Here is a 142,553-nt window from a genome sequence, read left to right on the forward strand (position 1 = left end):
CGGAACATGCATGATAAAAAATATGAATATACTCAACAAAGTATGTGCAGAAAAGAGACAGAGGGAGTACTATGTACCTGGAAATGAATGGACAATATAATAATAATTCCATCCTACATGTGTAATGATAGATAGATGCATGGCAGTATTTGATATGAAGTGCAATGGCAATGGCAGTGACAGTGCATTGGGAAACAGCTCCCGCGCTGTTCCCGCGCGCCCTTCATCAAACGACACAGCTGGAGGGTCCCCTTGTTCAGAAAGATAAATGCATCTACAAATTACTATGGTTTTTGTCTAGATTAATGACATTTTTAAAATTATTTAAAAAACAACTTTTATGATAATTTTTTTTTTTATAATTTAAAAATCATGATCATGTTAACGAGTGCCCCTAAAACATTAGTTAAGAAAACTAAAAAAAAAATTAAAGTGAAAATAACATTTTTTATGCTTATGAGGAGTTGACAGCAAATTTTCCAATGTAATACTTACTATATTTGATACTTTAGTCACTAAATTTTGCTTACCAAATATGTAAGTACAAAGAAGAATTGTCTAAAAATTATTTAAAAATAATTATATAAATATTATTTCTCTTACCAAATATGTAGTGCAACACTAAAAAATCATGATTAACAACTGATTCTAAACTGCACTGAAATATTTTCAAAACTTAACCAGTTATTTTAAGTGGTTTACAATAGGCTTAAAACAGAACAAACGGTCCTTCAAGTATCATTTTTGTTGCATTTTTTGTTCTACCCCCCATTTTATTCTTCAAAAACGCAGAGAAATGACAGTTTTAGACCTACCCCCTATGTTCAACCATGAAATAAACAAGGAATAAAGCATGTGGGTACAAAGAATCCACTTTATTCAACACACTAACAAAAAAAACTCTAATTTCTAAGATATGTTTCAAATTAGGGTTTTTTGGTTAGTATGATGAATATAATAGATTCCTTGTGCCCACATGTTTTATTCCTTGTTGATTTCATGTTTGAGCATAGGGGTAGGTCTAAAATCGCATAAAATTGTCATTTCTCTGCGTTTCTGGAGTTTGAAAATAGGAGGTGGGACGAAAAATGCAACAAAAATGATAATTGAAGGATCGTTTTGTTCTGTTTTAAAAGGGCAGGATCAGTTTCGTGAGTAGGCCAAAACACGAGGACCAAAAGTGTAATTAAGCATTTTTAATAAGGGAAATGTTAACCCGTGCTTCGGGAACACTGGTTAAAGAAGCAAATATAATAGTTCTTATATTGAAAATTGTGTAATCAACTTTTCAAAAGTCAAAAAAGTGTTATTTTTAATTCAAATTTTTATTTTTTGGATTCCTTAACCAGTGTCCCGGAGACACCGATTAACAGGAACTAGATCCTTTTAATAATTGAATTGAATCATGATATATATTGTGGTACCATAAAGACCTTTATTAACAGGTCATTTCGTAGTTAGTACACCAAAAAACCTCGCATTGTTTGAAAATTAATGTAAAAAGTACTAGTTTATAATGAACAAAGCATATAATGCATTAGAACTGCATTGTAGACTTGAGGTTTAAAATTGAAATATTGTCGTTGTCTTTGGAAACTAGGGTCTAAATGCCCTCAATAATGACTAATAGATGGACCCTTTACCTCCTCAACCTTGATGAGACTACAGCTCCGACACATTTAAAAGGTTTCAGTTAGCTTGTAAATCGAAGTCAATGATCGCTTATAAACAACAATTTAACAAGAACTCGTTTACAAAGGAAAAATAAATAAATCATAATACACAAGATTCAAAATGGACAATACATCGAAAAGATATTATTGTAAATTTGAGGTCGTAACAACATACATTTTGGCCATTTACTTAGACATATTGCAATTTGGGTTCAAATTTAGAATTTCATTAACATTTTTTTTAAGGAAGGCATTAATAAAGTTGGTTGGTATTTCTCTCTATCTTTGCATGAGGGGTGCTTCACTTGTCTAGATTTATCTTCTATAAAAAATGAATAAGATATTTGAACAATTTTTATTTAGTTACAACCCTAAATTAAAAATATTTTCTTATCTATATATGCTTAAGTATTTTTTAAATTATTTGTGTTTATTAACCAACTAAGATTTCCTCATGTTTATCATTGTGTTTGTGGGTCATGTGTGACTGAACATAGTGATGGTGACAGTGGAAAAAAAGGCACGGTCAGAAAAAGACTCAACTCAAACTGATAGTGAACTACAGTAAAGTATATCTGCTTCAGATGTGTTTTCTAATCTTCTCTGGTACTGACGGTATATTGAGTAATCCCCCTCATATGGAAAAGTTCATAAATATATTGAAATAACAACTCTCAGTTTCAATTAAGTCTCTATGTAATATGTATGTTATATTTGTTTCGATTTTATTCGTGTATTACAGTGTTTCCTCTTCACTGTTTCAGTCTCCATGTTTTTCAAACTGTCTTACGTACGGATTTTCGTATGTTTTTTTTAATAATTTACTTTCTACCTTCTCTCTGTCGGAATGAAACCTGCTTCTGTTTCTATTTATTCAAAACTCTGATTTTAAAAAGGGAGTTTGGTCAAAGTTGGGAGGGGAGAACCTAAAAAATAATGAAAATTTGATATTTGTACAACCATTTTGTAACAACTTTCTCTCTTATATTTACATTATCATCTTATTCTCTCTCTTTCTTTTTCTCTCACCATTGTTTTTATTGAATGAAAAGAGAAAAAAAAAAAATGTCACCAAAAGTTGTATGAAATGGTTGTTCAAATATCACTACTCAAAAATCATTTCATACACCAATATTGAATGGTGACATTTAAGAGGTTTTTTCTACATTACTCTCTTGTTTATAGGGTATTTACCCTTTAAAGATATCAAACAATCAAAATGTAATATACAAATGTAACATTAAATGTCAAATAAATGAGTCAATTTTCTATAAAAAAATTTAATAAGGTAACTTTTAATTTTTATTTAATTATATTTAGGTATACAATCTTAATTAATTTACACTATAGGGTTTGCAACAATTAAAATTTCACATCAAATTCAACTCATCATAGCTGTGTTTGGTAACACGAATGAGCTAACTTATAGTTTGTTGGACAAGATTATAAGCTTGTTTGATATAATAAGATGTGTTTGGTAAAATAAAAAATTCACTAGCTTATAGCGTTTTTTGAGAAGCTATTTCAACTAGCTTTTGAGCTTATAGCTGATAATTTTTTATATTTTCTTCCAATTTTAACCCTATTGATTTAATTTGATTTAATTATTTTTTAATAAAACAACATGTTCATGGCTTAAAAATACGGCCAAGTTTATAGCTTATTTTTAATAAAACAACTCCCACGTTTTCTCCTTTGAAAAAAAAACTATCATGCTTTATTTTATTTTTTAATGAACGCTTTATATATATTTCTTAAAAGAAATGTTTTATATTTAACTATAACAACTAGCCTATGGTACGTTGTAAAATTTTATATATTTTTGCTTACATCTTTTTTTACCTTCCTCTTATTTTTGGGATTCATAAAAGTAGAATCAATGAGTTTTTGCCCTCTTTTGTACAAAAAAAAAAAAAAAAACAGAGATCAAAATTGTCGGTGAAATTTTATTGGAGACTAAAATCAAAAGTTTGAATATTTATAGGGATCCAAAACATAGTTAACCGTAAATTAAAATATTAAAAAATAAATACATTAGAAAAAATGTCAATATATATATACATAAACATGTCTTTTTATGTCATTTTACACTTATCAGCCACTTCAACAACTAATTTTATCAAACATTTTAATTTTAATAAACTATATTTTCTGCTATAAGCTATCAGTTATAAGACATCAACTATAAGCTAGGTTATAGCTTATTTTTACCAAACACACTCCACATACAGTCATAAATTTTCTTCCATTCTAAAACCTAGAACACACATAACATACAATTTCTTCTTCATTCTTCTTCCCATCTTGATTGTTCAATTCTCCCGTTCCAGAATTGTCGTCACCTCCAAATATCGTGAGAATCATTGTCGAACTTTTGATTTCAGACATTGTGAGAATCGGTGTTGTTTAAAAACTAGCTTATAGCTGATGTCTTATAACTGATAGCTTATAACTGAAAAGATGGTTTATTAAAATTGAAGTGCTTGGTAAAATTAGCTGTTGAATTGACTGATAAGTATAAAATGACATAAAAGGACATGTTTATATATATATATAAAGAATTTTTCTGATGTATTTATTTTTTAATATTTTAATTTATGATTAGCTATGTTTTAGATCCTTATAAATATTCAAACTTTTGATTTTAGTCTCGAATAAAATTTCATCGATAATTTTGATCTTTTTTTTTTTTTTTTTTGTACAAAAGAGGGAAAAAGCTCATTGATCTATACTTTTATGAATCCCAAAAATAAGTGGAAGGTGGAAAAAAATGTAAGCAAGAATATATAAAATTTTACAATGTACCGTAGGCTAGTTATAGTTAAATATAAAACATTTCTTTTAAGAAATATATATAAAGCGTTCGTTAAAAAATAAAATAAAGCATGACAATTTTTTTTCAAAGGAGAAAATGTGACAATTGTTTTATTAAAAAATAATCTATGAACTTGGCCGTTATTTTTTAAGCCATGAACATGTTGTTTTATTAAGTTAAATTAATAGGGTTAAAATTGGAAGAAAATATAAAAAAAAAAAACTACCAACTAGAAACTCAAAAGCTACTTGAAATAGTTTCTAAAAAAATGTTATAAGCTAGTGAAAAAAAGCTGTTTACCAAAATATCTTTTTATATCAAAACAAGCTTATAAGCTAGTCCAACAAGCTATAAGCTAGCTTATTCGTGTTACCAAACACAACCATGATGGGTTGAATTTGATGTGAAATTTTAATTGTTACAAGCTCTATAGTGTAAATTAATTAAGATTGCATACCTAAATATAATTAAATAAAAATTAAAAGTTACCTTATTAAAATTGATTTTTTATTTTTTTTATAGAAAAATTGATTCATTTATTTGACATTTAATGTTACATTTGTATATTACATTTTGATTGGTTGATATCTTGAAAGGGTAAATATCCTCTAAACAAGAGAGATAATCCAGACCTCACCCATTTAACATGGGAAAGGATAAAATCTTCCCACCATAGGAAAGTATTTTTTGATCATTAATTAAATGAGCACCATAATGGTGGAGTTTAGCATGGTAAAGGGGAATTGTTTCCCACCATGGGAAAGTAATTTTCAACCATTAGATCAAATAGATTATCATAGACATTCAACACCAAAAAATTTTCTCACACTCACCCACAAACGCTGTTGCTCCAACTCTTTTTCTTCATCTCCTTCAAACCTAAAAAAAATTGATTTTCCAAAATCCATTGCCTTATCACTGTCATTGAAATTTCAATGACAAAATTTCACAATTAAAACAAAGAACCATGTATGAGGTAGTAAATCCTCTTGTCTCTACTGACAAAATTTCTATGGACTTATGATTCTCTCTACAAGTGACAAATAGTTAAACATGAATAAATAAAACCATAACATCATAGAAAAAAAATTCAGTCAGAATTGAAGATCTGCTACTTTGTACAAGATACAAAACCATTCAAGATACAAAATTTCATTGACAAAAATTTCATTCATTTTCGAGTTCGCCTCACCATTCCAACATTCAAAATGAACAAATAAATTATGAGGAGTAATGAAGTTAGACTCAAGCCAATTCAAGATTTCACGTCAAATTAAAGAGGAAACATCACAATGTAGGAATAGGTGTGAAGAAGTCTCCGGCCACCTCCCACACATAACACAAAGAAGGGACGCATCCGGATCTAAGATATGGCGAAGCGCAAGATTGTCTCTCGTCGGAATACGATCAAGGAGTAAGGACAATGAGAACGCCACTACCTTTGATGGACCCGGACTCTTCCAAATTAAAGAAAAAAACCCCTTCTCTAAGTCTCCAACACCCTAATCCACAAGCAATGTATTTTCTAATATAACATAGGCGGATTTTACCGAAAACAAACCATCCTCACCCGGCATCCACAACCACTTGTCCTTGTGTTATTTTTAATATTTGATTTCTATGGATTTGTGATTAATTAAATGAAATCTGAAAGTTGTTGCTTGGTAAGTATCAGAGGTTGTGGATCGGCATAGACATGTTTAAACTAGAAGGAAACTTCTTGGTTTGTTGGGGAGGGAGACAATTCTTGGTTTGTTTTGTCTTTGAAAGCTTCATGAAGCTTTTGAGGAATAACCATTTTTTTTGCTCAGAATATACAAGAAAGGAAAAAACAAACACGTGAAGGAGAGTTGCAGCAGCAGTTGTATGTGGGTGAGTGTGAGAAGAAAATTAGGAGTTGAATTTCTATGATAAAACTATGTTCTCTATTTGATCCAATGGTTGAAAATTACTTTCCCTTGGTGGGAAACAATTCCCCTTTCCCATGCTAAACTCCACCCTTCAATATAAGTCATTGATATATTTTAAATTTATTCTAACGGATCAGATCTCATGATGAAAAAGCTGCTACAAGGGGTTATTTTATTAGCGTAAGTTGGAGCATTTTATTTAGCAATGGCAGAGTCAGGAATTTTATAGAGCCCGTGCAAAAAATCAATCGCAAAACGTTACTTCCTTCCTGCGAATAATTTCACATTTCCTGCGGATAATTTCATATTTCCTGCGGATATATCTTTCCTGCGGATCCTAAAATCCTAAGGTATTACCTCACCTCGAAACCTAAATCCTTGACAAAATCTGCAAGAAATGTATTTCCTGTGAAATTTACATAAAAATCCGCAGGAAAAGCTAAAAGTTCTAGTAATGGCTGAACTTGCTACAAAGAAAGTCGGAGCTGAGCCTGGACTAGTGCCATATATTAAGTGATGCAGACTTAGTGCCAGAACGTAACAAAAACCTAATTGCAATACCATAGTTCGAATCAATTTATTACTCACATTACCATATATTGAATCATTGCATCCGAAAGCTAAAAAACACAAATTTTGAGGCATAATCACCATAAATCTTCGCTTTGAATTCAAATCAGCGGTGATACTCAACATGTACTCATCAACCACTTTCTACTATCTCCAAACCTTATATTACTCTTCAACAAATTTGATTAAGTCCATGAATGTTTGAACCTTGATCTATGTAATGATTTGATGATCTCACATCCTTGAGTAATTTCAAGCTTCCCAATAACACCCTTCAACCATATATCTTTCTTCCAACCCTTAAATGAGGATAATATACTCCGCTTAAGTCATAGACGATACGAAGATAAGACGTTCATTTAACTTCCAACAAATAGGCGTTCAGAACAACATAAACGTTAAACTAGACAACAATTTCCCAGTGTCCATGTTTCTTTTGTAATTTCCATTTACTAAACCCTCCATATCGTCTTCTTCTTAAGCTTCTCTTATGTATTTCGAACTACCTCTTAGTGGCCCATTTAAATATCATTTCAAAATCCACTTTAAAGTTTACCAAATTGAAAGCTCCAAGTATGAGGCAAATGAGTGTTTCCAAACTCGTCATAAGATCATTTGGAGTCCATGAGCCAATGATTTTCCTTTTTTACAAACTCGTCACCACTAGTGTTGTCGCACTCTCTTAACCATCCTACTAAGCAATTTCCAGCCTGCAAGGAATTATCTTTGACCCCCTTCTCAAGATAATCCTTTTGAACTGTCTGATCTTGTGACGGTTGAAACATTCATACTTCGATTTATCTCTCCCCTTTGATTTGGATTTAGGTTTAGATTTCTTCCTTTTGTCATTTATCCTCTCTCACTTCTTCCTCTTGACACATTAAAGTCTTCTAGACCATCTTCCACCTCCAAGTGTTGAAGTTTAGTAGGCTCATTTATCTTAATGGAGATTACAATTGTCCTCTATGCAGTTTCATGTTCTGAAATCATTGAACGATAAACTCATTATCAATGTTATCAAACAAATCTCTCTCAATATAGGTCATAAGACAATCAAACACCATGCTCTATGTGATTTTTTTTTAGGAATTCATTTTTTGGTCAAGAGAAATTTAGGTGAGTTGGATCTGCAAGAACTCATCATGATCAATACTTGTTATATTAACTATTGTTTCATCATTTTAAATCATATCAAAAAACAAAAATTATCAAGTTTCATCACTTTTTTTTCAACCTATATTATTTAATAAAGTTTTATTTTAGTTTTAAAGCAAGTATAACTAATAAATTATTATGGGGTGTTTGTTTCGGGGAAACACAAATTATTCCCAAGAATAACATATCCAGGAATGAAAATATGAAAATTTGATTCATGGGTATTTGTTAAAAAAAGTGTTTGGCGAATAATTTGACATTCCTAAGAAAATTGGAAGTTACAATTTTTTTTAAAAAAATTATGTAGAATATCATGGGAATGCACATTCCCATCTCTTTACATGGGAATAATGGAAGTTATGAGAAATTACTTCATTACCAGGAATCTTTATACTCAAGAATATTTTTTCTCAACCTCGTAACAAATATGGGTATAATCATTCTTTAGCCATGTATTCCCGAAAATGTCATTCTTAACCTTGAAACAAACATCTCCTAAATCCATAACTAAAGTTGTGTGTGTATTTATCCCAATATATCAATCTAGAAAAAATCTTGTATGAACACACAATCACATATCAATATCATTTAGGCACTCTTATACTAAATGAGCAAAATTTAAGAAAAAATATTTAGTCATATCAATTGATATTATTCAATTTTATACTCTTTTAAATTTTTTGATCTTATGTGTGCCCAAACATATATTTATTTTGGCTTGTATCCAAGCAAGTATACATCATTGATCAATGGTTATGCAAAAAAAAAAATATCGATCAATGGTGTGCTAGTCCAATGGATATTTATTTTAGCATGCTACAAGAATGACAAATTCAATATTTAAAATTGAAGGGTTTCGAAATGGGGTAACACTTTGGTGACATTGGTTGGTGACATTAGTGACACCGATCAACCACAATGCCACAAGTGTACAAAAAAATTAAACATCCTTGTAAGAGAGAAAGAAGAAAGCTAATTATGACATTGTGGTTGGCTAATATCATCAACGATAATGTCACCTAAATGTTTTTTTGAAAAAGCCAAAACGAAATTATATAACAATGCAGTCCCTAGAGCACAAGGTGTGCCATAGAGACTACAACAAGAACCAAGAGTTACAACAAAAACAACCAACCCAACAGAGCTACATCAGCCTATACCCAAACACACAAGAGGGCACGACCACCACTGCTGAGTACCAAACACAAAAGTAGCTTTTTTTGCTTTCAACCAACCTAAGGACAACATCTTGACCTTGTCTAACAAACTGGGAATGGAAGTTATTACATTATTAAACAGATGATTATTTCGTTCATTCCACACAACCCAGGCACAGAGAAGCCAAACAAGTTGCATAAAAGAACGTCTAGAATTAGCACCATCTGTCAAATAAGTAAACTGTAGAAAATGGTAAGAAATATTATCAGTATCCACCCCGAGCAACCAATCCAATCACGCACCATATGCCAAAGCGAACCAAAAGTGTTACACAACAAAAAAAAATGTTGAGCCGTTTCTAGATGACCGCAACCAGCGACACACAAATAAGATTATAGGTACCGAGTTCTAAAATCTAGGTGACTCATTTGCATCTTCTCAGCTAAGAGAGAGTGGCTCCAACACTGCCATGAATACGGTATGAGAACAAGCATTATAGTACTCTACCTGGACTCTAAATATTGTCACCTCCTTGTTGATACAAGAGGCACATATTTTCTCATTTACTCATTCGGGTTAACTAAAAAAACTGTAAAAAACTTTGTAAAAGAAAGGAAACTTTTTTTCCAACAAATTAACAACTTTACTTACTATTTTTAACTAGAAATTTACAATGATGATACATGCGAATTTATCTGTCTCTTTCCCACTAATCTATCTGCTTATCTCCGTATTAAATTGACATCTTCAATCTTTTCAATGGCATAGTCAATAGATAGTGCTTGTTGCTGTACTAATATTAAGTTAATAGAAAAATGACACATTTTTGTTGACTAATCACGCTTGATTATCCTTTTACGTTCATTATTTGACAGCAAAGTGGAATAATAATTTTACCTAATAAAGCAAGCCAATTCTTCTTAGCAATAATTAGAATAAAATTATTCATTATTATATATTATGTGCTGATTTTATTCCAACCTAGCAAGGAACGTGGATGAAATCGTCCCACATCAGTCGCAAGCTGTTGATCAATTTGGGAATAAAAAGTTAAACATGATCGCCTCGGATTCTTTCTTACTAAAGGTTCATTGGTTTGCTTAACAAGTAGTTAAAGATGAAGAATTAATTTATAGGCTACATTATATAGGTCTCTTAAAAAAAATGGTCAAGTAGTCTAGTAGCTGAAGCTCATACAAATGTGGAGAAGTGAAGTGTCTGTAGTTTGAACTCTGACCCTACATAATTATGATATCCCTATCAACTGAGCTAAATTCATGAAGATCTTTTAAATTATTTATTAGTTTCATTTTAATCATAATTAATTATTGTTATGTTTATATTTTTAGTTGTATTTTTCGTTAATTAGAGGAGTGTAAGGAATTATTACTCACCGTTTCTTTGCAGGACTCATCTACTGATATGTTGCAGTGGATGTTGGAACCGAGTGGGGGGGGGGGGGGGGGGGTACTCAGATCGTGGTGTTTATGACAACATGAACATTTGGCATAAATAAGTACCTCTGAAAGTCTCTATCTTTACATGGCGCTTGCTTAGGGATCAATTACTTACAAAAATAGATTTGGTTGTTCGTGGCGTTCTCCCTTTGGATGTGCAATTGTGTGTGTCTGGTTGTGGACATGTTGAGGATACAACTCATTTATTTTTGTCTTGTCCAACTTTCTATGCTCTGTGGCCAATAGTGCGGGCGTGGGTTGGTTTTGAAAGGGCTGACTCTCTGGTTATTTCGGATCACTTCTTGCAATTTATTAATTATGTAGGTGGTCTGAAATCGCGGCGATCCCTTTTTCATCTGATATGACTCTTGTGTGTTTGGGTATTGTGGAACGAACGAAATAAGAGGTTATTTAGGAATCAACAAAGCTCTATACTACATCTGTTAGATAAAGTAAAATCATATTCTTTGTGGTGGTTGAAAGCTAGTAATGCTACCTTTAGTCTTGGTACTCATTCGTGGTTGTCGAATGGACTAGTTTTTAGTAATTTTATTAGACTTGTTGTTCTTTTTGTGATTGTTTTGGTACGCCTTGTGCTGAAGTAATTACGCAGTCAATATTAATATAATTCATTTTGCCTTGTTAAAAAAATAAAAAAAATCTAGTTGGTTTATCAAAGATCTCATTAATTTTTTTAAGGGTTAATAGGTCTTTACCCCCTCTAATATAAGTCATTTTTGGTTTTCCCCTCTGTAAAATTTTTATTTTGATTCAACCCCCTGTAAAATATTTTTGTTTTGATTTACCCCCCTAATAGGCCAAACAAAAACCAATTTTTTTTTTTTTTTTCAAGAAATTTTCGTTTTTGATTGGCCTATTAGGAGGGTAAATCAAAACAAAAACATTTTACAGGGGGTATATCAAAATAAAAATTGGGTTAATTAAGTTTTTAGTCCCTATAAAAATAAATCATATTTTTTAGTCCCTACAAAATTTTCCGTTAGTGTTTTTTGTCCCTGATAAATTAAAATTTGTTTAATTATGCTTAAAATTTTAAATTTTTAATGATTTTTTACATACTTGTTTAAAACATTATAAAAGGTTCCGCCACAATAAATTAGCTCAAAATTTTATTTTTAGGTGCAAATTTTTGTTAGTTTTATCTTGAATTTTTGGCGTTTTAAAAAATTATATTTAATTCATTACATGTTAAAAAATTCTAATTTTTTTATAAAAGAGATTATTATAATGTTCTTAGTATGTCTGTTAAAAATCATTTAAAAATATAAAAGTTTAAGTATAATTAAAAAAAATTCAATTTAACAGGGACCAACGCATACTTTTAGTCCTTGTTTTTTTTTTTTGACAAGTACTTTTAGTCCTTGTAAAATTAAAATTTGCTTAATTGTGCTTAAACTTTTAAATTTGTAACATATTTTTCACATACTTACTTAGAATATCATACAAAGTTTCTCCGCAAAAAAGTAACTTAAAATTTTATTAATAGGTCCAAATTTTCATTAATATAATCTTGAAAATTTGCCTTTTAGAAAAATTCATATTTAATTCATTACATGTTAAAAAACTAAAAATTATTACAAAAGAGTGTGTTACGATGTTATGAACATGTATGTAAAAAATCTTTCAACAATTTAGAAGTTTAAGCATAATTAAACAAATTTTAATTTAATAGAGACTAAAAACACTAACATAAAATTTTGTAGGGACTAAAAAGTATGATTTATTTTTATAGGGACTAAAAACAAAACTGTAGATATTTATAAGGACTAAAATCTTAATTAACCCATAAAAATTTTACAGGGAAAAAATCGGAATGACCTATATTACAGAGGGTAAAGATCTATTAACCTTTTTTTAATTTTAGCTATTTGTTGTTAAAAGTAAGACCGTTGTTGTAAAAGAAACAATTAAGACCGTTGGGTCTGCAAATTTATTGCATCTAATATTAATGAACCATCCACAACTCATTTTTCTTCTTCTTCTTATATTATTAAGTTCAACTATTATTAGAATTGTTCTTTTATAATGACCAACTTTTAAAATTACACGCATATTGATTGTAATATGCTAAGTTGCCGACTTTATAAAACTTTTTACGTAGACATAACATGAAAATTAAACTTTAAAGATAATATCCAGTCCTATCTTACATAGCTATTCTATCCAACCCCAACATTTTATCTCATAATTCTTCAGCTTTGTCTTTCTTATGCTAACAAGGTTTATCTATTAAATTCCTTAAAAAAAAGGTTTATCTAAAAAAATATTATGCCTAAATAAATATAGAAAGGTAGCTGCTAAACACATTTGATATGATTTAATGGCAGACATGGGTCCTCCAACGATAGGCCCCTGTTTAGTTTATATTCTTGAATCATTTTTTTTTTTTATCTAACTATTAAGATTTGCTACAATTGATAGTGGCAGGCACAAAAGAAAGGGTATTTCATCCCCTACCAAACAAAAGCACATCCTCTAATCAAAAGAATAATAGGGCACAATAACTTCTAGCTCTTTCTAAAATCTAAATTGATTTATTTAAAGTTAAATATCTATTTCCTTCTAGTAACACTTTGTAATACCCTTATGGTCCAAGTTAGATCTCAAAGGATGACGGGTTAAGTTGAAGAACAACTATTTTGTGGTGGTTTAACGCCAGTCGTGCATTTAGATGTACTCTCGTCAATCCTTTTTATAAAAGAAATTTAAATTAACAAAAATTAATATATTTGATTAAAAAATTGGGTCATATATCAATTTTTATTGACATAAATATCTTTTATAAATAAGACCGAAAGAAATACATAAAAGCACTCTAACGTGTAATTCATTGGGAGATCATCAAGTGATAGATTGGACAAATGGTACGAGCATTGTTCTATTGATGAATTATGTCACAACTTAGTTGAGATCGATAAATACAATTCTTATCTATTGAATATTCATTGATAGAGTGCTACAAGTGGGGTCAACAACAACCACAAAATGTGCATTTTCAACAATGAAAATTATAAAAACAAGTTTACACAACCGCATGGAAGATATTTTTCTCAAGGATTACATGCTTATTTATACCGAAGATGGGATTGTTAACAAAAAATATCATATACATGATGGTTGTTGATCTTAACTCTATAAAACAACCACAAACACAATTTCATAAGTGTTAATTCTTTTATATTTGTTTGACAATATGACGTTTGATGTGAATTCGAACCCCTTTCAAAACAACAAGAATAACAATGTGGGGCAAATAATAATTACAACCAACAACTAAATAGGTTAAGCAACAATTCAACCAAGAATAAATCTAGCAACTTATGTATATATCAAATTCATAATCAAATTAAAGAACACAAATAAAAGAGTAGAGGAATAAACACACTAAAATTGTTCAACCACTTCGACTTACATCTAGGGAGAAAGAAGTTCTTCAATCCGCTATAAATAAGTCTTTACAAGAGATATAAATAAGTTACAATAAATTAGTTTTAAGAGCTCTTGATGAACATATCCTAATTTCTTTGTCTTTTTTAATACTTTCAACCCACAAAAAATCCAAAGGAAAGTCATGAAAGAAAGTTTACGTTTGTAGACTATAATTGACCGCATTTTTGTTAAAACAAGTGTTCTAGTAAGATGTTGGACAAGATGTCTTGACATGTTGGTACGGCATCATAACGTACCTTGTTTCACTTTCTTCGAAGTTTTATTTTATGTGTGAGATCTCTTAAGATTCAATGAAGATTTTATTCATGTGGTGTGTTGATCAAGAAGCGTGTGTTTTCTAGAAGCAATGATAGGCGGTTTAAGCTTGTCGTGTTTTTTAAGGGTGATGTTGTAACATTTAAGGAAACAATATATATGCTTCCAGAATATTGTGCTGAAGACCGTATTGGATCAGCTGTGTGTTTAGCCCGGTCTGCTCATCAAGCTCATTTTGTATTCAGGCTATATAAAGGAAGACTCAAGACCTAAGAACACTACTGAAGCCATCATTTTTAAAAGAGTCATTTGGGATTTTAGTCTTTCTATTGTTGTTTGTAAGCCAATATTGTATCACCTTGATGCTAGAGTTAGACTGATAGTTGAGTTGTAAGTTGTGAATCACTCGTAAGCTTTTAAGCAAGAGTGATTCTGTTTCTCGGAGTGTGGTTGTCATCACTAGTGATTGATTGAGGGGAAGTTAGAGGAGTCTCATATCTAAGTGTGTCTTCAAACTAATACTATTATAGTGGATTTCCTTCCTGACTTGGAGCCCCTAAATGTAGGTGACGTTGCACATAACTAGATTAACAAATAACTTGTGTCATTTACTTTTAGCCTTTATCTTTAGTTTGCTATTTGTGTTGTCACGATGTCTTGACATTGTACTCGACATTTCGCGTGTCTTGACATCGTGCTCAACATCTTTTAAACGGTTACTAGATTATAAAATTGTATTGTCGGTCACCTGGTCTGGGGTGCCTTGGTCCTTTTTGAGGCAATGGCAAACTACCTGAAAACGTTGATCTTGAACTACCAAGCACCCAACCTTATCCGCCCTACGAAATTGACAGATCCAAACAAATTTCCAGACTTCTCTAGGTGAGATTTTAAGACATACACATCAATTCTCCACCCTGCCTTCAAATCGATGATGATGACAATTTAATCACCCACCACCATGTTGCTCTTCGTCCCTGAATTATTGTTCAACAAAATTGATCAAGTCCAAACAATGTTTGAACCTTGATCTAAGCAATGATTTGATGAACACATCCACCAAATTATCATCCGAAACAACTTTCTTAACCATTATTTATTTAGATTCAATCGTGTCTATAATAAAATATAATCAAATGTCAATGTACTTTATTCTTTTATGATCGACTTCATGGATGTGGGGCAGTTGATCACGGTTGATGTGTCTATAATAAAATATAATCGAATGTCAATATAACCGTTTTTGCCGTCACCATCTTCCGGTGGTTGTCGACGTTGATCACGGTTCTGTGAGGTGTGTGACGAGTTTGGTGGGGGGCAGTTTTGGTTGTGTTGCTGTGGGGATGTATCTGTGGTTTCGCTCCACCATTGATTCTCTTTTACTCCGGCGACAGATGTCTTCTCCTTATCACTGACGGCTGCCTTTTTACAATCGGAGTTGTTTCCGCTTCAAACCGGTGTCGCTGCTTGTGTTTTGTTGTTAGGTTTCGTCTTCCTCATGATCTATGTTTGTGTTGCTGTCTGTTTCTTGGTGAGGTTGTGATGTAGAGGTGGTGGTGGTGGTGAAGTGTGGTGGTGGTGGTGGTGGAGGTTTTTCAGTGGTGGTGGTGGTGAAGCGTAATGGTGGTGTTGATGTGTGGTGGTGGTAGGGGTGATATTGGGTGGTGGTGGTTGGTGTTGCTTAGATGAGGAGGTGGGTGGCTGTTGTGGGTGATTTCTATTTGAAGCCGCCTCTGTTATTCGGGTCCATACTCATTATTGTTAGCTCTGGTTTTGAGTTTATGGTGTTTTGAGGGTGTGTGTCCTTCGAGCTGAGATTTTTTTCCTTTTCGATTGATGTTTGCTCCACCGCAAGTCACGTCGTCTGTCTTACTTCTGGATTCTGATGGTCAGATTATTTTGCTTCGAGTTTGGGAGTTGACGTCTAGCGACATTATTGTTTCGTTGGCTACAGTGTTTCTCTGGTGTACCGGGGGTAAGGGGTGCCCTTCTGAATTTGTTCCGAAGTCTGGGGGGCCGATCACTTTTGATTCGAGATCGGGAGTCAGTCTCTGGTTCTAGTTTGGTTTTGGGCTTTTTTGGTGTTCCTTCGGTGGACCGGAGGTTGCGCGGTGGTGGAAGCTGAATGATCTTTAGAGAAGGAGTTCTTCGGATGTGGCTCATTGTTGGTGATGGGGACTTGGTTCTCTTTTACAAGGGTGTTCTTTTGAGGTGAGTTGTGGTGACGAGTGTTTTAGATGTCGTTTTTTCAGTGGTTGGTAACTATAGGAGTCAGTTGTAGGAGGATGTTTAGTTTGTTGGGTGTTGTACTTATGGGTGTTGATCACAGGGTTTTTTTTGTTGGTGTTTGTTTTCAGGTGTTCCGCCTATATACGGTGTCTTAGTTTGTACTTTCTATAACACCGGTCTCTCTTCGTCTTGTGCAGAAACTTGGTTTTTAATAAAATTTTGCTGATTAAAAAAAAAAAATAAAAAAAAATCAATCAATCAATAGTATATGTCTGTATATATATATATAAAGTAAGGTTTTTATGCCACATGTCAGTTTCATGTTTATTCGTAATATTTTTATTATTTTCTATTTTTTAAAACTAATATTTGAATATTTCAACAAACTTTTGATCTTATCTATTAAATATTTTACTTAAATTTTTCATTGAATTCCTAATATTTTACGTAATAGAAATAACACAAATTCCTAAAAGTTAATTTTATTCTATATGTGTTAATATTTTTACTAAATTCAATTAATTTTATATGTATGTGTATCTATAAATTTACGAGTATTTATAATATGATATATTTTATTATATTTGTGTGTATTTATTAAGATATTCATCCTATACCAATCCATGATAAATTTTATTTGCGGACATCATAGATATAATTTTTTTATCATCTTGAATATGTCTAACCCGAGCAAACGTCGAGTAAATACAATAGTACTGATTAAATATAATGAATTACTACGTCAAATATATCATTCTAATTCACTTGTACATTTCCATACCTTCCACATAATGCTAAACGATCGGTGGAAAAAGCATTCTATATAACACTGGCACAAATACTCACTCTTTTATTATAATTTATAATATTTGGATTTTGGAATGCGATCAATGCATAAGTAAGTTTTTTTTTTTTTTCAGTTAGAGATGATCAAATTTAGATAGTGATTCAAAAAAAATTATGTTAACCTTCGATTCTTAGGAGAACGGGACATTGATAATCTAAATTTAAATCGCGAAAAAAGTAATCAAACTCAAGTTCTTTTAAATTATTCATTATTTCTTACCAAAAAAAAATATTCATTATTTAGTGAACTCATTAGCAGTAACTCATCGAGAACTTTTATTCAACTATTTAGTTAGTAATTCCTTTCATTCTTTCCTCTTATGATTCTAAATTTTCGATAGCCAGAACAACATAGGGGTTGGTTTAGATAAATTCAGTATATTTATATATGTTTATTGTTTATGGATGTTGATGGCTTATATATTAGCAAAGTTTGTATAATTTTCCTCTCATTTCTCTAGTCGGGTGTATGTATCAAGTATTGGTAAAGGTTTTAGTGAACAAATTGAAGTTGGTTATTGGGAAGATCATTTTATATACTCAATTTATTTTTGTGAAAGACTGTTAAGTTCTTGATGATATTTTTATTGTGAGTAAAGTTGTGGATGATATAAAAAAAGACTGGAGAAAGAGTTGATTCTCTCCAGGGATGATTTTTAGGATGCGTATGACTCACATTGCGTGGGTGTATTTTGTTGATAGGGCATCATATGATAATTAGTATGTTTTAGATATTTTACCTACATTTGAAGATAAATAATATGTCATTTAGATATTTTATTAACAATATTTTATTGAAATTTTGCGTTTAAATTACAAAAGATATTTTATATAAATTTTTTGATATAAATAAAAAATTATAAGGATAAATATTTGTGACTTTTAAATGTAACAAACTCAACAAACCATATTTATATTTTTCAATGACAACAATAATATAAAAAATATAACATTTTTTATATCCTTTTTAATAACACCAACAACATAATATTATTATATCAAAATTTATTTAAGAGTTTAATTGGAATAGCAAAAAAAGCAGACCAAAATCTCCCCGAAACCCACTATTTTCTTTATATATAGTATAGATAAATTTCATGGTCAGTGAAGTTTATTGGTTTTTGTGGTGGTTATGTTTTTTTGTAGGTTTTCTTGGTTTTCAAATACACGGAGTGTGGTTTGTTTAAAGTGCGGTTACATGGGTTTTTGGTAGATTTGATGATTATTTGGAGAGGTTTTTTAACGGTTCGGAGTGTTCTTTTGGTTTGCTCGTAAAAATTTATATTTGATACATGAGTGTTTATTTGAGTGTTCCACATATATAGAGACACTTTCCCTTTGTATGTTGCTCTTTAAGTCTTCTAGCTTAGCATTCCCTGTGCTTGCTAGGATTCTTTGTGTTTTAAATAATTTTCATTTTAGCTTCTTCAAAAAAAAGATATAGGAAAATTTGTGTATGGGTATAATTGGAATTTAAAAAATTCAGCCTAAAATCTATATCTCCTTCGTATATAATATTGTACCTATAGCAGTGGAATCTTTTCTATTTTTATGGAATTTTATTATTTTATGAGGGTTAGACATCTTCATAAAGTATAAATCCTTAGATGAGAATTCATGAGGCACACGAGATATTAAAGTTAAATGATATATTCATGGCGTTCATAATCTAGTATGAAGGTTATGGAGTAATCGAACATTGTAGCGAGTGGAGCTTTCTTCGCCATTGGGTTTATGTCACGTCATTAAGTGCCCTGCAATCGCCTTGACTCGCCATGGCAAGGCTATTGCTCGCTATGGGAAGGTTTTGTTTTCCTGAATTCCTGAGTTTCTGGAACTGCTACTTCCACTCACTTCTTGGCTCCCCATGGCGAGTTGGTACGCCATGGCCTCGTTGTGGCTTGCTTGAGACTTCTGAAAACTGGATTTTCTGGAACTCCTCGCTGCAAGCTCGATTTTAGCTCGCCATGGCGAGTTAGCTCGCTCCTTCCTCACTGTGGCAAGGCTTGGACTTATGAAATTGTAAACTTTCTAACTTAGCTCGCCTTGTCCTCGCCCTGTGCTCGCTATGGCGAGCTAACCTTTGCAAATCTTCAAGTTTCTTTGTTGAATTCTTGTCTTGTTCATCATTTTCCTGCACAATGGAATAAAGTAAGGTATAAAAAGCATAAATAGACATTTGTGCATAAATTCTTGGCATTTCCATGAATAACTTGTAAAACAAGTAATCAAAAGTGCTTAATATATAACATAAATTTACTACTTTCTACCACTTATCAATTCACTGTTGTAGTGAAACATAAATTTATTGAGGGTCTTAGTTATTGTTCATGATGTTTTTGGGAACAATGTTACATTTTTTTAATATTTAAAGGTTTCTTCAAGACAAAAGACTTGATATCTAAAATAATTGATTACATACAGTTTTGAGACAAAAGAGTTTGTTTACATACAGTTTTGAGTAGCAATATTTTATTACTTATTTGATTTGATGACAAGCTTTATGACAATCTTATTATTGTTGATCTAAATCAATTAAAAAAAATTAAACAAAATGATAAAATCATAGTATAAACAAGAAAGTACATTATAAAAAAATTATCATAAAATAATTATACAAATATCATATTTTTATAACAATACAGTAGAGGTGTGAAAGTATAATCAAGATGCATATATTAAAATTAAATTATAATTATTTTAACAATATATATGCACCCCACATGACACAACTTAATAGTTTCGTTTGAACTATGTAATAAACAATTCTAGAAAAAATCTATGTAATAAAGAATAGGAAATGCTAACAAGTGCCCTCAAAGTAATGGTTAAGGAAGTAAATAATCTCCTATTGAAATTTGTGCATTCAACTCCTTAAAAGTTTAAAAAGTGATATTTTCAACTTAATTTTATTTTTTGATTTCCTTAACCATTATCCTGCGGGCACTAATTAAGGAAGCAATTGATCAAGAACCCCGAAAAGGAAAATCAATTAGGAGACAAACTACAGAGAATTAATAGCAAAGAAAACTAACTTTAGCAAATAAAGCAAAGAAATTAAAAAAATATAAACCTAGCTACACTACACTGCATTTGGCTTTTAAAATATTTAAATGAGTCGCGCTAACCATTGCTCTCAAAGCAATAATTATAGAAGCTTTGCATTAGTTTCAACAACATTTTAATTTTTAAAAAGTTAAATTTATCACTTTTTACTATTTTCCAATGTTATATTTTTATTTTTATTTCCTTATCCAATGTTCCGAAGGCAATGATTAACATTCTCTAATTTAAATATATCTTCATATTTATTTCTATCAACCAAACAAAGTCTTGTCAACCACCCCCATCTCCAAGACATTGCCGGTTTGGACTAAAGCCACCACTCTCTCCTCTCTCTCTAATCTTTCTCTTCTTCGTACAACAACACATCATGTGAGAGTTTTGCTGGTTTCTACTTGCTCCACCCTGTCAATGCCCAAAATCTATAAGCTCCAATCATCTTCACTCATCTCTCAACCTCTTAAACTTTTGGCTTTTGAAACTTCTTGGACCCCTTCACCCCAACACACACAAAATTACACTTGTGTTGTCCCTAAATTTCATTCATTATATAAACAATCTCAAAGATGGTTTTCATTAGGGTTTCAATTAAGTTCTTGACCTTTCCATAATTTTTATTACTCTATAAAACAACAAAGTAGGGTTTTTTCATTTTCCCTATATTTTGAGAATTGAGTTGAGTGAGAGAGTTAAACATATATGATATTTGGTTTCTTAAATTTGAGTTAAATGGAGGAATACACTAATAATCCAAATCCAAATCCAAATTCAAGGCCAAATTTCTTATACTCCATTGCTAGTGGAAACAACCAACACCAACACCAACACAATCATCAACATAATCAGATTCCAATGAACAACTTTCATGGATCAGACAATTGTTTTCAGTCTGATCAAGTACAACATCAACAACACTCTGCTGTGAAAACTGAAGCAAATAGTACTTCACAACTTCACACTCCGATTTTTCATTACCCAGCTTTAATGAGAACAAATATTATTCCACACACCAATATTATGCATAACCATCATCATCAAGGAGGAGGAGGGAGTCCAAGCAGTTCTAATGTTGAAGCTGAAGCTATAAAAGCCAAAATCATTGCTCATCCTCAATATTCTAGTCTTTTACAAGCTTACATGGATTGTCAAAAGGTCACTAATTAATTATTATTTTTATTCATTTTCATCATTATAACAATTTATTTTTCTTAACCCTTCCCTTCAAGATAAGTAAAATACTATAATCAATAATTAATGATTGTTTCAGTCAAGAATTAAATTTGGACTCCCACCATCATGATAACAATTTAAATAAGCATACCCCATTTTTTATATATATATTTTTAATTTTTATATTAATTAATTGCTATCTCTCTCTAATTAAACAAATTATATGTAGATTGGAGCTCCACCGGAAGTGGTGGCTCGTTTGGTTGCGTCTAGGCAAGAATTTGAAGCACGGCAAAGATCTTCAGTTAACTCGAGAGAAACTTCTAAAGATCCAGAACTAGACCAATTCATGGTACAAGGGGGTATTTTTTGTTTTAGTTTATGTTTTTTTTCTTTCTAGAATTAAAATTATTTTCGTTGGGTTTTTATCTTGATAATCAATAAGTTTAAATTATGTCGGCAAAAATCTAGTTGATTACTGTATCTATATTTATAGAACTTATAGATTGTGGTTTTGGACGTTGAAATGGTGTTTATGTTTATGTTTAACAGGAAGCATATTATGATATGCTTGTGAAGTATAGAGAGGAATTAACAAGGCCTATACAAGAGGCTATGGATTTCATGAGAAGAATAGAAACACAGCTAAATACACTTTGCAATGGACCCCTTCGGATCTTCCCTGGTGAGTAGTAGTAGTACTTTATCTTTTCTCTTAATATATTCAATTCAATATTCATTCTCAATAGTTTTGTTTTATTATATTACTAATATCACTGAAATTAAAACGAGGTCATTAATTAATTCTGGATTATTGACTATTAAGAGTAATGTGACTGATGTGTGAGTGACGGGTTGTGAAAGCTCTTGAAATTCGTAAACTCGAGTGTTTCTGAACATAGCCTGGAAATTTTGACCAAAAATCTCACATGCTTTCAAATCGTGGGAGCAGAAGGGTAGGGGACCCATATAACTGAAGATGATATTTCTTCATCATCTACAGAACCCTAATCGCTAGTACTTTCTAAATATGATATTTTTTTTTATTTTTATTTTTTTTATAAAAAATATCACATTTACTGGTATGTTTCTAGAGGCTGTATTTGTTCATACTTCACGACTCCAGACGAATTTTTTACTATTTCATTTTTTATTGTTGCTAAAACCCAAATCCACACGTTGGCGTCTCCATGTTAGGCTTCTATTTCCCAAGCTAGCTCCTGAGTTCTGACTGACAATTATTCTTCTAGGGTTTCCATGTTAATCAATGTATTTTACTGACTAAAACTCTCGTGTTTATCGGTTTCGAAGGATTCATTGGGTTTTGTGGAATTACTACTCTTTCTCATCATTACATTGGTCAGTTTTTCGGCCGTCTTACCGCTAATGCCGTTTTAATCACTTTTTAATTTTCTCTTTTCTTTTGCATTCTTTCTTAAAAAACACATTGGATGCCGTTCCAATCCAACCCCAACATAGGAGTACTAGTAGTGTTAGGAGTTTTTAGTGCCATTTTTTTTTTTTTTTTTTTTGTAGAAAGGAGTTTTTAGTGCGATTGTGCCTTTGTTTTTAAGTAAATGCTAACTTGAGCCTTCAAGGCACATGTTAAGATACTTATTATAAAAATACACATATTAAAAGGTGTGCATTCAACTTCTTAAAAATTGTCATATTGTGTTTTCCGATGTAAAATTGTTCTTTTTAAGTTGCTTAACATGAATCCAATACAAACATAGTCACTACTTTTGGTTTCTTTAACAAGTGTCCTAAGAACATCTACAATGGATCCTCAATTTTGAGTTCTTAAACGGGTTCCACGTGAACACATCACTATTTTAATAACCGTACTTAATAAGTATTGAGTCACTCCAATGGAGTCCCTCTGACAAAAGGTCTAAATTGATCCAACCACTAACTCTTCATCATTTATATTCCAACAATATAATGATTATTTTAATAAAAAGCAGCGTGGGATCCACTTAAGAATGAGAGTCTTAATTCTCGAGTCTTAGGTACCGGATCTTAAATAGTGAAGACATCACTATTGTGGATTGTCTAAAGGCACTTATTAGCATAACCCTTTATTTTAATCATTTATCTATTATTCTCTTTCATTTAAATCATTTATCCAACATTCTCATCCATATAAAAAAACGAAATACACGTAATGATATCAAAGGAAAAAGCACCAAAGTTTTTCCATTAAGTTAAAATGATCTTCATTTATACTCCCTCTGTCCCATAATAAGTGAATATTTTGTAAAATAAATTGTTCTAAAATAACTGACCAATTTCACTCTTCAATACATTATTAATTACTTTTTTTTCTTTCAATTTTAACTATAATTAATATTACTTTTATCACTCCTAATTCAATATATTCTACTTTGCGTTTGTGATTATGGTAAATGCAAAAATACTTCACAAGAGCACTTAAAACTATTTTTCTCTCCCCTTCACTAATACATTTTTCTTAATAAGTGTGAAATGGACAAAAGACTCATCTAAATTGGGACAAAGGGAGTAAGTATTTTCATTTCTTTGATTAAAAAAAAAATTATGCTAACTACTCCCTTCGTGTCATAATTATTGTCTCTTCAGCATATTTTATTTTTCTCAAAATAATTGTCACTTTACAATACCAATGCAACATTATTTATTTTTTCCACTATTATATCCTTATTTATTGAATTTCATTCAACTTAATTACTCCACTAACTATCATTAATGATGGTATTTTAGCATTGAAATCAACACAATTAATCATTTTCTTAATATTCATGCATAAACCCTAAACGATTAACATTGATATTTTAAATTGAAAAATTACATTTGTTAGACTTTTTGAAAAATTGATCATACAACTTTTAATACTGTAATTTAACAGGTGCTTCCCTTGAAAACTTTACCTGTGTTTTACATTTAATTCTTTAACCAGTGCTTCTCAAAAAAACTACAAAGAAAATGTAAGTTGGATCGGGTAATCGGGTGAGTATGGTTTCAAAGAATGAAACACCCATAAAAGAATGTGGGATTCAAGTAAAACCATTCCCAAACCCAAAAACCCACTTACCCAAATCTCAATTTTTTTTTTTCATAGAGAATAATAAGAATACCAAAGGTTTTGGTCATATATAATTTCTAAAACTAACTAAATTCATTTTCTATATTGAAAATCAAAACATGCTAGAGTTACAAAATAACATGTTGCATTTTTTGGTTACTTTTATGTTAATGAAATTTTATGTCATGCAACTTTGATTTATTGCAAGTATCTTATGATATAATTTATTATTTTATATTATCACTTATTATTTTATGATGTTAAAAAAATAGTGTAAACAATTTTTTTGATAAAATAAAAATTTCAGTAAATAAGTGGGTTTATCCAAACTGGCCAAATTATGTAACGGATGGTTATTTTATCTCACCCAAATCAATGTACTTTGTATTGTTCGGTTTTGGGTTTGGCCAAAATCAATCCAAATCCACTCACATAGACCCTAGTAGGATCCACTATCATTTTTTGTGTCCATATCTCATCAAATGATATCGTATAATTATTTTGATAAATGAAGAGGATCGTAGTTCAACATACATACTCAATGAGTCCGAATTAAATACTCCTTTTGATCTTATTTATCAGAGACATTTAAGTTGATAAAAATTGATATATCTTGTTCAAAATACAGACCACACATATCAATTTTATAACTACTTTATTGACACCTTTCCCACTTATTTGACACTGAACTATTTATACCCGCTTCGTCTTTTAAGTCAATAACTGCTTCATGTCGATGACCTTGTATCCGATATGTCACTTTTACATTCATTTTACAACTAATTACGTGCACCTAAAGTTAATTAGCAACTATAAGGTGTTGTGCATTATCTTGTAAGTATATTGAATAATTGCATGATTGTTTTAGGGGAAAAAAGTCATAAATAAACAATTGGGTGCTAGCTTAAATAAGGTTTAAATGTTGTACCAAAAAAAATAAGAGTTTAAAGGTGGATAATACGTTTTTTTTAGTAAAATACCACGCCCATTTCTTTAATTAAATTGTACCTTAGGGTAAAATCTAATCTAATGGTGCGTTGGTTGACATATATTAATTAAATTGTTGAGTAGATGATAAAAATGAAGGCGTTGGTTCATCAGAAGAGGATCAAGAGAATAGTGGTGGAGAAACAGATCAACTTCCAGAGATTGATCCTCGAGCAGAAGACCGTGAATTGAAAAACCACTTGCTGAAGAAATATAGTGGTTACTTAAGTAGTCTCAAGCAAGAACTTTCCAAGAAGAAAAAGAAAGGAAAATTGCCTAAAGAGGCTAGACAAAAGCTACTTAATTGGTGGGAGTTGCATTACAAATGGCCATATCCTTCGGTAAGTTATAAATCTCCTACTCTCTTCACACACTCTTCATTTGAAATTAATTTCATTAATATCTTGTGTTTCGATGATATGATCACTATATAGGAATCAGAGAAGGTAGCATTGGCTGAGTCAACAGGTTTGGACCAGAAGCAAATAAATAACTGGTTCATAAATCAAAGGAAGAGGCACTGGAAACCATCAGAAGACATGCAGTTTATGGTGATGGATGGACTGCATCCACAGAGTGCAGCTCTTTATATGGATGGTCATTACATGGCTGATGGTCCCTACCGTTTAGGGCCATGATTATGATATATGAAGCGTTGACACTGGCACATCGACACCAATGTCGGCGTGGTGGTCGGACTTATCTTCAATATTATGACCACTTTATATATTATATTATATTATATTATATTATATATAGTTTAAGTGGAAGGTGAAACAATCAAAGACTGTTTAAACTGTATCAGTCAGCATTATATTTATATATAGTTCTAGTTTCAAAGTATTATGACAAGCATAACATGAAACTTGGTTATGCTTGTGCAGTGTGAATGTTTCAGTTTTTCCCATATTAATTGTTTTCTTTGTCAGTGTCTGTTGCTTCTATTTTCCATGTAATTACGTACTACAATCTGGTAGTGACAACTCATTATATGTTGCACTTTGTTGGATTTTAAATGTCTCATGTTTGTGGTTGCAATGCAGATTTTGTCTGATTATTACTTCAACCTTAAATGAGTCGTGTGTGGAGTAACTTTAGTTTGTGGTATTTGGAGTGCTCAGAAGAAGAAATTTGCAATTCGAGGCTTATGTATATTATGTGAAATCTGTTAAGGATACTACGAAAAGAACGTGTATTAATCATGAAAACTTGTGATTGCTTGTTTTGTTATCATGTTGAGGTTATGTTACGTTGCTTATATATATATGGTTTTTATTCCTATATACATCATTTTTCGTTTTTAAAGTGTCTATTTTTTGCCCTTTAATTGTTTTCTGTCAATAATTTTTGTTTGTTGTTGTTAATTGGTGCACATGTGACACTCAGAGGGGCAAAAACCAAAAATAAGATTATAGGGAGTAAATTTTTTATGTTAGTATGTTTTTGATTTATTTTACAGCGAGGATTGAACTTGCTGAAATTGCTTAGAGGATCATTGTTTGAAGAGCTTTTTAGAATGACTAAATAAAAAAATAGCATATTTATTGGCGTAAAAAACTTATATGTATCTAATTGTTTGATTGCCATTTTCTAACACAATGCACAAAATCAATTTGTGAAGTGAGGATCACCTTTCATTAATAAAAACTTGTTCATATGTTCATATCATCTATCATCCACATCAAACACTTTAATATACCTGATTAGGAGTATTCGGTGGAACAACTTAATCTAGCCTATATGCAGCCCTTGCAGTGGTCCAACTCTCAATGAAAGCAACAGATGTTAAAATTTAAGCCCATAAGGAGAGCCCAACGCAGAAGACCATTTCATTAAGTGGGAGAACCTCATGACCTAAAATACCACATCAAGCACTTTAATCTACTTGATGTGAGACTCATAACAATCTCACAAACTCATTTATGATGGATATTATCTTTACTTATAAATACTTGTGACTGTCTCAGAGTGTCTTTCATCCTATATATATGACTCTTTAACGTCGGATACTAAGGCTTCTCTTTGTGCTCTATTCATGACAACTAGAATTAGATAATCATATATTTAGTACGCGTGATTTCACTATATATGTTTGGTATGAGATGTGTAATTGGTTATTGGTTGGGAATCACTTTAGTTATGCTTGGTAGTTTATTCATCTTGTTCAGTCTATTTATATCAATTTATCCCAAGCGTTTAGCAAGGAATAGTTAGTTATGCTTGTAATTTGGAACTAGCTGTTCTTTTCACATACAAAAATTAAGTTATCGAGGATTATTTGTATAAGCATATGCTTGTTGTTACTAAATTATATGTTAGTAGTCAGATTTGAACTTTAATCCTCTTATTCAAACTCTTTCAAAAGTCTCAATTTAACCATTTGAGCTATGCCTTAATTAGATACAAGTTAATGAGTATTTGATTCTTCTCTATAGTTAGCTTTTAAAAGATAATAATTAAATTATAAGTTGTACCGGCAATAATGATAACTTACATCATATCAAGGCAATCTTAAAAATGTGTGCTCCTGATAACTCATAACGATATTATATAGGGAGCTAAATCAAGATTCTATTTACCCTAGGTGAGCCACATTCACCCAGAAATAAAAAGTGAAAGAGCTCCAAAATGAAAGCATTTTAATTGAATAATTTGAATGCTTAGAATTTTAAATTCCTTAAAATTTGTCAATTACCTCATCCAAACAAACTCTTATATGACATTATCTATAAATACGAGTTTATAAGTGGAAAAGTTTTCACCTTTTAAGCCGATTTTCATCAACATAACACAAATTTTTGTAAGTATGTACATAAACACGTCCATTTTAGAAAACTGGATTTTTGTGGTGGTAACCGATTTATGTCAAATATATATTTTTAATTACATGTGATCGTATTGCTAACTAACTACATACTGCAAATTATCATACATAATGCATCAAACCAAAAAGTTTTCCTAGGATATATACCAAACAAACAAGTCTTGCGAATTAACATGCTGCAGATGATGAATGGGGAAATTGATAATTATCATCATTTTTATTATTTTTATGGAAATGATGATGAGTCTTTGAGCCAATAAGCAATGTTGTCGAGGGTAAGGAGCCATTGTTGTTGCCACCACAAATTGTCTCACATGAAGGGCAGATGGTAAGTGTTGCTGCTGGAATCTTCATATAAAAGGATGCAGCTGCCACTGTTTGCATTGACTTTAGTTCTTGTAGCTCCTTTTGCAACTTCTTGTTCTCCTCTGTTAGAGATTCGCAACACTTCTTCAGTACCTCACAATCAGATTCCGTTTGTTTCAGTTTTGTTCTGAACATGTACATAATAATCATTAGTGTATCCAAGAAATAAAATTTCACAAAATTTGGGGGATAAGGGAAAATATGTGGTCAAAGGGTTGAGTCGTTGAAAGAGTTTAAGAAAGAGGTTTAGGGTTTGACCCTAGTTGTTAACATTTTTGTGTGTGTATAAACCGAGTATCCTCTACATGCACAACATGGAGAGTTGAGATCCGTGCCATCTAGGTTTTGTCCTTTCCTTCTAACAATATACTAACAAGTATTTATATTTTAAAAAAAGTAACATTAATCTATTAACGAAGCAATAAGGTAAAGTATGTGATCCAGTAAAAAAAAAAGTAAAGTTATTTTTTACTGTAACATTAATTTCATTATTTCAATTTTATCACAAATTAATGTTTTTTTTTTTTTTTTTTTTTTGTGTATATAAGTCTCAAGACATTATATTTTGTAATGCATTATGACAATTGCTAATGGATAAACAGTTTTGTAAATTTTTTATCTATATGAAAAAACTTCAAACGATACTTATCTTAAAACGCATGTAGCAGTAAATTACCTGGCTCTCCGATTTTGAAACCACACCTCTACTTGTCTAGCCTGCAGATTCAGCTTATTTGCTAATGCTTGCTTTTGCTTCTGAAGAAAATGAGATTTTCTTTTTATTAATAATAAAGCAACATACCTCCTGCTACAAATTTTTTAATACATTGGATGTAGCAATTGCACAAATCAGAAAAATTAATAAATTTTATGGTGGGATTGTTTCAAGGTTACCACAGACATTTCTAGAAAAATGAGGTTAGAAATATAATATTATCATATTCCGTACAAGTTTATAAAAATTAATTGTTTTCGAAAATTATTTATTCTGAAAAATAAAACACACCTTACCAACTTTCCTAGGAATATCAAGATTTTACCAAACACTTTGGTGGGAATAATATTCCTAGAGAATGTAATCCAAGAGAATAAATTTTGAAACTACGAAACAAACTCAATCTAAGGTCTTCTCAGTCTTCGACCAAACACAATCAACCAAGACTAATATCTAATTCTAATAAAATCAATTATCATCGAAAAAACTCGTTTAAAATGATATCATATTCTTCATTTTATATATGCTACACACAATTGAGTGTGCATAAGAAAATTACTATATATATAAAAAAATAGTTATTAGTACTAAAATAAAAATATCAAAACAAAAGTACATGGTATAGGAGCAAAAGAATTATTTAAAGCAACCAAAGATATGAGAATATTGATGAATTAAGGTACCGGATTAAGAGTAGAATGCTCTCTGAAGTTTTCCTCCAAAACTTCTGATTGTTCTTTTGTGAGCCTAAGTTTCTTCCTTGGGTTACAATCTTTATCAAAATTTCCTATCCTTGTAATTGGCACCTTTTCTATCTCTACCTCAAATTCCTCTCCACTCTCCTTCTTGATGCTAGTGGAATTTGAAAATGAAGACTCTATGCTTGGAGAAGTAAATTGAGTAGGTAAATTTTGATCACAAGATTCAGTCTTTGATGTTGAATGTTGAATTTTAGTATTTTCTTCACTCTCTTCCTTTGATGGTCCTAATGTAAGCATTTGATAAGCCTTAATGCATTTTGATGGATTCTCCACTCTTTTCTTCTTGCTTTCTCTCTTCCTATGGTCATCAAAATGATCATGAAGGGCAAGACCTAGATCAAGATCAAGTTGAAACCATGTGTTGGAGGTATCATCAACATTCATGGTATATAATATAAATTTGAGATTTAAAAACCTTGAAGAAAATTATTGAAGGAGCTTGTAGGTTGCAATATTCTTTTGAGTATGTTATTTATAAAGTAAATATGAGAAAGAGAGGATGTGAAATAGGAAATGATAGGAATGGAGATACTGTGAATGTGTAAGTTAATGAAGAAAATATTGATGATTATTAGGATTTAGTGGGGACTAACTGATTTGTTTATTTTTGTTATTATTAGGCAAGAACTAAAAGAATAAAAATGTGGATAAATATAGAATCTAAATGTGGTTGGCTCTTGTGGAAGTTATGAAATTTCCATTTCACCTTTTTTTTTGGGCTCATGGGTTGACTAAGTGAAAGTGAATGAGTCATCCCTTTTTTGAAGTAGAACAAGTTGTGCAAAATAACAAGCATGATGAAGTGTATATGATATATGGGATACGTGGAATCACGTGAAAAGTGGGTAGCATATATAATCGGAGAGAATATCTTTTGGCATTTTAGTCTTTCTCCTTTTCATTTTCTTCCTTTGTGGATATTTTTTTTAAATAACTTTATTGTTAGAAATCCACCTTTTTATGGTTAAAAATCACTTTTTCATTGATAAACTTGGCACACAAGTGTCACGAGTTTTCGGTAAGAATCGGTTGGTAAGAACAATATATATAATATAGAGTAAATTACATTTCTCTTCTCTCAAAGATGCTTGAATTACACTCATCTCCCCTCTTATGTTAAAAATATACACTTCCCTCCCCTCTTATTCAAAACATATTAGAAAATATTTCATTCCCCTCCTTTGAGAGAAGCTTGAATTATATTCCCCTCCTCTCTTAAGTTAAAATCTACGCTTTAGTCTCTCAATAATTTTTTTATTTTTTTTTATTTTTTATATTTTTAATAATCTTGCACACTTCAAAGAAAAATAGCATTGTGGGTTCATTTTAAAATAATCAAATTTTAAATACATATCTTTATCTATTTTTTATTCACAATTTCAATAACATATAGTTTAAAACCCTATTACAAAATATGAAACAACCCAAAATAAAATTAAAATATGTGAAAATTACTAAAGTCGATTAAGTATGGTTATTTAAAAGTGAATTTTGTACTCTAAATTATAAAATTAATTACAAGATATTTAAATTTAATTGTCATTGACATTTAGATTATAAAGAAACGAAATTATATTTTTTAAATGGTGATTCAAAATTAATATATATTCTAAAAATATTTATTTATGTTAAAATAGATTAAAGTGTAGTCCATATTTAATTATTAAGGGAGGGGATTTTAATTCAAGCATATTATAGGAGATGAGAGTATAAATTTTACTTTTCAAGGGAGAAGAGTGTATATTTTAACATAAGAGGAGAGGGGATGAGAGTGTAATTCAAACATCTTTCAGGAGAGAGGAGTATAATTTACTCTATAATATATGTAAGGTTGAGATTCAAACCCACAACCACCACAAAAAAAAAACTTAGCACAGAGGTTTGAACTTAGTCCCCACATATATTTATTGGAACTTTTGAAGATTTTTTTAACACGTTGATATATCATAGAATTTGGTTAAATATGCATCTCTCGTCCAATTATAAGGTTATGCCATATGGATTTGACCCGTTGGTTGGGATTGTCTAATTATAAAGCAGTTATTTACAAATTTTGAGACATTTACATATATAATATATATATATAGATAGATATTTATAGATAACATTTTAAAATATTGATTTATGTTAATATTTTTTATAATCACATAAAATTTAACGACAAAAGTTCGTTACATTGATTTTCTTTTTAAAGCAAAATTTAATAATATTCATACCTACAATAACAATATCCATTTCTCAAAAAAAAAAAATATTATGCAATAAAAATATCCATACAATTCATTTCTAACAAAAAAAATTAAAATTAATCACATATAACAAAAACAGAGTTCACTGGTTAAAAAAATCAAAATAGTATTAATGGTTTGTTTTAGAGGAGAATCGAAGCGTCACACAATAATATTGTATTGTGTTAAATTTTTTTTACTGTAGTTGAAATAGTAGTATAGTTATTTATGTAATTTACTTATTTTATCATCCCTCTCTTTAAATTTAATAAAATCACATTTTTTTTCTTTTAACTATTATATTTTCTTAACTGTGTCTAAAATTGTCAAATACCTGCATAGGTTATTATGACACGATGGAATATACTGCCCTAATGTGTTCCGTGCTTTAAGGCCTTTCTACATCATCTTCTTTTCTTTTCTTCCTTACCAAACCGCCCATGTCACTCAAAGCCAAAACTTTTGTCTGTATTTAGAAATAATAATCATTCATTAGTTTTGATTGTAATCTATACGTAATCATTTTACTACCATTTGTGCCTTGCTGCCTCTGATTAGCTAGCATTGCTTCTATACTTAATTTGGAACAATTGTTTGTCAAAAAAAATAAAAAAATGTTGGAACTATTGACTAGCTCATTTATTGATACGTGATTCACAACATATTGCAAGTAACGTGTCATGCTTCAATTTCCTTAAAGATACGTGATTAACAACATATAAAACAGTATTTGACCATAGAAACTCTAACAGAATCAACAAAAAATATTTGTGAGGAGGATGACCATAGAACACAATCAATCTATATAGTCCACGCACCAAATCATTTGCGCCTTATTTGCCTCTCGATACACATGATAAATATGAACACGTTAATCTTCCTAGAGTCCAAATTAATTAGTAGTAATAATTAATGCATCAATGGAAGCGTGATCTTGTAATAAAAATGAATTCGTTTAAATGTAGTGGCTTAGAGTTGATAACATAGTGGTGCAATGGAGAAACAAATGAAAAGGGTCATGATTAATCTTGATATGTATCATCCTCTCCGGTTTGAATAGAACTCACCCTCGAATATAAATCTAGTTCATCATCCCTATATGATGAAATATCGACAACATTGAAGGCTGCTGAGACATCATAGGTATTCGACATTTATGCCTTGTAAGCATTGTTAATGATTTTCTGCACTATTTTGAAGGGCCCATCAACTCTTGGATAAAACCTGAAACTTGGTTGATTTGGATACCGTTTTTTTCTTCTTCCATAGATGCATCCATGCTAAATTTTCAATTTTAAAGATTTATTGCCTTATGTGCTTGTCACAATTACTCATAAATCTTTGAATTAGGTTTCCAAAAATCATGTCAACAACTTCGGTTAGTCCATCTATATGAGGATGCCTAACACTATTGACTTGAAGCTTAGTACTTTCCTATATTAATCCGTTCTTCAACAATTCTTTAACTCGACGTTGGATTTCAACATGCTCTTGTGGACTCATTCCGTAAGTTGGTTTGTTGGGATTAGATCCAAGGATAAATTTAATAACATGTAAGTTGGTTTATTGGGAATAGATCCAAAGATAAATTTAATAACATGTTGGATATCGCATTGGTGGCAATCCCTGCAAAATGGTTTCTATTACAACAATTTAGAATTTAGCGAGCATTTGTTCAATTTTTAGTAGAAGGGAAACTTCACCTTGAATTGTTCCTTTGTCACCAAGGACACTGGTCTTGATTCCTTTTTTCTTACATCGATTTCATTTGCTGATAATCTGATAACATAATTAGGTTGACTTTTACTACATCTTTAACAAATGAGTATGCATTGGCATAACCGTCATACAAGGCACAACAATTATATTGTCTAAGTCTTCAAAGTACAAGGTGTCATGCATCGATAGGAATGGCATCCATATGTATCTTGATATTTTGGACTAGTCGAAAAGCTCACTAGACAACATTTAGTGACTTTCACTTCACTAACTTTGTTAAGTCATTGTAATTTGCATAGATATGGATGATTTTGGTTTGGAAGCTCTAATTTATCGACCATATAGTTAGACACCACATTCTCACAACTATTAGAATATAATTCTGTTTGTTATGTTTAGTTTAATTAGTTAACAAGTTTGTTATAGGATTGCTTGCTTGTGAAGTAACCAAGTGTAACAAACTATATGCTATATAAATAACATAAACTCTTGTATGTCCAATTGTAATTGAAATCATATATTGAAAAGCAAAAGCACTTTCCATTACTCTCAATCACATAATCTCTCTAATCTCATCCTTTTTCTCTCTACTCTTTTCTCTCAATTTCATCAAAAAACTCACCTTTATTCCAACAACAACTTATACTATAAACGATACCATCACAATGTTTTCTATAGTAGTGCAGTTGGTGTCCAATCTATTGTGTATAGGTTCTGCCTAATCACTAACGATTCACCATATGATCAACAACAATGATCTCTTGACGTACAATTGAATTTTTAATTTGACAACAATGACGTTGACTTTTGTCCTTCTAGTATATTGTTATATTCAAAGCTTGTTATGTAGTTTGAAATAAATCAACAAACTCATATTGTTGAAGCCTTCCTTCAAAATCAAGATTAACCATCTTGATGTCATTGTCTCTAAATGATTTTTTTATAACTACGACTTCTCAATGATGATAAATCACTAGTGGATTTGTCAATATATGATTATATGCGTTGCACTTACAATCGTGCTTACTCTGCATGCATTCGTAATTTCTTGCAACTGCTTGATTTGTCTTATGTTTTTCATTTGAATTTCTCAGAGTTTGCTAGTTTTGTCTTCTTGTAGACATTTTTAATGGATAAAATGGGAATAAGCACTCTCTTACTAGAATAGTTATCGTAGAAGGTAAATAATGCACCAAGTAAATTCTAGACATGCACATTCACATTAGTGTAATTGCCTTCTAGTAAATAGGATAATTGTTTTTTGACGTAAAAGATCAAAGTATAAACAATCACATAAACGTACTAAGAATTTTTAAAGAAATAATGGACATTTTCACTTTTATCGGTAATGAACGAGAAAATTGTAAGAAATAATTAAGTGAAGGGTAAAATTGAAAGAAAAAATATTACACCAAAACAAAACATTTTTTTAACATAAGGTCAAAATAAGGTTTTTTTTTAGTGTTCAGTATTGTTACTATTATTGTGGTTTGTTCCTATTATTGTTGTGGAGATTTAACTAATTTTTTATTTGATATTTTAAATAAAAATGATACTCTCTCCGTTCATTTTTAAGTGTCGTTTTAGGGTGAATTTTTTGTTCCTATTTAACGTATTTTAAAGGTACGATTTTTCAATTATACCCTTTATCAATTACTCGTATCTTGTTCTTTGTTTGGTTACTCTTATCTTTTTTAATAAAACTAATTAATACTATATATTTGGAAAACTAAAATTTGTTTTTTTAAAACAAAATTTGTTTCTTATTATCTTCAGATTTAAACAAATGTAAAGAGATAAATATTATAACAGTACCATTGTTGCTCTTTTCTGTCTGCTCTACTAAGTTATCTTCATCCAGTGTGGATCTAACATTGGTTGAAGCCATAGTTGAAGTCCTAATTTTGATTAAAGTATTTGGAGGAAAGTTAATTTTTTCTGATTTTTTGATTACTGTGAAGTTGAAATAATTTTTATATTGACTTAAATTAATTAAATAGATGTGCACAATATTTAAAAAATTGACAATTGTTTGTTGTGAGAGTGTGCAAAAAATAAATTTGTTGGAGAAAAAGATAGTAAGTAACAAATGTTTGTTATGATCTTAAAAAATGTTTGTTACGAGAAAAATATAACATGTTAAATTTATTGGAAAGATAAAGTGTAATTCAAAAATTAGAGATATATTGGTGAATTAAATTGAAGGTATAATAGGAAGAAAATATGCAAAAATACACTTTGCTATTTTCGTGGAAATTTTCTAAAACGACACTTAAAAAAGAACGGAGGGAGTAACATAATTAAGTGAAGGGGTAAATTTGAAAAAGAAAAACCCAGACCAAAAGGGTATATTCCCTTTATATATTTGTTGATTAGCCCAAACTTGATGAGAAAGATTACATAGATATTTATGGAGAAGGCGTTTCCGGTGAGAACGAGGAAAAAAGTGTAGGAATTACTTTTATGTTGAGCTTTTGAATTTACATTGGACAATTTTATTAGTTCATCTCATTTCTCATTATTGATAGTGCTCTCATTAGTTAATATAATCCTCTCATCTTTCACGACAATCTTCCTCACACTTGACACACACTCCTAGAATTTTGTCAGGCTTTCTCGTATCTATCCGATGGCTCTTTCTATCACGCTAACTCATGTAAATTATAAACAATTTTTTTTTTTTTTTTGAAAATTTGATTTTGATTAAAATTATTGGTATAAATTTATGTAACTTTTAAATTACAACAAATCATACTTATTTTATTCAATGACACCACCAATATAACACATATAATATAAATTCTTATATTATTCAATGACACAAAATTGTTATAGAATAGATGAATTTAATTCTTTTTTTTAATTGATAATTTAAATATATATATATATATATATATATATATATATATATATATATATATATATATATATATATATATATATATATATATATATATAACAATATAAAGGGAATACTCCCTTTTTAGATTGAACTTTTCCTTCCGATTTTACCTTCATAATACAAGCAAAAAAAACTCATTTTCTTTGTCCCAAAATATAAGCAAAAAAGATAAATTTTTATCCTATTTAATCTTGTTTTTTAAAAAAATCTCTTTTCCAAAAAAAACTTTTGTTTATTCTCATAAAATTAAATGTAAAAAATTATAAAACTTTTTTCAAAGAAAATACAAAAAACTATACTCCAAATTCTTATATTTTAGTTTTCTTAATAAGTGTGGTTCTTTTTTTCTTCTTCTTATAATTTGGGACGGGAAAGTACTTTGTGTTGGTATGCATACAAGACTCCTTAATCCTTATCATGGTGACAATGTAACGAATAAAAATAATTTATGTCTAAAATTTAAAGACCTCAGACTGAAAATTGGAGACCATTATTATTACTCTTAAATGGATGTAGTGAGCTCTAGCTTATGTGACGAGTGATCACATCACATATTCCTCCCAGGGAGACCATTCTTTTTTTGTTGTGTATTTATTTTACCAAAGCGAATTGAGCAAATAGGAAAACTCTAAATTTTCTTCTTTTTGTCCGTTCATGTTTGTTGTTGAGGAAATACATGTTGTATAAAATGCTACAGCTGCAAAACAAAAACAATGAGATAGATCTGAGACGTGCTGAACGTACTGTCCTCAAGGATTTTCCGCATGTAAACGCTAACCTTTCCAAGATTTAACAGACCCTTTCCGATAAGCCGAAGATTCAGAACTCACAAAAGATTTTATGTGACAGATAGTGTAACCAGAAAGAAAAATGAAGTGAGAAAGTGATATATTTTGTTTTGTACGAGAATTGAGTTAGGTTTTTATGTACTCTCAATGTGTTACTCAAAACAATTATTATATAGGCTATTTTCCAAAATTAACCGTTGAGCACAATAAACATGTGGGATATACATGTACCGAGTACTACTTCTTTGAAGACCAATTCTTGGTATAGGGATTCTATTAGGCTAACTTAATAAACACGTTAGAAAGTAAGTCAAAATAGTTTGCTAAAAATATGCCAACCTATTATACAGAAAGACACCTATATACGAAGACATGCTTTGATGACTCAAGAGAAATTAAAGGAATGGTTAGTTAGTATATATATAAAATCGGTCAAAGCAAAACTTCAATAATAATTTTAGTAATAATAAAATTTCACAATTAATTTATGATTTTCAACTAAAATTATTTTTTCACTTATTCTAAGTAATATTTATATTTGAACTTTTGAAATATAAACAATATTTACAACAATACAGAAATGCGTTTGAATATTAATTATATAGACCATCAAACTAATTTCATCAACACATGATAACTTGTCTTTAACAGGAATAGATATGCGTACGTACTCGTTTATATGAAATCTTAACTGATTTTTTTTGGTCAAGAATCTTATCTGATTTATGTTTCGTCCTTTTAATCATACTAATATATTTTCCATTTAATGGAACAGAATAATCCTGTAAAATATCAGGTGTACTTATATGTATTAAATTTTCCTTCTAGCAAAAGAACACACATGCTTGGTTGAATTTAATGATAGCATTGAATCTGAATGGACCTCATCAATCACAGAGGTAAATTGAATTAGAACCATGAGGGCGTATCAAAATATAACATGAGCTATAGAAAGATACCAGAATATAAAAGAGAAATTGATAGTAACATAACTGAAAAAAAAATAAAAGACGCTAAATAGAAAATCAAGTTGAATAAAGAGAAATTGTATGAAAGAAAATAAATCCAAAGATCATAACTGATTAGATAAAACTTCTCAAAAGCACTAACAATATCTACTAATTAAACTTGGCCGCACATAGCAGTAGTATTGGTTGGACTACATCAAATTCCATGCTGAAACATCAGTTCCAAGTCACAGCATTTATCCCACAAGAACGAAATGTGTCTGAGTAGGAGAACAAACGAAGATTGAATCGACAATTGTGTTGCCCTATTTCCTCGACCATCATAAATCTTTCTTCATTCAAACCACAACTATAAACTTTTTCTTCAGTAGCAAAAACCAAGATATCTCCATTTGTAACTGTAAACCCGGTAACTTGAGGATTTTTCTCTTGTAATCCTAGTCCTCTCACTCTAACTTTCAACACTTTCTGCCATGAACTCGACTCATAATCTTTCAAATACCAAACAGTAAAAACTGACTTTCTTACTTTCACCAAACAAATAGATCGTTTCGAGCTTGACACCTTACCCCAATTAAATATGCCCATGTTAGTCATGGTATGGCAACCTCTAATGGCTTCTCTTGGCAACCTCAGCATTGTTGAGTTTCCATTCTCGAGATGATAAGACATTATGTATGGCTTGTAAAAAGGGCTAGGTTTTGCAAAATAATGAGAACAATCTGAGATAACATGAATGGCTTTGTTGTGAAACATGTTCATGTCGAAGTTCATGTTTCTTCCACCAGCAAGGAAACCATTATCCATTGTTTTCCACACACCTTCCTTTTCATGATAAACACGACATGTATAGCAATTTATTGATGACCATTCCATTGGGTTTTCAAAAAGAAACACCTTGTAATCATCTGAAGAGAAATCTAACATGATGTTTATATTAGCAAAATCATGATTTCTTTGAAGTGACTCTGGGGTAGGAATGAAAGACCTACACTTGGTGATTGGATTAAATATGAAAAACTCAATTGGACCATGATCATTAATGGTTTGGCAAAGAAGTAAACCATTACCTGAAGCTAAGACACTAGTTGAATTTGATAGTAATCTAAGAACCTTCTCAGGAACACCAGAAGATTGTCTGTCTTCAGGTAGAGGATGTAACTCGACTCTTTTTACGTACTTTTGGATTATCCGTTCGGGTTGGATGAAGAGGCATGTGTCATCCCTCCCCAGTAAATTGCGAGACTGCTTTCTTTTGAAAACCGTTTCTTCTGAAAATCCAGTGACTGAGTTGCAAGTTGAGTTAAGCTTGCAAACGCTCTTTGCCGGTAACCATGAAAATATCTCAAAAGCAATATCTCGAGGGACTTCCATGGTGTTGTTGTGAAAGATGAAGAAAAGGAGGAATATATATAAGAAGAACAGAAAGTGGGTTGACGGGTAAAAAAAGAGGAGGAAAAGAAGAAAAGTGAATAGTATAAGTTTGTTATCAAGCTTTGTGGAATAGAGGAAGAGAAGAACATCGACTGGTATTTATATATTTGAAGTTTTAACTACGAAGACCTAGCCTTATATCACTTGCTTATCAAGTAACAAATCTTTTTTTTTTTTTTTTAATTAATAAAATAGGAACAAATCTTCTCACAAAATATATTTCCTTCAAAATCTTTTATAACAATTTTTTTTAATCAACGCCCTTTTCATTAATTAGTGAAAATAATCCCTTTCCAAATCTCAATATAACCCAAAAAAAAAAAACAAAGATATGCTTATGTATATGTGTTAACAAACTGAATCGTAACAAACAATTAATCTTTTGACAAAAGTAACAATTAGTAAAAATAAATTGTAACAAAAAAATAAATAATCACATTTAATCCCTCCACTCCTTCATCAAACGGTGATACTTTTCATTTATTTTTTGAGACTAAACATAACAAGATTTAGTTTGTTTTTTCTCTCAAAAAAGATAAAGTTCGTTTTCCTCTAAAAAAGATTTAGTTTGTTTTTTTTTCTAGAGCAAGAAGATTTAGTTAGTTTTTATTTTTTTCAGCAAGAAGATATAGTTCCTTAAAAAAACTATTTTACCAATTTAAAAAAAAATCCGTGAACAATTTCCTGTTAAATATTTTCTGTCAAATATAAATAAATATTTTCCTGTTAAATATTTCTTTTTGGAGTATATATCCACTTTTTTATTTTTCTTAAAAAACTAGATAAATTAATCTATCTATAACAACATATAAAGATGATACATGATTTTGTGTTGGTTTTTTCTTTCATTTTTACCCTTGAATTTAATCTTTTTTTATTACTATTTTATTCATTTTATAATATTATTTAAACTATTAATTAAAAAACTAGTGTCCTTGAAAAAAATAATAGTGTTCATGTGAGGGTAACTCAGTTAGTACCCGTCTATCCACTAGTATCTATAGCAAGGATATAAGACTTTAATTAAAAAACTAGTTAAGTTTCATGATAATAAGAACAATATCTTAATAAAAAAAGAGGAACGGCAAGGGAGCTTGCAACAAACTATTTATCTTTTTCGATTCTCATGTTCTCTTTTCTTTGCACTTTCCTTTACCCTTCCCTTGTTTTCATTATTTCTTGGTGTGACCTATTTATTATATATTTCCATCGCTACAGCCTACATGTACCATTTCACCGCTCGAGTATTGTTTTTGCCCAATAACTAAGGTATGTATCCCATCAAATTGGAAATAATCAATCTCACGACTCTTTAGTCATTCATATTTATGCTATGATCAAAATTTATGTTTCTCCTATTTAAGAAAGTGTTGTTCATTGTGGTAACAAAACCTAAAGGTTCTACTTCTTTCTAATCTTAGAAAATATATTAGAAGAATTCAAAAAAATCACGCTTAGTATAGTAAATCAACCGGTAAAGAATATGCATGAGTTTTAGGAAAAAAAATACTATGTATTGTTTCAAAATTAAGTTCCTACTTATAATCTTGACTTGATATTTTTTTTTTTTCAGCTTCTTTTGATTATTTGAAAGATCATGGGGGTAAAGTATGAAGGACGTGCTGTGGGAATAGATCTTGGAACTACTTATTCATGTGTTGCTGTGTGGCTGGAGAATCACAACAGAGTGGAGATTATTTACAATGAACAAGGCAACAAAACAACACCTTCTTTTGTTGCTTTTACTGATGATCAAAGGTTGATTGGTAATGCTGCTAAGAATCAATCTGCCACCAACTCTGAAAACACTGTCTTTGGTAAATTTCTATTTCTATTCTCTGCTACTCAATGTATTTAGGGCTTTTTTTTTAAATCGATATTTAGGGCTTATTTGTTACCGATTATAAAAAAAATAACTTATTAGAGATTAATATTTAGAGGTTTTTAAAATAACTTATGAATATTTAGAGGTTTTAAAAAAAGTTGTTTTGTTTATCATAATGAAAATTATTTTATTTCTATTTTTAAAAATCATCTATTGACAAAGAAAAGCTACTCTAATGAAGTTGTGTAGCTATTCTTGATATTGTCATTAATGACTATCAAATACAATTGTTGTAATCTCAATCGTAGATGCGATGTGATTACAACAACGAAAATAAATTATAGACTTGTGGTTGCTAACCTTTATTTAAAATCTTGATTATAATGCAATTGCGATTTTATTAGCTAGATAAATGGATGATGGGAATTTACTATTAATTTTTATTTTTTTTTGCAGATGCTAAGAGGTTAATTGGTAGGAGGTATAGTGATTCTGTTGTTCAAAAAGACATCATGTTGTGGCCATTTAGGGTCATCACTGGTGAGAATGATAAACCGATGATTAGTGTTAAGTACAAGGGTCAAGAGAAGCAAGTTAGTGTTGAGGAAATATCATCGATGATCCTTACAAAGATGAGAGAAGTTGCCGAAACATATCTAACTTCGTCTGTGAAGAATGTCGTTGTTACTGTGCCTGCATACTTCAATGATTCTCAACGAAAAGCTACCATAGATGCTGGTGCCATTGCTGGACTTAATGTCATTCAAATAATCAACGAACCTACTGTTGCAGCTATTGCATATGGTTTTGACAAGAGAAGTGAAAGTGATTGTAAACGAAATATATTTGTCTTTGACCTTGGTGGTGGTACTTTTGATGTGTCTATCCTTAAAATCAAGGGTGGTGTCTTTGAAGTAAAAGCCACTGCTGGAAACACTCACCTAGGTGGAGAGGACTTTGATAACAGAATGGTGAACTACTTTGTAGAGGAGTTCAAAAAGAAGAATAATGTGGACATTAGTAAGAACGCAAAACCCTTAAGGAGGTTGAGAACTGCCTGCGAGAGGGCAAAGAGGACACTCTCTTTCGCCTTTGTCACCACTGTTGAGTAGATTCTTTATTTCAGGGAATAGACTTTTCTTCATCTATTACTCGTGCCAAGTTTGAGGAAATTAATATGGACCTTTTCAACGAGTGTATGGAAACTGTTAAGAGTTGTCTTAGTGATTCAAAGATGCGCGGGAGTAATATTGATGATGTTGTTCTTGTGGGTGGTTCATCGAGGATTCCCAAAGTGCAGGATCTATTGCAAGACTTTTTTAAGCGGAAGGATTTGTGCAAGAGTATCAACCCAGATGAGGCTGTTGCTTATGGTGCAGCTATCCAAGCTGCTATTTTGAGCGAAGGTTTTAAGAATGTCCCGAATTTTGTGCTGCGAGATGTTACCCCATTGTCACTTGGTATCCTTGTTGATGAAGATACCATGAGTGTGGTGATTCCTAGAAATACTTCTGTGCCTATCAAGAAGACAGAAGAATATGCTACCCGTGAAGATAATTCTGATACCTTTATTAAGGTTTATGAGGGTGAGAGAGCAAGAGCAACAGACAACAATCTGCTTGGTTCGTTTGATCTTTTGTGTCCAGATGCTCCTCGTGGCACACCCTTGGAGGTATGCTTTGCTATAGATGCAAATGGCACCCTAACTGTTTCTGCTAAAGAAATGTCTACAGGAAATACGAACAAGATCACCATAACCAATGAAAAAGAAAGGTTGACAACATTTCAAGTTAAAAAACTGATTGAAGAAGCTGAGAAATATCGCGAGGAAGATAAGAAATTTTTAAGGAAGGCTAAGGTAATGAGTGCATTGGAATTTTGTGTTTACAATATCAAGAATGCTTTAAAGAAGAAGGATGTTAATTTAAAGCTCTCTTGTGATGAAAGTGAAAAGATCAACGATGCAATTACAGTGGCCACCAACTTGCTTGATAAGAATAACGAACAGAAAGAAATAGATGTTCTTGAGGATCATCTGAAGGAGTTGGAGAGCATGTTGGAAAAGCTTGAAGTCAAGACTAGCAATGAGAAAAAGCACAAATCTTCTTTATTCAGAAAAGTGCTCAAACATATTACTTAAATTGTTTCTGTTTTCTTTTATGTTTATAAAGTCATTCTTCTTTTATAGTCATGCTATGAGGTGTGAGAACTGAGAAGATACTGTGAGAAATTACCCTCATTAGATAACTTACATAGCATTTGAAGGTGCATGAATGGGTATACATGGACAGTTCCACTGTATCCTGTTTAATTCTTTTGGTGCATTTTTTTCTATCTTTTGAACTCTTTATAATTGTCTATTCATTGAACTTGTGATGTGATTAGTTGTTAATTGTTATTACTGTGAATTCACACAAACTCGCATCAAAGCATCAATACTATGATGTGTGGAGCAAAAACCAACAACAACCAAAATAGTTTGATCAATTTAAACAAACCAACCAAATTGTGTAGCAAAACAAAAATAATAAAGAAAAAGGGGAAAAATAAGAGACATAACATATTTGTTTATCCAATTCGGCTCAAATTGACTTACGTTTAGAAGATAGAGAAGCTCTCTAATTCACTATCAATGAATTTTTTGCAAAGAGATATAAGGATTACAAGAAATAACCCTTCAAGTCTTCAACCATAAACCCTAATTTACACCCTTATTGTTTCTTCCCTTCAACAAGAGAGTTAGAAAAGTTATCAAGAAATTGTTCCCAATTGCTCTCTAAGAGCAATCCCCAATTTCTCCCATTTCCTCTCTAAACCCACTCAATGGTAATCATTATCCAAAGTGTTTACAAAGTGTTTTCCAATCTCAAATCTCCCCAAAGCACTCATCTTTTAACTAAAAGTTCTCTATTTTAGTCTCCCAAGCCTTAAAAAGCAGCATTGAGTTTATAAAGAATTTGTGTCATCCGCCTTGTGCATGGGAGATAACTCAGCCGCCTCGCGGATGGGAGATAACTTAATCAATTTTTTAAACTTTTGTAAACGATGAGATTTCAAGGCATATACAACAATTATGTACCTTTAAATCGATGATGTTGTCAATTTAACCGACCCCCTTGTTTCTTTTCCTTGCGTCTAAATACACTTTATAGTTCCACAAGATTTCCTCTTTACCTCTTCAATCCTCGGGATGCATTTCTCCCTCTTGAATATTTCCTTACTCTCAATTTAGAACAAGCTCACAAGGTCTATACAATGTTACCACTTTGGTGCAAAAATATCCATGATTTACCTAACTCTTACCATATAACTAGGAGTCATTGCTTTGGTTGTCTTATTTTAGTCCAACCAGTGAAATACTTCATTTAAAGTTGAGTTTTCTCCACCATGACTTCAAAAATGTACATCCACGACACATTTCACCTTGTAGCCTTCGCCTCTTAGGCTGATCTTAAGTATTCTTACCCCGCCTCTCCAGATTGATCTTAAATGTTATTACATTTGCCTCTCCCAGCTGATCAATGAGTGTTTATTTCACCATATGAACATACATTAGGGTCAATTTGCATGTGTTGTCGTTTTCAGGGTGAACTACTCCACATTCTTCCAGCTCCCAACATGACACAACCAACACACTTGCATTCTTATAATACTCCAAGGCAACTACAACTCACAATTAATCATTAATGCCCCCTCACATGGAACAAAACTTCTTGAAGTGAGCGGCCTTGTGACACGTGAAGCATTTGTACTTCGACTTGTCACCATCCTTTGATTTTGTCCTATTTCCTCTACTTTCACTTATTCCTCGAGACATTCAAGTAATCAACACTTTCATCAACCTTCAAATCCTTGAGTTTGGTTAAATCCTTCGGTCTCAAAACTAACTGGACCTCACCATAGGTGATAATGTTTTCTTTATCATAAAACATAGTATACTTAAAGTGATCAAAGAATCTACATAATGCACGCAATAAGAGTATAGTCTTGTCTTCATCCTCAATTTCATTTCAATGTTCACCAAAACATCAAGAATTTTGGTGAACTCTGTCAATTGCTCCACGATAAATTTTGAATTCACCATCTTAAATGAATAAAGTTGTTGTTTTAAAGTTTGGTTATGAGCCAACGAATTGATCATATACAATGACTCAACCTTTGTCCAAAAGGTACATAAGTGAATCAATTTTTTAGATTTTTGCAAACTATAAGATTTCTAATACATCAGCTGTTAATATATTATCTTTTTCCATTTTCTGCAAAAAAAAAAAAAAAATACCAACTTGTGTTTTAAGGCAAAGTTAATCAGTCAAAAGTAAAAATATTGTGTCGCAATCAATGCATTTGAATATAATTATTTTATTTTTGAATTATTAAATGCATAAAATAAGATAATATTTTACTTTTAGATTTCTTAACAATTGTCTTTAAGACACATATTAACAATGACGCACATATGTGGTGTTTTTGAGTGGGTGACTTTTTTTACACCTCAAGATATTATTATGGTTTGAAAATTGAAGTGAGAGGTAGGAAATGGAAATTAACAGCAATATTAGTGCTCTCCTACATGACAGCCTACTGCCTCGGTTCTCACGGCAATTTTATTATCTTGTTGGTCGTTTGTTCACCAACCAAAAACCGAAGAAAAAACCAGCAACTACTACAATTGTATTATTATTGTTATGTTCCACATAAATTAAACCAAAGTACTACTACTATATATCTTTGTTTCACCCTTCTTTCTCATCACTTTACTTTGTTGACAATATTACATTGTACTACTAATTATGTAAATTCATATACTTGTATATTTTTTTCTCTATTTTTGTCAAAAATATGCTTTGAAAAGCAGAGTAAATTTTGCTTTTGAATTAGGTTTACTACCAGTCAAGGCAGTGGTACCTACAGACTGTACTCTTGTCAAGGATTTCGTACTATCTTCTTTTCCATAATTAAAAGTGATCAACCGGTCAACATGGAAGTTGGATATTTACGTACCATTAAGACAGTCTTCACTTTGACAAAATTTTCAAAATGTTGACTAAACTAAATCATGATTGAATAATGTGCAAAAGTTAGTTGTATTTAACGATACAAAAGGAAATGTAAGACTAATTACATGTTAATTTTTTCTTACGCTAGAACTCTATGCTACCATGAAAATAGAGCAAGTGGTGTATTCTAAAGTCTAAAAGGTGTGCAAGCAATTTCACTTATTCTAATTTTGTAGAAAAAGAAGAAAAACTAAAGATACTCCCTCCGTATCAAAATATAAGCAAAATTAACTTTTTAGATTTATTCAATTAATGATGTATGTGGTTCATATTATAGACCACATACATCATTAATTGAATGAACCAAAAAAGTCAATTTTATTTATATTTAAAAACAGAGGGAGTAGTATTGCTTCTTTTTTTAGACATTCATCCAATCCCACTCAACCCCTCTTTCTACTAATTTTAATACAATAAATACATTCACTCCTTTTTTTTTTTATACTAGAATATTATTTCATAAAAAATGATAAGGGTCGACTTTTAATTTAAACCATTTTTTATCAGTTCGATATAATTTGAAACTCAACATATATAGCTTTAGATTTCACTTTGTCTTGGGCCAACTCTGTGCTCCATTTCGGTTCTTAGTTCTCAAACACATCAATGTTTTTCAATATGTACATATAATAAATTAAGGGTGTCTTTGTTTCAATTTATAATTGTTGATTCCCAGAAATAAAATGATAGGAATGTATATGCCTATGTTTGTTACAAATTTACTAAATTTTATTCCCGGATATAAAATGTTCCTAGGAATAGAAAAAATTTCCCAAAAAAAAGGGGGGAATAAAGTTCCCATGGAGATGTGAATAAATTCATAAATAGTTTACCTATTATAATCCCTATTTTTATGGTTCCTATGAATATTATAAAGCTAACCAAACATATTTTTCCTAAATTCCTTGGAATAAAATTCCCATCTTTATATTCCAAAAAATGTTATTCTTAGAAATAAATTTGATAAACTTGAAACAATCACATCCTAAGTAATATACATGTTTGTTTTAGATTTAAACGTGTTTGGAATTGCTTTTGGAGAGTACTTAACATACAATGGAATTGCTTTTTGAAACAATCAAATGAATTTTAAAAATGAAGTCTGGAAATCATCTGGCTCTTAATACTATAACTAATATCTACTTATAAAAAATGTATATTAGATGACCGCTCAAGTATGTAGATTTAAATAGTATGTTTTGGAATTGTGTTCGGAAAATGAAAATGTCATGATACACCATGAAATTTCCATTTTTCAAACACACACTAAACGTATGTTTGGTTTCACTCCTGCCAACATCCAACTTCTGTCAGTATGCCAATTGACCGGGATTTAACGAAAGTTACAAATTATAGCTTTGACCAAGATGCAGATTGGATTGATCCACCACAAAAACAAACACAATTTTTTTTTTTTGTCAAGTAGTTTAGTGGCTAGAGTAATTCACCTTAAAGATGAATAAATGGGGTATCCGAACTTCGAACCCCGACCCCTACATATATTGTACATTATCCCTTACCAAATGAGGTAAGCTCGTGGGGACAAAAACACAACATTATTGCAAAAGAAATTTAATTAAGAAAATGTATAGACAAATGTGTAAGAAAGCTCATATTGGAATCACGATTATCCCGTTTGCATTAATTCAGAAGAAATCAATCAAGTATGCATTAAATATAGCTGGATAAAGTTGGCACATTAAAATCATTTATGTACAATATTTTTTTGAGCATCGCTAGAAAGTTTTTATTAAGAATTGATTAAGAAAAGGTCTGGGTTGAAAATCAAAGGAGATAATGGTGTGTAATTAAGGAAAGGTGTTAGCAAATATGTTGTTTGAAAATTTTCTTGATGCATTTTGTCGTTGTATCAAGCAATTCCCTATTTATTTTTTGAATGAGCTTAACGACAAGAGCTCAAAGAAGTGGGGTATCTGTGATCTATGCATATATTATGCAATGTCACTACTAACTGATTTAAGCTTACAGAAACTTTGTATACAATATTTACTCTATATATTAAATAAGTTCGGCAAGATCTGAATTCATGTTCTAACTAAAACAATCATCAGTAAGAATTTATTTACTTATCTTTTGAATGATGCAAACTCTAATTATTAGGGTCTCTTTTTTCTTGTCGCAGGATATAGATAAAAAAAAAGTACTTATAATAAATTAATTATTAAAAAAATAATGGTATGAATTATCTATGAATATTCTGTTAAATTTACCGACACAAAAAGTAAGAGAATTAATTTAGTCTCACACCCTAGAATCTGGCCACAGGGAAGTGAACTCCAAAAAGTTGAAAATTAAAAAAACACAGCCCATATATAAATTGATTCCAGTTTAAGAAAGACAAGAAGAACAAACCTTATTCTTCTGTTCTGGCAATACTAAATTCCTGGAATTGTCTATACAAAATACTTTTCTTTTCTGCCACACTAAATATAAAATTAGTAACTTCATTATCCTCTCCCATTTTAAAAATAATATCAATTCTCTCTCCTATAATTCTTCTGACTCAAGGGTTGTAAAGATAGAGTAGCTTACCCCAATCAATCATAAAAAAGCTCTCAAAACATTTGACACCAAAACCAAAAAGACAACAAACATGGGTAGAGCTCCTTGTTGTGACAAAGCAAACGTGAAGAAAGGTCCATGGTCTCCAGAAGAAGATTCTAAACTCAAATCTTACATAGAACAACATGGTACTGGTGGTAACTGGATTGCTCTCCCACAAAAAATTGGTAATATTTTCATAACCCTAATTTTTTCAATATATTTACATGTTTGTATCCTTTCTTTTTTTCCTTGATAAATTTGTTACTCGTCCACTATATCTTCATTTCATTTGATATAATTAGCTATAAAGCTTCATATAACTTTTTTTATTTTATTTTTGGTTGGTTTTAGGCTTGAAGCGTTGTGGAAAGAGCTGTCGTCTCCGGTGGCTAAACTATCTTCGCCCTAATCTCAAACATGGTGGTTTCTCCGAAGAAGAAGATAACATTATTTGCAGCCTTTACATTAGTATTGGAAGCAGGTACATATGCATACCCATATATACATACATAATATGCTTAGTTTCTTGCATAACATAATTGATCATTTGCAACTTCAATTCAAGCTGCATAGATTAAGAATCAAGATGTTTGTAACTGTAATTTAAAACCTTATGTCTTGATTTTATAGATACACTATGATTTATATTATAACCATATGCTAAGTTACTTTTTGTTTTGGTGCAACCAATAGTGTTTGAATTTTTTTTAACGATCTATATATATAATTATTATATATATAGATATAGATGTGAAAAGTGAAGACCCTTTTTGGTTTGGTATGAAAGCAGGTGGTCGATAATTGCAGCTCAATTGCCAGGAAGAACTGATAATGACATAAAGAACTATTGGAATACAAGGTTGAAAAAGAAGCTTTTGGGGAAACACCGTAAAGATCAACAACAACAAGCACGTAATAGAGGAAATAATGGTGCTATTGTTAAGCAAGAAAGCAATAATAATAGAGTGATGAGTAGTAATGAATTTTCCTTATCAAATTTGGTTCAAGAACAACCATATTTACCACATGTCATGCAACCTTTGCTATCAACACCCCAACCTCCACCACCATCAATGTTGTCATACACAAACCAACAAGGCTTCAATGATCAAGATTCTATTAGAAAACTTCTTATGAAGCTTGGAGGAAGATTTTCAGGTGATTATCATCCTAATACTACTTTTGATGCTTTGAATCTTCAATTTTCAAATGCTACTTCTTCAACTCATGAACAAGTTTATGATCAAGAACATCATGTGGGATCTTCTACTTGTGTTAATTCTTCCAATGATAACAACCATAACCAAGTACAATTTGCAATAAATGGTCAATACTTTGACTCGGTGCAAGAAGAACAAGGCAAGTTCATTCCAGAAATTGATCATATGGTATCTACCAATTATCCACCAAGATTTGATGGGTTGGAATTCTTTTATGGTGAAGAAGACTTGAATATTGATCATAATAAGATACAAGGTTCTAGCACTAATTGGAGTGAAGCTACCACTTCAACTTATCATCATCCTCTTGATTCAAAATACCAAGGTTAAGTTGTGATTTGTGAGGTAAGATTAGTGGTTTTAAATTGCGGTTATGTTGTGAACCTTCATATTGCAACAAAATGATGTCGATGCAATCGAAATTGAAGTTACTATGCCGTTGCGGACACCTCAAAATCCTTTATGTTGTGGCTGCAATTGTGATTTGCAATTTAAAAGAATGAGGTTACAAAATTCAGAGTAACTAATAACATTGTGTACATTATTGTTAATTTCTGGTATTAGTCATTGTTTTGTTTGAAGTTTATTATTACAGACAATAAGATTGGATATATGTCTACTCATATTTCTTTTTTATGAACGGCAATGTGTTTTCTCGGACTATTGTTTTTGTATATTTCTTTTGGTTGCTATTACATTATCCTTTGTCTTATAATTTGAAATGTTGGCAACATCATACATAAGGGAATTTCTTGTATGAAAATTACGATAAAACACAGTTGGTTGTGATTACAAAAGAGGTTAAAATATTTGATATTGTGACTGAGATTATTAGAAATAAAAAAGTTAGTTATAGCTGTCAGTTACACTAGTTAGTATAACTAACTTTTATATTTAATAGGTATAGTAATTGAAAGAAAAAATATCATATATATGGATATATGATGTATATGGATAAGCATGGTGTATTATAGTCTTCTCTATGCATTAGATGTGGTTGGAGTGTGTATATGATTCCACTTGAGAAAAAAGAGAGGCACATGCAATGAAATTAATTTCTCTTCACCAATATTATCTTGTCAATTATCGTTGCAGCTTGAGGAGTACATGCCTAAGGTAGCATTTATTTATTACACATAAAACTTCTCTACTAGAGATCAAGAAGTCTTGTATGAAAGGGAACATTAACTGCATAAATTATTAATTAAGATGACTTGTTTGAATGCTTTTTCTTTTACTTCCCTTAAAAAGATATTTGAAGTTCTTTACATAGTTTGATAGTTACACTTCATGAATTGACTTGTAAATTAGGATGGGGTGCCATGGCATATCAACTAGGGTTAATGTACTGAGGTACGGGAAGGAAGGGTTTGTCCCTCATTTGTGGCACTTAGTTGTATGGGCTATTTCAAAAGTGAGAAATGATTGTATTTTCTCTAATTCGGTAGCTGGTGTTTCTGAGGTTGGATGGGTGAATTAAAGTGTCCTTCATAAGAAACTGGATTTATTGCCGTCAAACTTTGACATATTCGTGTGTTATATTCGTAGTTGTTGGATCGAGATCAGACAATTTAGATTTTAATGTCTATTTTAATTTTTTAAAATAAAAAAATATGGACCTCAAAATTTGAACCTTTCAATCTTGTTCCACTTCACAATCATGAACGTATCAAGTCTTTAAAGACATCAAACTTTTGACTGTAGTCAATATATTCTGGTCCCATTCTAAAATAGTGTGCAACTATATTGGATGCATTTTTGGATAGTACAACCTCTTTGGGTACATTTATTTCTCTCACGTTGTGCTAACTAGTGTTTTCGAGATCCTAGTTAAAGAAAAAAAAAAAGTAAGTTTTGTTCAAGAAAAAACAACATTTTTTACACTTTTGATTACACAAGTTTCAAGAAATTTTTACTATACATATTTCCTTAACTATAGATATGGATTAGGGTGTCAGTGACTCAATTGGTTGAACTATGAGTTGAACAAGTAAATGACTCGAGTTCAAATTAATCCTAGTGATTGAGAAAATAATAGAATAACAACTGCTTACTAACACTTGCCTATAAAAAAAAAAAAAAAAACTTTATTTGATTTGGTAGCTACTCACTTTACTTGGTTTCAAATCTTGCTTTGATGTTTTCATATATAAAAAGAACTTCAGCCATTTGACTGTAATAATAATAACATAAAAGTGGCACTGCATAATAGTATGCATGGCTATTCCATCTTCCTTTGATCATGGACTGAAATGCACTTCACATGCAACTAAACTCGTGTGAAAGCGTTTTGGAAAGCAAAAATAGAGATGTGGATGAGGTATGTGATAGGAAGAAAAAATAAATCTTGGAAGAAGTGATGATGTGAGCATATGAAAATTCAATAATTGCATTTGGTTTTGTGACCGTTAATTATATTATTATAAGTCCATTTGCTAAGAAGTGATTCTATCTTCACTTGTAGTACCACAGTAATACTTCAATCCCTCTTGAACAGTAATGTAACATGCATTAACCATACAATATTAATCTTGCCGGAATTAATATTTAATTAAAGGTTTAATTATAGCTTCATGTATATACCATTTCTTAATTTCCCCCTCCCTTTCTTAGCCACCACTCTCCTCCAAGCTCTCTCCATAGGTGGGACTAGGAGTAAGGCTATAATAGATCCTATATGTTAATTAATTAGTTGAAAGCTTTGAATTGAATTTCGTCAAAACAATTGAAAAGCCATGGTCCAAAGTTATCATAATAAGTGGCAAAGTATGCATTGAATAATGTCATATGTGTGATTTCAAAATACTCGTACTAATCAGTTGTATATCCGATAATTAATTGCTATCTTTTTGATGAGACTTCCAAGCCATCATTTACATCCATAGCCCTATAATCTCACTTTTGATGTGAAAATTATTGTTCATTAATCTTCATATATATTTATTGAAAAAATGTTAACGAGTGTGTCCGAAATATTCAGCAGCAAGACCTTATATATTTATATTGTTGTTTACTTTATTAAGCACCTTATGTTAGGCGTGTCAATTATTATATGTAGCTTTTTTTATAGGTGAATTTTTCTCTTAAACCTTATGTTAGGCGTTCGAGAGGTGTGCTTATTATGTAGAACATTGTTTTAAAACTCGGATTGGTGATTGATCCGGTCAAGCCACTAGATTAGTAACTAAATTTGTAGCGATAGATAACTCGTGTCAATTGTTATGTAACTTTTTTTATAGGTGGGTTTTCTCTTAAACCTTATGTTAGGCGTTCGAGAGATGTGCTTATTATGTAGAACATTGTTTTAAAACTCGGATTGATGATTGATCCGGTCAAGCCACTAGATTAGTGGTTGGTCAGCATGACTATTAACTCGATTATATAAAAAAAAGATTATAAATATTTATGACTTAAATCTCATAATCGTAAAGCTGTGGGGTAAAAATGAATCTTAGTGATTAACACATATAGGGTGCAAGACATATTTATAGCTAAATGCTTAGTTAGTTGCTAACAAACTAGCTTACTTGTGCAACAAGTTAAGTACGTTCTTAACTAACTAACTATGGGCAACTTTTTAGCATATGCCTGACAAAATTTTAATAAAAATTCTTCTATAAGAAAAATTAATAAAAATTCATACATTTAAAAAAATATTAACAAGAAACATATACTTAATTAACAACATTTTTTCAATACAAATTAGATAAAAATAAATAAATAAGAAAAAGATATGGGTGATGGTTAGGAAAAAAGAAAAGAAATGTGCGTGAGTTTAAAATAAAAAGAAACAAATATTATACGTTAAAAAACAAAGGAAAAAAAATACATATAGGTGCATTATTAATTTGCTATTACATGTTTCTTAAAGAAAGTATTAAATAGTATATGTTTTCGTGAACATAACTCATTTAGTAGGACAATATAAATATGTAAGTGTGGGTTTGAGCCACTATTCCATACTAAAGGGTGAATTTCTAACTAATAAACTACTTGATAAAAAATAAATAAAGTACCAAATATATAACACTTAGATTCATCAATTACAAGTGATTAAACGTTGTTGAGTGGTAAGGTTAAGAAATATAAAGTTTTGGTGTCAATGGTCCCAAGTTTGATTCCCTATAGAGGTATAATTTGAATTTTTTTATTAAATTTTCATTCAAGCATCAAACCAGCCTGGTTCGGTCCGAGTAATACCAATTCACCGGTTTGTTCGCAAATCCAGCCTATGAGCTAACCAAACTGTCAACCCCTTCGATTCTTGGTCGGACCAATTCGACAGCATATAGCTGAATATTTTCTCCAATTTTTACAACTTAGATTAACTTTAATTATCCCTAAAAAAATTCACTAATCTATTTATCTGTTGATATTTTTCTCAACACAAAATGAAGAAAATTTTGCATTGCAACAAGGTTTATATTTCTAAGATATTTTGAAGCCTCTCAAATCTAAAAGCAATCATAACTATTTTATATTATTCTATTTCCATTCAAAGATAAAGGTTTTCCTTACCAAAAAAATATATTTACAAATTAGTTTTTGCACTCCCCAAAATTCCCACTAGTCTTTATTTGATGACCATTTATATCACCATGAGAATTTTCCTAGAGTGAGCAATTGCATGAAAGCTTTTGAAGAGAGAATCATAAAATCAAATCAAAGTATAATAACCCCTATTATTACATTTCACATATCAATGGATAAAAAAATTGTTGTTCTCGTATCGATTGTTTTTTAGAAACGCATCAAAATGATTAAAAAAAAAAAAAAACCCAACAATAATTAACTACTCTTGACTTCAAAAAAGAAAATCGATGAACTACCGTTGAATTTTTTGGTCATTTCCATATGTTGCTAGAAAACGGTGAATGTGAGTACAACAACACTCATGGATAAAAGCACATGATCCTTCCTTGACATGCATGTATGTATCAATTCCAACAGTTGGTTTCCATCAATATCACAAAAGAAAGACAGCTTTGCATTACTCAAAGTATTGTTGTTTAATTACAATACCTTTTGACCTTTAACCTTATGTTCAAAACTAATAACCATAAACAACAATGAAAAATGTTCATTCCAATTTTATATTCCAACATCATTGAATTTTTACTTGATGAAGTCGTCAGTTTTTGTCAAATATAGTTGGCATGCATCCTAACGACAAGTTTGATTAAATCTCAGTTCCATCCAATGCATATCTTTTACTATTTTATTTGTTGAAATTATTTGGAAATTAATGTCTCAAAGTCTCTTATGGTCTACATGCCCCTGATTTTTTTTAATGAAGTTGTGGGAATGGAATATTGGAACCCAATGTGTTACTAATTAACTTGTATATTAGTTGATAATGATATTGGTTATTTATTTCACGCAATAATATTTTTGTCATGTGTGCAGTGGCCGGAACTGGGGTGGCAAGGGGGAGCCTTGGCCACCCCATCTTAAAAAATAATAATTTTTTTATACCCTTGAATATGGCAGAATTGTAAATGGGCTTAATTGCACTTTCTCCTCTATAGTTTGCTAATTGTACGATTTTGCATCCTATAGTTTAAAACGAGCCATTTTGCCCCCTATAGTTTCCCCCTTTCTGATTTTATGGTTCCCATGACATTTAGTGCTGATGTGTCTGTTATTTATCAATTAATGTGTGCCACGTGTGTAATTCCATTTTTTAAAAAATAAAAAATTGGTATTTTTCAGATTTTGAGAGAAGGAAATCAAAATGGTCCCCATGGTATTTTGCATCAAGATACCATTTTTCTATTTTTTTTAAAATGGAATTACACACGTGGCACACATTAATTGATAAAAAATAGACACATCAGCACTAAATGTCATGGGGACCATAAAATCAGAAAGGGGAAAAACTATAGGAGGTAAAATCGCTCGTTTAAAACTATGGGGTGCAAAATTGCACAATTGGCAAACTATAGGGGGAAAAAGTGCAATTAAGCCTTGTAAATGATACACTAATAAATCTAGTTTTTTTTTGTCCAGTACACTTAACTTTGCTTTTTTTTTTTGTTGTCAATTTCAATCATTCTTGTTCATTATATATTGTTAAATTGAGAAACAAGATGAGACTTGGTTTCTAGCAGATAGCATGTCATTTATATTGAAAGGAAAATTAATGAATGTATTAGTTCCGAATCAATTATTGATGATTTTAAATCATCCGAAAAGCGTAAAATGTTATTTAAGTATTTAATGATCGACTTTATATATTATGTAGTTTACATTTGAATGATCGATTTTTGATTTATTACAACTTAAATGTGTTGTATGGAATATGATTTATATATAAACTGGTGTCTCTTCAAATAGACATATGAATGTATGATGAAAGAAAAAAAGGGTAAATTCTTATATACTTTGGAGTTTGGTTGGGTATCGTCGTATTGGTACCCTCTAGACCTAATTTGTTTAACATTTAAATTTATTTTAAAATAAATTAAGATGCAAATATGACATGTCATTGAATAATTGAATGATGAGTAGGGAATTCAATGTTGCATTATTAGGGAAGTGGTTTGGCGTATGTTAGTGGATAAGGAAGAGTTATGATATCGAGTCTTAAAGGCTAGGTACGGGGAGAAGGGAGGTCGGTTGAAGGAACAGAGGAGGGATAGTTCGGTGTGGTGGAGGATGTTGTTCGCTATCCGTAATGGTGTCGGATCGGGGGAGGGGGGCTGGTTTGAGGAGAACGCTCGTAGAGTGGTTGGTGGAGGGAGTAGCACCTATTTTTGGCTGGAAAATTGGGTGGGGGGCGCACCCTTACATGTGTGTTTTCCACGCTTATTCTATCTGGCTGAAAATAAATGGGTGACGGTGAGGGAGATGGCTGGTAGAGGATGTTGTGGTTGGAGGTGACGCTTGGGAGTGGCGGAGACGTCTTTTGGCGTGGGAAGAGGAGTTAGTTACCGAGTGTTCGTCCTTGTTGTGTAATATTGTTTTGCAGGATCATGTTCATGACAGGTGGCGGTGAGTTTTGGATCCTATTAACGATTACTCGGTTAAGGGAACTTATCAGTATCTCACGCAACCTGACACATCTGTGGAGCGTAGTCTTTACGACGTTGTGTGGCTGAAGGAGGTTCCGTTAAAGGTATCAATATTTGTTTGGCGGCTTCTCCGCAACAGACTTCCTACCAAAGATAATCTTATCCGTAGGAGGGCTCTTCATCACGAAGACATCTTTTGCATAGGTGGCTGCGGTTGTCAGGAGACGACGAATCATCTTTTTTTCAGCTGTGACATCTTTAGCAACGTTTGGCTCAGGGTTTACCAGTGGCTCAGTTTACCAAGAGTTACACATTCTTTCTTCAAAGTTATCTGGCAAGCTTACGTTTAGACAATTTGGAAGGAAAGAAACAACATGATTTTTAAAAGCAAAGCAAGAGATTTGACACAATTATTAGACATCGTAAAGTTTGTTTCTTTTTCTTGGCTAAAGGCTAATAGGCTAACTTCAGCTTTCAGTTATAATGAATGGTGGCGACACCCTTTAACTTGTATGTGTGTTATGGAGTAGTTTTTTTCCTTCATCTTTTTAGTTGTGTTTTATTTGGCAACAGATACTTGATTTGTATTCTTTTGAGGAGTGATTCTCTTTACACACCTTATGCAAGATGAATCGTTCTTGGTGATTATTTATTTCATTTTGTCTTCTTAAAAAAAAAAATACATTACATAGGTATCATCATATTCAACAAAAAAACAATTAATTGGTCCATTAAAAAATAAAAAACAACTTTTAATTCCGGAAAAAAATAAGTGTGAAAGACGGAGAAAAAGATCCAAACGAATGAATAGTTTTACATTAAATCACATCCTAATTTGTCCAACCCTATATTCCTCTAAGATGTATAGTCTACGTAGACCTCCCATTTTTGACTGTTAATTTGTTCAAAAGATGAAATGAGTCATTGTTATATGAATTGGCTGCGTCGTGTAGTTGATTATAGTTGTAATATTTTATATGAATTTTAGTTGACTTATTTTGATAGTTTGGTAAGGTATGATCATGATTTGTTAGAGTTGGTTGCCACTCGAAATAATTTGACAATGCAAAACTACTGATTCTTTGGGATGAGAAAAGTTGGAAGACATTGTAGCTAGCTTTTGTTTTCTATTGAATATGTTGAGTTATATGCGATTGTTTAAAGCTTTTTTATTATTAGGAATCAAACTTGATACTTAGTGTTCACAATACTCACGTAACCTACATCAAATACTTGCGTTAGATCTCGTGGTTGTGATTTTTTTAAGATTATCTAACAGTAAAAAAAAAAGTGTTTTAAACTTGCTAGAAATATACCTCATGTGTTTTTAATTCATTATTGGTCTTTCAAAATTTAAAGAAAATGAAGAGGATCATAACTTGTTAAATAGTCGAATATTTTTAGAAAAATTACACTTTTAGTCTCTTAATTTAATTTCAGATAACAGTTTAGTCTTTTATCTTATTTTCATTTCAATTTGGTCTTTTTTGTCCATTTTCATATGAATTTTTAAACTTAAAATTCATGATTTTATTTTCTTATGGTCTTTCAATCTTCAAATCTATGATCCTCGTCTATGTTTGCATAAGAATATTAGATTTGAAACTTGAAAATGTATATAAAAATAGACAAAAAGGACCAAATTGAAATGAAAAAAAGATAAAGGACCAAACTGTTACCTGAAATTAAGTTAAGGGACTAAAAGTGTAATTTTGCCAATATTTTTTTATACACAAGATCTTCGTTGAGGCGAGTGTTGAGCGTCCTTGTATCTCTATAGAGGAATTAATGACATGACCATAATAACTAGAGCTTTTAAAAAGAAGATAGAAATTTAGAAGAACATGTTTTTACTTAAACACACACGAGATTTTTATTTCATTTGCTTCTACTATGTGTAACGACACTTCTTCTTTCATAGCCAACAATCTGATATCGATCCAACGATTATCAATGTACCGACTACGTAAAGGCGAGATTAGAATGCAATCTGTATTCCTGGATGCATCAAGACAAATTAGAAAATGAACTTAAGCTCCACTTTCTAATTATTATAATTATTAATATTAATATTACTATTATTACTACTTAATATTTTATTTTGTATTTTGTTTTATTATGATTGTTTTTGGCCTTGGGTTGAAACTAGGTCTGTTCTTGCTGATTAACACGCGCGCACATCACTATAGCCATCAGTAACTAATTGGTTAATTAACCTGTTAATTATTTAAACACGTTACTTGTTGTAGCCCACCAGAGACCAGACAGCTATAAACAGAAACTTCTAAGCTTAATCCAAACATAATAATATAATTATTAAGTCAAATTATTAAAGTTTATGTGTGAGAATAGTTTTGCTCTGTAAAGTAGAAGGGAATATCCAAAAGGCAGAACAAACGGGAGAGAACAATCCTACCACAAAAGAACATAGACTTCAAAACTAGAAATACAAGTGAGTTAGCAATTAGTGTATAATTATATAATCAAGCACTGAAACAACAAAATTATTAAATTGGAGTGACTTTTCATGTTTATGTCTGATATATGACACTAACTAGCATGCAAATTCTTCAAACTTTAGACCTGATATACGTGTTTTATTGGACATGAGTATATTGCATTACTTAAATTGAATTCAGATGATGACATGCAATTTTTCCATTCTCGACATTCAGAACCTTGGATTAAAATTGGTTAGCTCTTGTTTGGACTTGGATCGGCGGCTGCCCAAAATTTGATGCATTAGTTAACGTGTTAAATGTGAGTTAGAAGTTTTACATTGAATCAAAGAAGAGATAATGATCAAACATATATCCATATATTCAATGCCTCATTAAACTCGTTTGTGTGATTGTTTTTAACCTAATGTGTCGATCCAACCCTAATGTAGCTCCTTCGGGAGTCAACTCTATTTTTCTTGAACGGTCAACTCGACATATATAGTTAGCTCTTAATTTCTTCCGGTCAAAATGAAGAGATCAAATTTTTTATTTTTTATTTTTGTTAAAAAAGAGAGAGATCAGATTACTCTTTTTTTTTTTATGTAAACCGAGTATCATACACATACTGTTGTATAAGACTAATTCATCAAATCTTGTAAGATTCAAATGGAGGACAAACTCTTAACGTTGTGGTATGCTCAAGGCAAGATTCGAGCTCAAAATATTGATTAATGTAAAATAGTTTATTGTTATCTCATCTAAATCTTCTTAGATTGATATCAAATTACTCTAATAGTAACTTTTGAATAAAATTGCATAATAACTTATTATAAACATAAATTTCACTATCTAATTATCATATCTCCTTAAAAAAAACTATCATATCGAATCTCTCCAATAAAAAAAAGGCTAAATTATCTTTTTAGTCCTCTAACTATTTAATTGGTATCGGATTGGTCCTATAACTAAAAATTGATTTATTTTGGTCCTCTAAGTTTCTCACTGTTACTACATTTAGTCCTTTCTGTTAGTTTAATTCAAATAAACGTTAGAGTTTGTGTTATGTGGGTACCTGACCTCCTATTTCACACATACATATGAATCATAACAGTTACCAATAATATCAGTCACTATTTAATCATAATACCTTAACAAGACATAGGATCAAAATGATACTAATAAATAAAGTTAGAGGACCGAAATAAATCAATTTTTAGTTAGAGGACCAATCTGATACCAATTAAATAGATAGCGAATTAAAAAGGTAATTTAACAAAAAAAAAAAAAAAAACATCTTATCGATTTTGTTTGAAAGGATTATATCCAAAAAAATGTATTTGAGTAAATCAGCTCTAGAAATTTTCACAAACTTTTAGGAAAAACATCCAATAGTGGTGGAAGTAAACTCTAATAATTCGATTTTAATCCAACAATTTGTTTGATAGAAAATTTCCCTCACGGTGGGAAATCCAAATCATCTTCTACTTAGTGAGCACAGCCAACCATGGTCCACTCTATTTGTTGTGTCAAAGGTGCCATTTCCAAATTTTAAAACAATACAATTTTTTATCAATTAAAATATGCAACAACACCTAAATAACAAAATATTGTGATCCATTCGTCTCCACCGTTACAATGACTAAAAATCTAAAAAATATAGAATTGATGTACGTTTGTCTTTAAAATATTTTAAATAGAGATAGGTGCAAGAGAATAGAGTAAGAATTTAAACACTGTGTCATTCTGATTTTTGTATTTACGTGAATATTTTACATTTATGGATGCTAAAATTTAAATAAAGGGTGTTCTTATGTCATAGGCATGAAGTGGACACTCTTACGTTCAGAGAACGATGGCACATGTGACTTGTTTTATTTGGTTGTTTTGTTTATAAGCAAATTAAATTAAATCAGACTGGACAAATAATATAATACTATTGATGATATCATCGTTAATTTAGAAAAAGTAATTAAACAGAAGAAAACTTATTTTCAGTATACAGAAGAATGTATAAAAACTGATAAGATTTATATTCTTTAAAATAAACGTGTATATGTGTGAGTGAAAGCATGTAAATAAGACATACATAACCATCAATTTCACTGCTACTATATAAATGCCTACCTAAATGACAAGTTGTTAGCTTTGTCATTGATCAAGCTTTAGCAACATCTCTGGCAATGACCTATTTTTACAATTTTCAAGTTTCAATTCACTGCATCTGTCACGAATTAACTTTTTATTAGATCTAAATTTAGGTTAAGAAAGACACACTCTTTTGTGCAAAGTTAAGCATAACTACCAACATTGAAATGACTCAACTGATTTGAGTTAGGCTAAGAACTTATTAGCATTTGTCATTAAAAAAACTAATAATTTACAGTAATATCTACATTTAACTTGCCAATTACGAATTCTCAACTAAAACTCAAGTTAAAGCTAGTGTGACCAAAATAAGTTTTAACTCAACATAAAACACTCACATTAATTTAAACACCCTTCATAAGTAAGTTTGAATCTTTTTTTTTTAACAAGATAAATAAATTTGAATCTTATCTTAAAAGTTAACTCAAACACTTTTATACATCTAACAATTTGAGGATTTGAATAATGTGAGACTCCAAATAACTTTAATATTAACCACTCTAGCACATAAATACATCTTCCATATGCATCGACAAAGTACAAAATTTTTACACTCTCAAAGCAATCATACTCATTTGATCAATATAATAAATGAAGAGTGTTATGAACACCCTCATACAATATAATTTTTAACTCATACAAATGATGATTTGTTATTGATTGTAGGTGTAAAACTTTTTTCACCAATTATTCTCCTTTTCAGTATAATAAACGAGGAGGTTATAAACACTCTTTCTAACACCAAATGTCTTATTGGATAAAACTCATATGGTTCTAACACTTTGAAAATAAATCACATATAAAATGGTAAAACTCACATAAATTTCACCTACTAATTAAAAAAGTGAACTTTAGAGAAAATGTTAAAAAAAATGGTGTTCCTAACATTTTACATTATTTTTCTTCAAATTTTTCATTTAAAATGCTTTCCTTCTATCACACTCCATATGCTTTCAAAAATTGCATAGTAAATTAAAAAACTTGTCTACCTCACCTAACATAATACGAGTGGAAGGAATAGATAAAAAAAAAAAAAAGAAAAAAAGAAAAAAAAACAACGTGGGGTGTAATGAAATATTGTGGGGTGAATATAACAAATCGATGCATTACTTTAAATATCTACCATTTAAATTGGGCCAGCCCAATATCTTGTCCTCAACACAATCTTGTGAAAGAAACACGAAACTGATGCATAGCATAGCTGAAGAACTCGAAGCTCCTAAAGATGTCGACGCTATCTTCTCTTGCAATTCCTTCAACTTCCAAGTTTCGGGTATGTTTTTGTTCTTCTGTCTTGTTTTCAATTTTAAACATTGTATTGAAATTCAATTTTTCATTGTGTTTTTTTTTCTTTTTTTCTTTCTTAATTGCATTAATCAAGGTCATAAGTTGTAAATCCCTTGCATTGGGTGTCTGATTGTATTGACTTATTTGAGTTTATCTAATTACATAAGCGCTTGTGATACAATTTGATAATACTTATGAAAACAACTTATGACATGTTCATAAGCTGTTTTTAGCTTATTTCTATAAGCTCTCCGGGATAGTTTATGAAAATAACTGGATTATACAAAAATAGTTTGACTTTATTTAATCTTGTGTTGTAGAAATAGCTTATTCATAAGCACTTTTGCTACAGAAGCTGTTTATCCAAACAGCGTCTTGGATGAATTGTTAGCTATACTAATTTTACTGTGATTAGATGGAAATGGAAGTGGTAGTGTTTTCTTTTAGACATACGTTGATTCCAAAAAGTGTAGAAGCTCTGGTTGGGATATGGATTCAAATGGCAAATATTGATACAAATGGTTAAAAAGGAATGCCACTTAAGTTCCAAAGCTAGAAAAATTACTAAACAGTTGAGATTTAGATTAGGCTGAAGTTAAACTATGGGCCTGTCTTAAGTATTTGTGAGACAATTTGGGGGAAATTGTAAAAATAATTTTTGACATGTTTAGGAGTTGTTTTCAGCTTATTTTCATAAGCTCTCCAGGATAGTTTATAAAAACAGTTTATAGCTTATACGGAAATGAAGTAACTTTATTTTATCTTTTGTTATAGAAATAGCTTGTACATAAGTGCTTATGTAAAAGCTGCAAATTAAGTTGTTAATCCAAACAGGGTCCATGTGTCCTGGGCTTGCTTCTGTATCATGAGTAAGCCAGAGTATAACATGTAGGATAGCTCTATCCAGAAATGAATGATTAGAAATACTGTCAAATTGAGTTTTGAAAAGAACATTAGAGTGCACCCAACTGTATGTTTCTATGTAATGTCTTGTCTCTAATCTTTACGCATCTTGTGCTTAGATTAGCGTCTATTAATATATCTTGTCTTTTAAAAAGGGATAGATTATTAACTTATAATGTTTATTAAATATATTGCATTTTTGGTGTCATCTTGAATACACATGGCTATCCTTATTGTATGTGCAAGTGATTCCACCAAGTTTCAGGTCCTACAATTTATGAACTATGTTATAACTTTAGATAGGATGGAATTGTTTGACTTTTGCAATCTGGCACCATTCCAATGTTCATTTATTTATAGCAATATCTTTCATTCTTTTGTGCAGGTTAATCCGTTTCGATGCCAACTCCGTCATTTCCGTAGATGCTCGGAAATTTATCTTCCGAATCAAACATTTTATACTCGTACCACATCAATTAAAGCATCGGTGGCAGACCATAATGAGCCTAATGAAGTTAAGATACAAATCGGGATCATGAAGGAGAAACTCAAAGAAGCATTGCCAAGCCCGGTTCAAGAATTTCCTTGGAGAAAGGCTCAACATACACTTCTAGACCGACTACATCTTCTTGCGCAAGAGGCATTAAAGTGGTCTTCTGTTGTATATTTCATCTCTAGCTCTTTATCAGATGTTATATATACATTTTCTATAAATCGAGAATTAATCATTCCCGTTGGCCTCTTTGTTGGTGTCCTTGTGGCTGATTTCTTGAAGGAGATATCACTAGAATTGTTTCATCAATCCGAGGTATATGTTGCATTATTATTTCATTGCTCCACAATTCCTTTTTTTTATTACATTATTAATGATATTTATTGTATCTGCTCGTGGGCTGCCACTTGACAGGAGAATGATTTGAAATGGTGTCGTTTGGGCTTGTGTGGTATTTTCGTGTTGGTCAAGTTTATGTCGACATGGTTCGCAACACTACCAGGGGTGTTTCTTTTGCATGTTGCAAATGGTGGACTGATGCAGTTACTTTGGTATTGGAGAAATTTTATGGAAGATGCAAAAATCAGACAGAAAATGAACACTCCTTCCGGTTTGGAGGCATAGATGGATAGTTGATTTCTACATTTTTGTCGCACCAAGCTGACATGAACTTCATCTTTTGAGCTTGTTTCATCTGTCCTTCATTAAGATCATACTGCAGCAACCAACCACTTTCAAACATCTTGTTCATACGAACTTGTTGTATTTATTCCCTTGTTCAAGTGGATGAAACAAACTCAATGGAGCAAGTTATGAGTATCATTCATGTAACCATAGATTAGCGGCGGCATATGCTGTTTTGTTAGTATGCAGTGACATCTAAACATTCTAGAAAGTGATGTTTCATGTTATTGTTTTTGTGTGCATTCAATCGAAATTCATTCAAATAATAACCCGTCTAACGGGAGAAATATATCTACTTAGAAATAGAACATAAACTTTACCCAAAACTAATTGTATTGTAACCAAAAAAAAAAAAACTAATTGTCTGAGGACCAAAGTGAACAGTTGAATAGTTTGCATAGGTTTCGCATAGTATCTCTACAAGCTTTGAATATTTGGATCAACTATGAGACCAATATCTACTCTGGTGCTTAAGTCGCAAATTAAAGCTCTTTGCCCCTCTTCAAAAGAGTGTTTTATAGGGGTTGAACCTCGATCTTCCCCACAAGCTTAGTGTTGTATAACCAACTTAGCAACACTCAATGAAGATTGTATGGTAGTCGGTTTCTATTTTTTCCTTTAACACACTATTTTCAACATATTTCATTATGTTTATTTTGGTCCAACAATTGATTGGTTTGGAACTAGTGTGAATTTATGCATACCATAATATTTATACAATTTTATCGACACCATCAATTTCTTCAAATTTTTGAATTTAGAATTTCTGACCTCAGTGACCTACCACAAAAACCCTCCCCTTCTCTAGGTCCAATTTTTCATCGGATTGTGGTTTCGATGTCAATCATGTATCGTATGTTTGTTATTTTGCAATATGCTGAAGACTAACATATTTTTGAAGGTACAAGAAATCAAATTATTTTCAAGATAAAAATTACAACCCTTAATTATTACTTTACCAATCTCTTAATGCTTAAATTGCAGTTTGCCGTCATCATCTTCACAAAACAGCATTATGGATTTCACACCTACAGCTATACGACTCTTTAATATATTCAGTAAACAGAGTGCATCTTTTGATTTTTTTAATTGAAAATATACAATTGATAAACAACCATTGTCCAAACACTACATTAACATGAAGTTATGAACCATCTAGTGGTGCCGTAGCTTCGTCATCCTAGTCGGGCATTTGAAACGACCGCAATTCCAAAAAAAAAAAAAAAACATCAATTTTTTTTCCATGAGCTTAACTGAGTTGGTAGAACATGCGTTATGTAGGAGTTGTAGTTCGAATACCAGATTCTCCACTTATCAACCTAGTGTGAATCACTAGCCATGATGGCTACGACTAAAAAAAAAACAATTTTTTTTAAATGCAAGTTCGTGTTAGTCAACAAACCTACATCCATCATTAAAGAGAATTTTGAGAATCCATGTGTCGATTTCATAAACGTACAAACTACAACATCAATTTAACCGTTTCATGTCATTAGATATGAATCATATGATTAATTCATACCAATTGTTGTTACGGCTACTGGTAACGCATTCCTATTTAGTATGACATTGTACGGTCCAAATATCCTTTTTACAGTTGAACTATATAGGAATGGGGAAATGGAAAGAATATGACACCCTCAATAGCCACCAGCTTTCAATTTTCAAATATTGCTTGCAAATGCACAAAATTTTTATTCTGTGAAAATTTTAATTACGTCTATGTTATCTGTCTATTTATCATTAATTGGATTTTTTTTTTTTTTTTGGGGGGACCATTTACACGATTTACAATTTAAATATTTGATAAACAATGAATCAAGATTGCTCAAAAAAAAAAAAAACAATGAATCAAGAGACCATCATAATCCATCTTTAATTAGATGTTCATGCACTGGATCGGGCACATCAGGAATATTCTTATTCAATGTACAAGCAGGATCGCTCACTTGATTTCCACCAAGTACCGATATATCCAAAGCCGGACTCAGAGTGCGATGGATAGGTCCTGGTCTAGTCTGTTTAATGACTACGCCTGAAAAATGAAACAGCAAACATAGTCAAGTTATAAACATTGCCTGAAAATTGAAACCTCAACCATTATATAAAGCAAACAAACCTTTCTCGATATCTTCTGAAGTCCCAGCAATCCCCTTGTCCTCTAGCGGGCTGGAGCATTCGGATGGGCTTGGGGCATGCGGCATGGGTTGTTTGTAGGCCGAACGCAATTGTTCATAAATCTCTTCCATCCTTCCACATTGTTCATCTTTCTTATCCAAGTCAATAAGAATCTAAAACAAACAGAATTTAGTTTAAAGCTGTGGATGAAAAACAAAGGAGCAGCGAGAAAGGGAGATTTACCTGTGCTGAATTGCTTCTAAATACTGGGAGAAATCGTTTCCTACAATACTGGTGAAAAAGAATGGTAACAATGAGCAAGGGAGCAATAAATCCAGCTGAAACTGTGGAGCGTTTTAGTCCAAAAACCCCAAGCGCGATAAGTTGAGCAAATAGCAAAGAGCAAACCGTTGCGTTGTGTGCAATAGGCCAATATTGTCCCCCACTATCGTATTTTGTAATGTACACGTTGATAATCTGAAAAGGGCTAATGTCATTGCAGAAGCTTTTCCTAAATGTTAAAAATAAATCATGGGAACATTCATTTAATGACACAGAAGGAAGAATGTGTCATGTATTCTGGTTAACAAATTATCCTAGCAACAAATAAAATGTGATCACATATTCACATATCATATCACACTCTTTGTTTTTTTCTTTTATTTCCATCTGACAAGAAAGAATAAGAGAATCAAACATAAGAATCAAGTCACCCATTTTCTAATTCTCAAATATGCAATCAAGACCTTGATAAAAATAGAAGATACAAATGATGTTTAATGATCAAATTTTGTACACTATTAGTCTGACCATTTCGGCCGAAAGAGTAAAATATCCTTTACTTAGGTTCATTGAGAGCCATGCATTATACCAGTTTCACCATCCTTTAACAATTCCTATATTATACCAGTTTCATTTGTCAAAACAAAATGACATGAACCATGCTGCACCCCACCATTCTCTCAAAAATAAACCCTTGCCACACCTTACTCCCCAATAACTAATCACTTAAATCTCACATTACATAAAAAGGTGAGAAATGGTTACGACTTGAATCTAGTAATGTATGACCAAATTTATGCATGGAAGAGTTTATTTAGCTTACCGCATGAGCATCGTCTTCATCTTATTTTCATAAAACTCCCTAAGATAGCTTATGGAAACATCTTATAGAAAGCTTATACGAAGTTTACCCCATTTTATCTTCACATCTTATATATTAAACTCTTATATGATAAGCTTTTATAAATTATAGCCTTTTCATTAAAAAGAAAATTATAAGTATTTATATTGAATAAATACTTGATCGAACTATTTATCCAAATAGCCCTTAATTCCTAAAATAAAATACAGTAAATAAAAGAGAGAATCTCCAAGCAAAACTAGGGAGTGTTTGTGCATAATGGAAAATTAAGAACAATGAATTCCATAATGAAGAAAAGAGAAGAGAAACATGTGATAATAATACTAACCTGGTTTCGGTAAACAAGATAAGCAAGGAAAAAGTAGATCAATAAGAAGGGAAGCATTAGAGGTGCCAGAATAGAACAGGTGAACCCAAGAAATCCAAACAGTAATAGCCTAGGAACTTCTGTATGGTATGGAAAAGTTATGCCATTAAGTGTATCATCCTTAACCCTGAGTAGGAATCTCTGGAATAGATTGTATAAAAGAGGACAAACTTGCAGAAGTTCAAATCCCAGACTTGCCCAACCAGATGACAAAATGTAAGTCGTGAAGAAGGTACCCTGCATACCATGAAAAAACCTAGTTAATCACGAATCACAGAAGAGCTATCTCTGTATCTCTTCTAAAAGTTAAAGAGTGTTCATTGTATGTAATACATTCAAGCACACAAAATCATTTCAACAAGAAAAATATAACAATACTCTAGAACAGAACAAAATGGGTCGAAATAAAGAGTATGCGATTTAAAGTACACTATTATCTAAGAGTCTAGATAAACCACCTGAGCTGGCACTGCCTTTGCAAGTGTTGCAGGCAGCTCTTTTAAGCTAGAAAAGACTGAAAGTTGACTTATAAGAGAACCAGTTAAAACATTAATAAAAAACACATTCCAGATTGTGAAGTACAAAACTTTCCAACATGCACTTTTCTTCCTTCCACTGCGGGAAATAGGACCCTCAACTGTTGAAAATAGCATCATCAATGGTGGAACAAAACACAAAAATAAAACCAATATCACACTTGGTAGGTAACCAGTCACCACCCGCCTCACATATTGGCTGCAAAAGAAAGATCAAAAGAATTAATTTACAGTGAACTTTACAGCAATTCAAAAATTTAAAATACATATCTAAAACTCCATATTCCATGTCTGATTTAATATGGTAAACCACATTTTTTTTCTCTTTAAAAATGCTGAAATTACACTGTCCTCCAATCAAATTTGAAAGTTATAATTTTCCTCTCCCAAACAAGATGAATATGCTTTTCACTTCAGTCTATTGTAAACAGGTTTTGTGGGGAGTAGGGACATTTTTTTTCACACCATCATTCAAATGGGAGAAGACTTTAATTTGCTTATTTTAGATGACAGTGAGATATATAAACACAACGTTGGCTCTGCTTATGTGACAAATCATAAACTTTTTTTTATTCCGTGAAGCTAATTGCCATATTACAATTTTACTAGAAAAGATTCTAACTTTGTCCATTGGGATTACAAAGCAAAACTTCTACTAGTGAGCTAGCACCCCATGGACAAATCATAAACTAGTTAAAATGACAACGAGAAACTTCAATGAGCATGTGAATACTTACACAATCACAACTGACAAGCAGAAGAGAGGATAAGTTTAACATAGTTAACTAGTTCAGTGCTTTTTTTTATCAATTTCTTTAGTAATTTTTCAAGAAAACATTGCCATACCTATAAAGAAGCTCTACATACATTATGTATATTAAAGCACCTATGTAGCATATAAAAATGCAGTGTAACACAATTTATATCATGCATAATTCTTCTTCTCAAAATCCTGATCCATGTTTTTGGTTAAAAAATGTGAGTTCAACCAAAGTCCATGATGTTCGTTCCTAATAGATGCAAAAACGCCTTACTTTTTAAGTACCCCTGCCAGAAAAGGGAACATTTTCTGAAGTTTTTCTAGTTGAGTCAAGCCTTGTACCAACCCAACTGGGACAATGAACACAAGCATGAAGGCAATCGTAGCCGAAAATGTAGCCATCTTACGGATCCAAATTTGCCTATATGGTACACGAATGTTGGACCAGTGAACATCGTGTGGTTCAGGAGCCATGTCTGTCGCCCATAACATAGGATTTGATGTTTGTAGAGTCTGTGCAGCCATAAGAGCAGCATACCGACTTTTAAAGAACACAAAAGCAGCTGGGAATTCCTGCATTAGAGATGCAAACTTGAAGCATAAATTAGTGAGCATAAAAAATGTTATCTAATCTTAAATTATTTACATACTTCATGTAACGACTCAATGACAACAAGGATTATAATAACCTGCATTTCATTAGATAATAAATAATGATAAAGCACGCAGAAGAAGATAACACTGATCCTATTAAGTTGAGACATCATAAAAAAAAGCAATGGTTTGTCAGGAATAAATATAGTGCTACAACAACAACAACCAAGCCTTATCCCACTAAGTGGGGTCGGCTACATGATCAAATTACGCCATAGTGTTCTATCATAAACCAAATTTGGATCCAACTCATTAACCTCTAAATCCTTTCTATAGTGCTAGTGCAAAACAATTTATCCAACAATGACTGGTTCATATATGTGGCTAATACACAAGACGGAACATTGGGCAATGAAGAGCCAACAAGAATGTAAGCTCGGTGTTACAAAAATGGAAATGCTATAATGAATGAGTGACAGAGTTAGACATGAAATTGTTAGGAATCAAAGAATCACCGATTCCATTAAATGAATGAGCTCATAAGCAAAGCATGAGCCATTAGGTACAGGTCTAAGAATGATTTTAAATCCCAACAAACCCAAAAGAATGCCACTCCATCAATGATTATATATCCGTCCATGTTACACAAAAATCAAATATATAGAAGTCAAAGCAATTACTTAGAAATTAAATTTGTTGAAAATATGTTTTTCTTTTCTTCTCATACAATACAACAGTATCAACTGATCTTGATCATACATTAAAGTTCTAAATGCAGTAGTTCAATGCCTAATCATGAAAATGAAAATTCACATTTGTTGTAATTATATAAACTTCAATTGTAATTATATAAATTATAAACCAATTCAGGCAGAACAGATACCCTTTTCCTTGTATCTATGTCAGTGTAGCATGTTCTCTCATGAATACTACCCATCTCATTAGAAACCATCTTGAAAGAATCTGTGGAATTTCCCAAACAGCAACATGGCACAACACCTGGCTTACAACTATTTTCCGATGAATCTTTAAGTACCTTGCACATATGTTCAGCCCCGTCCTGGGGAAAGAAGATTCAAATAAAACAAATAAATGTAAAAAACTGTTCTCTCAAGAAGAAGAGTAATACAAGTTTCTATTATTGAAAAAATAAAAAAAAATACTACAAATATAATTAAAAATTGAGAGAAGTTATATACTCAAACTTCAAGAATCATAATCAAAGCCCAAAATCAGGGAGAGGGGGTGAGATGCTTTGAATAGAATATATTTTCATTGAATGTAAGTTTAATTAAGTGATTATAGTATTGATATAAATGGTATTTTCTTATTGATTCTATTTTATATGGGAATGCAGCAACGTTAAAACTCTTGAGAGGGAGCTTTGCGGCCACTGTGGTCATACCCGACCTAAGAGATTAATCTTTACAGTTACACAGTATACGCCAAAAATTATAGTACATTTATATGGATTAATATAAACATATATATTGTATTTTGAATTTTTTTAGGATCTTATGATCCATGTTGTTATCTCAACTTTAACTACCTTGATCATATTACACCAATATCATATTCAAAGAAAATTAATATTTCTCTTCTCTTTTTATTTAAAACTCCATAGCTTGAACAAAAAGACAAAACAGTATGATGATGAAATGCTAGCATAAAAATATTTTCAAAAGGTAAGATTCACACCTTCAGTTTCTGAACTTTGCCACACTTATAAATCATTTGGTGAGACAGATAGGTTGATGCATGGTACTGTGAGAAGAATTTGTTCACTGTATCACAGTATGATTCGCTTATAGACCAGGGAATTGATCGGACAAGAATAGTAAAATGACTTAGACTTGGAGGAGATCCAGTAATATGTAGTAGCCTCAACTTAGTAATGCTCTTGTATTCCTAAACAAGAACACCAATTGACTAGTCCTATTTATGAATTGGAAAATAAAAAGAAAAACGAAACTTGTTGGCTATTATATGCCAAAATAGGTGGAGAAAGCTCCTTACAAAGTAAAGGAGAGTGCAAGCTGCAAGTGTTATGATGTATAATGCAAGACAATGAGCCCAAAGCCTGACATACAAAAGAAGAAATAAGTATTCTTGAATAAAATCATGAATTATTACTTTATCACATCTAATTTTTGAAAAAAGAACAAAATAAATACAGTAGAACGACCCGGGTCTATAGTAACTCTAATTTCACATTTTCTTATGTATAATTCACTCTTTCATATTTTTGAGAAAAAAAATAGCATAATATACTCCAAATAAGGGAAACTCAAGTAATTTTACTCAGCCACGAAGGAATAGCCAAATATGAAAAAACAAAAAGGCGGCCATTAAAGGACATAGCAGAACCACACTTTTCTTTGAGCATTGTTCATTCCTGCCTATGAAGCTTCCAGTAAGCTTTTATATTCTATTCCTTTCTCAGCTTGTACATACTACTGGATCCAAGTGAAGGGGTGGGCAGTGGGCCAACGTCTTGACCAACTGAGTAATTTGCCACACATCTATAATGTTTACTACAACAGAAAGATTATTTCTTGCAAGGTGGATATGTTGGAGGGAATCATGGGGAATGAAGGCAAAACAATAATTGAGTTATTCGGCCTCCGGCTTGGGAATTCAGCTTTGTGAGATGTGGGATATTTTCTTCTTTCAATTTTATCATTTCTTTTTTCAGATTGTTCAGAAATAGTTCATTGTGTAACCTTTTTATGCTGAAGCTACAGGCTTTTCATGAATGTTTTCTGAGTTTCCATCACATAATTAGCACTTACATTGAAAAATAAGATATAACTCTTACCATTTTGAACCTTCTTCGACATTCTCAATGGTAAATACATCCAGTGACTCCAAAGGTATATGCTTATGTAGTCTGTCTTTACCGTAATAATTCACAGGAAGCACTAGAACAGTGCAGATGACACCAGTGATGGAAAAAACTCGAATACTGTGGGAGTCAAGAGCAACATTGACAGTTAGCCTAGCCTCAAGATGGACAATCGATTTTTTTTAAGCCTATTAGGTTTTTATTTTATTTTGATTTGAAATAACATAAAATGGAGTGAAACCAAACACAGTAAAACCAAGGCAAGTAACAAAGGTTGAGCATAAAGATTTGTTGTACGTACATAAATTCCATACAGAGTAAAACAATGCAATTCCATACAGAGTAAAACAATGCAATCTCAAACTTAACATCACGATTTTAGTTGAATGATGAGTCAACTGCCATATCTATATCAATTAGGCGTTATGTATAATCAACAACAATGTCGCTACTTTCTCTGTGAGCACAAATCTTAATAATGGTTATGGATATATAAATGGTTAAGGAATGCAAAAGCATTCTTATTCATGCAGAAAATCATTATTATTGGTGATAGACAGTTAGAAACACATTTACCACAGATCATGAGATCAAAGCATAAAATTTAATTGCATCACATTGGATTTTTAGCAGCTGTACTATCCAAGAGAAAAATATGCAATCAAGTGTGCATCTTAAATGGATCTTTTATTTCCAAGCCAATTTCAATGTTTTCATGAGAAATCATGATTGATGATGAAACAAGGCAAGGAAAATCATTTACAAAGTGATAAAATTGGTGTGCAACAGTTAGCATGCTAATTAACATTGACCAGAAAATTTGTATGGTGCATGATGCATGTGAATACTATCAAATATTTTATTTCTGACATGAATTCTTAGGAGTGTCAAGTGCATCCAGAGAGTGGAATTTGAAAAAACATTAGAGTGAGCTTAATAGAATCTTCACTTCCACTTATCTAGGTATTAGAAATCCTTACATGGTAGGTTTAGTAGATTTCAGATTAAAGTAAGACTCAGATAACAAAGCAATTCAAATTCACTAGTGCAATGTTCATCAAGATTAACACAAGTCACAAAGCTTAAACTAACAATGTTTTAGAAGGAGTGAACAACCTGAAAACGACTATCCTTACAAAAACTACAGCATCCAGGCCACCAATAGCCAATATCTCATTCTCAGATGTTTCCCATGCTTTTAATATCCAGCCAGGAGAGGGAACAAATCTTTCCAGCCAGAAATCAACCTGTCTAGAATACTGAGATGCTAGTCTCCGTGCAAAGTACACATTAACATTGCTGGGCTGTTTTCTTAGTATCGAATATAGTGAAAAGATCACCACACACACAGCGATATTAATTCCAGCAGAAGTTAAAAGAGCAACAATGTCCATCCTTGCTCCCTATACTATGAAACTTGACAAATATCATAAACGATGAAGAAATGCATTAGAAATCCAGATCATGACCATCACCTGAAAGAGTTAAAATTGAATCAATGTCCCAATAAATTTTAATATAATTATGACACTAACTGGTGATGAAATTGTCAACATTCTTAGTCCATAATCCAATGCAAGTTATGGATTATTTGAAAAGCTGTTCGTACAAGCATCCAAAAAGCTACTTGGCATGAAGTTACATAAATTCCATGTATCTTTTACCAACAGATACCAATCAATAGCATACTTAACATAGTCTAGAATCACTGAAAATTTCAAATCATATTTTAATTGAATTTAAATTCATTTTTCATGTTAGGAGATTATTTCAAAGAGACTTGATATTTTGAATCGATTTACAAATCAAATTCCATATTCAAAACGTATTAAAAATCAACTGGAATTTTCTTTATCATCCAGAGGTGACCCTCGGTGTGTGAGTGCGTCATAGGAAAAATAGGGCACCAACTCCATACAGGGATTTACAACAAGTGCAAGACTTAACAAAGGACGAGGAAAAGGCCAATTCAAAAAATCAAAACAATAAATCAGATCAATTCATAAGATACTTTATCCCAAACACACTCAAAATGTTCAATTTTGTTAGTAAAATAAAAAATACAATATTGAATTTGCAATTATAAAGCACAGACACCGGACACAAACACGTCCAGACACACGTTGACACATAATAATTTAAAAGTGGCATAATTCAATGTATTGTGTAAGCGTCCGACACTGTGGTGTGCAACTGTCGGATACTGACACATATCGGACACCAAACAGGCCTTCAAACAGAATTTGAAAAACCCTACTTAGTTTCGGTGACAAAAATTGAACAAAACTAAAAAGCAGTTCAAATCACTATCAACTACAGTAACAAGTATAATTGAACAAAATTGAAATTATATACTTATCTCTCTAAACAAGAAAAGATTAACACACATAACCGAAACAGATTCAAATTCACACAGCATATATCAAAACAATGATTAGAATGAAGCAATAATCAAAATTCGAAGCAGAATTGAAGAAAACGAGAAAGAGAAAGAAAAAATGTACCAGTGCACGGATGAAGAATTCTTCGATAAAAGTCAAAACCAAAAGAGTAGTTGAATAAGCGAATGCTGAATGAAAAAGCAAAACGAAGAAGAAAGTGAGGCTTAAAAGTTAAAATTCACAGAGAATCTCGCATGTGTTGCTTCTACTTCACCAGAACGTGCGTTTGTGTACACATAAAATTGAATTCAAACGCAATAATCCAAAATCAAAAACCCTAAGTTTTTGAATTTGTTCGCGAATTTTCCTAACCACTATATATTTCTCTTCACACCACCGCGTAATGTGAATAAAAATCAAATAGGGAATCGTAGCAAAATATCAGTAGCCAAAGTATAATCAACAATTTAGCCACAGAAAAAGCCACTTTATAGAATAATTAATCATAAATATACATAATTGAGTTCAAACCATATAATAAAAAATATATATTATTATTAATGCATTTTAGGTTTAATTAATTATTACATTATTCATGATTGATACGCGGTTGTGGATTAATGCATGTTAGGTTTAATTAATTATTATTAATTAATAGTTCGTTGAATTGAAACGATGAAAGAGAAAAATAAGCGGGAGGGATGGATTTACCACGTGGCAAACAGCAAGGCGCCAACCACAAGTGTGTAAGCGTAACCGCCCTAACTGGCCTCGAAATGAAAGCGTTTCGGATACGCTGTGTCACGGTGTATGACGCACGATACGGTGTCACGTTCCATGATGGTGCCAAGTGGCAGATAAGTTGTTGTGCCGACTTGTTTGGGTAGAATTTCAGACCGGAGTCTTGTGGGCTCCATAACCACGTTTGGTTGCTTGATGTGGACCATGTTAGAAATACCCACCCATCAAACTCACAACTTTATGTTGTATTGTACATTCTTAAGAGATGAATACTACTAACATACATCGTTCAACCTACTCTTTTTGATTGGTTAAAATTCACATAAGTCTTATCAAATCATGTGGATCTCGTATGAATTTGGGTGTGTTGAAAAATGTGTGTTAGAATGTGTATCACAAACATTTCTCTTCCTAAGAATATTTGAGTATGTGAAACAAACGTCTCCTAAGAAGCCACCACAAAATGACGATTATGTCCTCAACGACAATTAATTATCGTTCGCTACTTAATCGTGGTTAATTATCGTTGGACTCTCTAACTGATAAACACAACTCCATAAACAATACAACTTATTCACCAATCATACTCAATGGCATTACGTAAGCATTCATACTTCAATAACATTACACCAATTCGACAATACATCAACTATACGCAAATGATTCAAATTTAACAAAAGTGCAACATTACAAATTTTTTACAACATAATTCAACATATACAAGGTTTGTAATATGATTATCGAGAATGTGAGATTGAAAATGTAACATTCTCATATTTGTTTTAAGTTTTGAAAATTTATCCTCTTTTTTTTAAAAAAAAAATTTTGTCCCCTAGAATGTTATATTCTCAAGATTTTATTTACACATGATTTCTTCAACATTTATTCTCATGCTTTAGATTCAATGTAAATAGAACTGAACTTGCTATAACTTCCACTACCACTCATGTTTAATTTCATTTTTATTTTTTTGATTAAATAATTTCTAAACCATTTTTAAGAAATCTAAATTTTTAACAAACACATGGGTAAGAATGTTATTCCTAAAAATATTATTCCAATGAATGTAAATTCTTGCCTTGAAACAAACACGCCAATATAATTACTCAAATCTTTTTCATTATTTTTTAAGGAGTAGTTACTCAAATCTTGTGTTTGATTCATCAAATGGATGAGATAAAATAAATCATTTTCTAATCATGTATGGTCTTGCTTTTGTAATTTATATCCAAAGCATATGTTGAGTCAAAAACTATCCTAATAGGATTATAAATTCATCGTCATGATATCGTACTGTTTTAAAAATATTTGTCATTTTTCAAATAATGATATATGTGTTTGTTATTATAATTATATCACTGTCGTTTTTAAAATATTTAATTAATTACGAGAGTAATTTTGTAATTTAATTATGATAAAATAATGATATCCGGTTAGTTATCATGTGTGCGTCAAAGACATGATAAGATTAATGTTTATCTTATCCATATCATACCATGTCTTTATCCAGCTGTATATCATATCATGTCTCTATCATATTTGAAACGTAACAATTTTTAAAGGGATTTTGAGATGGGATACACATTTTTCATGTTAGTAAAAGTGTTGGTAGCGGTAACGCCTTGGTAATTTTTGGAACAAAAACATTTATGACGAAAAAGATTGATGATAGAGGTAACAACCTAATAGGGATAACTACTTCCCGGACCTCTACATGCATTACTCCGCAAAGATAGAGGTGAGTCTCTGCGACCTCCACCACGATGACCACATCTTTTAAAACATTTTTATAACTAATATTTTATAATTTTTATTTAAATAAATTTATATCATAATAACTTATAGGATTAAAATAAGCTATCATTTTTTAATTTAAAATATCAAAGTAAATCAATAACAAGATTCAGACAAAAGAAAGTTAAATCAATAACTTTTTCAACATATTTAAAGCTAGCTGTACTATCTCTTGTTACATTTTTCATGGACGCGCATCAAATGCCAATAACTTAATTGCATTTTGCTTGTCATTTATCATGATAACATGCTAAATTATTAATTCACCAAATATTAGTATTAATTAGAAAATTCATAATTCGATAAAAACATTAATATATACCTGATTGCATGTTACTTTCAGAATTGTTATTATATTCAAGAGGAAGTAGATTTTATCTACGGTGCTGGACGAGCTTACTTTGAGGTATTCTATGTAACTTTTTACTTTTTTGTTTTTTATTTTAATTTATAATATTTTTTTACTTAATTCAACTAGTTATGCATTAATTTTGTCATGGTTTTTCACTTATGCAGAATTGTATGGTGAATGCTACCCAAGCTGGTTTTGTCACAGCACAATATCGCCGAACTTTTCCAAATGAAACAGGCAGTTTTTGTTTTTTTTTCTTTTCAATGTTCTTGTTCATCATGAGTAGCTTTTATATTATTGGTGGAGCCATAGATTGTGGTGGCAATAAAATTTGCAGAGGTGATATCTTGCCCGTAGAAAATTGTATACAGATTAAAAAATGTCGCATAAGAAAAATATTGAATATTGTATACAATAATATATTTTTTTGTGGTGGCCGAGGTTCGAACCCCAAACCTTGCATATTTTATGCATTGTTCAACTGAGCTAAGCTCACGTGGACATTGTATATAATAATATACACATACACTCAATGGTGAATGCTTTTTCAAAAATATATATTTACAAAAAAACTACATTGACAATTGATTTGAGTAATCGAGAATAGTTTTGATTATCATTATTATAGAAAATATTCATTTAAAGTTAAACTTACGCATGATCTTTTTATAACCAAATACCATCATAGGACATCTACCACGAAAGAAAAATATGTCTCTCAAAATATAACTCTAGAAAGAAAGAAAAAAAAAAAATCTAATTTTACAAACGGACCTTCCTCATAACTATTGTAAAAGGCCCTCTGGGTCTTCCAAGTTTCACACTACCAATTTTACAAACGAACCCTCCTCTAAAAAAAATTGTTTGTTTAATAAGGAAAACGACAGTGATATGTTGTGACAAAACCATTCTTCATACAATTTTGCACAAGTGAAAAAGCATGAAAAGACTAATGCAAAATTGTTTGAATTATGTAGAGACTATTATAAATTAAAATCAATAAAAACAAAAAAAAATAAAAATTCATAGAACACCTCAAAATAAGGTTGGCCGTCTTAAGATTCAATTTTTGAAGATATCTCTGATTATATGAGCAATATTGTATCTTGATAGACTGTGAAACTGCATTCAAATATGACAGTTTTTACCCTGAATGTGATGCCACTCACAATGACTTTAGGGGGTCTGGAGATGAATGTAGCGTTTATAGGTACATCATTAGTAAATTATAAGTTGTCATAAGTTATAATACTATAGTATCGTTGCTACATGATCATTTTAATATAATGCAGGGTTTTGTATTGGGAATCTGAACCAGTTTTAAAAGTGTTAAACAACAATAAATTTAAGGTTTATTGATGTGTTTAGCCCTTGCAATTAGGTGGCATTTAAAAATTCGTCCATGTAATTGCTAATCCTGACATTTTAACCCGGCAATTGTTAATCGTTTAAAATTTGGTCCTTGGACCAAATTAATCACTGCCACGTCACTAATTTGATGACGTGGCAATCACTGTCACACATGAAATTCCAATTTTGCCCTTAAGAAGAGGACAAAATATTGAAGAAAGAATTGGAAACCCAGGGGTAAATTTGGAATTTCATGTGGCGTGGCAGTGATTAAGTGGGGAGAGAGACGAAATTTTAAATGATTAACAATTGCAGGGTTAAAATGCCAGGATTAGCAATTTCAGGACAAATTTTTAAATATTGCCTAATTGCAAGGGCTAAACACATCAATAAACCTAAATTTAATGTCTTTGTAGTGCAAGAAGAAATTTGAAAATAAAATCTTATTTTTCAAAGATAATAACCCACAATCAAAAGCTTGAAAATGGAACCCACGTAAATGATAACAAAACGTCGTAGTGGTAATGGCAGAAGAAAACGTGTCGTCATATTGAAGGATAATGAGAAAGAAGATTTTGAAAGGAACGAGGATTAAGGCACTTGTAGTTGTCGTTAGAGGGAAAAGTGACTTCTTATATTTGAAACATGAAAGTGAATCAATTTATTGTCATCATTCATGACTCGATTTTGGAGTTTGAGGTGAGAGTGTACGTCTTGCATAACTTTTTAGAGTGCAACTGCGTCGTTCGCATAAGGAAAGATGAAAGATCAATCTTTGAGTGCAACTGCACTGTTCACGGCAAATTATGTCAAATTCTCTTCCCCTCTGTCTCCCGACACCTCATGAAGCATAAATCTCCATTCATCAATCTAACCTTCATATAATTTCTTCCATTTTCTTCTTTGTTGTTAGATTGTTAATTTAGGTTTAGTTTGTTGATTGTGTGCTGTTAGAACCCACCTAAAAAATAGATTTCAATGTTTTGGAACTTAAATATGAAGGTGAAAAATACAAGAAGGGGAGGTTGAATTGTGTTTTCTTTTTCTCTTAAAAGATACTTCTTCTGATAAAACTTCAGAAGCAGTTTGAGTGCTTCTGATGAAATGATCAGAGTCAGATTGCAGCGGAAAAGAACAGAGCAGAGAAAAGAAAGACAAAGACACAAGCAGTTATCCTGGTTCCTTCCACAACACGGAAGTAGTCCAGTCCCCCTTGCACTTCCAAGGAGATTTCACTATAATCACAAAGATTACAACTGCTCAATACTTTCTAAGTATGAGACTTCACAAATATGCTCAAGCACACACGCAAGAGTCTTCCAATGCTCAAGCACTAAGCAAGAGACTTATAATGCTCAAGCACGCAGGCAAGAGACTTCTAATCAAACAAAAATACAGAGAATTGAGTTTGACTTGAACACTTGATATACAATCAGTGGTGTTCACAATACAATACAGTAAAGACTCTAGACTTTGAATTTCTAAGATGTATCAAATCAGTGCAGAAATTCAGTGTGCTTTGTAGAATCAAATTGACAGAGTTTTGGCGCTTTTGAACTTATGTATCTCTTTTTAATCTTCAAGTCTTCACACCTTTATATAGGGGCGTGAAAGAGACGTTGAGATAATCAGCACGTCTAAAGAGTCGTTTGAAATCCTTTGATTATCCACCAGTAATCCTTTGCCTGATTTGGGTGTAGTCCTTTGAAGAATAAGCTTCAAATTCATTCCCATCTTGAACGTACAAATTCTGCAGGCATGGCTGTTGTTTTGTCTTGTAGCGTAGACAGAAAACAGAGTAGTGGAGGTAGTGGTTGTACACTTGTACTTTGTCAACTCTATTAACGAGAGACAAGTGCTCAGTGCTATCCATATATCCGTTGATACCTCCCTTTCAATTCTTCGTTCTTCTTGGATAAGACTGGATTGAGAATCAGCTACTTTGAATCTTCAGTTTGATTAAAGGATCAAACGTAGCTTCTGGTGAAGATATTGCTTCTGATGAAAACTTTTGCTTCTGATGACGTCATCACTTCAGAAGCACTTCAGCTTCAGGAGCAGTTTTCTTCAGATGCTCAGAATTTCTTTTTCTTTCCATTGTTCTTCCAAGACCTATTGAAATAACTTGAGTAGCCTTTGGTCATGTACACTTGAACAATTATTAGTAATAACCAATTGACAATTTTTAATACCTTGTTATCATCAAAACTTAATATGGTTCATTGTGAAACACATTTTGTTCCAACAATCTCCCCCTTTTTGATGATGACAAACAATAGTATTTAAAAAGTTCAATTGTTGTTGATCTAATTAATAAGTTGACCACTAGGATAGAGGTTTGTAAGCTCCCCCTGAGTCTAATAGATCTTTAAGGTGAGGTTTGTAAGCTCCCCCTGAGTTCTATTCTTATTAATTAAATTTCAATAAAATACTCATAAAAATAAATAATATCAGAAGTATTTAAAATAGTTTAGAAGTGGTTATAGTGGGGCTCAGTGCCTTAAAATACTATACATTTACTCCCCCTTTTGTCATCAACAAAAAGAATAAAAACAAAAGAAAGAGTATCAGAGCAATAAACATATAACCTTAAAAAAAACAGTATATCAGAGCAAACAACATTAAAAACAATAAATATCATCAGAGTTAAAGCTTGTAAAATATATTGAAGGTGAAAAACACAAGATCCAGAAACAATGATAATATATATATATATATAGAAAAGTTAAGATACAAATGCAAGGCAACTTAAGTACTTAGAACAAAGATTAAAACAAGCAAAGAATAAATGGGTGTGCAACTAAGGTTGGGCTTGCTTGTACATCTGTTCCAAAAGATACTTAATTTGCTCATCCTTCTTCTTAAGTAGCTCATCCTTTTCTCTCATTCTTCTTTTATACCCAGCATGAATTCTTGCAGCCCTTGTGATGTACTCTTCTTCTGGATAGAAAGGAGTGATGTCCAGCAGAGGCACATAATTCAGCTCTTTCACTTTAGCTGCTTCATGCATATCATCCAACATCTTTTGCAGCATGGCAGAGTGAGATGAGACACACTTAGAGCTTAGCTGATCCAGCAGCTCATCAAAACTCTTCTTCAGATCCATCCACTGATCAAGATAGTGAATAGGAGGTACAGGAACTGTTCTGCGAAGAATCAGTGTCTGAATCTCATCACTAAGCCTGATTAGCTGTTCATCTATATACTCAGATTCAAGGATAGAGTCAGGGATGGTTGAAGGTTCAGATTGAGTTGTATGAGATGTGGAGGGTTGGTCAGAGGCTGTTTGTTGGTCAGAAGAGGTTAGGTCAATTATTGGTGGTTCTGGTTGTTGTTGTTGTTCTGTTGTTTGATGGTCAGTGTAACGCCCACTTTCGTTTAATCGTTATTTAATCGAGATTAGGCAATTATATGATAATTATATAGTATATGCATGATTTTGGTATGTTTTGATGATTTGATCGATGACGTGTTAAGTTATGAGTATTGAAGGATTTGATTATGATATGGGAATTATTTTATTGTTAAATAAAATAAAGATTTGAAAATAATATAAAATATTTAGTTGAGGGCTGTTTTGATATTTTAGATAGTTTTGGGGGAGAAAGTGAGATAAGATAAGTAATTAGAAAAAGATATAAATAGGAGAAGACCTAATATTTTAGAAACTCATTGTACGTGAAAACTTTTGGAAGAAGGGAGAAAAGCCAAGTCTAGAGGAATCAAGGTAGAGTGCTGCGATTTTCTTCATTCAAGGTAAGGGTGAGACTAATAATTCAATAATGTTAATTACTGTAATTCTGATGATTAGTTGACAAAGTTAGGATTGATTTAGAGAAGTTTTGGAATTAGGTTAAAACCCTAAAAATTGATGATCAAACGGTAAAACTTGTTTAGATTGATGTAGAAACCGTCCTTTAACCTTAGATTATGTTTAGGATGAATTCTTGAATCAAAATTAGGCTTTGAACCATGTTGTGTGATGGATTTTTGAGAAAAACCCTAGTCTGCCCGTGCTTCTGTTCATCGCTCGCCACGGCGAGTGATGATCCTCGCCTCGCGAGTGATGAACTTCATCGCTCGCCACGCGAGCCCCTTTCCTTCGCCTCGCGAGTTGTTTGGTCCAACTCGCCATGGCGAGCAACCTTTCCTCGCCTCGCGAGCTTAGGCAGAGAGCATGTCATGTTTCGTGTTTCGACCTTTTTAGTTGAACCTTGTATATCCTTGAGTACCTGAACATACCTAGTATTGATTAGGAATGAATGTAGGATCAGAGGGAACCCAGAACGACCTTAGTTTGGGAGTTGAGTGGTACTCGCCATGGCGAGTAAGAGCTCTCGCCTCGCGAGTACAACCAGGATGAACTTGATTATGTGTTTGTGCGATCTGTGTCGCACTTGTTGATCAAGAGTGAACCCCTAACTGGTAATGAGACCTAGGGATGTTGTTTAATGCAGACTGTAGAGTTGTTTAAGTTATATTAATATTAATTGGATAAGAACTATTGTATTGTATATTCATGCAAAATGAGAAGATGTGATAATAATGCAATTTATGTGCTATTGATATAATGATATCATCTTGATATGTGACTTGTTTATGCTGCTTCCGTTGTTTAACTAAGTGCATAAGTATATGATGAAGTTTAGCTCCAAATTATTGGATGCATGTTGATAAGTCGATTACGTTGTTTTGTTCATATGTGTCCATGCATAGCATATCATTGAGCTTTGTCCTCACCACGAAAATTAGGAGCTTTGTCCTCCGCACGTTTTATAGGAGCTTTGTCCTCCGCACGATTAAAGTATATTAATACTTATGATGACGATTGGTACCACATGCATATAAGGAGTCTAGGAGCATTGTCACATTGTCATGATTAAGATGCCTTGTTGATGATGAGTGGATATGTGATTACGTGATAAGTGTTCATTGATTATGTTATGTTGTTTATAATGATTGGATATATGATTACGTGACAACTGTTTAGCATTTATGCAAAGTTAATAATGGGATGATTATGATGTTAATTTATGATTCGCAATTACATTGATTAATGTTATTTTATTATGAAATCTCACCCCTTCTGCTTGAAAATGTTGCCCTTCGTATGGGTAACTTGCAGGTGATCGTGCTTAGTGTGCAGTTGCTTCTGTGAGTGGCCTTGCCTCTCTGTGTCGTCTAGGTCGCTCTGATACGTAACGGGATGGGGTTAATGCTATAACATGCTTCATTCTTTTACGTGAACTGCCATGATAATTTATGCTTTGATAAACTCTTTTGAGATACTTGTTGGGGCCTGCGTGCCAAACTGATTTATGATTTCTGAACTAATACTCCGCTGCTATGTTAAGATATTATGTGGAAGTTAAATTATTATTTAACTGTTTTTGGATTACGTTTCTATGTGATATCCCGTTATGGTTTTTACTCTGATAAATGTTTAAGAAATTTGTATATTGGGAAAACGGGGTGTTACAATTGGTATCAGAGCAGGTCGATCCGTCCGGTCAATTAGAGAGTCGTGTCGAGTCTTAGTAATATTTATATTACTATCTTATGTTGTTGTTGCTACTTTTGTAGAATATCAGAAATGGCTGGAAGGAATGATGCTGCGTTAGCTGCTGCTCTACAAGCTGTTGCCCAAGCTGTGGGACAACAACCTAACGTGAATGCTGGTGCAAATGCTGAAGCTAGGATGTTGGAGACGTTCATGAAGAAGAACCCTCCGACTTTCAAAGGACGTTATGACCCTGATGGAGCCCAGACGTGGCTTAAGGAGATTGAGAGGATTTTCCGAGTTATGCAGTGCACTGAAGATCAGAAGGTGCGGTTTGGTACTCATCAGCTAGCCGAGGAAGCTGATGACTGGTGGGTTGCTCTTCTGCCTACCCTTGGGCAGGAGGGAGCTGTTGTGACTTGGGCTGTTTTCAGGAGAGAGTTCCTGAGAAGATACTTTCCGGAAGATGTTCGCGGGAAGAAAGAGATCGAATTCCTTGAGCTGAAGCAAGGAAATATGTCCGTGACAGAGTATGCTGCCAAGTTCGTGGAGCTGTCTAAGTTCTATCCGCACTATACTGCAGAGAATGCTGAGTTCTCGAGATGCATCAAGTTCGAGAACGGTTTGAGGCCCGACATTAAGAGGGCGATTGGATACCAACAGCTGAGAGTTTTTCAGGACTTGGTTAATAGCTGCAGGATCTATGAAGAGGATACGAAGGCTCACTACAAGGTAGTGAATGAGAGGAAGGGTAAGGGACAGCAGAGTCGTCCTAAGCCGTACAGTGCCCCTGCTGATAAAGGGAAACAGAAGATGGTCGATGTTAGGCGGCATAAGAAGAAGGATGCTGCAGAGATTGTGTGTTTCAATTGTGGTGAGAGAGGCCACAAAAGCAACGTCTGCCCTGAGGAAATCAAGAAGTGTGTCCGGTGTGGCAAGAAAGGTCATGTTGTAGCTGATTGCAATCGTACAGACATTGTTTGCTTTAATTGCAACGGAGAGGGTCACATTAGTTCACAGTGTACTCAGCCTAAGAGGGCGCCGACTACTGGTAGGGTCTTTGCTTTGAATGGGACTCAGACAGAGAATGAGGATCGTTTGATCAGAGGTACTTGCTATATTAATAATACTCCTTTAGTTGCTATTATTGATACTGGTGCTGCGCATTGTTTTATTGCTTTCGATTGTGTTTCTGCTTTGGGTCTTGATTTGTCTGATATGAATGGAGAGATGGTTGTCGAAACTCCAGCTAAGGGTTCGGTGGCTACTTCTCTCGTATGTTTGAAATGTCCTTTGTCTATGTTTGGTCGTGATTTTGAAATGGATTTAGTTTGTCTACCTTTGAGTGGTATGGATGTGATTTTGGGTATGAACTGGTTAGAGTACAACCACGTTCTTATTAATTGTTTTAGCAAGTCAGTGCATTTCTCTTCCGTCGAAGAGGAAAGTGGTGCAGAGTTTTTATCTACTAAGCAGCTGAAGCAACTGGAACGCGACGGTATCTTGATGTTTTCGTTAATGGCTACTGTATCTATTGAGAATCAAGCAGTGATTGACAGGTTACCGGTGGTGTGTGAATTTCCTGAAGTTTTTCCAGATGAGATTCCTGATGTGCCTCCAGAGAGAGAAGTTGAGTTTTCTATTGATCTTGCTCCTGGAACGAAGCCGGTCTCGATGGCACCTTATCGTATGTCTGCTTCTGAGTTATCTGAGTTGAAGAAACAGTTAGAAGACTTGCTTGAGAAGAAGTTTGTTAGACCAAGTGTTTCACCTTGGGGAGCGCCGGTTTTGCTAGTAAAGAAGAAAGATGGTAGTATGCGATTGTGTATTGATTATCGACAGTTGAACAAGGTAACTATCAAGAATAGGTATCCACTTCCGAGAATTGATGATTTGATGGATCAGCTAGTGGGTGCACGAGTTTTCAGCAAGATTGATTTGAGGTCAGGTTATCACCAGATTAAAGTAAAGGATGAGGATATGCAGAAGACAGCTTTCAGAACGCGTTATGGTCACTATGAATATAAGGTTATGCCTTTTGGAGTTACCAATGCACCTGGAGTGTTTATGGAGTATATGAATCGCATCTTCCATGCATTTTTGGATCGGTTCGTAGTTGTGTTCATCGACGATATTTTGATTTACTCCAAGACTGAAGAAGAACATGCCGAGCATCTGAAGATTGTTTTGCAAGTGTTGAAAGAGAAGAAACTTTATGCCAAATTGTCTAAGTGTGAATTCTGGTTGAAAGAAGTGAGTTTTCTAGGCCATGTTATTTCTGGTGATGGTATTGCAGTGGATCCGTCTAAAGTTGAAGCGGTATCACAGTGGGAGACTCCAAAGTCCGTTACAGAGATTAGAAGTTTCTTGGGTTTAGCTGGTTACTATAGAAGGTTTATTGAAGGTTTTCTAAGTTAGCTCTTCCGCTTACACAGTTGACTTGTAAAGGTAAAACTTTTGTGTGGGACGTCCATTGTGAGAAAAGTTTCGGTGAATTAAAGAAGCGTTTGACGACTGCTCCAGTGTTAATTTTGCCGAAGTCAGATGAACCTTTTGTGGTATATTGTGATGCGTCCAAGTTGGGTTTAGGAGGTGTACTTATGCAAGAAGGTAAAGTGGTAGCTTATGCTTCAAGACAGTTGAGAATTCATGAGAAGAATTATCCTACGCATGATCTCGAGTTGGCAGCCGTAGTCTTTGTATTAAAGATATGGAGACATTATTTGTATGGTTCGAGGTTTGAGGTGTTTAGTGATCACAAGAGTTTGAGGTATTTGTTCGATCAGAAGGAATTGAATATGAGACAGCGAAGATGGCTCGAATTGTTGAAGGATTATGACTTTGGTTTGAATTATCATCCAGGTAAAGCTAATGTTGTTGCAGATGCCTTGAGTAGGAAGACATTGCATATGTCCGCCATGATGGTCAGAGAGTTCGAATTGCTTGAACAGTTTAGAGATATGAGTTTGGTTTGCGAATGGTCACCTCAGAGTGTGAAACTGGGTATGCTGAAGATTGATAGTGAATTTCTGAAAAGTATCAAGGAAGCACAGAAAGTTGATGTAAAGTTTGTGGACTTGTTGGTTGCTAGAGATCAGACTGAAGACAGTGATTTTAAAATCGATGATCAAGGTGTGTTGAGATTCCGAGGAAGAATTTGTATCCCAGACAATGAAGAGATTAAGAAGATGATTCTTGAAGAGAGTCATAGAAGTAGCTTGAGTATTCATCCGGGAGCTACGAAGATGTATCATGATCTAAAGAAGATTTTCTGGTGGTCTGGTTTGAAACGAGATGTGGCACAGTTTGTGTATTCCTGTTTAGTTTGTCAGAAGTCGAAAGTTGAGCATCAGAAACCTGCTGGAATGATGGTACCTTTAGACGTGCCAGAATGGAAATGGGATAGTATATCGATGGATTTTGTGACGAGTTTGCCGAATACTCCGAGAGGGAGCGACGCAATTTGGGTTATTGTTGATAGGTTGACGAAGTCAGCTCATTTCCTACCTATTAATATTAGTTTCCCTGTTGCCCAGTTGGCAGAGATTTACATCAAAGAGATTGTGAAGTTGCATGGTGTTCCTTCGAGCATTGTATCAGATAGAGATCCAAGATTTACTTCTAGATTTTGGAAAAGTTTGCAAGAGGCCTTGGGTTCGAAGTTGAGATTGAGTTCGGCGTATCATCCACAGACAGATGGTCAGTCGGAGAGGACAATTCAGTCGCTAGAGGATTTGTTGAGAATTTGTGTTCTTGAGCAAGGAGGAACTTGGGATAGTCATCTTCCGTTGATCGAGTTCACTTATAATAATAGTTATCATTCTAGTATTGGAATGGCACCGTTCGAGGCTTTGTATGGTCGGAGATGCAGAACTCCGTTGTGTTGGTTTGAATCAGGATAAAGAGTGGTCTTAGGACCAGAGATTGTTCAGCAAACTACTGAGAAAGTTCAGATGATCCAAGAGAAAATGAAAGCGTCGCAGAGTCGACAAAAGAGTTATCATGATAAGCGTAGGAAAGATCTTGAGTTTCAAGAAGGAGACCACGTGTTTTTGAGAGTCACTCCTATGACTGGTGTAGGACGTGCCTTGAAGTCAAAGAAGTTGACCCCCGAAGTTCATTGGTCCGTATCAGATATTGGAAAGAGTTGGAACGGTGGCTTACCGAGTGGGTTTACCGCCGCATCTTTCGAATTTGCACAACGTTTTCCATGTGTCGCAACTTCGAAAGTATGTTCCGGATCCATCTCATGTAATCCAAAGTGATGATGTGCAAGTTAGAGACAACCTTACGGTAGAAACTTTACCGGTGAGGATTGATGATCGTAAAGTGAAGACGTTGAGAGGCAAGGAGATACCTCTCGTAAGAGTCGTTTGGTCGGGAGCGACTGGTGAAAGCTTGACGTGGGAGCTTGAGAGTAAGATGCTGGAGTCTTATCCAGAGTTGTTTGCTTGAGGTAAATTTTCGAGGACGAAAATCTTTTAAGTGGGGGAGAGTTGTAACGCCCACTTTCGTTTAATCGTTATTTAATCAAGATTAGGCAATTATATGATAATTATATAGTATATGCATGATTTTGGTATGTTTTGATGATTTGATCGATGACGTGTTAAATTATGAGTATTGAAGGATTTGATTATGATATGGGAATTATTTTATTGTTAAATAAAATAAAGATTTGAAAATAATATAAAATATTTAGTTGAGGGCTGTTTTGATATTTTAGATAGTTTTGGGGGAGAAAGTGAGATAAGATAAGTAATTAGAAAAAGATATAAATAGGAGAAGACCTAATATTTTAGAAACTCATTGTACGTGAAAACTTTTGGAAGAAGGGAGAAAAGCCAAGTCTAGAGGAATCAAGGTAGAGTGCTGCGATTTTCTTCATTCAAGGTAAGGGTGAGACTAATAATTCAATAATGTTAATTACTGTAATTCTGATGATTAGTTGACAAAGTTAGGATTGATTTAGAGAAGTTTTGGAATTAGGTTAAAACCCTAAAAATTGATGATCAAACGGTAAAACTTGTTTAGATTGATGTAGAAACCGTCCTTTAACCTTAGATTATGTTTAGGATGAATTCTGGAATCAAAATTAGGCTTTGAACCATGTTGTGTGATGGATTTTTGAGAAAAACCCTAGTCTGCCCGTGCTTCTGTTCATCGCTCACCACGGCGAGTGATGATCCTCGCCTCGCGAGTGATGAACTTCATCGCTCGCCACGCGAGCCCCTTTCCTTGACCCTCTTGCACTGTGATGTCTCTGTCTTTGTTTTTTTTTTATTTTTTTTTTATTTTTTATTTTTTATATATTTTTTTTGAATCCCTAACTTTTGCCTGGACCGCCCTTTCGGGTTTTCAATCCACCGGGAATATATTCTTTTTGTTTGTATGCCCCTAATTTTTGCCTGGACCGCCCTTTCGGGTTTTCAGTCCACCTGGACGCTCATTTTTTGCTTAAGCCGCCCTTTCGGGTTTTCGACTTAATGAGTTTTTTTTTTTTTTTTTTTTTTGACAGAGGTCATCTCACAGCTTTTGGTCATGCCAACCTTGCAGAGTTTAATTGTCCTTGAGACGGATGTTGACGTATGTTTCACCCACTCATAAATTCAAAGAAGATGTACTTGTTTTTTATGCTTTTCAGAAGACATGATAAAAGCTTCTTTTTTTTTTTTTTTTTTTTTTAAAAGATTTTTTTTGAATTTTTTTTTTTTGCTTTAGGTATTAACATCAAAAATAGAAGAAAAATTTGCAAACAGAATAAATGAGAATTTTAAATAAATGGGCACAAGCTCAAGTTAATGTAAATGGAATGGTGGCCTGCCAAAGGCGTGGTTCCACGGATTTTAAAAGTTTGGAAAAATGGTAATTATATGGAAAAGGTACGTTGAACACAATAACCACTGTTTCCTATACCAACTTTGAATTCCACTGTTTTGAGTCTTTGATTTGCAGACGCTTCAGATCGGAAGCCCTTTAACAGCCAAGATGCCCCAGATGAATCATATCTGATTTGATGCAATTACTTTGCCATGAGTCGGAGGTCTTTTGACGGCTAAAATGCCCCAGATGAATCATATCTGATTTGATGCAATTACCTTGCCATGAGTCGGAGGTCTTTTGACGGCTGAAATGCCCCATATGAGTCATGTCCGACCAGATGCAGTTACTTTGTCATGATCCTTAACTTTTGCATAGATCGCCCTTGCGGGTTTCAACCTATCAGGATAAACATTTTTTTTTCATTTTTTTTTTATATGTCTCTAACTTTTGCATGGGCCGCCCTTTTGGGTTTTCAGTCCATCGAGACGCTCTTTTTTGCCTAAGCCGCCTTTTTAGGTTTGCGACTTATCGAGCTTTTTCATTTTAACAAAGTATTTCTTGACTGCATCGGTATTCACAAGACATACCAGTTTACCCTCATTCTTTGTATTAGGCATTCATTGCCCCTGGAACTTGGTTAAATCAGATAGTATAACTATTGAGCACAAGGCCACTCTCTTGACATTCATGGGGACGAGCCTTCTCTTGTTGAAAACTTGCTTCATGCTTTTGATACAACTGTCCACGCCATACGGCAGTGACACTTTTAAATTCAATCAAGCTTAGCTTTCATTGGGACTCCCGTTGACGGGACTTTGACCTCCATGTGAGGCACTGCCTTTATGTTGTATACTGAGGGATGGAGGGGGGGTTGCCCCTGCTGAGGTGTTCACTTGAAGTACAATATCCTTGCAAGGCAAATGGTGGCATCTCGTGCCAGTCTTTGTACATGAAAGTCCTCTTCTGGACAATCTCTCTTGATATTTACAGCTTCGACGGCCAAGATGCCCCAGTAGGCGAGAAATCTCAGTGGAAGCTTCTTCATCATCCTCTTATTCAGCCTCGGATACAAGGAACTCAAGGTCGAGAGGGAGTATATGATTAAAGTGTTCAACGGGTTTATTAATGCATGATTTGATTATTGATATAAACATTATGATTATGCAGATATGTGGAAATGATTAAAGAAAAAGAAAAAGAAAAAATTTGGGTTTTTTTTTTGTATTACCATTTTTCCAGAAAAAGCACAAAATAAAAGAAAGTCGGGACCGAGACGACCTTTCATTAATGATGAAAATACATAAAGCAAAAATCCCTAAACAAATTCACTCTCGTCTCGGGTGGGACGAAAGGATTTTTTTTTTTTTTTTTTTTAAAAAACATAAAGCAACAAACAAACATATTAATTGGACAAACGAGTAATAGAAATAAACATCAGCAAAGACCCAATCGCAGCTAAGCACTCCACATGTCAACACAGGGTCCAAAGATCCGATAGCGGATTAACTTGCGCATTCAGATCCAAACTCTTCGAAAGGTATGAGATCATCTTCAATCAGTTTCTGGACCCCAATCTTCAAAGAAAAACAGCGCTCAACATCATGACCTTGTGCCCCTTGATGGAAAACACAAAAGAGATCAGGTCTCCATCGAGCCGGCAATTTCTTCGGTATCGGAGGAGGTGGCCTGGTTTGGGCAAGGTTCCTCTCAAGCAAAAAGGGAAGCAACTTTGCATATTTAATTGGAATTGGATCAAATTTAATTCTTGGAGCCTGTTGTCGAGGTTGTTGTTGATATTGTTGAAATTGGGACTGATAACCCAGATCTTGGACAGCGTTCATGATGGGCATAACATCGGAAACAGTGTGAGGAGCCATATATTGTTGTTGGCTTGGTTGAAACTGGGGTTGATAACCCGGATCTTGAACATTGGTGATGGGCCTAACAGCGGCAACAGAGTCAGAAGCCAGATGTTGTTGTTGAAGTAGCACTTTTATATCTGGGTCTTCGAAGGACCAGACATTATTTTCAATTAACTTCTGAACTTTTTCCTTCAAAGAATAGCACTGCTCCGTGTCATGATCTGGTGCCCCTTGATGGAAGGCACAATTACGGTCAGGACGATACCCGGGAGGCAGCGGATCTGGCACATGAGGAGGTGAAAAGGTTTGAACGAGATTCTTCTTAAGTAAAATGGAAAGCGAATCCACATATTTCACAGGAAACGGGTCACACTGAGATGCTTTTTGGGCCTGATTTTGCGGAATGAACTTCCGAGGAACCTGATTCTGAGAGATAGACTGCTGAGGGGCCTGTTGTCGAGGCTTTTGAGGGCACATTGGCTGATATGGTGATTGAGGCCTTTGGTGGGCAAGCGGTAAATCATTTGTAGCCATCAATGAAGATACAAAGCTAGTTAACTTCTCTACCTCAGCCCGAAGTGTTGTTACCTCTCCACGAAGATCCTGGACTTCTTGCTCAAGCTGATCCATTTTTCCTGTTTGCACGAGTGTCTGCATATGCGAGCCGAACTTGGATGAAGACATCTAACCACTTGACTGACGGATTGACCTTTTATGGAGAAGACACAATGTAAGACACGGACTAGAAACTATGAATACAAAATGATGCATGATATGCTTATGAAAAAAAAAGATAATAATTTTTTGAAGGACTTATCAAAGCGAAATGTAAACACAGTACGAATATGGTTTCATTTTGAATATTGTAAAGACGTCGCAAACGGTTCCTTTTTCAAAAGGTAAGAACGAAACCAAGGAAAAAGTACAAAAGCTAAAGCTCAGTTAAGATTTTTGAAGTTGTATCTCTTGGTGTTCATTCTTACAAGGTCCATATCCATGATGTTTACAAAAACTTGACTAAGTCCTTCAATTTTTGATGGAAAAAGTTGTTTATGAATGGATGCATGTATGCATGGTTATGCTAAAGTACATGGAATACATGGTGAGGGTAAGTTCCATAATGTTGGAGTCAAGGGTAACAACGCCATTTGATAAGGACTATGGTTTCAAATTGTACCGGTGTCACGGGTTCTACCAAGGTTCCCAAAGTCCTCGACCACTTTCGAATATTATCGGATACCGAGAAAACACCCGGTCCAACAACGTCCGTAGGAAAGTCTCGTTTGAGTGTAGTATCGCGTGTCGACTAGTTCCGAGAAAACACCCGGTTAGCCACCGCACTACGTCCTAAAAGGCCAAGATGGGTTAAGGGTTACTAAAGGTCCTTAGCTTCAATGGAAACTTAAGAGTAATAAAGTCTAAACGTGAAAACACACGCCGACATATATCACTTCAAGCTCCTCCGCTAAGTGTGGTTATCTCACATGTGCCAAGACACGAGTATACTCTCGGTATGCCACTATGAGTCTACCACTCCTATCTTATATTTCCCTCAAGCTCGGGTGTGGAGCTTCATCTCACCACTCACGTGAAAGCAATAGCATTTAGGCATGTATTTACAAGGCATAAGAAATAATAAAGCACAAAAAAAAACAAGTAAGGTGGGTTTAACCCGCGTAAGACTAAGTCCCCAGTGAAGTCGCCATTCTGTGCTCCCCGATTTTCGGATATCAAACCATTGATTGATTTGAATCGTCAATCTTTGAACTCTCAATTTTTATTCGTGGGAAGGGAAAAAATGAGTAAAAACCCTTATCGAGACTTTGGATTCGGGGGTTGGTTTCGAATAGGGAAGGTGTTAAGCACCCTAAACGACTTCGGTACTCCGAAGGAACCGCTTACCTAGATTATCTTGTGCTAAATTCATTTGCTTACTTGAAAAATTATTACCTAAAAATCTATGTAAAAGAATGGAGGGAGAATAAGTATGTTTTGGTTATTTTTATTTGATTTGGAAGGACAAGTCCTCTGCCTACGTACCCTTTTTTTGGGAAAGGGATCAAAACCGACGTAGTTCCACTAAAAATTCTTTGGTGGGTTAGGTTGATTTTAAGATTTTTTGAAAAAAATGGGTTTTAAGAAGAGAAAGAGGCCTCAAGGCATGAGATAAAAGAAATGAGTGAGGTTAATTGAAAGTTTGATTAAGAAATAAAGGAAAAAAAGTTATTAAGAAAATGATTTTGAAGTTTTGCATATTTGATTTTTTTTGAGAAAAATGATTTTTTTAAACTAACGGTGAAAACTAACGTAACGTCGTAAAACGAGCGGAAAGCGGTAAATAAATTGTGGTAGTGTCGGTGCAAGTGTCGGTGCTTGTGTTACCTACATTATTACATCAATTCCTAAATACAACCCTAAGGCCTTTATGCCAAAATAAAAATGCAATAAATAAAATTACATCAATTCCCTATTTATACACACTAAATCAATGACAAAACAAAATGATGAGAAAATTAAATGTGCATGCTATGATTCAAGACAAAAATTAAATCGTTAGTAACATAAGAAATATCATGGTGAATGAGACATAAGAAATAAAGAGCAAGTAATTAAGACAAGCAACAATTAAGATCATCGTATAAGAAATAAACAAAAAAATTCAAAAGAAAACAAATAGGATGGATTTTTAAAATTAGAGAAAATTAAAATGAGGAGAACAATATTTTGGAATTTTTCTAAACACAAAAATGTCAAAAAAAAAAAAAAATGTAAAAACAGTATTTAAAAATAAAGACAATTAAAAATAAGAAATAAAAAAATTGGCTCAGCAGGATCTAATCTGGACCGTTGGATGAATCCAGAGGTCCAGATCTAAATCCCAAGATCTCATCACAGCCACTGGATCAAAGATCCAACAGTTAAGAAAAAAACAGCTCAAAAATCAGAGAAATAACACAGGAAACACAGTGACCGTCAGATCAAGGATCTGACGGTTCAAACAGGAAACACACCATAAACCACAAGAAGAACACGCGCTGGATTAAACAATGGGAGCATCATCGGTCGTTAGATCTACGATCTAACGGCCTAGTTTCAAAGGCGTACAGGAAAGCTAAACAACGGTGCACACAGGATACAGAGGGAGTATAAATTGATAGGGACAACAAAAAAACAAACACAACTCTCTTCTTTGAATTCTAGAGAGAGACAGTCTGAACTCTCTCTAGAATTCTGGTCATCTTCTCCGATTAGGTGTCAACTCCGGCGCGGCGGCCGGCCACCTTACGGTGGCGGCGCTGCCGCCGGAGTAAAAAAAATTGCTCCGATTCAGAAATTTTTTGCACTTTTAAACATCCATTTTCCTGCTTTACGTGAATCCGAGCTTAGATTTTTGAAAACAAGTCCCAAACGGAGTAGATCTGAGTTTGAACTTAAATTTTTTTTTACAAAGAAAGCACAAAAACATGAAAGAGAAAGTTTCTACATCTTTACCTCGAGTTGAATCCGTCACGATTTAACTCCTCTCAGTTGAATCGCGCTCCGATCTACGATTTTTGCTCTGGTCCGGTTCGCCTTCCTTTAGATCTGATTCGGTTCACTTCGTTTCCCTCTCCTTGATCTTGCTCGATCCGAGTTGTTGTTGATATGAGGAACAGATTCGTTCTTCTTCTCTTCAAAGTTCGGTTTCCACTCTATTTATGTTAATGAAGGTTGTTGAAACTTTGAATGGTTTGGTTTTAGGTTCGGGTTCGATTTGTTTGTGTTATGTGTTGACTTGAGTTGGTTTTGTGGATTTGTGGTGTTTATGTTAATTTCTGGAAAAAAATTTATGAGGATGAATGTTCATGAATATTCATGAGTGTTGTTGGTGATGTTCATATTTTTGTGATTTTTGGTATTTGATCCGTATTTGGAATGAGAGAGAAATGGGAAAGTGTTTGTATTGATTGAGGGACTGATTTTACCCTGACTCTGACGCGGCTACAGTGAATTTTCGGACCCTCTTCCCAATGATTAGACAGTGTATTTATAGTGACAAAATAGGGTTGGCTCTGGTACAGATCAAAGACCAAAATACCCCTGTTGGAGACTTGGGGATAAAGACTTAACAAATAAAAAAATAAGAAAAAGAAAAAGAAAAGAGGAAGGAAAGAAAGAAAGTTCACGTGACTTTCTTTTCTTTGTTATTTTTAAAAATAAATAAATAAATAATAATAAAATAAAATAATAATAAACAAAAAAGAAAAATAAAAAAAAAACAAATAAAATAAAAATAAAATATTAATTAATATAAAAAAAAGTCCCTTCGAAATTTGACATGAGGTACTTCAAAGTATCCTCCCTGCCGAAATTTCGGTTGAAATGATTAAAAAGACACGACTTTGAAAATACAATTAGACCTTTTAAAATGACTTGACTGTTATGACTAAAACTTTTAAATATAAAATGCGTCTAAAAGTTATAAAAATAAAAAATAAAAAAAAACAGATGAAGTGATTTTAAATGTTGTAAAAATGCAAGCGAGGACTTAAATGCAAGATGAAAGTTTTTAAATGATTAATGACGAAAAACACGAGTTTTAAAAGGTAAAAAAACGAATAAAAGAGAATCTGGACTATTATAAAATGTGGACAAAAAAGATTTCAAATGGTCCAAATTTGGGGTATGACAGATGCCCCTATTTAAGTTTCTTCGTCACGAAGGTTTTAAAAGGGAAACTTTTAAACCAAAGGGTCGAGGAGACTTAAATATATAAAAACGCCAATTTTGGACCGTTTGAAACGCCAGAGATGTGATGCTGATGAATGTGATAATATGACTGAATATGATGTAAGCATGAAGGTAAAGATGATGCAGAGACTGACTGAGAGACAAATGGATAGGTATCACTGGGGAAAGAAATGATAGGTAATGCTTATGATTGTTGTGAGGTACCTTGAAACGACTGGAGTATAAATGATGATGTTTATTAACATTGTTTCAAGGCGAAAGTAAAGACATAATTGCCGACGAGTGGCGAAAGTAAAGACATGATTGCCGACGAGTGGCGAAAGTAAAGACATGATTGATTGCCGACGAGTGGCGAAAGTAAAGACATGATTGATTGCCGACGAGTGGTAAAGACATGATTGATTGTCGACGAGTGGCGAAAGTAAAGACATGATTGGCCGACGAGTGGCGAAAGTAAAGACATGATTTGCCGACGAGTGGCGAAAGTAAAGACGTGATTGGCCGACGAGTGGCGAAAGTAAAGACATGATTTGCCGACGAGTGGCGAAAGTAAAGACAAGACGGACCGATAGGATTTGCTAACATTGTGGGATAGCAAACACACGGTAAAAGTGAAGACATTGTAAAGCTTGGTATCAAGGGAATGACTTGATAAAGATAAAGTTGAGGGGAACAAGGAATTTGTCTGAAGACAAAGGGGAATTGTATAGACTGATTACTGGTGAGACCTGCCACATGTTTGATTTGATGACATTTTGGAGTTAGACACACTGGGGGTGATATCTAAGGATATTGAAATAAGTCATTGGGTAAAAATGCAACTATGTATGAATGATATTTATATGCGTGCTATGTATGCATGAATGAATGAGTATGTATGAGACTCATACGACAGTGTAATGGTGAGATTTGTTGAGACAAGACTGGGCAGGTCTACAAGGAGAACGACCCGGCATCACTGGACGAACACTCGAAACCTTCATTGGGGATAAAGTCACTGGAGATGAAATCAAGCCACTGCTGGGGTAAGACCTAATGGTCAAAAGCTAGGGTAGAAGTCGCCATTCCACAAACACAACGTTGTACTGTCTTGTCTGAATAGTCATTGCTTTTTGTATATATTTTTGAAATCCCTAACTTTTGCCTGGATCGTCCTTTCGGATTTTGGATCCACCGGGGAGGTTTTTGTTTTTTTTGTATGCCCCTAATTTTTGCCTGGACCGCCCTTTCGGGTTTTTGATCCACCAGGGCGCTCATTTTTTTCTTAAGTCGCCCTTTCGGGTTTTCGGCTTAGCGAGGTTTTTTTTCTTTGCAATGACTACTGCTTCTTCGTTGAACTTGCTAGTTTCGGACCAACTGTTGACACATACTTCTGTATTTTCAAACTGTTCGATGGAGAACATGTCGTTTGAAATACTGAGGAAGCAAGGTAAAATGGATTTCCAAACTGTTCGATGAAGAACGTGCCATTTGAAATATTGTGGATTGGTGACATCTCTGGATCAGCCACACTAGTGATGACACTTTTAATGAGATACAATTGAAATAAGACACTGGATGGTAATGCAATTTATGTATAAATGATATTTGTATGCATGTTAGATGTGCATGAATGTTATATGCATGTATATGTATATGAATGTATGAATATACGCATGAAACTTGTAGGACCGTATGACTGTATATAACAAGTGAAACTGACAAACAAGACTGGATAGGTAAGATAGGAGGTTGAACGACATCGCAGTACAAACACTCAGCAATCTTCATTGGAAATAATATCACTGGAGATGAATCAAATTAATGTTGGGGTAAAGCACGATATCAAACCACTAGTAGGGGAAACAAACCATTAATCAAACCACTGAAAGGAGAATGCCCCATAATCAAACCACTTGAAGGGAGAATGACCCATTAATCAAACCACAAGCAGAAGTTGCCATTAATCAACCCACATGCAGAAATCGCCTTTAATCAAACCACTAGAGAGGTACTAACCCATGTTTTGGCAGAAGTCGCCATACATCAAACCATAGGCAGAAATTGCCATTTGTAAACCAAAACCGAGTGCATTCTTCCATTTGACCCTCTTGCACTGTGATGTCTCTGTCTTTGTTTTTTTTTTATTTTTTATTTTTTATATATTTTTTTTGAATCCCTAACTTTTGCCTGGACCGCCCTTTCGGGTTTTCAATCCACCGGGAATATATTCTTTTTGTTTGTATGCCCCTAATTTTTGCCTGGACCGCCCTTTCGGGTTTTCAGTCCACCTGGACGCTCATTTTTTGCTTAAGCCGCCCTTTCGGGTTTTCGACTTAATGAGTTTTTTTTTTTTTTTTTTTTTTGACAGAGGTCATCTCACAGCTTTTGGTCATGCCAACCTTGCAGAGTTTAATTGTCCTTGAGACGGATGTTGACGTATGTTTCACCCACTCATAAATTCAAAGAAGATGTACTTGTTTTTTATGCTTTTCAGAAGACATGATAAAAGCTTCTTTTTTTTTTTTTTTTTTTTTAAAAGATTTTTTTTGAATTTTTTTTTTTTGCTTTAGGTATTAACATCAAAAATAGAAGAAAAATTTGCAAACAGAATAAATGAGAATTTTAAATAAATGGGCACAAGCTCAAGTTAATGTAAATGGAATGGTGGCCTGCCAAAGGCGTGGTTCCACAGATTTTAAAAGTTTGGAAAAATGGTAATTATATGGAAAAGGTACGTTGAACACAATAACCACTGTTTCCTATACCAACTTTGAATTCCACTGTTTTGAGTCTTTGATTTGCAGACGCTTCAGATCGGAAGCCCTTTAACAGCCAAGATGCCCCAGATGAATCATATCTGATTTGATGCAATTACTTTGCCATGAGTCGGAGGTCTTTTGACGGCTAAAATGCCCCAGATGAATCATATCTGATTTGATGCAATTACCTTGCCATGAGTCGGAGGTCTTTTGACGGCTGAAATGCCCCATATGAGTCATGTCCGACCAGATGCAGTTACTTTGTCATGATCCTTAACTTTTGCATAGATCGCCCTTGCGGGTTTCAACCTATCAGGATAATCATTTTTTTTTCATTTTTTTTTATATGTCTCTAACTTTTGCATGGGCCGCCCTTTTGGGTTTTCAGTCCATCGAGACGCTCTTTTTTGCCTAAGCCGCCTTTTTAGGTTTGCGACTTATCGAGCTTTTTCATTTTAACAAAGTATTTCTTGACTGCATCGGTATTCACAAGACATACCAGTTTACCCTCATTCTTTGTATTAGGCATTCATTGCCCCTGGAACTTGGTTAAATCAGATAGTATAACTATTGAGCACAAGGCCACTCTCTTGACATTCATGGGGACGAGCCTTCTCTTGTTGAAAACTTGCTTCATGCTTTTGATACAACTGTCCACGCCATACGGCAGTGACACTTTTAAATTCAATCAAGCTTAGCTTTCATTGGGACTCCCGTTGACGGGACTTTGACCTCCATGTGAGGCACTGCCTTTATGTTGTATACTGAGGGATGGAGGGGGGGTTGCCCCTGCTGAGGTGTTCACTTGAAGTACAATATCCTTGCAAGGCAAATGGTGGCATCTCGTGCCAGTCTTTGTACATGAAAGTCCTCTTCTGGACAATCTCTCTTGATATTTACAGCTTCGACGGCCAAGATGCCCCAGTAGGCGAGAAATCTCAGTGGAAGCTTCTTCATCATCCTCTTATTCAGCCTCGGATACAAGGAACTCAAGGTCGAGAGGGAGTATATGATTAAAGTGTTCAACGGGTTTATTAATGCATGATTTGATTATTGATATAAACATTATGATTATGCAGATATGCGGAAATGATTAAAGAAAAAGAAAGAAAAAAAAATTTGGGTTTTTTTTTTGTATTACCATTTTTCCAGAAAAAGCACAAAATAAAAGAAAGTCGGGACCGAGACGACCTTTCATTAATGATGAAAATACATAAAGCAAAAATCCCTAAACAAATTCACTCTCGTCTCGGGTGGGACGAAAGGATTTTTTTTTTTTTTTTTTTAAAAAAAACATAAAGCAACAAACAAACATATTAATTGGACAAACGAGTAATAGAAATAAACATCAGCAAAGACCCAATCGCAGCTAAGCACTCCACATGTCAACACAGGGTCCAAAGATCCGATAGCGGATTAACTTGCGCATTCAGATCCAAACTCTTCGAAAGGTATGAGATCATCTTCAATCAGTTTCTGGACCCCAATCTTCAAAGAAAAACAGCGCTCAACATCATGACCTTGTGCCCCTTGATGGAAAACACAAAAGAGATCAGGTCTCCATCGAGCCGGCAATTTCTTCGGTATCGGAGGAGGTGGCCTGGTTTGGGCAAGGTTCCTCTCAAGCAAAAAGGGAAGCAACTTTGCATATTTAATTGGAATTGGATCAAATTTAATTCTTGGAGCCTGTTGTCGAGGTTGTTGTTGATATTGTTGAAATTGGGACTGATAACCCAGATCTTGGACAGCGTTCATGATGGGCATAACATCGGAAACAGTGTGAGGAGCCATATATTGTTGTTGGCTTGGTTGAAACTGGGGTTGATAACCCGGATCTTGAACATTGGTGATGGGCCTAACAGCGGCAACAGAGTCAGAAGCCAGATGTTGTTGTTGAAGTAGCACTTTTATATCTGGGTCTTCGAAGGACCAGACATTATTTTCAATCAACTTCTGAACTTTTTCCTTCAAAGAATAGCACTGCTCCGTGTCATGATCTGGTGCCCCTTGATGGAAGGCACAATTACGGTCAGGACGATACCCGGGAGGCAGCGGATCTGGCACATGAGGAGGTGAAAAGGTTTGAACGAGATTCTTCTTAAGTAAAATGGAAAGCGAATCCACATATTTCACAGGAAACGGGTCACACTGAGATGCTTTTTGGGCCTGATTTTGCGGAATGAACTTCCGAGGAACCTGATTCTGAGAGATAGACTGCTGAGGGGCCTGTTGTCGAGGCTTTTGAGGGCACATTGGCTGATATGGTGATTGAGGCCTTTGGTGGGCAAGCGGTAAATCATTTGTAGCCATCAATGAAGATACAAAGCTAGTTAACTTCTCTACCTCAGCCCGAAGTGTTGTTACCTCTCCACGAAGATCCTGGACTTCTTGCTCAAGCTGATCCATTTTTCCTGTTTGCACGAGTGTCTGCATATGCGAGCCGAACTTGGATGAAGACATCTAACCACTTGACTGACGGATTGACCTTTTATGGAGAAGACACAATGTAAGACACGGACTAGAAACTATGAATACAAAATGATGCATGATATGCTTATGAAAAAAAAAGATAATAATTTTTTGAAGGACTTATCAAAGCGAAATGTAAACACAGTACGAATATGGTTTCATTTTGAATATTGTAAAGACGTCGCAAACGGTTCCTTTTTCAAAAGGTAAGAACGAAACCAAGGAAAAAGTACAAAAGCTAAAGCTCAGTTAAGATTTTTGAAGTTGTATCTCTTGGTGTTCATTCTTACAAGGTCCATATCCATGATGTTTACAAAAACTTGACTAAGTCCTTCAATTTTTGATGGAAAAAGTTGTTTATGAATGGATGCATGTATGCATGGTTATGCTAAAGTACATGGAATACATGGTGAGGGTAAGTTCCATAATGTTGGAGTCAAGGGTAACAACGCCATTTGATAAGGACTATGGTTTCAAATTGTACCGGTGTCACGGGTTCTACCAAGGTTCCCAAAGTCCTCGACCACTTTCGAATATTATCGGATACCGAGAAAACACCCGGTCCAACAACGTCCGTAGGAAAGTCTCGTTTGAGTGTAGTATCGCGTGTCGACTAGTTCCGAGAAAACACCCGGTTAGCCACCGCACTACGTCCTAAAAGGCCAAGATGGGTTAAGGGTTACTAAAGGTCCTTAGCTTCAATGGAAACTTAAGAGTAATAAAGTCTAAACGTGAAAACACACGCCGACATATATCACTTCAAGCTCCTCCGCTAAGTGTGGTTATCTCACATGTGCCAAGACACGAGTATACTCTCGGTATGCCACTATGAGTCTACCACTCCTATCTTATATTTCCCTCAAGCTCGGGTGTGGAGCTTCATCTCACCACTCACGTGAAAGCAATAGCATTTAGGCATGTATTTACAAGGCATAAGAAATAATAAAGCACAAAAAAAAACAAGTAAGGTGGGTTTAACCCGCGTAAGACTAAGTCCCCAGTGAAGTCGCCATTCTGTGCTCCCCGATTTTCGGATATCAAACCATTGATTGATTTGAATCGTCAATCTTTGAACTCTCAATTTTTATTCGTGGGAAGGGAAAAAATGAGTAAAAACCCTTATCGAGACTTTGGATTCGGGGGTTGGTTTCGAATAGGGAAGGTGTTAAGCACCCTAAACGACTTCGGTACTCCGAAGGAACCGCTTACCTAGATTATCTTGTGCTAAATTCATTTGCTTACTTGAAAAATTATTACCTAAAAATCTATGTAAAAGAATGGAGGGAGAATAAGTATGTTTTGGTTATTTTTATTTGATTTGGAAGGACAAGTCCTCTGCCTACGTACCCTTTTTTTGGGAAAGGGATCAAAACCGACGTAGTTCCACTAAAAATTCTTTGGTGGGTTAGGTTGATTTTAAGATTTTTTGAAAAAAATGGGTTTTAAGAAGAGAAAGAGGCCTCAAGGCATGAGATAAAAGAAATGAGTGAGGTTAATTGAAAGTTTGATTAAGAAATAAAGGAAAAAAAGTTATTAAGAAAATGATTTTGAAGTTTTGCATATTTGATTTTTTTTGAGAAAAATGATTTTTTTAAACTAACGGTGAAAACTAACGTAACGTCGTAAAAACGAGCGGAAAGCGGTAAATAAATTGTGGTAGTGTCGGTGCAAGTGTCGGTGCTTGTGTTACCTACATTATTACATCAATTCCTAAATACAACCCTAAGGCCTTTATGCCAAAATAAAAATGCAATAAATAAAATTACATCAATTCCCTATTTATACACACTAAATCAATGACAAAACAAAATGATGAGAAAATTAAATGTGCATGCTATGATTCAAGACAAAAATTAAATCGTTAGTAACATAAGAAATATCATGGTGAATGAGACATAAGAAATAAAGAGCAAGTAATTAAGACAAGCAACAATTAAGATCATCGTATAAGAAATAAACAAAAAAATTCAAAAGAAAACAAATAGGATGGATTTTTAAAATTAGAGAAAATTAAAATGAGGAGAACAATATTTTGGAATTTTTCTAAACACAAAAATGTCAAAAAAAAAAAAAAATGTAAAAACAGTATTTAAAAATAAAGACAATTAAAAATAAGAAATAAAAAAATTGGCTCAGCAGGATCTAATCTGGACCGTTGGATGAATCCAGAGGTCCAGATCTAAATCCCAAGATCTCATCACAGCCACTGGATCAAAGATCCAACAGTTAAGAAAAAAACAGCTCAAAAATCAGAGAAATAACACAGGAAACACAGTGACCGTCAGATCAAGGATCTGACGGTTCAAACAGGAAACACACCATAAACCACAAGAAGAACACGCGCTGGATTAAACAATGGGAGCATCATCGGTCGTTAGATCTACGATCTAACGGCCTAGTTTCAAAGGCGTACAGGAAAGCTAAACAACGGTGCACACAGGATACAGAGGGAGTATAAATTGATAGGGACAACAAAAAAACAAACACAACTCTCTTCTTTGAATTCTAGAGAGAGACAGTCTGAACTCTCTCTAGAATTCTGGTCATCTTCTCCGATTAGGTGTCAACTCCGGCGCGGCGGCCGGCCACCTTACGGTGGCGGCGCTGCCGCCGGAGTAAAAAAAATTGCTCCGATTCAGAAATTTTTTGCACTTTTAAACATCCATTTTCCTGCTTTACGTGAATCCGAGCTTAGATTTTTGAAAACAAGTCCCAAACGGAGTAGATCTGAGTTTGAACTTAAATTTTTTTTTACAAAGAAAGCACAAAAACATGAAAGAGAAAGTTTCTACATCTTTACCTCGAGTTGAATCCGTCACGATTTAACTCCTCTCAGTTGAATCGCGCTCCGATCTACGATTTTTGCTCTGGTCCGGTTCGCCTTCCTTTAGATCTGATTCGGTTCACTTCGTTTCCCTCTCCTTGATCTTGCTCGATCCGAGTTGTTGTTGATATGAGGAACAGATTCGTTCTTCTTCTCTTCAAAGTTCGGTTTCCACTCTATTTATGTTAATGAAGGTTGTTGAAACTTTGAATGGTTTGGTTTTAGGTTCGGGTTCGATTTGTTTGTGTTATGTGTTGACTTGAGTTGGTTTTGTGGATTTGTGGTGTTTATGTTAATTTCTGGAAAAAAATTTATGAGGATGAATGTTCATGAATATTCATGAGTGTTGTTGGTGATGTTCATATTTTTGTGATTTTTGGTATTTGATCCGTATTTGGAATGAGAGAGAAATGGGAAAGTGTTTGTATTGATTGAGGGACTGATTTTACCCTGACTCTGACGCGGCTACAGTGAATTTTCGGACCCTCTTCCCAATGATTAGACAGTGTATTTATAGTGACAAAATAGGGTTGGCTCTGGTACAGATCAAAGATCAAAATACCCCTGTTGGAGACTTGGGGATAAAGACTTAACAAATAAAAAAATAAGAAAAAGAAAAAGAAAAGAGGAAGGAAAGAAAGAAAGTTCACGTGACTTTCTTTTCTTTGTTATTTTTAAAAATAAATAAATAAATAATAATAAAATAAAATAATAATAAACAAAAAAGAAAAATAAAAAAAAAACAAATAAAATAAAAATAAAATATTAATTAATATAAAAAAAAGTCCCTTCGAAATTTGACATGAGGTACTTCAAAGTATCCTCCCTGCCGAAATTTCGGTTGAAATGATTAAAAAGACACGACTTTGAAAATACAATTAGACCTTTTAAAATGACTTGACTGTTATGACTAAAACTTTTAAATATAAAATGCGTCTAAAAGTTATAAAAATAAAAAATAAAAAAAAACAGATGAAGTGATTTTAAATGTTGTAAAAATGCAAGCGAGGACTTAAATGCAAGATGAAAGTTTTTAAATGATTAATGACGAAAAACACGAGTTTTAAAAGGTAAAAAAACGAATAAAAGAGAATCTGGACTATTATAAAATGTGGACAAAAAAGATTTCAAATGGTCCAAATTTGGGGTATGACAAACATATACTCCTTCTTTACTTTGGTTGATTTGAATTCCAAGAAAGAACTTCAATTCTCCCATCATACTCATTTCAAATTCATCCTGCATTAACTTAGAAAATTCTTTGCAAAGAGATGCATTAGTAGAACCAAATATTATATCATCAACATATATTTGTACAATCAAAATGTCTTTCTTAAGAGTCCTTCTGAAGAGTGTTGTGTCAACTTGTCCTCTTTCAAAATCATTTTTAATTAAGAAATTACTTAGTCTATCATACCAAGCTCTGGGAGCTTGTTTCAAGCCATATAGTGATTTCTTAAGTTTATAGACATGGTCATGATGCTTAAGATCCTCAAACCCAGGAGGTTGTTTAACATACACTTCTTCTTCAATGACACCATTAAGAAAGGCACTTTTAACATCCATTTGATATAATATTATGCCATGATTAATTGCGTAGGATAGAAGTAACCTGATTGCTTCCAATCTTGCAACTGGAGCAAATGTTTCAGTGTAATCAATGCCTTCTTGTTGACTGTAGCCTTGAGCAACAAGTCTGGCTTTGTTTCTGGTTACTTCTCCTTGTTCATTCAGCTTGTTTCTGAATACCCATTTTGTTCCAATAATGTTCTTCTGAAAAGGTTTGGGTACCAGATCCCACACATCATTACTTTGGAATTGATTTAGCTCTTCTTGCATAGCTAATATCCATCCATCATCTGAGAGAGCTTCTTCAACAGTTTTAGGCTCAATTATTGAAAGCAATCCTATTAATGACTCTTCTTGTCTGAAATGTGATCTTGTTCTTCTAGGACTATCTTTGCTTCCAATGATTAGCTCCTCAGGATGTGAAGATTTGTGCTTGAATTTAGGTTGAATAACCTGCTGAGTGTTATCTTGAAAATCCTCAGAAGCACTTTCATTCTGTACTATTGGACTAGGTTCTGCTTCTGAATTAGACTCAGCTTCTGGAGTGATTTCAGCTTCTGGACTAGATTCAACTTCTGAATACTTTTCAGAATCAGAAGGTTGATCAGATTCTGATGCATCTTCAGAATCAATTGTACCTGCATTACTTTCACTTTGCTCTGGAGTTTTACTTCCAGGCTCTCTATCATCAAATTTTACGTGCATAGATTCTTCAACACAATGTGTTTATGAATTATACACTCTGTACGCCTTTGACCTTTCAGAGTAACCTAAAAAGATTCCTCTTTGAGCCTTGGCATCAAATTTCTTCAGATAGTCTTTAGTGTTTAAGATGTAACAAGTACATTCAAACTGATGAAAGTAAGAGATATTAGGTCTTCTTCCTTTAAAGAGTTCATATGCTGTTTTCTCCAACATAGGTCTGATATAGATCCTATTTTGAATATAACATGAAGTATTAACTGCTTCTGCTCAAAAATGTTTAGCTAAGTTGTTTTCATGGATCATGGTTCTGGCCATTTCTTGTAAGGTTCTGTTCTTTCTCTCTACAACCCCATTTTGTTGTGGAGTTCTAGGAGAGGAAAATTCATGGAGAATCCCATGTTTTTCACAAAAAAGTTCAAATGGCTCATTTTCAAATTCTCCACCATGATCACTTCTGACTTTCAAAATTTTCAATTCTTTTTCAGATTGTATTTGAGTGCAGAAGCTGCTAAACACTTCACATGCATAGTCTTTACTTTTAATGAATTTTACCCAAGTCCATCTGCTGTAATCATCAACAATGACTAATCCATATTTACTTCCATATAAAGATGCAGTATTAACTGGACCAAAAAGATCAATATGGAGTAATTCTAAGAGTCTGGAGGTTGATACAATGTCTTTAGATTTGAAAGTACTTTTCACAATTTTCCCTTTCTGACATGCACCACAAAGTGCATCTGAATGATAATCAATGTTAGACAATCCTTTGACCAGTTGTAACTTGCTAATTTTAGAAATTAATCTCCAATTAGCATGTCCCAACCTTTTATGCCATACCCATTTTTTATCATTCATTGACAGAAGGCAAACTACCTTCTGATCAGCCAGATCAGAGAAATTTATTTTATAGACATTCTCAACTCTCTTTCCCTTGAATGTAATGGATTTGTCATCCTTGTTGACTAGTGTGCAGTTGGTCTTACTGAACATTACATCATACCCATTGTCACAAAATTGACTAATGCTCAATAGGTTATGCTTCAGACCATCTACTAGCCACACATTATTAATTGAGATGGAGGAATTACCAATAGTACCTGTACCAATGATCTTTCCAGTTTGGTTGCCACCAAACTTCACTTCTCCTCCATCTTTCATTGTAAGGGTAAGGAACAAAGCTTTCTCTCCAGTCATGTGCCTTGAACATCCGCTGTCTAGGTACCATGACCTTTGTTTCTCTCTTGCCCTTAGGCACACCTGCAGTTTTAGCCAATTCAGATTTAGGTACCCATATCTTCATGGGTCCTTTTGGGTTAGTTTTGGAGGTTTTACTTTTCCTCCCTTGTACCTTAGGGTGAATGCTGAGTGGCTTCTGATCATTCAATACTTTAGGTTTAACACCTTTGGGTATTGTTTTCTCAGAAGCAGTAGCTGCTTTGTTCTTCTGATCCTTTTGTTTTGGGATTTTAGATTCTGGTTTAATCAGATTCTGATGAACAGGTTCTGATCTTTTCAGAATTTTAATCTTTTGACTCTTAGGATCAGATTTTGTCATAACCTTGAACTTAAGGTTTTCTGGCTTTGATGTGATCTTGGCCTGTGAACCAGAAGCTTCAGGTTTTGACTGAACAGCAGTTACAGCATTTGTACCTTCAGGCACAAAGGTGGATTTCAATCCATCCTTGATACAATCACAGTAGCTCTTGAGACTGTATTCTTTGGATTTCTCCTCAGAATATCCAATCCCTTTGCCTTTGTTCTTGTATGTGTTGTAGATCATAGAAGCAACTTTGCTTCTGTCTATTCCAGCCATAATAAAATCATCCAAGGCAATCTCATGTTTATTGCCTGAACCTTTATCACATTTTTCTTGTAGCTTCTGACAAAGAATCTTGAGTCTATCTTCATATGTTGTTGATATGAGGTTAAACCCTTTGAGTTCTTCTTCAGAAGCTTTTAGTTCCAATAGAGTTGTCTTTTGTTGTTTCATCAAATCAACATATTTTTCTTTTAAATCTGTCAACTCATTGGTTCTGTGTTCAAACAGTGATAAAAGTTCTTTTAGAGAATCAACAAGTTCTTGTCTAGGAATTTTGGAATATACCTCATTTTCATCTTCTGAATCTGATTCAGCTTCTGATACTGCTTCTGATGATACTGTTGCCACTAACCTCATGGCTGCCTTAGCATCATCATCAGCTTCTTCTTTATCAGAACCAGATTCACTATCCAAATCTTCCCAGGTCGCCATCAAGCTCTTTTTGATTTGCTTTCTGAATTTACTAGAGTTGAAGCTTGATTTCTTGGATTTGCCTTTAAACTTCTCCTTCTGAAGATCAGGGCAATCAGCAATGAAATGACCAGGCTTCTTACAATTGAAGCATCCCTTCTGATCTTCTTTCTTGGAGTTCTTGTAGCTACCTCTCTTGCTCAAAAATTTCTTCTGCTTCCTTGCCAGATACTCAAGCTTGTTGGACAGCATAGCCATCTTTACAGATTGATCTTCATCAGAATCTCCATCAGGTGATTCTTCTTCAGATTCACTGGCTTTGTAGGCTTTGGAAGATTTTGAAGTCTTTCCTTTAGATGGTAAAGCAATAGATTTACTCTTCTTAGAGGTTTCATGCTCATTTAAACTCATTTCATGCACTTTGAGTGAGCTAACAAGATCTTCAACACTTAAAGTATTTAGATCCTTAGCTTCCTCAATAGCAGTTACTTTGGGTCTCCATCTTGAAGGCAAGCTTCTCAAAATCTTACTAACATGATCAGAAGCAACATAGCTTTTCTTCAGTATTTGCAATCCAGAAACTAAAGTTTGAAATCTTGAGTACATTTCTTCTATACTCTCATCATCCTTCATTCTGAAAAGTTCATACTGATGAACTAGCATCAAAGCTTTAGCCTCTTTCACCTTCTTGCTGCCTTCAAAGTTTGCACATAGAGAAGCAAACATAGCCTTCGCAGTAGATTTGTCACTCATCTTCATGTATTCGGTGCGAGGTATAGAAGCCACAATGATTCCTCTTATCTTGTGGTGTTTCTTATAAAGCTTCTTCTGAGCAGGAGTATGTATTCTTCTGTCTATAGCAGCTCCTTCTTCATCTAAATCCAGATCATCAACTCCATCTTCCAGTATGTCCCATAACTCTTCATCCAATCCCATGATAAAGCTGTACATATTTGTTTTCCACCATGAAAACTCTTCTGGATCTCCATTAAACTTTGGAGCTTTTCCAGAGTCTGTTTTCTTGTCAGCAGTATCATAGTCATGCTTGACACTTGTGTATTTTGTAGTAACTGATTCCTCATCTCCAGACATGTTTTTCTAATAGATCTTGAACTGTAACACGGTTAAGTGCTGTGATAACAGAGCAAGCTCTGATACCAATTGAAGGTGAAAAACACAAGAAGGGGGTTGAATTGTGTTTTCTTTTTCTCTTAAAAAATACTTCTTCTGATAAAACTTCAGAAGCAGTTTGAGTGCTTCTGATGAAATGATCAGAGTCAGATTGCAGCGGAAAAGAACAGAGCAGAGAAAAGAAAGACAAAGACACAAGCAGTTATCCCGGTTCCTTCCACAACACGGAAGTAGTCCAGTCCCCCTTGCACTTCCAAGGAGATTTCACTATAATCACAAAGATTACAACTGCTCAATACTTTCTAAGTATGAGACTTCACAAATATGCTCAAGCACACACGCAAGAGTCTTCCAATGCTCAAGCACTAAGCAAGAGACTTCTAATGCTCAAGCACGCAGGCAAGAGACTTCTAATCAAACAAAAATACAGAGAATTGAGTTTGACTTGAACACTTGATATACAATCAGTGGTGTTCACAATACAATACAGTAAAGACTCTAGACTTTGAATTTCTAAGATGTATCAAATCAGTGCAGAAATTCAGTGTGCTTTGTAGAATCAAATTGACAGAGTTTTGGCGCTTTTGAACTTATGTATCTCTTTTTAATCTTCAAGTCTTCACACCTTTATATAGGGGCGTGAAAGAGACGTTGAGATAATCAGCACGTCTAAAGAGTCGTTTGAAATCCTTTGATTATCCACCAGTAATCCTTTGCCTGATTTGGGTGTAGTCCTTTGAAGAATAAGCTTCAAATTCATTCCCATCTTGAACGTACAAATTCTGCAGGCATGGCTGTTGTTTTGTCTTGTAGCGTAGACAGAAAACAGAGTAGTGGAGGTAGTGGTTGTACACTTGTACTTTGTCAACTCTATTAACGAGAGACAAGTGCTCAGTGCTATCCATATATCCGTTGATACCTCCCTTTCAATTCTTCGTTCTTCTTGGATAAGACTGGATTGAGAATCAGCTACTTTGAATCTTCAGTTTGATTAAAGGATCAAACGTAGCTTCTGGTGAAGATATTGCTTCTGATGAAAACTTTTGCTTCTGATGACCTTCTGCTTCTGATGACGTCATCACTTCAGAAGCACTTCAGCTTCAGGAGCAGTTTTCTTTAGATGCTCAGAATTTCTTTTTCTTTCCATTATTCTTCCAAGACCTATTGAAATAACTTGAGTAGCCTTTGGTCCTGTACACTTGAACAATTATTAATAATAACCAATTGACAATTTTTAATACCTTGTTATCATCAAAACTTAATAAGGTTCATTGTGAAACACATTTTGTTCCAACAAAATATTCATCATTAGATATTTTAACAAAATAAAAATCATACAATTTAAAAAAAATAAATAAATAAATATATATATATATATATATATATATATATATATATATATATATAATATCAATGAGAAACCACTCAAGTGCCTGACTAAAGTGGTGATATTAATAGTAATTAATTACTACAAATTATTGAAATCTATTTTTGCAAAGATCTCTATAGTAGGGCGGTGTTAGTGACTTTCAAAGACTAGCTGACTTTTAATAGTAATGCTTTCTGTAAAGCTGAAGGCGCTGCCCCTTCACCTAGGCTGATCCGTTGGAACAATAACAACTGTCGATGCACTATTTTAAATGTTGATGGCAGCTGTCTCGGTGTTCCCATTCGCGCAGGGTTTGGAGGTGTCTTTCGCGACAACACAGGAACATACATAGCAGGCTATTCGGGCTACATCAGTCATTCTCAGGACATTCTGTTTGCAGAGCTCACAGCTCTTTATCAAGGGTTAAGGTTGGCAGTCAACTTAAATTGTGAGGAATTGACGTGCTATTCAGACTCCCTTCTTGCAGTGGAGTTGATACATTTCTCCTATATTTCTATGAGTTAGTCTTTTAAGTCACTTGTTCAAAATTGAGATGAGATGTTCAGAATTTTCTCTATTTCTTAAGGATAATAGTTTCAGCCATATAATTTTTTCCATATCTCTTCTGATTATATATCTACTGGATGGACAGCAGCACATTATGAACCTTAGATGGGTATTCGTGCATGAAATATGGTGAGGAGCACAAATTACATTTTACCTATGTAGCACCGACGCACAACAATGACACATATAGTTATATTCGATTACTTCTATTTTCTTAAGTTATTACTGGTGTTCGTTCATGTATCGGTGTCTGTATCAGTGCTTCAAAACATTTGACCACCAAGAATGCCTTGAAATAGGGACTTCGTAGTCGGTTTCCCATCACAAGTTACTAGTTCGGAAGCAAATTTAATATTTTGATGCAAAAAATTTAAGTAATTGATTGCAAAATCGCAATCAATGTTAAGAGTTTTCATGATTTTTTTACCACCAAACCTTCTCAGTAATTTGTGCATCTAATTACACTTTAGAACAACCAATTTTTTCATAAAAACATGAGTTTCATGGTAAATTTTTATCGTAACGTATTATGCTGAAATTTAAGGTATAGTATATTCCTCATGGCGCTTTGAGCTTATTTTCCTTAGTTCTTAGTTTCATGGTAAAATAGAGATGTTGGATTCGAGAATGCTTAGCCTCAACCACAAATTTTAGGAGTTAAAAATAGGTAGATCCACTCTGACCATTTCTATTTTTAATAGCGGGTGAACGTCTCAATGTTATGCTGAAAGAATCAAGGGAAAGAGGGCTCTTTAAGGGATATTAATATGGTATTCAAGGTGACCAAATATTGCACCTACAATTCGCTGATGAAACTTTGATTGTTGGAGGAAAAAGCCGTTCAATGATAGGGAGATAAAGGGACACTCCATGAATTTCGGTTATGCTGAGCTTCATATAGGTTCAAAGGTTAAGGATTTATCATAAGATGAAGTTGTTGGAAGTGGTAGATATGGAAAAGTTTACAAAGTTGTGTTGTCTTGTGATGGAAAAGTGGTTCCAGTGAAGTGTTACTTGGAAGGGAAAGGAAACTATTTGAGAAGACTTTTGCTGCAGAATTAGCAGCAGTTGCACATCTTCGCCGCAAGAACCTTGTTCCGTTAAGGGGTTTGGTTTGTTTTTGAGGACCAACTCTACCTTGTTTATGATTACATTACATGGTCTAGCCACACAATCTTGACATAATCCTATTGAAGGAAGAGCCTCTTGATTGGTTAAGGGAAAAATTACAAGAGGTTTGTTTAGCCGATGCATTGTATTATATGCATGAACAATTATAAACTCAAATCATTCATAGGGATGTTAAAGCTAGTAATATAATGCTTGATTCAAATTATAATGCTCGGATGGGTGGGTTTCGGCTTGGCATGGTAGCTAGAGCATGAGCTTGATCACTATGTAAAATTCTCAACAAGAAAAGCCATCAACGATAATTGATCATTTCAGGTTGGCTGAGACAACAAGCATTGGTGGCACAATTGGCTTGGGTATGAAGAAATAAAGCGATATTCCGAAATAAAAGTGTTGAAGTGTCGAATATCAAAGAGGAGATGCTTTCGAAATAATTGGAAGATGTTGCCATTGTATGATGATCTGTTTTTTTATATAATGATCTAATTGCATTTCATTGTGCTTGTAATTGGATAGTACATCTTGTGATGTTTTTGGTTGATGAGCAATTACCATTAATAAAATCAATTCATTTTATCTTTCTAAAAAAAATAGTAAAGAGTTACCGCACGAGTACTAAAAATACTAAATGAACATTCCATTATAGCCCAAACATGTTTTGACATGAAAATCAACTTTCATGGCTTACTAAAACATGTTTTTCTTTTGAGGAACTTAAACAAATTTTCTTTTTAGGAACTAAAACAAGTTGGTGATGAGGAATTTAAAATTTAGATATTCAATCCTTCATGTATCCAATATATGACAACAATCATTCAATTTTGTGTTGTTGAAACGTGGCAATTATTCTTTCACAAAACTGCCCTTGCTTTATGGTTGAAATGTCAAAACTGCCCATGGCGTTGTATTTGTTTCAAATATTTTGTGTTCACTTATCATTGCTCTATAAGTAACGCATGAGACTAGGAGGCAAACAAAAATCTGAATTTTATAGTTATAAATTACCCTTGAAATTTCATTCACTATATTCTCTACGTTTAAACTGACTCACTACAACTTCATAGGTCACCGAAACTAATTCTTACATTAGGGTTCTTGAGTTAAGAATCGTGTGTTCTCGGTTTTATCCCTAATATCCAAAGGGTCACACCGGTAAGAAAATGATGAAATATGAAAGAAAAAAAATAAGATGAGAAAGAACCATTAGAGTTCACTATTTTGAATTATGTCTGTCTGTATTGTATAGAAATGTAAACGCTCATTTATTTATTTCATTATTTCAAACCTAAGTGCTCGTTCGGAACCACGGCACATTTGCTCTAAATGTGCGTCTGCCAAGAAGCTACATATAGTTCTCTCAAAAAAAAGAAGCTACATATTGTGGCTTCTCCATTTTCCCATCTAAAGTGCCTCGAAACGTGATATTTAAGGTGTAAACGTGCATCCAAACACTATAAGTCTACTGAAAACAAAATTTAACCATGAAAAATCCAAAAGTATCATCCTTCCCCCAGCTTTTGATCTTTCCGGTGTTACTGTGTATAATCTATAGGCTGAAAATAGATCTCATTATTTCCTCATTTAACAACAGCAATGAAGTAGAACAAATATAACAATATTTAATTTATATTTCAAGAACAAAAAAGAGGAGTATCACTTCAGTACAACAGCCACTGCCACTTAAATTATAGATCACCTAATTCAACTTATAATGTAGTTAAATACCAAATCGATTTGTCCTTTGCCGCCAAGAATTGGTATTTCAAAGAATAAATATCTATTTCAAGCAACAACAAAAGTGATACACCATCTATGGCGAATATTTATCAATGAATTAAATTACCTTTATAGAAGATTATAGAAGAAAATGTTTTAGATGAAAATGAAGCAGCAACTATCAGTGCTGCAATGCTACTCAATTTATCAGCTCACAAATCAATGGAGTGACTTCAAGTGGAATATCTGGCATTTTGGAACATAAGAATTCTGTGTTGAAGCTTGTTCAAACTTCTTATTAACAGCTTCATTCTCCTCTAAGTTACTTTGAAGGAAAAACTTGACCCACCAGGATCCACTCCTCATCTTGGCCTGAAGCATAAAGGAATCAGTTAATTTTTTATTACTAATTTAAAATGAGTTGATGATTGCAGAGCGATAATATCCTCTGCTTCAAAAAGGTTGAAGGTCTAAATAGAGGATCAATGTCAAAAGCATAGATAACAAAGCATTATGTGAAATCTACTCACCGCTCTTCCAAATTTGGAAACATCTGCTACCTTGGCCTTCTGATTAGTTGGAAAACCTTCATTTGTAGAGATGATAATCAGATGTCAGTGACAGGTTCAAAAGATTATTGACTACTAACTATTAAGACAGCCTTTAGACTACCAACATCAGCAGTATATAAAAAGCTCAAGCCCCAAGTAACTCAACAAATTTACTAAGTCAAATAGAATATACATTCGCACTACTTCAAACAGCACTTCTGCTCGAAATTGTTGAGATTTAAAAAAAAAAAAAAAATTGCAAACGTTAAATTGAGAGCTTTCAATGCGTAGAAAATGAAATGTTAATGCAATTCAATGTTTAACACATTTGGGAAGTTTACATTCATCATTGAAAGGAGTGGCAATTTTCAATAGTTTTAGAAAGGTGAGAGATAGTCTAATATCCACTTTTCTTGAAAAGGTGTGTCATTTGATATCTACTATCCTTCTTGGAAGAAGTCACTTCTCAAAAAGTTGAGGAATCCAAGTTCAAGAGAAGTGAGCAAATATCACGATCCCCTGGGTGAGTGCCCATCACTCCTTATAACTGTTATTAAGTGGGATACTCAAATTTGCACGAATGCAGTGCAGGATTATATACAACTTGGAGTGGGTTTTCATGTTTTCATAAACTTGTAACCTTGTCTGAGATAGTGAACGTTTTGTTTGGAATGTTTCCACATCTTTGATCCTTAACGGGTGCAATTTTCCCAAAAAATGTCTAATCATACTTTATCTAAATTATAATTCAACAAAAATTCCTTTGAAGTTTGAACTATCTGCTAGGTAGTATAAGCTATATTAATCAGTCAACACTGTTGAGCTCTATCAAAAACCAAACTCAGCTGTAGTGCTTCTAAATCAAAGTAATTCTGGAGAAACATAGTTTTAACGTGAATGGTAATGCATTTCTATAACCTTTAATAAACTTAATGCGAGTTTCATGTTAAGGAAATCTCTCTGCACAAAAAAATAAAGTTTACTCAGATGGGAATCAAAATTCCATAAAATGCACTTACCAGTAAATATCACTAAACCATCAGCTGATACCCTCACCAAATCAGGAAGAGTTTTATTGAGGTATCTGGGGGAAAGGTAATCCAGAGTATCTGAAACAATTACAAGAGAGAAAGATTTTGGCCTATATGGAAGAGGAAACTTGATATCAGCCACACGCACATTGCCTCTACGAATTTGTGCTTTGCAATGACTATCGGCATCCTCTATATCATACGGTTCTATACCCCAGGCCTCAGTTTCATCTTCCTTTTGCAATTTAGAGACCACATAACAAGTGTCTGGACCAACATGCAAAACTTTATGCATGCTATCTCCATATGCTTTCTGTAAAACAGGAATTGCTCGTTGGACCTCTCCACTGCACAAATAATCACCTGCATCCACAAGTTATCTGTATTATTACAAAATATATGGAACCTACTTGAACGGCAAGCTAAATGCTACTCCCTCCGTCCCAAATTGTATGACGTTTTGGACATTTCACGCATATTAAGAAATGTAATTAATATTGTATGGAAAAGAGATATTATGAGTTGTTTTACAAAATTGTCCTTAATAAATAATATGGGAAAGATAAATAAAAGACTTGAAAGAAGATAGAGTAATAAATAGTTAAGGTTATAATAGGAAAAGTAACATTAATGTTTCATTGGTATTGTAAAGTGACATACAATTTGGGACAAATATTTTTTCTAAAGTGACATACAATTTGGGACGGAGGGAGTACTAGATATAGCTAATTGTTGATGTATGTACAAAATGTTAATGACAGAGAACAATTGATCAAAGGGAAGAAAACTACCAATAAGTCATTGTGTTGGATGAAGGAGAACAAAGGGAAAGATGCTTTACATAAACATGCAACTTGTTTGGCAGTTTTATCAAATGAGGCATTAACATGTGATTCTACATCCTACCCCTACCCTTACCCATTTTTATAAACATCTCAAAGCGGCCTCCCTTCCGCCCCCAACTTTGGTGGATTTTAAACATCCAAACAAAGAGAAAGAAACCAAACCTCTCATTATGTTCATTTCTCAAAGCGAAAGATGCTTTACATAAACATGCAACTTGTTTGGCAGTTTTATCAAATGAGGCATTAACATGTGATTCTACATCCTACCCCTACCCTTACCCATTTTTATAAACATCTCAAAGCGGCCTCCCTTCCGCCCCCAACTCTGGTGGATTTTAAACATCCAAACAAAGAGAAAGAAACCAAACCTCTCATTATGTTCATTTCTCAGTTTTCAAAGATTTCAGAGAATATGTCCGTTTCTGATTTACGGTAACCATAAACAATATTTAACGATTTCAAAGAATGTATGTTGGCAATGATTTGACAAAGCCCTGTCTTCCCATTTTCTAGATCTTAGTCTTTATTTTGGATCAATAATTGGGTACTTATCGTGACCATAAAAGTTACCAAATACAATAATGAACCTAAATATATAGACGTCACAGACACAAATTGGTTTAGGCGTCACACAATTCTAGAACACAAAATTGAACACCATTATTTGAAAACATAGTTTGTATGCTATCTTAGCCAAGTTTTCTTTAGTGAAGAATTCTTTCACTGGCGAGTGAGGACTTCCACTGCTAAGTTTTCTATATCTCCATTTTCTCTCTTGAAGCAAACAGGAGAAAACTTCAATTTCCTCCCAGTTTCTCTTGTATCAAACAATGTGTTAGTGAATAAAATAAACATGCAAGTCTTAATTGTGCTATGGATTCTAGGCAGCACTAAGCATCAAATGGATCCAGAAAGAAATAAGTATCACCGTGGTTTGTTCTAACGTAATGTCTTAAATTTTTATCATTTCCAAGTACCACAAAGCACCGCATTTGATAGCAATCTCATTCACACTCAGATATCAGAGGAGAAAGGCATTGGATCGTAAGTGACAAAGGTTCTGCGCATTCACATGCACATACACGACCTAGCGTTGTTCAAATACTTTGTTCCGATCTCAAGTCCATTACACTGCATTTTTTAGATATTGTCTGCTTTGGGCTTTGTGTGAGCCCTCGCGTTTTTGTCTGTAGTAAAAGACATCTCATTGGGTTTAAGTGTGTAGGTATTATTCATAAACTAATCTTAGCCTCGATTCCCAAACAATACAAGACTTTTTGGTGAATTGGAACAGATTTCAAATTGGAAATTCATCAAGGGATATACAGTATGCAACATAATTATTGCATACCAATTAAGACAGAAGTTACAACCAATAAAAAATGACATAATTATTACATACCAAATAAAAAAGCAACAAAAATAGAAAATTAAAAAAGTACCTTCAACCCTGCTAAAGGAATCTAAACGGCCTCCAAGTCCTCCTATATACAAAACACAGCTTAATCACCACTTCACATAATATACAAAACATCACAAAAAACTATGAATCACAACACAGACAAGACACTAACACATCGATAGTTATTTGAAAAGAAAAAAAAAATAAAATACAGAATTGAATGTAATCAAATGTGTCGGTGTCAGTATTATATAATTGAAATAAGAAATAGTAGAAGGAATTGAAACCTGAGCCCCTGTACAAGTAACCAATGAGAAACAAGCCTCCCTACATTGTAAAAACAAAATTAATCAGATTGATTGATTAATTAAGCTAATGACGATGTAAATCTAAATCAATGAATTATGAATGAACAATAAGGAAATAAATTCTGACCACAATTATAAGGCCAATTGACAAAACTGGAGAAGATTTGGATTTGGTATCACCGAATCTTCTAGAAGAAGTTCCAGGTCTCCTCGACATCATTACTGGATTCAGATTTTACTTTAAAAAATTGAATATTGATCTGAAATATCAAAATTCGTAATTTTTATATCACATTTAAAGCTATGTATATGAAAACGCGTATGAAAAAGAGTAAGAGAGAGAGAGAAATAGATCTGGAATGATTGATTATTACCAGTGAAGAGTGTTATTGAAATTGCATTATTATTATGAATTGAAAGTTAGATCTGAATTAAAGGAGAGAATATGAAAGAGAGAGAAAGTGAGAAACAGAGTGTGATATGTAATGTCGCTATGATGATGAAAATGAGAGAAAAAGAAGATAGATTTAGGATTTGATGCTTAATTAACTAACAACTTGCTTCATTCAGTGAGTGTCGGTTGGTAAATTTCCAACCATGCCCAACTGATGATTATCAATGGGCCAGATCTTACTTATTAATGGGCTTTCTGTACCCATTTGTGGCCCAACTAGTGTGGGGAGTTTGGGGAGCGTCGGGAGCAGCAATGAGTTAAATGTTCAGGTAAATGGGTCCCCTCTCTTATATATCCAATGTTTCCTTCATTCCTAACCGATCTCTCAAGTGTAAGTCACCCGCATCATTAGCATGATCCATACTAGGATCCCACTCCCGATCTCCCACTGAGCCTAATCAGGACCCTGATACCAGTTGTTGGGAAGTTCGGGGAGCACCGGAAGCAACAATGAGTTAAACTTCAATGACCCTAAGAGACTTAGACATTAGGTATATAGGTCCCCTCCTTTATATATCCAACATTTCATCCATTCCTAATCGATGTAGTACATAATGACTCGCACTTGAAAATTGATACTTTTTTCCATGTTGAAATTAAAATCAAATCAAATCATCCCTAAAAAAATAAAATTAAAACCAAATAAATACTCCCTCCGTCCCACAATGTAAGTCGCTTTGACACTTTTACGTATATTAAGAAATATTTAACTTTTGTGAACTTTGTTAAAATTAAATATGTGTTTTCCTCTTTTACCCTTGGCAACACAATTACTCCAACTTAATTGCCACCATCCCACATTCCTCCAACTCCAAGGCAATGAATTCATATGGTTCCTTCTCTCTCTTCAATTGCATGTACCAAGGCAACGATACCTTTTCTCTCTTTCTCCCATGTAAAGAAAAAATTCATTTGATTTATAAAAAAACCTCCAATTTGTTCATGAAATTTTTTCAAGTTTCCCTCCAACAAATTAGTATGTGGCTGTTCATTTTTTCTATAAATTAAGATTATTGAACTAAACAAAAACATACTAATATGACTTCAAATCATGAATCTGAAATTTTTAATCAAGAAATTGATAATGGAGATGTCCAGCAACAAAATTCAAATGAAATGCATCATCTCCCCGATTTAAACATCAATGTAGCAAAAATATTGATCTTAATATCATTCCAAATTCTCCACTGCAATTTTCGTTTGACTTGAATGTGCAACCATTTGATACATGTTTGAATGAAGATGTCCAGGAGCATATTGGTAAGTAACTAAACATCCGTTTATTGCTTCTTCACGCCTCTATCTTATGATTGTAGTTAAGAATAAACTTTGTCTTATTTTCTCACACTACAAACTTGATCAATTAATTTATAGTTTTCTTTTTTAACATTATTTTACATTCCATGTTCTTATATGTTCTTTTGCGTGTTATTAGAAAGTGAACAGTATGAAGAAAATTATGCAGAAAATAGCAATGTACTACATGAAGATATTGGATTAGAATCTACGGGTATAATTTATCCTATTTATTTAATTTGTTTTCTTTTCTTTCTAATAATTAATCTATGAAAACGTCTTATATAATGTTTATTTCATCCTACATATAGAAGAAGACAATGACAATGACATGTTAGATTTGGAAGTACTAGAGGTACGAAGGAGAAAGGTGTTGTCTAATATTGAAAGAAGATTAATATATGAGGCTTTATTAGAGAAAAGTGTTGATGGAAAATTGAAAAGAGGAATGACCAGCTTAGTGGCGTCGCAATTTTCACTTCATATACGGTATGTTCAACGTATTTGGAAACTTGCCGAGAACAAAGGAGTGCATGCTGATGTGTCTAGTAAAAGGGCAGGAAATTGTGGGCGCAAGAGAGTTCAAGTAGACCTTGATCGAGTTCGTGACATTCCTTTGAAAAAAGAACAACTATTAGAGATCTTTCTGAAGCATTGGACGTGAGTAGGGGCACTTTGTCAAGATGTATTCGGTCAAAAGAAATACGAAAAAACTCAAATGCTATAAAACCTGCATTAACGGAAGGAAATAAGAAAGCTCGATTACAATTTTGCATATCAATGCTTGATAGTGCTAGCATAGATCATGATCCAATTTTCAAGGGGATGTATAACACCGTTCACATTGACGAGAAGTGGTTTTATTTGAAAGAAAAGTCGAAGAAGTTTTACTTGGTCCATGATGAAGAAGATCCAATTTTCAGTTGTCAAAGCAAAAATTACATACCAAAAATCATGTTTTTAGTGGCCATTGCTAGACCAAGATTTGATGCACAAGGAAAAGAAATATTCTCCGGGAAAATTGGTGCATTTCCCTTAATAACAAGAGAGCCAGCTAGAAGGTCTAGTGTAAATAGACCTGCTGGTACACTTGAGACAAAACCAATACAATCGATTACTAGAAATGTCATCAAGAAATGTGTGCTTGAGCAAGTTGTACCATCCATGATGGAACTATGGCCAATTGAAGAAAGGGGTCAACCAATATTTATTCAACAAGACAATGCAAAAACACACATTGATTCTGAAGATCAAGATTTTCGTTGTGTAGCCTCACAAAATGGAATTGATATTCGTTTGGTGCGTCAACCACCAAACTCTCCTGATTTAAATGTTTTAGATCTTGGTTTCTTTAGGTCAATTCAAGCCTTACAACACAAGAAGTCTCCTAACTCTGTTGATGATATTGTGGATGCAGTTCAAAAGTCATTTGAAGAGTATGACACTATCCTGTCAAATCGTATATTTTTATCACTTCAATCATGTATGATTGAAATCATGAAAGTAAAAGGTACCCACAACTACAAGATTCCACATATGAAAAAAGAACAATTAGAAAGAAGAAAGGAATTGCCAACACAAAGGAAATGTGATATTCAATTGGTGCAAGAGGTTCTTAGTTATTTAGATCAATAGGTGGAAAAGAATAGTGAGATGTTGAAGTTACTTTCATTTTTGTGTTTTGAGTATTGCTTGGATTTATTCATGTTAGAATATGCTACTGAATGGTTATGAAGAATTATCGTAAAATAAAATCACAAAATTAGTGATGAGTAAATAAACAATTAACAAGAATATAAGTAAGATTGAGAAAGGATAAAAAGATCTTAAATTCATAAAAAAAAAAAAAAAAAAAAAGTTTTTGTCTGATGCATGGCTCATATTATTGAGAAAGGATTTCCCCTTAAAAACAACTCTTATTATAAGATGATGAAAAAGACAACTTTTAATAAAACTTTGGAAGATAAATCTTGCGTAATTTCTTGTACTCCTTTTTAATTTCGTCTGAACTGTCATCTTCCTCGTCAGGAAATTTGTTCAAATCCAAACCATTGTTTTCAGGGATATTTAAATCAATGTTTAAGTTGTCTTCAACATCTTCCAAGTTGTCTTCAACATCTTCTTCATCCATGGTATCTAGAACCATCTCTGAATCAATGGGATCTTCATCATCTTCTTCATCCATGGAATCTGGAACTATTTCTGGGAATTTAGAAACTTCATCCCCTTCAGTATCAGTAAAAACCTCAGAATCTATAGAGTCTTCTACTACTTCTGAAAATGTTTTTGTGTCTTTGGAAATTTTCATGGTTAAAAAAGTAACATTATCATAGTTAGATACAAGTTTATAAAGAGTCTGAGTAACAATTTGTGGAGAGAGTCAATAGTTAAGTTCAATGTCAAATTTAATTAATGTGGATTATATGGGAACCATGAATAACAATAGTAAATGCATGGGAACCGTGAATAGTGAATATATTGATTATGAGAACCTTGAATAAAAAGTTTTGGAAAAAGAGAATGGACAAGGGTAAATTAGGAAGAACATGAATAATTTTACATTGATATTGCAAAACGACTTATAATTTGGGACAAATGTTTTTTCCAAAGCGACTTACATTGTGGGACGGAGGGAGTAATAAGGTTTTTAGTCAACGTATTTAAAACCACATTTTTTGTCCCTTATTTTTCAATTTTGGAGGGGTTTTTCAAGTACCTTCTCACATAAATGGGCTTCATGTCGGCCCAATTAGGTCTCCCGAGTTGCCACGTCATATGAAGTGAAACCGAAAACAAATTTGTTTTCCTTTTTTGTTTTTTTAAAAGGTGAATTCAATTAACGGGAATCTCATGCACCAGTGGGAAAGAAGACGCAAATTGCGCCGATTATTCAAAAGGAGAAAGCATAGAAATTGAAAACATGTTATTGGAATTATTATTAAATTGAATTTTGATATTATTGAGATTGGTTGATTATTTTTCTAAATGAAGGAAGATGAAGAAGGTGATGATAGGAAAATCAACGAAGAGAAAGTTCAAGAATTCAAGCTTTGGGGAATTTTTCTCTTTGGCTTAATTGGTGCTACCGCCACCACCTTCGCCGTTAGTTCTACTCCTTCTCTTTTCTTTTCATTTTCATTTTTATTTTACGTGATTTTAGGATTGGCATCATCAATTTGATTCTGTTATCATCAAAACCTTTTATTCATGAAGGAGAAGCGCTTATGAAGGAGAAGCTATTTCTATAACAAATCATAGAATACAGTTAAATTGTTTTCGTATAAGTGATTCTCATAAGCTATATTCGAGAGCTTAGAAATTAAGCTGAAACATGTCATAAGTTGTTTTCATAAGTTCTGCCAAATGGTCTCACAAGTGTTTATGTCAATAGATAAGCTCAAATAAGTCAAACCAAAGAGACTCTATATTCTGTTAACATGGGTTGTTAAGTTTTTATTTTCATTTTTTTTTGTATTTATCTCCGAAGTATTGTCGATCGATGTGAATCACAGTGAAACTGAGCATATATGCTATTGTCGAACTTTTTGTAGTTGTCTAGGTCGAAAGGTGGTTCTTTTCGATCAGCTTTTCAAGAAGAAGCATGGAAGAGGTACAATAAGCGATTGCAAGAGGAATACGAGGAAGAGGCTGAGAGAGTGGTGAGTTTTTAATATACTACTTTCTTCTAACCTGATTTTATTGTTATTTGTGGTCGTCGTCAAAATGAGAGGAAACATTTTGTGATGAAGCAAATTTTTGTGCAATCTCTATTAGTTGATTGTAGGAATTGGATTCCCTGTTGTAACTGTGTGACACAGCTCAACCGTCTGATCTAGATGACGGCTGAGATTTTTTCACTGCGTGAACCTGATTGTGTGATTTGAACATTCCGATCTTTAATCAACGGTTGAGATGAACCACCATATGTGATTTCAAACTGCAGGAGATATCAATCTGTTGATTGTTGTAAGCTGCAAAGAAGTACAATTTTTTGTTTGCTTAGATGTTTCATTGCTTGGTTAGTGCTAGGCGATTTTTGTCTTGAGCCTTATGATAGTCACTTCACTTATGATTACAATAAGCCACTTGTGATAGTCACTTATGATAACTCACTTACGATAAGCCATTTATGATTAGTCACATATAATATTTGTTATAAGCCACAAATGATAGTCGCTTCTGATAAGTCATTTAGGTAATGTTTCTATCTTCTCTTTGTAGGAAAGAATAAGGCAAATGCAAAGTGTGTTTAATAGAGAAAGGGAGAAGACGTTTAGAAGAAAATACGAGAATTGGAAGGAAAATGGTTCTGGCACAAATCCTCAGCATTTCCAAAGAGATGATTGGTATTCGAAAGCTGAACAAACCTTTAGAGACCAATGGAAAAATTACCAAGACACCCCAAGGGAAAATGGAAGCATAAATTATTCATTAACACACCACTACACGGTTTTGGGTCTTGACAGGTACTCACAGAAATCTAGTGTTATTTTTAATAGTGTCTTGTATCAGCGACAATTATATCAGAATGCTAAAATATAGGTTATATTCAATATTTTCAACTTTTTTTTTAATTCAAAATGATTTAATTTTGATCCTATAAAGAATAAAGAATTTTACATATTCAAAAGACCATGTTGTTGCACTTGTTTAAAGATGTGTTTAAAGATTCTGCATTATGTAAAACCTTAATTGCTACAATGATCTGAACTTGTTTGCTGAGAGTGTATGACCTGAAAATGTGTTATAAGTGGGAGACATCATCCAGTTATGTAAGGATGAGTTAGGCCAAATATAAAAGCATAATATGGTATAAGAGTCTATTCAAGATCTGTTGGGACAAACATTCTATCAAGCACTCTGAGCCCCCCACTTATAAGCATATTTGCAGACCATATCTTAATCAATGTAGGCTTTTCAATAAATGTGATTTGATAGATACGGTGTGTGTGCGCGCGTGTGTGTGTGTGTAGAAAATGTTGGATAACAATAACTTTTCTAAGTGGATATACATCTGGAGGGTCAGCAATAACATATCTTAATTTGAAGCAGTATATGATTATAACCCAATAAAAAAATATGTGATTTTTGGCATATGTTCATAGCTGATAGATCATCGTTTGTGAACAGAAACCCCTTAATTTAATTGTATACCATCTGCATTAAAAGTTAGCAATAGTATGCTTGTTTGCGTTCATGATTAATAAATAAAGGTTTCTTCTTATGATTGATCCCAGGTCTAGAACAACACCTTATACAGATGCTGAAATAAAGGTAATTGAAATTTCTCTTTTTAACATAATATCTTGGCATATTACTGAATGCTTTGCGACTATGATGATAGTCTTTTGTCTATTTCCCCTATCACCCTCTGTCATATTTATCATATGGCTAGCTTTGACACTTTTCATTGATGTTATTTGTCGGATGGTATGCTTAGCACCATTATTATTTCTTAAATGAAAAACTAGTTTTGTACCGTTTTGTTGGACACTAGTTAAATAATTTGAAAATTATTGTTTGTATGATATGTGCTTGAGAAAAATTATAAGACTGCCACAAGATGTTTGTAAATTATACCAACTATTTTGATTGGCATTAGGCAAAATCCTATGGTATGGTGCCAAATGACCTGTGAAATGCTCTAAAGTATAAAGGAGTTCATATCAAATATATTCAACCTATACGGATGGATTGCGAGAAGAAGTGTCACACATTTCTTTTCTTCTCCGCGACGTAACTCAGAAATGTAAATATGTGGGACCTGACGTATTTTTTCTACTCTTCTCAATTTATTTGCTGACTGAGTAGTAGAAGTTTCCCATTTCTCTTCTCAATAAATAGTCCGTAGGCTTGGAAGTTTTGTGGATGATTTTTCAATTGAGAGATATTTATAATACAATCTCTAACATACTTATTATGATTAGTGGGACTTGTATGAATTTCATTCAATAATAAAGAGTACAATGCTACTAATTTTATTTTTCTACAACAATAGATTTGCAGCAATGATCTACTTTAAGTTTATACTTTTTTACCTTGATTTTCTGTAATACTTACTATGTGTGATTATTTATATACATTGCTATACAATAATTATTTTGTTATCTATATTTTGCTTTGACCTTTGTTTCATTTTCGGTAATACTTAGGTTCATTTTACAATATTTTATTCTTATCTCTTTCACAGACAGCGTTTAGGACGAAGGCAATGCAGTATCATCCTGATCAGAACCAGGAGAATAAAGGTAGGTCTTGTCTAGATATCTTAAGATCTTGTCATCTTAAATTGTGTCATTATTACTTAATGATTCATGGATGTGAAAATGTGACAGAGGCTGCTGAAGCTAAGTTCAAAGAAGTAATGGATTCATATGAGGCCATACAACAAGAAAGAAAGAATCATAGTCTGTAATTGCAACCTTGCCTGATAATCCAGGCACCCTGAAGGATGCGAGGTATTCAAAATAAGCATAATTTTTGGGGTTGTGGCTAAGGTTGATGTAGTCCACTGGTATGCTGAAAACCAAGGGAACCCTCAATTTTGGGTATTTAATACACAATAGTGGTTTGTATCACAATGTTGTTGTTATCATAATAAGAGCCATTGATTTTTATGTCGGGAACTCATAAAACAGAGCAGCCTAATGTGTATTTAGGTATGAAACAAACGGTTGAATTATTACTATAATTTTATTTGATTATTTTTGAAATGGCAAAAATAGCCCAACGGCATAGAAATCAGTTTGTGTAAGGAACTCAATTTGAGCATAAGCTATGTTGTAACTATTACAATTTTAATTTGTAGGATTGTTTGTTTTTCCACTGGTTTAAAATTACATCGGACAACTCCCAATATCCCTTGGTCTTAATGATGTCATTAGACATGTTTGTTTGTTATCAAATCAAATTGATTATGATATGGCTCTGGCTTTAGCTTTAGTAAGTACTAGTAATTGAGATAAGAGTGAAGTTTTGCAAGTTCTCAGGAAGTTTAAGTAGCAAACACATTATTGGAGAGATGTGACATTTTTTAATTTGCATTGACTGTAACATCTTGAAAATGAGTTATCATAATTTTTAAATGGGTTAAATATGTTTTTGGTCCCTATAATATACCAATTTTTTGTTTTAGTCCCTCTAAAAATTTCCTTCAATTTTTAGTCTCTATAAAATTTTCAATTATTACTTTTGGTCTCTCATTTAAAGTAAACTCATATGTATAATTCATATTTTTAAATAAAAATTTTCAGAAAAATGTAGAATATTATAAGGATCTCTCCCAAAAAAATTTAGAATTTTTTACCAAAACATGAATTAAATATGAATTTTTATAATATTCTATACATTTCTGCACAATTTTATTAACAGTGGTTGAAAATTTTATAGAGATTAAAAGTTGAAAGAAAAATTTTGAGGAACTAAAATGAAAAGTTGGTATACTTATAGGGACCAAAAACATAATTAATCCTTTTCAAACAAGTGAAATGCTTCTGTAAAAAAAAAAAAAAAAAAAAGGTGGAATGCTCCTGCTTAAGTTAAATATTGACCGACCTCAATTTTTATTTTGTTATCGATTAGTTGCCTTTGCAACTAGGTTTAAATTTTAAAATTGTAAATCATTTCATAGATTGTAATTTAGGATGTTCGTAGTTTGGTTTCTTTTCTAAATAAGTTGTAGTTACCATGCTCATAATTTGTTTCTCAAGGTTGATTCAGTAACTTTGTGTTGCTGATCGTAAGCTTACTTGGAAATTGGAATATATGTTGTGCAAGACCTCTTATATGATCCAATTTGCATCTTTGTGCTCAGACTTCCAAAATGTATATGCTCATTAAATAATCATATATTAGAACCCATAAATCAATGTCTTGAAAAATGAAGGTAAAGATTGTGTTTCTGATTGCTAGTAGTCATTTCAAAAACCGAGTCCGATGATATACATATACCTGCATGCGAAAAATTGTGATTACCATTAAGAACTGGAAAAAGTTTCACCATTATCCACATTGTTGTCACCATTTTTCGTCACATTCATCAGCGTGATTGTCATTCATCGCCGCTGCATATCGGTCTCATTAGGATTAGAGCTGAACATTCTTCACAGACCAGCACCTAACTGTAATATTTACATTATTTTCCAGAATTCGGAAAGAGATTTGCAATACCATTGTATAGTTAAGTTAATGGAACAATGAGCAATTCAAAGTAACATTTTTTTAAAAGGAGCATTGTTTATAGTTTATAATCTTTAGGCACCCTAAAAAAAACACTCAAACAGTAATTAATTAGCATGTGTTGTCAAATTGTAGTTAACTATCGTTCATTACCTCTTAAATCGGTTTAACTAATTTAAAAAGTGTTTAAATCGGTTTAAAAAGGTACGTAACGGTCATTAGTTATCGTTTGAGGACTGAGGTATTTGCCGTTAGTATAATTAAAAAGGTGTGTCTAAGTAAATATCACCTTTATGTCATGTAGTATTAATTACACCAGCACGTTGGTACTAATTTGTTATTGTTGATGATGAGGGTTCGAAATAAATAAAATGTTTAAAATTTAATTAAATCAAACTAGTATAAAATTAATTGACATTGATCACGAGTATGGGAAAAAATTCAATGGAATATTCATTTAGTTGAGCTATAAATAAACTGTGGTAAGCAAAACAGCTAAAGATGCGAACAGAGAAAGGAAATTTGGAACGAAACCATATATATCGAAGGAGAATTTTAGCATTTCTGAGGTAATGTCATTGTTACCATACTTTTTCAATATGAGTTTTCTCCCCTCATACACTATACTATGCATAAGATTCTTGAGATTTCTTTTCCAATCAAACAAAGAAAACTTTATTAAACAAGTATAAAAGATAAAAGATTATCAACAAAAGGAAAAAGTTAAGGGGAGAGATCGTACAATCTCCACCGAAACAAAATTAATAAATTGCTTGTTGATCTTTAGTTAGGTAAATATTTTTTTTTTTATTGAAAAGAGTTTAGGTAAGTTAAGTTTTGGAATCTCATTTGAATTAGACCAGACTTCAAGGTTCAACGAGTAAATGTGTTTACAAATCACTCATAAAAATGGTTCTAGTGTTAATAGCGGGAGTTGAATTCACACCCTTATAGAGTATCAGTCAACTCTTTATTAACTGAGTCAACCTTCATTGACATTTCATAAAAAAATGATGTACGTTAATAAACTAAATTAGAGAGGCGACACCAACGGAAATTGAGTCTAGCAAAGATTACGTCTAACAACGTAGTGAAACTTTTAGAATCGTAGGTCAAGTTTCATTTTGTCTCTTACCTAACCAATAGAGATCAAATTACAACTACATCAAAGTGAAACTTAATATAAACAAAATTGGCCAAATATATAATTAATCCTTAAAAAAAAAAATAAGAACATTAGTTTTCATTTTTCTGGTTAGGTAATTTGAGGTCTTTATTAGTTAACTTTGAATAGTTAACCATACTTTCACTCATTATCCATGTATAATTGTTTTGTTTTATTCTTTGTTGCAGCAAACTAAATAACTTTCTATAAAGGTCAATCAATTTTCTCCAAGACAATGCTTGCGTTTTTAACTTTTTTTAGAGAAATTGCTTTCATGGCTGTTCCTGCTAGTAATCTCTTGGAGGCTTGCTACCTATGCTGATATACTCTTCGTGTTCATTATCAAATTCTTGCGCACCAAGTTCAATAAATCGGGTCAGTGATATAACTAAGTGTATGAAAGTTGAGCATATAAGATATAGTGATTGATAAGTATTTTTGCACAATCCGAAATTTTAAATCAAAATCAAATATTATTTTTTATTATGAGTTTAATTTATATCCATTGTTTGTGTAAAAAAACAATTTTATGTTTAAAAAATTATGTAAAAAAATTCATACTTTTATAAAAAATAAAAATAAAACTTGTTTAAAAAAAAAACAATTTTTATGATGTTATACACTTTTATAAAAAATAATAATAATAATTTTGCTTAGAAAAAATTAAAACTTGTTTGATTAGTTTGTTTCTAAACAAAATTTCAAAACTATTCTTCATTAGCTGTTTTTAAAACTAAAGAACCAAAACAAATAATACTTATTTTTAAAAAACGGATAATACTTATTTTTCTTGTTTGAGTCATGCTTGTGTCAAAAAAAAAAATGAACAAGACGTTTTTATATTATCTTCTAAAAACTGGAAAACGTGGTGTTTTCCACAACCCTTCATGGCTGAAATCAGTATGGTTTTAAGGAAAATATTAGGTGTCTTTAGGGCATTCTTTAAAAATAAAAAAAAACGTAACATTTATAAAGAAACTCGTAAATTTATTACATTGATAAATATTTGACATGTATTTTAAAACAAAATTTCATTTCATTTAATTGTATTTCAAAACAAAATTTATTACTTTGTTAGCACGACCCACTTTAAAAAATTAGTACTATTACATAAGATACAAAGAACATTCTATTAATTTTTCCTCACATTTTTTTCTTTTCTAATGACTTCAGTACGCAAGCACAGCTTTAGTGATGACATTGAATACTCAGCGTGGCAGTGGACTTCAATGGGTGATAACAAGTAACAACAAATGAAGATGAAAATTAAGATAGATTAAGGTAGAATTGAACACTTGACTGATGACTTTAAAATAGCTTATTTAAACTTATTTTATGATATAAGCACTTTTGTAAATGTTGAGAAGCGTTCAAGAAAATAACTAATCAAGTGTTAGTAAATTATTGGTCAAATATCTCCCCGAGTCCTTTAAGTTTCATGTTTTTTTTCAGATAGATCCTTTAAGTTTCTAAGATTTCAAATAGGTCCTTTAAGTTTGTAGTTTGTTTCGGATAGGTCCTTTAAGTTTCTAAGGTTTCAGATAGGTCCTTTAAGTTTCGAGTTTGTTTCATATAAGTCCTTTCTATCAACCTCCATTAAACCAAAGTTGATTTGATAAAAAGGATTTATCTGAAACAAACTCGAAACTTAAAGAACCTATCTGAAATCTTAGAAACTTAAAGGACATATCCGAAACAAACTCGAAACTTAAAGAACCTATTTAAAACCTTAGAAACTTAAAGAACCTATCTGAAACAAACGTGAAACTTAAAGGACCCTGGGAGGTATTTGGCATAAATTATTCAATCTATGAGTTGTATTTTATCTTTTCTTCACTTATGAAAATGACTCAAGCACTTACTGAATCAGTAATTATTATTAAGTAAGCAGTGTTATCTCCTAATGCTTCCTCAATGTTAAAATGAGTTGTATTATCAAGGTTGTTTCAGTGCAGTTTTTTATGCAAGACAAACCATGACCTAACTAATCAGGGATTACCATTCATATTTGTTTTAAGCTTGTAAAATAAGTTATTAATTTGTTAGCATTTTGCTATTTACATTTACAATGACAATTGATATCAGAGAATGATATCAAACGCAGTGTTATGATGAATTGCGGATGGTATTTTAGCTGGTTTTTTGTGTCAGAAACTTGGATATGCTCCAAGTGCAGCCGCAAAGACTAATTATCGAATCGAATAGGACCATAATAGCAAAAAACTCTCTCTCAAGAGTCTTAACGTTGGTGCATTTCTAGCCTCTAGGACTACATTCGGACTCATAACATCTAATTAAGAGGGATGGTAGTTATAGTCTGGTATGTAATGGATTAAATTTTCTAAAATAGCAAAAAGGAACTGAAATACATGCACTTTTGAGATCGTACCAGTTACAAACTACAAAGAATACACACTATGCCAAAATGTATACATATATCTATTAGCATCAACCTTTCATCAAATTCTCAAGAATGGGTGATAAAGCTAGCTCATCTTGATAGCAACTTTATTTTTTCAAAATGCATTTACCGGGGGAGCTCTGTAATAAGCTGGAACAGTGGCAGGGAAAAACATCTGCCGAATTCCTTCGGCCTTAATTATGGGTAAAATGATTCCAGATGCACCCTAGGAATAAATAAATTTTGTTCCGAAGAGTTAAGTTTCATGCTGTTTGTTAAGACACAAAAAACTGGAATAAAAATAATATGATAATACGATAATACTTACAGAGAGTAATCGAGCTCCAATCCACACCCGCTTAGGTGAAGGAAATGGTAATAGTAAACGGCCAACACCAAATACCGCGACAGCAAAGAAATGGAGAACCAAGCTTAAGGGCCGAGGGTTTAATCCTGAAAGTAAAGAGATCGGTCCTTCTGAGAATAAGCCTCCAAGGCTGAGATAATCAAAACAAGCTTGGCGCATTTCCTTCCTTGCTTCATCGGGGGATGCACTGAAAACCTTGTAAAGGGCTCCTGCCAATGTATTTATGGTGGATGCCACAGGCTGCAAATTGAATGACAAACATTAGTGTTTTAAGCTTTAGAAGTGTTGTTGGGTGAAGTCAATATTGGTGCATTGAAAGGCATTCTCCTCCATCTTATCAATTGGATCACTGGTAAATCCAGATTGCTTTGTGACTGCTTATTTATTTGTGCTGGAAACTTAAACAAAACCAAGAAAGGCATACAACATTACCTTCCGCAAGGTATAAAAGGATTCGAGGTATTTGCAAAGTGTAGGTGCATCGTTCAGGTCACGCATAGGCTTGAGAAGATTTCTCAACACCACAATGTCAGACAATGCTACGGTCATTCCGCCCCCTGTTAGTGGATGACGCATGTTGAATGCATCTCCCATCAGTACGGCTCCAGGAGTAGGACGAGGATCTGCTGGCATACTTCTGTTTGGCATTGTCCTTATGTTGCCTTTGTCCACTGCGGCTATGAATGCATCATAAAGCTCAGGGGGGACCTGCAATCATTTTCAACGTAATGTGAACAAAATTCTACTCTGAAATAAAAGGGTAAACGACATGCCAAGGCTAAAAAATAATTTATAGAACTTGAAGAATGATTGGTACCTGTGGAGCAACTGTCGTCTTTAGATACTTTGTCATATCACCGTTTGAAATAGAAGGAACCTTCGTTCCAGGTACATCAACCAGACAACGAATCTCTGTACTGCTTATAGGATAGAAAAGAATTGGCGAAGGATCTCCAAGTATGACATGGCCGTGATTAGCACATGGAAGTTCACAGTTCTCTAAAATTAAGCCAACAAAACAAGAGGGATTATCTACCTGCAAACAAAGCAATATAAGATATTAATCCAGAATTCTACATACTGCTCCTTCTATGCATGACTAAGAGCCTTTAGTAGTAAGAAATTCTGAACCAACCGCTTTTGTAAACCAAAATAACAATCAATGAATTACGGAAATTTTTTGTTTAGTAGTTGTGGCTTATTTCTTAGAAAGGAGTTGACAAACATGACTGGAAAATCCAGTACAGAATCATTCTGAAAGGAATTCTCACCTTAGGGTTGCAAAGAGAACGACGCAAGTTTGAGAAACAGCCATCACAAACAATGGTAAGAGGAGCATATGCTGTCAATGCCTGACCATCTTTATTCTTGTATTGCACACCTTTGATTGTCCCCTTCTCTTCAAGTAGGGAAATGACTGTTCCTTGCTCCATATTTACACTGCAAATATTGAAAAAGGAAAAACATTGCTTAAATATGAGTTAACGGGAATATATCTTCACATCAATTGAAATTTAAAAAAGTACATTCAAAAATTCTCAAAAATCATCTCTGATCATATTATGAGAATTTATATCAACTGGCCGTCCTTACTCCGTAGGATGATATGATCAAGTACTAGGAGACACAAGCTAATAGCAGAAAACTTTCAATAGAACTAATTTGGATCAGGTAACATGAGTAAATTAAATATCAACCCAAAGGGCATCTATATGGAAAATAGAAACTGAGGTTAAATTATACTTTTAGTACAGAGATTAAATCCTAAATGTAGCAACGAATAACAGGCAGTTCCAACAATCTAGCAAGTCAATCTCTATATATGACAAACAGAAATTAGTAAGGAAGATCCACAAGCATATATTATACATTCACAAGGGAAGAAATGATTACTTGGGAAGTGAGGCAGCTTTCTCTCGCATCCTCTGAATAAAACGCCCATTGTGAAAGCTTCTGCCAGAGACATCTGAGTGAAACTTTTCCAAGGGATAAGAGAGACGAGTATGTTTCCCGTCCTTAAAAAGAGCATAACCAAACACTCGCTGTGCATCAATATTGTCCACACAATCTGCAGTTAAACACAAGACAGTCGTTAGGCAGGAAGATCTGAACACAATTTCCTTTATAGCACTCATGATCCACCATAACCTAAAGGTTCAGTAATTTACACTACCTTGAAGCCCGAGTTCAACTAATTTGAGATAGCCACCGGGTTGTAGCAACTCTCCAACAATTCTGTCAGGCTCACTCAAATCTCTTTCAATAATATGCACTCGACGTCCATCCTATATTGCATAATATTTTATATAGTCAATACTCATTTGTATTTTTTATTAAAAGAAAACAATACTCAACACACAAAGGTTAGCACAACTCGTAAGACTTAAAAACTCTCAAAAACTATGTATGTCCTGAATCTAACTGATCAACAATACAAAACCAACAATATATCTTGCTGGCAAAATAGAAGATTAGCCAGTGAAAGGTATAGGCGCAAAACCCATCACAAAGTTTAATTCTCTTATGTGGTCAAATTGCAGGCAGCATAACTAAAAAGTGACCAACAGGTTTGGGTTTGCACATTTGAGTTTATCAACTGGCATAAACACTTGTGAGACAGTTTGGGAAAACTTACGAAAACAGCTTACGACATGTCCATAACTTGTTTTCAGCTTATTTCCATAAATTCTCCAAGATATCATATGAAAATAGCTTCTAGCATATATTGAAACAACTTTATTTTATCTTTTGGTATAGCAATAGCTTATACATAAGCACTTTTGCTATAAACTTATAAGCGCTTAATTAAGTTATTTATCCAAACAAGACCCACAATATATAAAGCTTTTTAATAAAATCCTGAGGTGTATATATAAAAGATCTACTGAACATGCAATATTAGTCAACATCACAATCCCATGAGAGACAACAAGACACATTATTCCAAGTGTTCAATTGGATAACAACCACACAACAAGCCCGTGGTTACAGCCTACTGCAGATTGTCATGTTGTCATTTTCTTTCAACAAAGGTACAATAGACAAAACATTATTTTGTTTTACTTTCATTGGTGTACCACTGACACCTCTTATCCGGTGTTCAACATGTGTCAGTGTATTCGACATTGACACAACAACACATGAATACATTCAATTAACTCATTTTCTCAAATTATTACAAGTCGAAGTGTCGTGTCAGTGATTCATAGCTTTTCATTGGTCAAACAACTCTTTCATCAAGCTATTCCTCTCAAATAGATTTAAAATTTCAAAAAACAAAAACACCAAACTAACAAAAATATCGAATTATTTGCCTTTTTGCTATATCAACTTTCTTTATTCACCACAACTAACTTTTCACGTCAATTCAAAAAACCTCAACAATATAAAAAATAACGCCATATTCAATATTCATAATAAAAAAACCACAAACGCAATTTAAAAAAATAATCGATTAAATCTCGATACAATACCTTCCCAAGTGTATGAGCCAAAGCAGCACCAGCAATACCAGCTCCAACAATGATAACATCAGCATCACCGTTAAGTTTGTCCGATTTAATTTCACCGGCATCAGTACTCGTCACGCTATCCTCACGCTGATTTACCTTCTCATTCACATCATAATTCTTCTTCCCGGCGAAAATCAAATTGTATAACGCAAATAGACTCAAAACAGAGCTTAAAATCCAACCGATATTGTATAGATCCATATCGGAGGAATCTCGCCGGCGATGGTGACAGTGGTGATGACGGAGAATTAGGTGTAGTTATTGGCGTTTGAGATTCTTCTCTCTCTCTCTGCCAAGTTGGCAGAGGAAAAATGAAGGGTTTTGGATGTAACAGAAAGTGAGGGAAAGTAGGACGCATTTTATAATGCATGAGAGATGCGAGACGGCCACGGACGCATGTTATTAGCTGTCTTTGAAAACAAGAGAAAGGATTTGTACTAATGTGCGCTGTGTGCGTGTTGGATAAGACTTAAAAGTCCCGCGCTCTTTTGACTCATATCAAATGTTCACTTGATTTATTTTTATATTAATTTTTTTCATTTTATGTGAATGTGTCTGAATCTTTTTGATTTGGGTTTGTGACTATATTAGACTTACACTCATCTAAAAATATAATTAGAAAGAGAAAAATCAATTTTTTATTTATTAAATAACTAGATGATAAACTAAGTTATTGGCTCGAGTGGTTAATGAGATCCACTGAAGAATAAATTGTTTGAGAGAATCTAAATTTAATTTTTAGGTGGAACAATTATTGATCAAATTTTACTTACGTCCTAATCGAAATTTGGATTATTATGATTATTTTTCGTTGATATACTCCCTTTGTCCCTTTTTATAAGAATATGTAACAAAAATCATGAGTATTGGAAAATTTGTTGAAGTAATACATTTATCTTTAAATATAAATGTAATTTTTTTTTTTGTGGTGGTCGGATTCGAACCTCAGACCTTATATATATCATGCATTGTTCATATCAACTGAGTTAAGCTCACAAGGACAATAAATGTATTTAATATAATATTATTTTTCATACTTTAATACAAATTAATTGTATTAATAAGAGGTACATTTTTTTTTTTTGTCAAAAAAAGATTATGTTTAAAGAAAGAATAATAAAGGCGTCTACAATTTTTTAGATGTCTTACATTTAAGGACAAATAAAATTTTGAAAATAATCTTATAACTAAGGATAAAGGAAGGAGTATATGTTTTATGTGTGTGCACGCCTAAATGATCAAGATTTATGGTTGTGTGACCAACTAAAAATTATTCAAAATGCAAATTATGTTTTATTAATCTTTCATAAAAATTATTGTATGGTATTTTGCAATTCTCTAATCAGACAAAATAGGCTGCCCCCTGTTTTGCGCCCCATGAGTATTGGACTATTGATCCAACTCCCACTCTCACGTTGCATTGACTGCCATCCTTCCTATAGTCATCAAATATTCCACTAAGCCATAGAATCCCATGCATGATGAAATTGTTAGGATTGGTCTAATTAGTTCTTACATTTGAAGAAATGATAAATACATCTCTAAAATTGTACCGTGTTTTTAAAATAGTTCGCATGTTGAATTTCACAGTTAGGTTAGGTGTTGTTCGATTTAACACCAATAACACGTTAAGTCCATGCATTTCACGTTGATTCTAAGACCCGTACCTCATGATGCAAACACATTAAAAAAACATTTTCTCAAATTTCATATGCATTTTAATTTCATAAATGATGTGTCATTATGTGGTATATATCCATGTAAAATTTATCACATATTCATTTAACTAATTGATGTTCAGTGTTCATAAATTCGAGAACTAATTTATTATTTACTCATAATTTAAAATTAATTTCAGAATTTATTTGACAATATAATTAAAACTTTTAAAAAAGATAATAAATCTGTGTAATAAACATTTGATTTTCTCACTTAAAAAAATGATTTTCACACTTTATTGACTATTCATCTTGTAGAAGTTAAATTCCAGGTAAAGTGCACCAATTACTTTGAGGATTAAATACAAGGTCCATAACTACTCTTTCAAACCAAGCTAAATTACCTAATGATTTTCATTTCTTCTTTTTATTCAAATTAATGATCTTAAAACACCCAAACTCAACTGTTTTTGAATAAATTGATTAGGCTCACGTAGTAATAAACTTCATCAAATAATTAATCGTTTAAAAAAATTTGAGTTTAATCTTTGAACAATTTTTTATCAAATTTTGCTTAAGACCGAATTCCAAATTAATAGATCTTCATTCCCCTATGAACAGGTAGATTAATAAAAATAGGGTTTTGTTAACGAGTGCCTCCGGGGCACTCTTTAAGCATACCAAATGAAGCAATTATTTTTTTAAAAAGTAGAATATTTCGATTTTCAATGTATTAATTACACACATTTTTATAAATACTTGCTACTTATTGCCATTAAAGAGTTAACATTTTCCATAAAAATAAGGCAAAATACCACGTTAGGTCCTTTTAGTTTGACAAAATTCACAAGGTAGTCCTTTAAGTTTCAAATAAGTTCTTTTAGTTGATAAACTATTTAATCATTACCCCTGCTTGATTAATTGATGATGATGTAACCATTAAGTTGTTGACTTGGATCGAAACTCTGCCTTTTAAAAGCTTCTGGTGTCAAAACGTTACGTTTAATGGTCACAAATGATCATTCTAGCATTGTAAATGTTGTTTAATAGTGCTAGAAAGACATTTGTTATTGCGAATAGTTGTCTTTCTACCACTATAAATGATCATTGTAAATAGTTGTTTTTTGACCACTATAAATGATTATTTGTGGCCATTAAACATAACTTTTGACACCCTCAAGCTTTTAAAAGGCAACATTTTGATCTAAATCAACAACTTCACAGCTACATCAATATCAGTTAAACGAAGACTGACAACAAGGGTAACGATGAAATAGTTTATCAACTAAAAGAATTTATTTGAAACTTAAAGGACTAACTTGGAAATTCTGTCAAACTAAAAGGACCCAATTAAAAATTTCAAAACTTAAAAACTAATTTTTTTAACAAAAATATTTGGCCTAAAAATAAATATCAATTATTCTTTTGTAGGATAACGAAATGATCAAGAAGTAGGGCCGAAGTTGCACCGGGATCCTTGCGTTCTGCGTGCAAAGCATGGCTTATTTTATATCGTATTTTCTTTCCTCGTGTTTGAATTTTTTATTGTATATTTGTGTATTGAGTCAAAAAATTGTAAACCGATATTTGTAAAGCAAACTAAAACCAAGGATGACAAATCAATGATGTATGTTCTCTAAAAAAAAATTAATGTGCTGTATGTAACTCCAAATTCAACAGTATGTTTCCTTCGTTAAGGACAATGAGCAATTTTTAGAATAATATTTGTTACTACTATACTGGCTAATGGAATCTTGTTCGACCTTAAGAGCAATTAATTTTTTTTGCTACCATCATTTTTTTATTTTAGGGATTTTTTGCTACCATCATATTCTTTGTAAAAAAGTGTAAAATGATGAGAGAGAATACAT

The 142,553-nt window shown here is 33.1% G+C and overlaps 9 protein-coding genes and 1 pseudogene across 12 annotated transcripts; 6 read left to right on the forward strand and 4 right to left on the reverse strand.

The window, feature by feature from the left end:
• Nucleotides 1–20,864: 20,864 nt before the first annotated feature.
• LOC25482021 (homeotic protein knotted-1) lies at nucleotides 20,865–26,883 on the forward strand. The gene is made up of 5 exons (XM_013610478.3): nucleotides 20,865–21,754; nucleotides 22,002–22,124; nucleotides 22,325–22,457; nucleotides 25,908–26,164; nucleotides 26,258–26,883. The coding sequence occupies exons 1-5, from the start codon at nucleotides 21,332–21,334 to the stop codon at nucleotides 26,459–26,461; spliced, it is 1,140 nt and encodes a 379-aa protein (XP_013465932.1). The 5' UTR covers nucleotides 20,865–21,331; the 3' UTR covers nucleotides 26,462–26,883.
• Nucleotides 26,884–28,648: 1,765 nt separating this feature from the next.
• Nucleotides 28,649–31,064, reverse strand: LOC25482022 (homeobox-leucine zipper protein HOX15). The gene is made up of 3 exons (XM_013610479.3): nucleotides 30,412–31,064; nucleotides 29,690–29,769; nucleotides 28,649–29,140 (listed from the first exon to the last, which is right to left on the reverse strand). The coding sequence occupies exons 1-3, from the start codon at nucleotides 30,871–30,873 to the stop codon at nucleotides 28,816–28,818; spliced, it is 867 nt and encodes a 288-aa protein (XP_013465933.1). The 5' UTR covers nucleotides 30,874–31,064; the 3' UTR covers nucleotides 28,649–28,815.
• Nucleotides 31,065–42,125: 11,061 nt separating this feature from the next.
• On the forward strand, nucleotides 42,126–44,493 carry LOC25482025 (heat shock cognate 70 kDa protein-like; annotated as a pseudogene).
• Nucleotides 44,494–49,771: 5,278 nt separating this feature from the next.
• On the forward strand, nucleotides 49,772–51,835 carry LOC25482026 (transcription factor RAX3). Of its 2 annotated transcripts, none has more exons than XM_024774981.2 (3): nucleotides 49,772–50,160; nucleotides 50,327–50,456; nucleotides 50,763–51,835. In XM_024774981.2, the coding sequence occupies exons 1-3, from the start codon at nucleotides 50,025–50,027 to the stop codon at nucleotides 51,523–51,525; spliced, it is 1,029 nt and encodes a 342-aa protein (XP_024630749.1). In that variant the 5' UTR covers nucleotides 49,772–50,024; the 3' UTR covers nucleotides 51,526–51,835. The 2 variants fall into 2 exon arrangements, with proteins under 2 accessions (XP_024630749.1, XP_013465937.1); XM_013610483.3 differs by having other exon boundaries at nucleotides 49,775–50,160; nucleotides 50,766–51,835.
• A 12,112-nt stretch (nucleotides 51,836–63,947) lies between these two features.
• Nucleotides 63,948–66,464, forward strand: LOC25482027 (uncharacterized). The gene is made up of 3 exons (XM_013610484.3): nucleotides 63,948–64,067; nucleotides 65,370–65,792; nucleotides 65,892–66,464. Exons 1-3 carry the CDS (start codon nucleotides 64,020–64,022, stop codon nucleotides 66,099–66,101), a joined length of 681 nt encoding a protein of 226 aa, XP_013465938.1. The 5' UTR covers nucleotides 63,948–64,019; the 3' UTR covers nucleotides 66,102–66,464.
• A 1,329-nt stretch (nucleotides 66,465–67,793) lies between these two features.
• On the reverse strand, nucleotides 67,794–77,410 carry LOC25482028 (CSC1-like protein RXW8). Of its 2 annotated transcripts, XM_039832518.1 has the most exons (13): nucleotides 77,030–77,410; nucleotides 75,642–76,000; nucleotides 74,499–74,645; nucleotides 73,697–73,760; nucleotides 73,379–73,588; nucleotides 72,564–72,740; nucleotides 71,361–71,659; nucleotides 70,249–70,525; nucleotides 69,752–70,027; nucleotides 68,523–68,756; nucleotides 68,281–68,452; nucleotides 68,018–68,196; nucleotides 67,794–67,984 (listed from the first exon to the last, which is right to left on the reverse strand). In XM_039832518.1, the coding sequence occupies exons 2-12, from the start codon at nucleotides 75,917–75,919 to the stop codon at nucleotides 68,024–68,026; spliced, it is 2,307 nt and encodes a 768-aa protein (XP_039688452.1). In that variant the 5' UTR covers nucleotides 75,920–76,000; nucleotides 77,030–77,410; the 3' UTR covers nucleotides 67,794–67,984; nucleotides 68,018–68,023. The 2 variants fall into 2 exon arrangements, with proteins under 2 accessions (XP_039688452.1, XP_013465939.1); XM_013610485.3 differs by having other exon boundaries at nucleotides 67,794–68,196.
• Nucleotides 77,411–117,400: 39,990 nt separating this feature from the next.
• LOC25482029 (probable pectin methylesterase CGR2) lies at nucleotides 117,401–122,192 on the reverse strand. The gene is made up of 7 exons (XM_013610487.3): nucleotides 122,026–122,192; nucleotides 121,779–121,911; nucleotides 121,631–121,670; nucleotides 121,384–121,425; nucleotides 119,085–119,459; nucleotides 118,045–118,100; nucleotides 117,401–117,886 (listed from the first exon to the last, which is right to left on the reverse strand). Exons 2-7 carry the CDS (start codon nucleotides 121,869–121,871, stop codon nucleotides 117,734–117,736), a joined length of 759 nt encoding a protein of 252 aa, XP_013465941.1. The 5' UTR covers nucleotides 121,872–121,911; nucleotides 122,026–122,192; the 3' UTR covers nucleotides 117,401–117,733.
• A 1,989-nt stretch (nucleotides 122,193–124,181) lies between these two features.
• Nucleotides 124,182–125,036, forward strand: LOC112420244 (uncharacterized). The gene has a single exon (XM_024778997.2). The coding sequence runs from the start codon at nucleotides 124,182–124,184 to the stop codon at nucleotides 125,034–125,036; it is 855 nt and encodes a 284-aa protein (XP_024634765.2).
• A 1,178-nt stretch (nucleotides 125,037–126,214) lies between these two features.
• Nucleotides 126,215–130,257, forward strand: LOC25482031 (uncharacterized). Of its 2 annotated transcripts, XM_013610489.3 has the most exons (6): nucleotides 126,219–126,503; nucleotides 126,953–127,060; nucleotides 127,623–127,867; nucleotides 128,639–128,675; nucleotides 129,592–129,649; nucleotides 129,737–130,240. In XM_013610489.3, exons 1-6 carry the CDS (start codon nucleotides 126,387–126,389, stop codon nucleotides 129,814–129,816), a joined length of 645 nt encoding a protein of 214 aa, XP_013465943.1. In that variant the 5' UTR covers nucleotides 126,219–126,386; the 3' UTR covers nucleotides 129,817–130,240. The 2 variants fall into 2 exon arrangements, with proteins under 2 accessions (XP_039688462.1, XP_013465943.1); XM_039832528.1 differs by lacking the exon at nucleotides 126,953–127,060 and having other exon boundaries at nucleotides 126,215–126,503; nucleotides 129,737–130,257.
• Nucleotides 130,258–135,051: 4,794 nt separating this feature from the next.
• On the reverse strand, nucleotides 135,052–139,395 carry LOC25482032 (squalene monooxygenase SE1). Its single transcript, XM_013610490.3, has 8 exons — nucleotides 138,986–139,395; nucleotides 137,686–137,797; nucleotides 137,406–137,580; nucleotides 136,784–136,952; nucleotides 136,330–136,548; nucleotides 135,945–136,220; nucleotides 135,474–135,752; nucleotides 135,052–135,371 (listed from the first exon to the last, which is right to left on the reverse strand). The coding sequence occupies exons 1-8, from the start codon at nucleotides 139,223–139,225 to the stop codon at nucleotides 135,261–135,263; spliced, it is 1,581 nt and encodes a 526-aa protein (XP_013465944.1). The 5' UTR covers nucleotides 139,226–139,395; the 3' UTR covers nucleotides 135,052–135,260.
• Nucleotides 139,396–142,553: the final 3,158 nt, after the last annotated feature.

Source organism: Medicago truncatula, chromosome 1 (assembly GCF_003473485.1).
Source record: "Medicago truncatula cultivar Jemalong A17 chromosome 1, MtrunA17r5.0-ANR, whole genome shotgun sequence".
Lineage (NCBI taxonomy): Eukaryota > Viridiplantae > Streptophyta > Magnoliopsida > Fabales > Fabaceae > Medicago > Medicago truncatula.

Excerpts from the sequence above, each read along its gene's own strand:
- LOC25482021 (XM_013610478.3), top strand. The coding sequence starts at position 21,332 with ATGGAGGAATACACTAATAATCCAAATCCAAATCCAAATTCAAGGCCA. Across the intron at positions 21,755-22,001 it reads CTTACATGGATTGTCAAAAG|ATTGGAGCTCCACCGGAAGT; the intron begins GTCACTAATTAA and ends AATTATATGTAG. Across the intron at positions 22,125-22,324 it reads CAGAACTAGACCAATTCATG|GAAGCATATTATGATATGCT; the intron begins GTACAAGGGGGT and ends TATGTTTAACAG.
- LOC25482022 (XM_013610479.3), bottom strand. The coding sequence starts at position 30,873 with ATGAATGTTGATGATACCTCCAACACATGGTTTCAACTTGATCTTGAT. Across the intron at positions 29,770-30,411 it reads AGCATTCTACTCTTAATCCG|AAGCAAAAGCAAGCATTAGC; the intron begins GTACCTTAATTC and ends CATTTTCTTCAG. Across the intron at positions 29,141-29,689 it reads TTTCAAAATCGGAGAGCCAG|AACAAAACTGAAACAAACGG; the intron begins GTAATTTACTGC and ends GTACATGTTCAG.
- LOC25482026 (XM_024774981.2), top strand. The coding sequence starts at position 50,025 with ATGGGTAGAGCTCCTTGTTGTGACAAAGCAAACGTGAAGAAAGGTCCA. Across the intron at positions 50,161-50,326 it reads TGCTCTCCCACAAAAAATTG|GCTTGAAGCGTTGTGGAAAG; the intron begins GTAATATTTTCA and ends GGTTGGTTTTAG. Across the intron at positions 50,457-50,762 it reads TACATTAGTATTGGAAGCAG|CAGGTGGTCGATAATTGCAG; the intron begins GTACATATGCAT and ends TTGGTATGAAAG.
- LOC25482027 (XM_013610484.3), top strand. The coding sequence starts at position 64,020 with ATGTCGACGCTATCTTCTCTTGCAATTCCTTCAACTTCCAAGTTTCGG. Across the intron at positions 64,068-65,369 it reads CTTCAACTTCCAAGTTTCGG|GTTAATCCGTTTCGATGCCA; the intron begins GTATGTTTTTGT and ends TCTTTTGTGCAG. Across the intron at positions 65,793-65,891 it reads AATTGTTTCATCAATCCGAG|GAGAATGATTTGAAATGGTG; the intron begins GTATATGTTGCA and ends GCCACTTGACAG.
- LOC25482028 (XM_039832518.1), bottom strand. The coding sequence starts at position 75,919 with ATGGACATTGTTGCTCTTTTAACTTCTGCTGGAATTAATATCGCTGTG. Across the intron at positions 70,526-71,360 it reads CTGGCAGGGGTACTTAAAAA|CCAATATGTGAGGCGGGTGG; the intron begins GTAAGGCGTTTT and ends TTTCTTTTGCAG. Across the intron at positions 68,757-69,751 it reads ATCTTGTTTACCGAAACCAG|ATTATCAACGTGTACATTAC; the intron begins GTTAGTATTATT and ends AGCCCTTTTCAG.
- LOC25482029 (XM_013610487.3), bottom strand. The coding sequence starts at position 121,871 with ATGATGTCGAGGAGACCTGGAACTTCTTCTAGAAGATTCGGTGATACC. Across the intron at positions 121,671-121,778 it reads CAATTGGCCTTATAATTGTG|GGAGGCTTGTTTCTCATTGG; the intron begins GTCAGAATTTAT and ends TTTACAATGTAG. Across the intron at positions 119,460-121,383 it reads TTCCTTTAGCAGGGTTGAAG|GTGATTATTTGTGCAGTGGA; the intron begins GTACTTTTTTAA and ends TTGTGGATGCAG.
- LOC112420244 (XM_024778997.2), top strand. The coding sequence starts at position 124,182 with ATGCTTGATAGTGCTAGCATAGATCATGATCCAATTTTCAAGGGGATG.
- LOC25482031 (XM_013610489.3), top strand. The coding sequence starts at position 126,387 with ATGAAGGAAGATGAAGAAGGTGATGATAGGAAAATCAACGAAGAGAAA. Across the intron at positions 127,868-128,638 it reads ACGGTTTTGGGTCTTGACAG|GTCTAGAACAACACCTTATA; the intron begins GTACTCACAGAA and ends GATTGATCCCAG. Across the intron at positions 129,650-129,736 it reads TCAGAACCAGGAGAATAAAG|AGGCTGCTGAAGCTAAGTTC; the intron begins GTAGGTCTTGTC and ends AAAATGTGACAG.
- LOC25482032 (XM_013610490.3), bottom strand. The coding sequence starts at position 139,225 with ATGGATCTATACAATATCGGTTGGATTTTAAGCTCTGTTTTGAGTCTA. Across the intron at positions 137,798-138,985 it reads TGGCTCATACACTTGGGAAG|GATGGACGTCGAGTGCATAT; the intron begins GTATTGTATCGA and ends TATGCAATATAG. Across the intron at positions 136,953-137,405 it reads AAAGCTGCCTCACTTCCCAA|TGTAAATATGGAGCAAGGAA; the intron begins GTAATCATTTCT and ends CAATATTTGCAG.